This window comes from Oncorhynchus tshawytscha, linkage group LG13 (genome assembly GCF_018296145.1).
Source record: "Oncorhynchus tshawytscha isolate Ot180627B linkage group LG13, Otsh_v2.0, whole genome shotgun sequence".
NCBI classification, from domain to species: Eukaryota; Metazoa; Chordata; class Actinopteri; order Salmoniformes; family Salmonidae; genus Oncorhynchus; species Oncorhynchus tshawytscha.
In genome coordinates, this window is record NC_056441.1 from 17749615 (window position 1) to 17893793 (window position 144179).

General features: G+C 43.6%; 2 protein-coding genes and 1 long non-coding RNA gene across 3 annotated transcripts; 2 read left to right on the forward strand and 1 right to left on the reverse strand.

Moving 5' to 3' along the window:
• The first annotated feature begins 27792 nt into the window (after positions 1-27792).
• On the forward strand, positions 27793-59913 carry LOC112264408 (juxtaposed with another zinc finger protein 1). Its single transcript, XM_024440998.2, has 5 exons — positions 27793-28274; positions 50386-50458; positions 54512-54708; positions 55891-56060; positions 56442-59913. The coding sequence occupies exons 1-5, from the start codon at positions 28160-28162 to the stop codon at positions 56616-56618; spliced, it is 732 nt and encodes a 243-aa protein (XP_024296766.1). The 5' UTR covers positions 27793-28159; the 3' UTR covers positions 56619-59913.
• A 57-nt stretch (positions 59914-59970) lies between these two features.
• On the reverse strand, positions 59971-115955 carry LOC112264409 (tax1-binding protein 1 homolog A). Its single transcript, XM_042295279.1, has 17 exons — positions 115794-115955; positions 114847-115066; positions 107652-107754; positions 105832-106022; positions 105606-105728; positions 99674-99777; positions 98191-98281; positions 96282-96467; positions 73198-73449; positions 72858-73034; positions 72336-72408; positions 71794-72251; positions 70447-70533; positions 65254-65440; positions 64736-64929; positions 62072-62157; positions 59971-61354 (listed from the first exon to the last, which is right to left on the reverse strand). The coding sequence occupies exons 2-17, from the start codon at positions 115036-115038 to the stop codon at positions 61144-61146; spliced, it is 2715 nt and encodes a 904-aa protein (XP_042151213.1). The 5' UTR covers positions 115039-115066; positions 115794-115955; the 3' UTR covers positions 59971-61143.
• Positions 115956-125924: 9969 nt separating this feature from the next.
• Positions 125925-134010, forward strand: LOC112265865. The gene is made up of 5 exons (XR_006078519.1): positions 125925-126524; positions 129705-129836; positions 130718-130836; positions 130930-131061; positions 133951-134010. It is a non-coding gene; the product is annotated as an uncharacterized LOC112265865 (long non-coding RNA).
• Positions 134011-144179: the final 10169 nt, after the last annotated feature.

Here is a 144179-nt window from a genome sequence, read left to right on the forward strand (position 1 = left end):
AAATAAAATAATTTCAAATTCCTTATATTAAGCAAACCAGATGGCACGATTTTCTTGTTTTTTAAATTTACAGATAGCCAGGGGCACACTCCAAAACTCCGGCATAATTTACAAACTAAGCATTTGTGTTTAGTGAGTCCGCCAGATCAGAGGTAGTTGGGATGACCAGGGATGTTCTCTTGTTAAGTGATTGAATGGGATTATTGTCTTGTCCTGTTAAGCATTCAAAATGTAACAAGTACAGTACTTTTGGGTGCCAGGGAAAATGTATGTAGTAAAAAGTACATTATTTTCTTTAGGAATGTAGTGGAGTAAAAGTGAAAGTAGTCGAACATGTAAATAGTAAAGTAAAGTACAAATACCCCCAGAAAACGACTTAAGTAGTACTTTAAAGTATTTTTTACTTAAGTACTTTACACCACTGGAAATTAGCAGTTTATTTATTTTTGTTGAACCTTAACTTTGAATTGGATTAATTTGCCATATTTGGTCAGGCTTCCTGCATGTCCTGCAGCGGCTGTAGAGACAGAGAGTGACTTGGGCATGTATTCATAATGTGTCTCATATGAGTGCTGATCTAGGATCAATTCACTCCAGTCCATGCAATATTATTCACTGTGTTTGAAAAGGCATAACCTATCCCAGAACAGCACTCATACTCTAGGAGGCTTTATTACTATGGGCCCATGTTGTGTTGTTGATGTGGCTGAAGTGTGACACCAAACTAAACCCTCTGACTCTGTGACTCACCTCAAAGCAAAAATCGAATATGCTAATAGTTCTAGTGGTGACTGTGGCAACCATGAAAACAGGAAGTAGTGATGACGACACAGGGCTGCATACTGGAGCTGCTATTCCTCATATGGAACTTTGTGGGCCGGTCAAGAAGACACTCTGTGTGTGTTTGTGTGTGTGTGTGTGTGTGTGTGTGTGCGTGTGTGTGTGTGTGGGGAGGGGGAGGGGGATGACTCAGAGTGATATAGACCAAGACAAAGAATGAGAGCTGGAGAGAGAAAGAAAGGGAAAGACAGAAACAGAGTCGAGACACCAAGAGGAAATAAAAAGTTATCTTGCTGTAATAACTGTATTCAGGCAGACAGTGAGACTCCTGCGGATCAGACAATGGTTACATCACAAATGACACCCTATTCCCTTTACAGTGCACTACTTTTGACCGGGGTCCATATGGCTCTGGTCAAAAGTAGTGCAATGTATTGTGAAAAGGGTTCCATTTGGGACACTGCCACTTCCATTAGAACCACTGCTATAACTCAGACATTACTATCAGCCGTTACTGTCTGCCATCTTCAGCCAGCCTGGGCTTTTAACAGACACAAGGGCGTCTTTTTATTGCCCCTAGACGCCTGCTGTGGGTCCTGCATCACACTGCCTGTAGATGTGTGAGAGAGACGGGACAAACAGAGACAGGTCACTAAACCCAGTTCACCTGGGTCAGAGCTCAGGCCTCACGTACAGAACAGATGAACTGAGTGTGTGTCTTAGTATTTGTGTCTTCCCACACGAAAAAATACTATAGTATACCATGATATAAATAAAGCATTTACATTAGTGTTTTTGCGGACTATATACTGTAGTATTTATTTAACCTTTATTTAACTTGGCAAGTCAGTTAAGAACAAATTCTTATTTACAATGATGTCCTACCAAAAGGCAAATGGCCTCCTGTGGGGATGGGGGCCTGGGATTTAAAATAAAAAATAAATACAATATAAAAATAGGACAAAACACACATCACAACAAGAGAGAGAACATAGAGAGACCTTAGACAACAACATGGCAAGGCAGCAACGCATGACAGCACAACATGGTAGCAACACAACATAACAACATGGTAGCAACACAAGATGGTAGCAGCACAAAACATGGTACAAACATTATTGGGCAGAGACAACAGCACAAAGGGCAAGAAGGTAGAGACAACAATCACACAAAGCAGCCACAACTGTCAGTAAGAGTGTCCATGATTGAGTCTTTGAATGAAGAGATTGAGATAAAACTGTCCAGTTTGAGTGTTTGAGGCAGCTCGTCCAGTCTCTAGCTGCAGCGAACTGAGAAGAGGAGTGACCCAGGGATGTGTGTGCTTTGGGGACCTTTAACAGAACGTGACTGGCAGAATGGGTGTTGTATGTGGAGGATGAGGGCTGCAGTAGATATCTCAGATAGGGGGGAGTGAGGCATAAGAGGGTTTTATAAATAAGCATCAACCAGTGGGTCTTCTGACGGGTATACAGAGATGACCAGTTTACAGAGGAGTATAGAGTGCAGTGATGAGTCCAAATCTGATGACCGAATGGTAAAGAACATCTAGCTGCTCGAGAGCACCCTTACCTGCCTATCTATAAATGATGTCTCCGTAATCTAGCATGGGTAGGATGGTCATCTGAATCAGGGTTAGTTTGGCAGCTGGGGTGAAAGAGGAACAATTACAATAGAGGAAACCAAGTCTAGATTTAGCTTTAGCCTGCAGCTTTTATATGTGCTGAGAAAAGGACAGTGCACCATCTAGCCATACTCCCAAGTACAGTGGGGCAAAAAAGTACTTAGTCAGCCACCAATTGTGCAAGTTCTCCCACTTAAAAAGATGAGAGAGGCCTGTAATTTTCATCAAAGGTACACTTCAACTATGACAGACAAAATGAGAAAAAGAAATCCAGAAAATCATATAGTAGGATTTTTAATGAATTTATTTGCAAATTATGGTGGAAAATAAGTATTTGGTCAATAATAAAAGTTTATCTCAATACTTTGTTATATACCCTTTGTTGGCAATGACAGATGTCAAACGTTTTCTGTAAGTCTTCACAAGGTTTTCACACACTGTTGCTGGTATTTTGGCCCATTCCTCCATGCAGATATCCTCTAGAGCAGTGATGTTTTGGGGATGTTGCTGGGCAACACGGACTTTCAACTCCCTCCAAAGATTTTCTATGGGGTTGAGATCTGGAGACTGGCTAGGCCACTCCAGGAACTTGAAATGCTTACGAAGCCACTCCTTCGTTGCCCGGGCGGTGTGTTTGGGATCATTGTCATGCTGAAAGACCCAGCCACGTTTCATCTTCAATGCCCTTGCTGATGGAAGGAGGTTTTCACTCAAAATCTCACAATACATGGCCCCATTCATTCTTTCCTTTACACGGATCAGTCGTCCTGGTCCCTTTGCAGAAAAACAGCCCCAAAGCATGATGTTTCCACCCCCATGCTTCACAGTAGGTATGGGGTTCTTTGGATGCAACTCAGCATTCTTTGTCCTCCAAACACAACGAGTTGAGTTTTTACCAAAAAGTTATATTTTGGTTTCATCTGACCGTATGACATTCTCCCGATCTTCTTCTGGATCATCCAAATCCTCTCTAGCAAACTTCAGACGGGCCTGGACATGTACTGGCTTAAGCAGGGGGACATGTCTGGCACTGCAGGATTTGAATCCCTGGCGGCGTAGTGTGTTACTGATGGTAGGCTTTGTTACTTTGGTCCCAGCTCTCTGCAGGTCATTCACTAGGTCCCCCCGTGTGGTTCTGGGATTTTTGCTCACCGTTCCTGTGATCATTTTGACCCCACGGGGTGAGATCTTGCGTGGGGCCCCAGATCGAGGGAGATTATCAGTGGTCTTGTATGTCTTCCATTTCGTAATAATTGCTCCCACAGTTGATTTCTTCAAACCACGCTGCTTACCTATTGCAGATTCAGTCTTCCCAGCCTGGTACAGGTCTACAATTTTGTTTCTGGTGTCCTTTGACAGCTCTTTGGTCTTGGCCAAGGTGGAGTTTGGAGTGTGACTGTTTGAGGTTGTGGACAGGTGTCCACAATACTGATAACAAGTTCAAACAGGTGCCATTAATGCAGGTAACAAGTGGAGGACAGAGGAGCCCCTTAAAGAAGAAGTTACACGTCTGTGAGAGCCAGAAATCTTTCTTGTTTTTTAGGTGACCAAATACTTATTTTCCACCATAATTTTCAAATAAATTCATAAAAAATCCTACAATGTGATTTTCTGGATGTTTTTTTCTCATTTTGTCTGTCATAGTTGAAGTGTACCTATGATGAAAATTACAGGCCTCTCTCATCTTTTTAAGTGGGAGAACTTGCACAATTGGTGGCTGACTAAATACTTTTTTGCCCCACTGTACTTGTATGAGATGACTACCTCAAGCTATAAACCATCCGAGGTAGTAATAACACCTGTGGGAAGAGGGGCATTCTTTTTACCAAACCACATGACCTTTGTTAGGGAGGTTTTCAGAACAAGGTTAAGGGTAGAGAAAGCTTGTTGGACACTAAGCTTTGTTGTAGAGCATTTAACACAAAATCCGGGGAGGGGCCAGCTGAGTATAAGACTATCATCTGCATATAAATGGATGAGAAAGCTTCCTTCTGTCTGAGCTATGTTGTTGATGTAAATTGAGAAGTGTGTGGGGCCTAGGATTGAGCCTTGGGGTACTCCCTTGGTGATAGGCTGTGGCTGAGACAGCAGATTTTCTGACTTTATACAATGCACTCTTTGAGAGAGGTAGTTAGCAAACCAGGCCAAAGACCCCTCAGAGACACCAATACTCCTTAGCCGGCCCACAAGAATGGAATGGTCTACCATATCAAAAGCTTTGGCCAAGTCAATGAAAATAGCAGCACAAGATTGCTTAGAATCAAGGGCAATGGTGAAATCCTTGAGGACCTTTAAGGTTGCAGTGACACATCCATAACCTGAGCGGAAACCAAGTTGCATACACGGGAGAATGCTATAGACGGGAGAATGCTATAGATCAAGAAAGCTAGTCAGTTGATTATTGATACGTTTTTCCAACACTTTTGATAAACAGGGCAAAATAGAAATAGGCCTATAACAGTTAGGATCAGATTGATCTCCCTCTTTAAATGAAGGACGAACTGTGGCTGCCTTCCAATCAATGGGAACCTCCCCAAAAAGGAGAGACAGGCTTGGCGATGATAGGGGCAGCAACCTTAAAGAAGAAAGGGTCTGAACCATCTGACCCAGATGTTTTTTTGGGGTCAAGTTTAAGGAGCTCCTTTAACACCTCGGACTCAGTGACTGCCTGCACTGAGAAAATTTGTTGCGGGGCAGGAGAAAAAGAGGGAGAAGCATCGGGGATAGTCACATTAGAAGGGGTGGGAGATGAGGAAATGTTGGACGGGCAAGGAGGCATGGCTGAGTGAAATAGGAATCCTGACTTAATGAAGTGGTGATTAAAGAGCTCAGCTATGTGTTTCTTGTCATTAACAATCACATCATCAACTTTAAGGGACATGAGGAGGGTTTATTCTCCAGGTCTTTAACCGTTTCCAGAACTTCTTGGGGTTAGACCGACAGAGAGAGAACTGCTCCTTAAAGTAACTAACTTTGGCCTTCCACATAGCCTGAGTGCACTTATTTCTCATTTGCCTGAACGAGAGCTAGTCAGCCTGAGTACGTGTGTGCTGAGCCTTTCGCCAAATGCAATTCTTGAGGTGGAGTAACTCTACAAGATCACGGTTGAACCAGGGGCTGAACCTGTTTAATTCTAATTTTCTTTATGGGGGCATGTTTGTTTTGTAACAGTATTTTTATTGGAATTTCACAATTTTCACCCATATTAAGAGATACAACAGAGACAAAGCACACAGAACAAAAACAAGAAAAACAGCACCCACTTACACATATCTACGTGCATATATATACACATACCTACACACACATACATATACCCATGCATATACACACACATACGCATACATACACGCACGCACACACACACACATATACACACCTATACATACGTACACCATTTTCCTCTTCCCGCTCTGTGCTTCTCTCACCCCATCACCATCATTGCGTCTCTCAATACATACATTTTAAACAAACTTACAAACAGAAATTAAACAAAAAAGCTCAGTTTAAACCAAGAGGTTAGGTTCCACACATGGAACGTACAGTGTAGTTCTGAAATACATAGATCCCCGCCATTCTAAGAGAATCCTTGCAGCATAATAGCTGATACCTCAGGTTCTAGGTAATTTAGATAAGGTTCCCATACTTTGTAGAACTGGTCTGTTTTAGAATGCAATGTACATGTCAGATATTCCAGAGGCACCCATTCAAATAGTATTTTATGCCAATCTTTAATAGAAGGAACCTTATCACTAATCCACTGTAAAAGGATGTTTTTCCTCGCTGCGAAGGTAAGGATGTTGTAAAGCCTCCTTTTACCGACAGAAGTAACATGCCTACTAGGGAGACCTAACAGTAAAGAAACTGGGTCCAATTCTAGATCAACCCCTAGGATCTTTTCAATTTCTTGCAGAACACCAGACCAGTATCTTTGTATTTTGGTACATGACCATAAACAATGTGTTAGGGTGCCTGTATCAGTTTTGCATTTAAGACACTGAGGGGAAGAGGAAGTGGGGCTAAAAGCATGTCTGCGATTTGGGGATATATGCAATCTGTGTATTATTCTTAATTGGATTGCTCTAGTACTTTTACATATAGATATTGTTTTTGCATATCTCCAAATGTCCTCCCACATCTCTTCGTCAATAGTAACAGACAATTCTTTCTCCCACACTTGTTTCACCCTCCGTGTGTTGACAGCAGAAAAGGACCTTAAAGTATCATAAAACAGACTTACAGACATTTTCATTTGTGGGAAAAAAAGCATTCTTTCAATGACAGACACATCAGGGTTACCAATTAAGGTGGTGCTCTTCAGAATATAATGTCTTACTTGTAGGAAGCGGAAAAAGTCCTGCTTTGGGAGTCGATATTTCTCAACCATCTGCTCAAATGACAACAAAATCTTATCAGCAAATAAGTCATTTAGCCTGCGTATGCCCTTATTAAGCCATAAGTTAAAGCCAGCATCCAGCAATCCTGGACTGAAATCTGGGTTGTTAAGAATTGGGGTAAGAGCAGAGGTTAGTTTGGACCTTCCCAGGAAGCGTTGAACTGACCTCCATACTTTGAGTGTGTTAAGTGTAACGGGATTATTGCAGTGGTCTTCTACAGACTTGAAACTTCTGAAAAATAAAAGATCCTGTAAGGGGTATTTTGAAAGAGAAGTCTCAATGTCTAACCAAATAGAGGAGTCATCATTTGTGATCCAGTCAGAAATATAACAAAGGTGGGCACACCATTGATAGAACCTGATATTGGGCAGGTCCAAGCCGCCCATGGAACTTGGCAGCTGCAATATTGCCATCTTAAGTCTTGGTTTGCGTTTACTCCATATAAAGGAACTTAGCCATCCATTTACATCCTTTATTACCTTATTGGAGAGTAATACTGGGATCATTTGGATTGGGTAAAGTAGTCTAGGTAAAATGTTCATTTTCAAGAGGGATATTCTACCCAACCAAGAAATCGGGAGAGAGTTCCAGCGATCCAGATCCTGTCTTATTGTATCAAACAAGGGAACAAAATTGGCTTTGTACATTAGCTGGAATTTAGGAGTTACAAATATACCCAGATACATGAAACCTGAGGGAGACCATTTAAAAGGGAAGGGGGGAGAAGTATTAGGTACAGAGTGTAGGCTACCAAGTGGCATAGCCTCTGACTTAGTAAGGTTAATCTTGTAGCCTGAGAATTCGCTGAATAATTCAATAATATTAATAAGAGATGTAATTGAAGTCTCGGGACTAGAGATGAATATCAGGACATCATCAGCATACAAGCTTATTTTATTGTGAACATCACCAATGAGCAGCCCCTGTATAGCAGGCGTTACCCTGATGGCCTCGGCTAGTGGTTCCATAACGAGTGCAAAGAGGAGGGGGGATAAAGGACAGCCCTGTCTGGTACCTCTGTGTATAGAGAAGCTATTTGACCGTAGCCCATTAGTAAGGACAACAGCCTGAGGATCATCATATAAAACTTTCACCCATTTTATAAAGTCGTCCCCCAGACCAAATTTATTTAGAGCAAATAATAGGTAAGACCACTCCACACGATCAAATGCTTTCTCAGCATCTAGGGAGAGCACAAGACCATCCACAGCACTTTGTTGGTAGGCTTGAATTACATTAAGAAGCCGCCTGACGTTGTTGCATGACTTACGGCCCCTAATGAAGCCAGTTTGGTCTCTCCTTTAATCTTGTGGCTAGAATTTTAGAAAGCAATTTTCTATCCACATTCAGAAGGGAAATTGGTCTGTATGAGGAACAAGACTCTGGACATTTTCCCTTTTTGAGAATAAGTGAAATGTTGGCTTCTCTCAGCGTTTGAGGGAGTTGGTCATTTGAAAATGAGTGGTTAAACATATCACGCAATGGCTCAAGGATCAGGCCATGGAACTCTTTATAGAACTCACTACAAAAGCCGTCTGGTCCTGGGGCCTTACCATTTTGCAGATTCTTAATTGCGAACATTATCTCTTCCTTGGTAATAGGGGCATTAAGGAGGGACCTCTGCTCTTCGGAGATAGTAGGGAGCTCAATCTTACAAAAGAAGTTCTCCATTAATTTGGGTGCATCCTTTGGCAGTTCTGAGGCATAAAGGTTTGTATAAAATTTCTTAAATGAGTCACTTATCAATTTATTTTCATATAAATGATTACCATCAGAATCAGTAATAGTAGCAATTGACTGAGAGTCAGCCCTCTTTTTAGATAGGTATGCCAAGTACTTTCCTGGCTTATCGCCATGTTCATATAGCTTTTGCCTGACAAATCTCATTTTCTTTTCAGCGTCCTGTGTTAGGAGAGAGTCTAACGTTGATCTAATGACTGATATTTCCTTTAATAAGGCAGGAGTGGGCGTTTTAATGTAGTCCTTCTCTTTAGTTCCTAATTCACCCTCTAACATTTTTTGCTTTTCCCGCTTTTTCCGTCTCTTAGTAGCTGTGTATGACATAATCAGACCCCTGGCATACGCTTTACAGGTCTCCCAAAGGAGCGAGGGGTTATCTGTCGATTGAGAGTTAATAGAGAAAAATGCTTTAAACTCTGTTATAAAATATGATGTGAATGTATGGTCTTTAAGAATGGTTGTGTTCAACCTCCAATGTCTTGACCGATTGAATGCCCGTTGAGTTTTATGTCCAGGATCACCTCAGCATGATCAGATATGACTATGCTTCCTATCCTAGCGGATAAAATAGACTGCAAAGACATCTTGGGCATAAAAATAATCTATTCTAGTCTGACATCCATGAGGTGCAGAGAAAAAGTGAACTCTCTGTTGGAGGGATGGAAAGCTCTCCAGACATCCGCATACCCCAGATCATCACAAATAACTTTAAGTGACTTAGCTTGAGGAGAGAGTGAAGCTATACCACTGGGAAACCTATCAATAAGGGGGTTCAACAAGCAGTTAAAATCTCCTCCAACCACTGCAGTGTCTGAGTTTAATTCTGAAAAGTCTAGAAATGCCTTAGTGAGGAAATCAGGGGGGTGAGCAGGGGGGAAGTAAATATTCATTATGGAAATGTTCTGCCCTTGTAAAGTACCATTAATTATAACAAAGCGACCAAATTTATCTTTCACACAATTCAAGACCTTAAGTGGTAAGTTCTTTTTCACCAGAATTGCTACACCTCTACTTCTGGATGTAAATGATGAGAAAAACACTTGACCAAACCCTCCTTGTTGTAATTTCAGGTGCTCCTTATCATCCAAATGAGTTTCTTGCAACAGGGCAATATCAATATTTTCTTTTTTCAAAAAAGACAGTACTTTCTTCCTTTTAATGGGGTTATGGCTCCCTCTAATGTTCCACGTACATACACGCAGTCTGTTATCTGCCATTGTATCTTGACCATTCAATATCCAGAATGGATCCTACTGTAAAAGTGGGGTGGTACCTTTTTCCATGTGTTGAACTCTCCTCTATCTCACTGAGCATAAACAAAAAATATGAACCCTGAACTCGAACTATACTAAACCCAAAAATTAAACATGTAAAAATCCAAAAGGGGGTTTTCCCACTAGCTAACATGCAGGGGATTTCAACTCTCCAATGTAGACTCTTAAGTCCGCATTGCCGCTCAATAGCCTCATCCTTTATATATATGGAAAAGAAAATCAATAGAAGAAGATTGAGGCTCTTCCACCTAAAACCAAGCCTGGGCACCAATATGGATTCACACATATCTCAGCCTGAGCTATAGCGGCTATTACTTTAGCAAGAAAAATAATAAAGATACGAATATTACTGAGCCGGAGTACGTGAGGACTCACACCACTGTTTCATGATCAGATTCAACCAAAAATAAACAAAGTTATTCAATGCTGTTGAGGTGCAGCTTAATAAAGTTATTTACCCGAGAGAGTCAATAAACGCAGCAGCCTCTTCAGGTGTGTAGAGCTTTTTAGGTGATCCGTTGACCATAATCTTCAATGTGGCCGGGTACAACAGTGCGTAGTCCAGCTTCATTCTCCTGAGTCGAGTCTTCGCCTCATCAAACGCTTTGCGTCTTCATACAACCGCTGTGGAATAATCATTGAAGAATGAGACCTTTGGACCTTTATGTTGACTACCATCAGAGCCGATGTTTCTAGCCGCATCCATGACGCGCTGCTTGTCGGTGAAGTTGTGGAACTTTATAACCACCGGCCGTGGGCGCTGATTGGGACCGGGTATCGGTGCTTGAGAGCGATGGGCTCTGTCCAGCTTCACACGACCAGCCTTAGTGTCCATTTGTAGGTAGCCAGGGATCCATTCCTCAAAGAATTTTACTGAACGTGTCCCTTCAGAATTTTCCGGGAGTCCCACAACACGAATATTGCATCTGCGTCCTCGATTATCCAAGTCGTCAATGTGCTCCGCCATTTCGCGCACCTGTTTCTCAAGTGCTTTTATCTTAGCGTCCATAGATGTGGTTGAAGTTTCCACTGCAGCAATTCTCCCTTCCGCCTCAACAACACGTTTCACAACGCTCTGTATTTCAGCTGAATGGCCTGCTATTGCTTCCAAGACCGTTCTTATCTTAGCATCGATCACTTTAGTAATGTTATCAGTCATCTTTTGAATCATCAGGTCCATTGTGCCTGGATCCGCAATGGTGTTAGCTTCGCTAACGTTAGCTAGCTCCTCATGCACATCCACAGGGGTGGTGGTTTTGGTCGACTTCTTAGTAGTTCTATTGGGCATGTTGTCGGAGATTTTTGCGAAATAGTCGTCAAGACTCATTATATGGTAACTTATTTAGCCAATTCTACCACTTTTTCAAGCTGGGAGATTAATGTAAGAATATAAATTTACGAATGCCACGAGAGCTCGCTGAAACACCGTGTTCTCTCTACGGCGCCATTTTGTCCCCGGGGGGCATGTTTGTTAACAATACCACTGAATATATCAAAAAAGAAGGTCCAAGCGTCTACGACAGAGGGGATCAAGCTGATTTTATCCCATTTTACAGAGGCCCGTTCACGAAGGAAGGCATGCTCATTAAAGTTTTTTTGCGAGCATCTATGACAAATCAGAACAAGTCGTTCACTGTGCAGCCATTACGAACACAGGCTGTAAAACAGTGATCACTAAGGTCATTACAGAAAACACCAGACTGATACCTATCAGGATTATTTGTGAGGATAACATTGAGAAGAGTAGCCTTTTCTGGGTGTTTGGAGTCATACCTTGTGGGATTGGTAATAATCTGAGAAATATTTAGGGAGTCCCATTGCTTTAGGACTTGGTCAGGTGGTTTAAGCATGTCTCAGTTTAGGTCACCTAGCAGGACAAATTCTAACTTAGTTTAAGGGGCCAGGAGAGAGCTTAGGGCAGGTAGGGTGCAGGCCGGTGCTGATGGAGGATGATAGCACCCAGCAAGAGTCAACAAAGAGCTATTTGAAAGTTTAATGCTTAAAAGCATCAAATCAAATTGTTTGGGGACAGACTTGGTGGAGACAACCGAGCACTGATGGTGATCCTTGGTAAAGATTGCCACTCCCCCACCTTTGCAAGATCTGTCTTGCCGAAAATGGTTATAACCAGAAAGGTAAACATCAGTATTCAAAATACTCTTCCTTAACCATGTCTCAGTAATGACCAACACATCTGGATTGGAGCTGTTAACCCACACCTTCAATTGATACTTTTTAGGTAATAAGCTTCTAGTGTTAACATGCAAAAAACCCAGGCTTTTATGAGAGCAGAAATCAGTGAAGCGGATATCAGAGCTGAAGTCAGAAATGGGGCTAGCAATTGTAGATGATGGGCCATGGTGTACATGCACATTTCCAGATATCATCAACAGTAATACAATCAAGGCACGGCAGAGGACAGGGAGAGCTCTGCTGTGCTGATTTATGATATCTGAATGTGCATCAGATAGCAACAAGATCATATTGTACAGCAATTTCGTCAGGTAACATGAATACAAGCAGGCGAGAGGTGGTTAGAACAGGATGTGGGCCTTCTTACGGCGGCGGCTCGGGTGCGGGACGTTGACCCCGCTCCACCTCAATCTTGGCCCACTTAGGTGGCGCCTCTGGAGCGGGGACATTCGCAGCGGGCCCCGGACTGAAGACACTCATAGAGGGCGCCACTGGACTGAGGGACGCCTCTGGACTGAGGGGAGCCTCTGGACTGAGGGGCGCCTCTGGACTGAGGGGCGCCTCTGGAGTGAGGGGCTGCGGCTCTGGCAGCTCCGGACAGGAGGGCGGCTCTGGCAGCTCCGGACAGGCGGGTGGCTCTGGCAGCTCCGGACAGGCAGGAGGCTCTGGCAGCTCCGGACAGGCGGGAGACTCTGGCAGATCTGGACAGGCGGGAGACTCTGGCAGCTCCGGACAGGCGGGAGACTCTGGCAGCTGCGGACAGGCGGGAGCACCTGGAGGGAGGAGATGGAGAGACAGCCTGGTGCGTGGGGCTGCCACCGGAGGCCTGGTGCATAGTGGAGGTACTGGATACACAGGGCCGTGGAGGCGCACTGGTGGTCTCGAGCGCAGAGCTGGCCCCACCCGTTCTGGCTGGATGCCAGCTTCCCCCCGGCAAATGCGGGACGCTGGCCCCGACCATACCGGCCTGTGAATACTCTGCCTCGGTATCGTGCGCATCACCCCATAGCACGGGGCCTGACCAGTCCCATGCTCGCCACGGTAAGCATGGGGAGTTGGCTCAGGTCTGCTTCCTGACTCTGCCACACTCCCCGTGTGCCCCCTCAAAAACATTTTTGGGGGCTGCCTCTCGGGCTTCCTTGCCAGCCGTGTTCCCACATACCGCTGGTTCCTCTCTCTGACTGCCTCTGCTCTCCTAGCTGCCTCCACCTGTTCCCATGGAAGGCGATCCCTTCCCGCCAGGATCTCCTCCCATGTGTAGACTCCCTTGCCGTCCAGAACGTCCTCCCATGTCCAGGAGTCCACCTTACCATGCTGCTTGGTCCGTTGGTGGTGGGAAGTTCTGTCACGGCTGGCTGAAGGACTGGATCAATGTGCAGCATGGTAAGCGTACATTTTTGCTTTATTTAAAAATTACGCCGACAAAACGAAGAACAAAAAAACAACTTTGAACAATACAAAGTTAACTTCCCACAAAACAGGTGGGGGAAAAGGGTACCTAAGTATGGTTCTCAATCAGAGACAATGATAGACAGCTGTCCCTGATTGAGAACCATACCAGGCCAAGACATAGAAATACAAAACATAGAAAGAAGGACATAGAATGCCCACCCTAGTCCCATCCTGGCCTAACCAAAATAGAGAATAAAAAGCCTCTCTAAGGCCAGGGCGTGACAAGGAGGCTTCAGAGGACGCTTAAAAGACTCCTGCCACTTGTTGGGCCCAAAGGCCTTGACACCTTTTACTTCACACCTTAGTGCTAATTAAAGTTGTATCTGGTCTGTCCTAGCAAGCCTGGCAGACTTAACTCAGCATTCAGTCTAAAGTAAAATATAGAATTGTAATGTACTTCATTTATTTCTTTTCTTTTCTTGTCTTTCAAAATAGCATCAGACAAAACACTAGTCACTCAGTTCCAGGTTGGATGGTGTCCTCAGGTCTCTGCTGCCTGTTTGCTACAGCACTCTACGTAAAGCTTAGAAAAAAGAAACCTTGGAAGCAGTAATCTCTCCGGTAAATCTTGGTTCAAAATTAGGTTTTAAGTTTGGAGTTTTGATCTGGAGCGAAGACATTGCTGTGGAAGGTAGCATCCCGCATATGTACCTGCCGAAAAATCCAAGTTTATCTGACTCCAAATCTATCCTTTTGTAAAAAACTTGTTGAAAAATTTGAGAGCTCACATGCAGCTGTGTCTCTCTCTCTCTGAGGAGGGCGTGATCTATTTACTGTAGTGTTGCGGACATGACTGTAGTATACTGTAGTATTTACAGTTTACTATGGTATAAATCAGTGTAGGCCGCTATGGGGAGGACAGCTCATAATAATGTCTGGAATGGCATCAAACACATGGAAACCATATGTTTGATGTTGTTGATACCTTTCCACTTAATCCGCTTCAGCCATTACCACGAGTCCATCCTCCCCAATTAAGGTGCCACCAACCTCCTGTGGTATAAATACTGTATTCAAAAAATGAGTATATACTATAGTAATTACCATAGTGTTTTTGCAGACTGTAGTGTTTTTGCGGACAATACTGTAGAATTTTCTGAAGTATACTGCACAATTCTATAGTAAGTATTATACATTATCGAGGGATACTATAGTGTGTAGTCTACACTGAGTTTACAAAATATTAGGAACTAATATTGAGTTTCACACCCCCTTTGCCCTCAGAACAGCCTCAATTCATCGGGACATGGACAAGGTGTCGAAAGCGTTCCACATGGATGCTGACCCATGTTGACTCCAATTCTCAGTTGACAGACTCATTTATCTGTTTCTATAGTAGGCCTAATGTTAGTCTACTTGCATTTATTCTACATTGATTGAAGTGTAATTAACAAGTGACATCATTAAGGGATCACAGCTTTCACCTGGATTCACCTGGTCAGTCTGTCATGGTGTTCCTAATGTTTTGTAAACTCAGTGCAGTATTCTACAGTGTACTACAGAATTGTCTAGTGAGTACTGTAGTATTCTATATTAAACTGTAGTATATTATCATATGGGTTTGCTCCTCTCATGCCTTATCTGACTCCCTCTGTCTGGTCTTTGGCCTCATTAAACAGGCCTTGAAATCTATCTGAGATAATCCAGTTAATCCAATCTACCCGGTAATAATCTATCTAACTGTACCATAATCTGGGCCACTAGCCTAGTAGCTCAGACACTCTGCTGATGTCATCGGCCATAAACTGAAACTGCCGTGTCTCGCTCTCTCTTTCCCTCTCTCTCTCACTGAGTTGTTCTCTCTCTCTTTGTATCTCGTTTCTCTCTTTCTTGGTCTTTTGCGCTCTCTCTCTCTTCTGTTCTCTTTCTCCCTCTCTCTCTCTTGGTCTCTCTCACTCGGTCCCTTTCTCTCTCTTTGTGTCTCTCCCTCTTTCTCTCTATCTTCCAGAGCAACAAATGCTAGCATTTCACTTTTACGCAACAGTGTTAAGGTTGGTGAGTCACTGACACAACTCTGATGTGTGCCATGTGTTGACTGTGTGTAATGTATCTGTGTCTGTGTCCCCCGGAGCCTACAGGGAGGAGGTGGGGTCCCTGGCGGACGTGCCAGGAATATAACCTCTCCCTCAACATAAAAAAAACAAAGGAGCTGATCGTGAACTTCAGGAGATAGCAGAGGGAGCCCTCCCCTATCCACATCAATGGGACTGCAGTGGGAAAGGTGAAAAGCTTCAAGTTCCTCGGCGTACACATCACTGACAATTTGAAATGGTCCACACAGACAGTATAGTGAAGAAGGCGCAACAGCGCCTCTTCAACCTCAGGAGGCTGAAGAAATTTGGCTTGGCCTGAGACCCTCACAAACTTTTACAGATGCACCACTGAGAGCATTCTGTTGGGCTGTATCACCGCCTGGTATGGCAACTGCACTGTCCGTAACCGCAGGGTTATCCAGAGGATGGTGCAGACGCATCACCAGGGGCACACTGCGTACCCTCCAGGACATCTACAGCACCAGGTGTCACAGGAAGGACAAGAAGACGACCTCAGCCACCCGAGCCGCAGCCTGTTCACCCCGCTATCATCCGGAAGGCAAGGTCAGTACAGGTGCATCAAAGCTGGGACCGAGAGACTGAAAAACAGCATCTATCTAAGAGCATCAGACATTTAAATAGCCATCGCTAGCCGGCCTCCACCCAGTACCCTGCCCTGAATTTAGTTACTCTCACTAGCCGGCTACAACCCGGATACTAAACCCTGTACCTTAGAGGCTGTTGCCCTATGTACATAGACATGGAACACTGGTCACTTCAATAATGTTTACATACTGTTTTACCCATTTCATATGCATGTACTGTATTCTAGTCGAGTCCATCCTATTCAACTATTGCTGTACATATACTGTTCTATCCATGTATTATTCAGCTATGCTATATATTCTGTCCACATACTGTCCATAATATATATAGATATACAGTATATACAGTTGAAGTCATAAGTTTACATACACTTTAGACAAATACATTTAAACTCAGTTTTTCACAATTCCTGACATTTAATCCTCGAAAAAATTCCCTGTTTTAGGTCAGTTAGGATCACCACTTTATTTTAAGAATGTGAAATGTTTCTTTCAGATTGTATTTCTTTCATCACATTCCCAGTGGGTAAGACGTTTACATACACTCAATTAGTATTTGGTAGCATTGCCATTAAATTGTTTAACTTGGGTCAAACGTTTCGGGTATCCTTCCACAAGCTTCCCACAATAAGTTGGATGAATTTTGGCCCCTTCCTCCTGACAGAGCTGATGTAACTGAGTCAAGTTTGTAGGCCTCCTTTCTCGCACACACTTTTTCAGTTCTGCCCACAAATTTTCTATAGGATTGAGGTCCGGGCTTTGTGATGGCCACTTCAATACCTTGACTTTGTTGTCCTTCAGCCATTTTGCCACAACTTTGGAAGTATGCTTGGGGTCATTGTCCATTTGGAAGACCCATTTGCGACCAAGTTTTCACTTCCTGACTGATGTCTTGAGATTTTGCTTCAATATATCCACATAATGTTCCTGCCTCATGATGACATCTATTTTGTGAAGTTCACTAGTCCCTCCTGCAGCAAAGCACCCCCACCACATGATGCTGAAACCCCCGTGCTTCACGGTTGGGATGGTGTTCTTCGGCTTGCAAGCCTCACCCTTTTCCTCCAAACATAACAATGGTCATGATGGCCAAACAGTTAAATATTTGTTTCATCAGATCAGAGGACATTTCTCCAAAAAGTTTGATCTTTGTCCCCATGTGCAGTTGCAAACCGTAGTCTGGCTTTTTTATGGTGGTTTTGGAACAGTGGCTTCTTCCTTGCTGAGCGGCCTTTCAGGTTATGTTGATTTCGGACTCGTTTTACTGTGGATATAGACACGTTTGTACCTGTTTCCTCCAGCATCTTCACAAGGTCCTTTGCTGCTGTTCTGGGATTGATTTGCACTTTTCGCACCAAAGTACGTTCATCTCTAGGAACCAGAACGCGTCTCCTTCCTGAGCGGTATGACGGCTGCGTGGTCCCATGGTGTTTATACGTACGTACTATTGCTTGTACAGATGAACGTGGTACCTTCAGGCATTTGGAAATTGCTCCCAAGGATGAACTAGACTTGTGGAGGTCTATATTTTTTTCTCATGTCTTGGCTGATTTATTTGGATTTTCCCATGATGTCAAGCAAAGAGGCACTGAGTTTGAAGGTAGGCCTTGCAATACATCCACAGGTACACCTCCAATTGACTCAAATGATGTCAATTAGCCTATCAGAAGCTTCTAAAGCCATGACATCATTTTCTGGAATTTCCTGACCCACTGAAATTGTGATACAGTGAATTATAAATGAAATAATCTGTCTGTAAACAATTGTTGGAAAAATTACCTGTGTCATGCACAAAGTAACCGACTTGCCATAACTAACAAAAATAAATTTGTGGAGTGGTTGAAAAACGAGTTTCAATGATTCCAACCTAAGTGTATGTAAACTTCCGACTTCAACTGTATATATACAGTGGGGCAAAAAGTATTTAGTCAGCCACCAATTGTGCAAGTTCTCCCCCTTAAAAAGATGAGAGAGGCCTGTAATTTTCATCATAGATACACTTAAACTATGACAGACTAAATGAGAAAAAAACATCCAGAAAATCACATTGTAGGATTTTTTATGAATTTATTTGCAAATTATGGTGGAAAATAAGTATTTGGTCGCCTACAAACAAGAAAGATTTCTGGCCTTCACAGACGTGTAACTTCTTCTTTAAGAGGCTCCTCTGTCCTCCACTCATTACCTGTATTAATGGCACCTGTTTGAACTTGTTATCAGTATTGTGGACACCTGTCCACAACCTCAAACAGTCACACTCCAAACTCCACTATGGCCAAGACCAAAGAGCTGTCAAAGGACACCAGAAACAAAATTGTAGACCTGCACCAGTCTGGGAAGACTGCATCTGCAATAGGTAAGCAGCTTGGTTTGAGGAAATCAACTGTGGGAACAATTATTAGGAAATGGAAGACATACAAGACCACTGATAATCTCCCTCGATCTGGGGCTCCACGCAAGATCTCACGACGTTGGGTCAAAATTATCACAAGAACGGTGAGCACTCGGGGGGACCTAGTGAATGACCTGCAGAGAGGTGGGACCAAAGTAAGAAAGCCTACAATCAGTAACACACTACACCACCAGGGACTCAAATCCTGCAGTGCCAGATGTGTCCCCCTGCTTAAGCCAGTACATGTCCAGGACCGTCTGAGGTTTGCTAGAGAGCATTTGGATGATCCAGAAGAAGATTGGGAGAATGTCATATGGTCAGATGAAACCAAAATATAACTTTTTGGTAAAAACTCAACTCGTTGTGTTTGGAGGACAAAGAATGCTGAGTTTCATCCAAAGAACACCATACCTACTGTGAAGCATGGGAGTGGAAACATCATGCTTTGGGACTGTTTTTCTGCAAAGGGACCAGGACGACTGATCCGTGTAAAGGAAAGAATGAATGGGGCCATGTATCGTGAGATTTTGAGTGAAAACCTCCTTCCATCAGCAAGGGCATTGAAGATGAAACGTGGCTGGGTCTTTCAGCATGACAATGATCCCAAACACACCGCCCGGGCAACGAAGGAGTGGCTTCGTAAGAAGCATTTCAAGGTCCTGGAGTGGCCTAGCCAGTCTCCAGATCTCAACCCCATAGAAAATCTTTGGGGGGAGTTGAAAGTCCATGTTGCCCAGCAACATCCCCAAAACATCACTGCTCTAGAGGATTACAGGCCTCTCTCATCTTTTTAAGTGGGAGAACTAGCACAATTGGCGGCTGACTAAATACTTTTTTGCCCCACTGTATATATATATATATATATATATATACACACACACACACACACACACACACACACACACACACACACACACACACACACACACACACACACACACAGTACCAGTCAAATGTTTGGACACACCTACCTACTCATTCCAGGGTTTTTCTTTATTTTAACTTTTTGAAATTAAATAACACATATGGACTCATGCAGTAACCAAAAAAGTGTTAAAAAAATCCAAATATATTTTAGATTTGAGATTATTCAAAGTAGCCACCCTTTGCCTTGATGACAGCTTTGCACACTCTTGGCATTCTCTCCACTAGTTTCCCCTGGAATGTTTTTCCAACAGTCTTGAAGGAGTTCCCACATATGCTGAGGTTGGCTGCTTTTCCTTCACTCTGCGGTCCAACTCATCCCAAACCATCTCATTTGGGTTGAGGTCGGGTGATTGTGGAGGCCAGGTCAACTGATGCAGCACTCCATCATTCTCCTTCTTGGTCAAATAGCACTTACACATCCTGGAGGTGTGCTGGGTCAATGTCTGGTTGAAAAACAAATGATAGTCCCACTAAGCGCAAACTTGATGGAATTGCATATCGCTGCAGAATGCTGTTGTAGCCATGCTGGTTAAGTGTGCCTGGAATTCTAAATAGATCACAGACAGTGACACCAGCAAAACACCCCCACACCATCACATCCCCTCCTCCATGCTTCATGGTGGGAACCACACATGCGGAGATAATCCGTTCGCTTACTCTGTGTCTCACAAAGACACGGCAGTTGGAACCAAAAGTCTCACATTCGGACTCATCAGAACAAAGGACAGATTTCCACCGGTCTAATGTCCATTGCTCATGTTTCTTGGCCCAGTCAAGTCTCTTCTTATTATTGGTGTCCTTTAGTAATGGTTTCTGTGCAGCAATTCGACCATGAAGGCCTGATTCACACAGTCTCCTTTATAATTTACAATCTGTAGACATTATGAGAATAGAAAGATTCAGAGCTTTTGTGAAGCATCACAGCACAGTTGAAAAATATATGGCAAATAGAAATCCAATATGGATGGTGTTAAGCGATAGATGGGAGGGGTTGAATGGAGCTGAAGGGTGGGACTAATAACAACAAGATAACTAATGTAAAACATACTGTGTCTGTAAAATGTCTATTGGTTCAGAAATGTTGTGAAAGAAATAGAGGGTAGAGGTTGAGGTTAGAGGAAGGACAGGAGTAAAGACAAACAAAATATAACTATTGTAAATTAGACTGGGCCTGTAAAATGTATATAGTATGTATAAGCTGGAAGTAGAAGCCTAAGTGTTGTTGTTCACTAGTTTACTCCAATTAGGGGAGGGGTGATAGGGTTAGAAAGTAATAAAGAAACATTTATTTTACAAAGATATGTAAATGTATGTATGTATATGTATGTATGTATGTATGTATGTATGTATGTATGTATGTATGTATGTATGTATGTATGTATGTATGTATGTATGTATGTATGTATGTATGTATGTATGTATGTATGTATGTATGTATGTATGTATGTATGTATGTATGTATGTATGTATGTATGTATGTATGTATGTATGTATGTATGTATGTATGTATGTATGTATGTATGTATGTATGTATGTGTATATGTATGTGTATGTGTGCGTATATATATATATATATATATATATATATATATATATATATATATATATATATATATACATATATATATATATATATATATATATATATATATATATATATATATATTATTTGCAAAAATGTATTTATATATTTATACTTCAGACCATAATTCTTAATTCCATTCTTTTACTTTTAGATTTGTATGTATTTGTCACACCAGCCTTTGCTTTGGCTCCCCCTCCTGTCCAGCTCAGGCGTTCGGTGTCCCTGGCCTTCTAGCTGGTGCCGAACCTGCTGCCCTTCACTCATTAACCCCGGACGTCATCATTACACACACCTGGAACCAATCCCCAATCTATCACTGTATATATACTCCCTCTGTCATGTGTCTTTGTCGGCCATTAAACATGTTGTTTGTTTTCCTGAGAGGAATCTCTCCTACTATTTCCTGAGAACTTTATTATTTCGCACTTTGGGTTTCGTCCCGCTTTTATATATGGTGCTTGAATAAATACAGTAGTTCTAAACCTGTGACTGCCTCCTACGCCCCACACTTGTGACAGTATTGTTAGATATTACTGCACTGTGTTTGTGCGTGTTTGTGTTCTTGTGTGTTCAACTGGGTCATCAGGTGGGATTAGCCAATCTTGATGCAGAAAATTAACTACTTCAAAATGGAGATAGCCTCAATGGCGCTTCCCATGCTGTCACAGATGCCATAATGGTACGAATACAGTGATGAGACCTCTGTCAATCTCTATGGCGCCATGAGAAAGAGAAGAATTCAGGAGCCAATTGAAAGAGGAGGCAGATTTTGGGCCAGGTTTTCTCTGGGCGGTTCTTGCCTGGTCAGGTAAGAATCGCCCAGGACGCAGGTCGTAGTCAGACCATATTGCAATGGAGAGTGCCATCCTATGGCCAAGGGGACTATATCTTTATTTCTATAGCCCTGGGCCTGGGTCTGGGTCAATGGTATTGCCCGTGTTTTGCAGAGTACTTTTACAGTGTCTTCGTTAAGTATTCAGACCCCTTGACTCTTTCCACATTTTGTTACGTTACAGCCTTATTCTAAAATGTATTCAATTGTTTTTTCCCCTCGTCAATCTACAATGGCAAGAAAAAGTATGTGAACCCTTTGGAACGACCTGGACTTCTACATAAATTGGTCATCAAATTTGATCTGATCTTCGTTTAAGTCACAACAATAGACAAACATAGTGTGCTTAAACTAATAACACACAAATTATTGTATTTTTCTTGTCTATATTGAATATATAATTTAAACATTCACTGTGTAGGTTGGGAAAAGTATGTGAACCCCTAGGTTAATGACTTCTCCAAAAGCTAATTGGAGTCAGGAGTCATCTAATCTGGAGTCCAATTAATGACACGAGATTGGAGATGTTGGTTAGAGCTGCCTTGCCCTATAAAAAACACTCACAAAATGTGAGTTTGCTATTCACAAGAAGCATTGCCTGATGTGAACCATGCCTCGAACAAAAGAGATCTCAGAAGACAATAATAGTTGACTTGCATAAAGCTGGAAAGGGTAACAAAAGTATCTCTAAAAGCCTTGATGCTCATCAGTCAACGATAAGACAAATTGTCTATAAATGGAGAAAGTTCAGCACTTAATCTCTCTAGGAATAGCCGTCCTGCAAGGATGACTGCAAGAGCACATCACAGAATGCTCAATGAGGTTAAGAAGATTCCTAGAGTGTCAGCTAAAGACTTCACTGGAACATGCTAACATCTCTGTTGACAAGTCTACGATACGTAAAACACTAAACGAGAATGGTGTTCATGCGAGGACACCACGGAAGAAGCCACTGCTCTCCAAAACACATTGCTGCACGTCTAAAGTTTGCAAAAGTGCACCTAGATGTTCCACAGCGCTACTGGCAAAATATTCTGTGGATAGATTAAACTTAAGTTGAGTCGTTTGGAAGGAACACACAACACTATGTGTGGAGAAAAAAATACCACAGAAAAATGAATTCCCAAGTTTACCAAGACATTTTGCAGGAGAAGCCAATTGAAGCCAATTGACGCTCAACAGAAGTTGGGTGATGCAACAGGACAACGACCCAAAACACAGAAGTAAATCAACAACAGAATGGCTTCAACAGAGGAAAATATACCTTCTGGAGTGACCTCAACTGGATTTGAGATGTTGTGGCATGATCTCAAGAGAGCAGTTCACACCAGACATCCCAAGAATATTGCTGAACTGAAACAGTTTTGTAAAGAGGATTGGTCCAAAAATCCTCCTGACCATTGTGCAGGTCTGATCCGCAACTACAGAAAACGTTTGGTTGGGGTTATTGCTGCCAAAGGAGGGTCAACCAGTTATTAAATCCAAGGGTTCACATACTTTTTCCACCCTCCACTGTGAATGTTTACACGGTGTGTTCAATAAAGACATGAAAACGTATAGATGTTTGTGTGTTATTAGTTGAAGCAGACTGTGTTTGTCTATTGTTGTGACCTAGATGAAGTTCAGATTTATGCAGGAATCCAGGTATTTCCAAAGGGTTCACATATGTTTTCTTGCCACTGTACATACCCCATAATGACAAAGCAAAAACATGTTTACATTTTTTTGCTAACTTATAAAAAAGAACACATTTACATAAGTATTCCGACCCTTTACTCAGTATTTGTTGAAGCACCTTTGGCAGCAATTACAGGATCGAGTCTTCTTGGGTATGACGCTACAAGCTAGGCACACCTGTATTTGGGGAGTTTCTCCCATTCTTCTCTGCAGATCCTCTCAAGTTCTATCAGGTTGGATTGGCAGTGTTGCTGCACAGATATTTTTAGGTCTCTCCAGAGATGTTCGATCGGGTTCAAGTCTGGGCTCTAGCTGGGCCACTCAAGGACATTCAGAGACTTGTCCTGAAGCAACTCCTGCGTTGTCTTGGTTGTGTGCTTAGGGTCGTTGTCCTGTTGGAAGGTGAACCTTCGCCCCAGTCTGAGGTCCTGAGCACTCCAGAGCAAGTTTTCATCAAGGATATCTCTGTACTTTGCTCTGTTCATCTTTTCCTCGATCCTGGCTAGTCTCCCACTTCCTGCCGCTGAAAAACATCCCCACAGCATGAAACTGCCACCACCCTGCTTCACCGTAGGGATGGTGCCAGGTCTCCTCCAGACTTGAAGCTTGGCATTCAAGCCAAAGAGTTCAATCTTGGTTTCATCAGTCCAGAGAATCTTGTTCTCATGGTCTGAGAGTCTTTCGGTGCCTTTTGTCAAACTCCAAGCGGGCTGTCATGTGCCTTTTGCTGAGCAGTGGCTTCCGTCTGGCCACACTACCATAAATGCCTGATTGGTGGAGTGCTGCAGAAATGGTTGTCTTTCTGGAAGGTTCTCCCATCTCCCCAGGGGAGCTCTGCAGCTCTGTCAGAGTGACCATCAGGTTCTTGGTCACTTCCCTGACTAAGGCCCTTCTCCCCCGATTGTTCAGTTTGGCCGGGCGTCCAGCTCTAGGAAGAGTCTTAGGGGTTCCAAACTTCCATTTAAGAGTGATGGAAGCCACTGTGTTCTTGGGAACCTTAACGCTGCAGGAATGTTTTGGTACCCTTCCCCAGATCTGTGCCTCGACAAAGTCCTGTCTTTGTTTTGTTTTTAGTTTTTGCTCTGGGCCTTATAGAGTACAGGTGTGTGCCTTCCCAAATCATGTCCAATCAATTGAATTTACCACAGGTGGACTCCAATCAAGCTGTATAAAAATGTCAAGGATGATCAATGGAAATAGGATGCACCTGAGCTCAATTTCGGGTCTCATAACAAAGGGTCTGAATACTTACAGTTGATACAGTCCCAAAATGTTTTGCATTTCAGCAGTCAAGTTTTCAAGATATTGCGGCCTGCATTTTGCATCATCATGAAGATGTGGCTAGTGTTGCTTTGCTTCTTGAAAGTCCAATATCTTGACAGCTGACATGCAACACATTTTGTGACTTTATCAACATTAGAAAAAAATACACAAATATTTTTATTTTTTGGTGGATTTTCCCTTTAATATCTTATAGGCCTATGTGTGTGTCATTACAGTTATACATTTATGAATCAAGTAGGCCTAGTCTAGCCTGGCTGACGGGATCATAGAGATTCCGAATTCTATGGACAGGACTTTGAGTTAGGTGTCTGGCGGACTAGTCTCCTAGGCCTACAACATATTAATAACTTTCATTGTAGCCTAATAAGCCTGGATCCAACAACTAGGCTATGCATTCCTACCATGCATTGTTGCATGACATTGACCAGGGATCATCAACTGGATTCAGCCACGGGCCGATTATTTCTTGAGCGGATGGTTTGGGGACTGGAACATAATCACAGATAATTAGTAGACTGCAAATTGAAGCCCAAACATATATAATATTTGACTAAAACATAATAATTTCAAACCTTTCTTACATTTGTATATGATCACGTCTCTCTATCATGCTTGGAAATATTTGGGAACAGATTTCCCAAGTTAAAATCAATTGGATGTCATCCCCTGACCTTAGTATTCTTTGTTTTCTTTATTGTTTTGGTTAGGTCAGGGTGTGACATGGGCGATGTATGTGTTTTTGTACTGTCTAGGGGTTTTGTAGGTTTATGGGGTTGTTTACCATCTAGGTGTTTATGTATGTCTATGTCTAGTTGCCTGTGTCTGCACATTTGTAGTATAGCTTCACCTTCGTTTTGTTGTTTTTGTAGTTTGTTTAGTGTCCGTCTTCATTAAATATATAACATGTATTCAAATCACGCTGCGCCTTGGTCTCCTCCATTCAACGAACGTGACTGGAGCTGATTTCCTGGTGTTTTTACAGTTTTTTTATGGCCAACAATGAAAATTCCCCCAAAAAGTTTAATTTAAAAAAATAAAAAATAAAAATATATATATATATATATATATATATATATATATATATATATATATATATATATATATATATATATTTTGCTCAGAAAACGTATATAACTACTGGCAGTTGGGGAACCCTGACATCGGCTACTGCACGTAATTTGTTAGTGGGTCAGCTCAACCTTGTAAATGCATTTTTAGTGAGAAATGCAAACGTCTAGCCTGGGGGCATATACATTCAAACAAGCAACAGGTAAATGTGATATTAGGCTGTCATCCCCTCCCTCTTCTACCCCTATCTACACAGTTCCACATGCTCCCCCAGCTGAGGTTGTCACTAGTTACCACAGGCCAAAGTCAAAAAAGGCTATGAAAACAAAAATGAGCTTTTTTGGTTGTAATTTAAGGTTATGTTTAGGCATAAGGTTAGCATTGTGCTTAAGGTTAGGTTTCATATTGAACCCATCTTGTCTCAGCTGGGGGAGGGGATTATATTAAGCTATATGGAACTGTTTTAAGAAGTTCATACCAAGGATCATTTAGCTATTTGATTTTTTTAAATGTAAAACCCGTTGAAGTTTTAAAAAATGAAAAATTATTTTTGCCCATACAAGCGCATTGAATAAAATATTCACGACATGGAACAACAGATAGTTCCCCCAAAATATCAAAAGGAAGTTTGTTCTGAAGTGTCTCCCCTATATCTGAGAGATATAAGAAAGATCAGAAAGTATTCTTTTTTAAATATTTTTTTTTACATGTATTTAACCCCATATGGTTGGCATTGAACAGTACCCACATATATTTCCATTCATTTTTTCAACTGGTACTGGGTCCCTTCAGATGAGTCTTGTGAGGCCTGTGGGCTGTCCTAGGGCAAAACAACTGACATGTACATGTTCGTGAGAGTCTCACCTTTGTACAGAGGGATGTAGCCCAAACAGTTTGGATGCTACAGACAGACATTGGGAGATCGGCTGTACTGACTTCTCCTGACACTTGTGGAAGTAGAACACCATCGTGTGTGAGTCTCATTTTTCCATTAAGGGGTCATAATAGTTTGTAGGCCAAACTGTTTAGATGCTACAGATGATTTTGTGAGAAGACAGCTTTTCGGGATATCTCATGGTCTGACAAACACCGCTCTGGCTCTGTTACGACATAGGAGGATGCGGTGGATTGAGATGCATCCAATGCAAAAAATAAGATATTTCTAGCTTATATGTACATATTTTTTTATAAAAAAAAAATGTTTACCTCTTTTTCTCCCCAATTGGTAGTTACAGTCTTGTCCCATCGCTGCAACTCCTCCCCTACGTATATGGGAGAGACAAAGGTTGAGAGCCAGCAGCATGTCACCCTGCAACCAACTGCTGGTTTGCTTCTGAAGCTAAGCAGGGTTGGTCCTGGTCAGTTTCTGGATGGGAGACCAGATTCTGCTGGAAGTGTTTTTGGAGGGCCAGTAGGAGGCACCCTTTCCTCTGGTCTAAAGAAATACATAAAAAATGTCCTGTGTAGGGTGCTGTCTTTCAGATGGGATGTTAAACATGTGTCGTGACTCTCTGTGGTCACTAAAATATCCAATGGCACTTATTGTAGGGGTGTTAAGCATGGTGTCCTGCAGAATTCCCAATCTGGCTCTCATACCAGCATGGTCACCTATTCATCCCCAGTTTACAATTGGCTCGTTCATCCCTTGACCCTGTGACTATTCCCCAGGTTGTTGCTGTAAATGCGAATATGTTCTCAGGCATCTTACCTGGTAAAATAAGGGTTCAATAAAAATGTGTCCTCCGAAACATGACCCTGCCAAGCTGCACTGCTCACTTAACCTAGAAGCTAGCTGCACCCATGTGTCAGGGGAAACACAGTCCAGCTGGTGACTAAAGTCAGCTTGCAGGTGCCTAGCTTGCCACAGAGGGTTGCTAGAGTGCAATGGGACAAGGAAATCCCTGGCAGCCAAACTCTCCCCTAACCTGGATGATGCTAGTCCAATTGTGTCCTGGGTCACGGCTGGCTATGACAGCCTGGGTCTGTAGTGATGCAGTGCCTTAGATTGCTGCACCACTCTAGAGGCCCTAAATTGACAGTTTTTTTATGGGGATTTTTGATCATGCTAAATAGATTTCCGCGCGGGCGCGGACATCGACCTTTTGAAGAAAACACATTGTAAGCGGGGTTTATGACTTTGTGGCTGTGGTAACTACTGACAACCTCCAGCTGCGTTTGCCGCTGCTGTGACTGTCCTGCCTGGCCGCCCGGTGTCTGATACGCTGCTCCCCTGCTCCTTCCCTGGATCCAAAGCCCGCCTCGGCTACCGAACTCCCAGTGAATGCACTAGTCAGCAACCATGACAGGCATCGCCGCCGCGTCTTTCTTCTCCAACTCCTGCAGGTTCGGGGGTTGTGGGCTCCAGTTCGAGTCTCTGGCCGAGCTCATCGTCCATATCGAGGACAATCACATCGGTGAGTTGGGGAGGGAGAGAGGTAGCATAGTTAGCTAGCTAGCCCAATGCTAGGCTAGAAGAACACGGTTCCATTGCATTCCGCTATGCCTGCCTGCTTGCTACCCTTTCGCTGCAAATGCAGAATAAAAAATGAGAAAACAAACTTCCCCTCGGATTTAGTGGTTGGATTTATTTTTGCATTATTATTATGCAGCAAGGGCGTAAGTTTAGCTTTAAAAAAATACATAAACTACTAACGTTGTCATAGGTGGCTAGGCTAGTGTAGTCTAGCCAGGCAGAGGTTTTGCATTGGTCGCTGTGTTTACGTTTAGGCCCGTGTTACAATGCAGCGGAGCACCTTTCTCTGATTGAGATTTATCTCTCGCCATTGTCATCACAAGTACTCAGCTGTTCTCACCCTGAACATGCGTGAAGATAATACTTCATTGTAAATGATAATTGATTTGACTCGACTCAGTTACAACTAGAATAATAAATGCCGCTAGTTTAGTAGTAGACTTGTACCTATCAGGTAGCCTATGTTTTGTTTGTTAGTCTGAGTTTATCATATTATTTGGTTGTTGTCAGCTGAAATGTTTTGAATTTTGTGCCAGCAAAGTTGTTTCCCCTTTTTCTAGATAGATTGTTTCCAGTCTGCAGTCTCTCAGGTGCTTGATTTGCAATGTAACGATATAATGTTTCAACTTGTTGCAGATTACCACCAAATAGGCGCTCATATCATTTGCTTGGCTTTAGGCAATATGCTACAGTTCAAATTTGCAGCAATCATCAATCATTTAGACTGCACTCATTTTATATAAAAGGTTATTAAACATATGCCTATGTATCAGTGTCGTACAACGCAATATTTTCACCATAAACTATTGCGCATAGTTATTATAACTACGAGGCCTTAGAGGTTTAATATGCTACAATTTTTTTTGTATAAGTCACTCATCACAAAACAGCTGCGGCAATGAGCCAAATATTAGGTTATCTCGTAAGAATAGGCCTAATCGGATGATCAATGCTATCTATGCATGAAAGATCGGGATTTGCCCAGCCAGGTCAGACAATAACATGGCAATTTATTCCAAAACACCACAGGGTTCTCAGAAGAGGAAGTCCACAAATGTGTCCTTTGGTCTGGTTGTCACAGGAGCACGGAGGCCCCTAAATCAGACATCTTATCTAATCTTGCCCATTAGATGTAAAAAATGAGTCATTTTATCATGTGAGGTAATAACATTTAGGGCTATGTATTTTGCAACATTAATACCAATGGTATGCCCAATGCTTTTTTCCATGTGTTTCATACCAGCATGGACACATGGAGGGGGCGGGGCGGGCAAGGGATGCTCCACTGAGCTGGTCTCCATGGAGACAGGCTGTCACAGAGGGGGATGGGAGCATGCTATTGGCCCGAGGGGCAGCACACCTGCTGCCTCTCATACAAAGAAGGCTCCGCCCCAGCCAGCTGTGACCGTGATGTTGTTTAATTACAGGACAGGGGTGCAGTGGGGGTTTTGGTGGAGGTGTGGCAGAAGACCTATCATCACCATACATCATATACCCACTCACATCAGCTGATGAGAGAAAGGGTCAGCTATCTATCTCAGAGAGTAGGTTAGCTCAGAGCTTAACAATATTATTATTTCTGGTAGGCTTAGAGCAGTGAGCACGCATCCACATACTGTATACAGACACACACACACATGCTTGACTATTATTGTGGGGACCTAATCTAAAATAGATTTCCATGCAAAATCCTATATTCACTAACCCTTAACTGAACCTCAAACTCCTAACCCCTAAACCTAATTCTAAACCTTATTGTAACCCTAAACCTAACCCCTAAGTCTTTAGGCTTGTTTTACTATCCTTGTGGGGACATTTGGGGACTTCCAGTACCCACGAGGATACTAAATCAAAACACACACGTTTGGTATTACTATACGTGTGGGAACCTAAAATGTATTTCTATTAAAAATCTAATTTTACCTAAACCTAACCCTAATTCTAACCTTAAATCTAACTCCTGAGCCTAAAATAGCATTTGTCCTTGTGGGGACCTGGGAAATGTCCCCACAAGGGAGAATTTTCCTTGTTTTACTCTCCTTATGGGGATTCCTAGCACCCACAAGGATAGAAATATAACCCCCTCCCCACACACACTCACCATCTGGCTCCTGAGGCAGCTGAGCAGAACAGGGGTCACCAGTCTGATCAGTGGGGTCAATGAATCAACCCTACAGCTGCATCGCTACAATGACTGACACCATTAATAACACATAATCATATCAATACTCTCATTAGATCTGTCCACTCAGCAAGGAGTGTGTTTGTGTTTTCTTGTTTGTCTTTGGTTCTTCTTGTGCTCAACCAGTGCAGTATATTCACCATTCAATTGTTACCAAATCAATAATTACAATACAGAAGATGAGTATTCTCTGTGCAGGTGAACAGGCTCATTTCATTACTGATATGCTGGGTTGTCCACCAGGACTCAGACATGTTCAGCTGCAGAAAGTCTGAAGTCCATGTTTAGAGATACAGCGCTGCCCTCTAGTGTCAGAGAATCTAATAGTATGCTGTTCATCATCTGCTGGAACTCCAGTACCATTGATAGGGTTTATTCGGTGGCATCATGCTAGGTTTTGTTGCCGAATTTTGAAAGGGAACTCTGTCATCAATATTAACGGGACCTCCTCTAAAGTAGCCTTGATATCAAAGAGCCTTCCCACAGACAAGAAATATACTTAACAAAAATATAAATGCAGCATGCAACGATTTTACGGAGTTACAGTTTATATAAGGAAATTAGTCTATTTAAATGAATTAATTAGGCCAAAATCTATGGATTTTACATGACTGGGCACCGCGCGCAGCCATAGGCCCACCCACTGGGGAGCCAGTTCCAGCCAACCAGAATGAGTTTTCCCCTGCAAAAGGGCTTTTTATTACAGACAGAAATACTCTTCAGTTTCATCAGCTGTCCAGGTGGCTGGTCTCAGACGATCCTGCAGGTGAAGAAGCCGGATGTGGAGGTCCTGGGGTGGCGTGGTTACACGTGGTCTGTGGTTGTGAGGCCAGTAGGGCGTACTGCCAAATTCTCTAAAACGACATTGGTAGAGAATTGTTTTATTTATTTGACCTTTATTTTACTGGGCAAGTCAGTTAAGAACAAATTCTTATTTTCAATGACGGCCTAGGAACAGTGGGTTAACTGCCTGTTCAGGGGCAGAACGACAGATTTGTACCTTGTCAGCTCGGGGATTCGAACTTGCAACCTTTCGGTAGCATGTCAGCATGCCAATTGCACACTCCCTCCAAACTTGAGATACAGTGGGGCAAAAAAGTATTTAGTCAGCCACCAATTGTGCAAGTTCTCCCACTTAAAAAGATGAGAGAGGCCTGTAATTCTCATCATAGGTACACTTCAACTATGACAGACAAAATGAGGAAAAAAATCCAGAAAATCACATTGTAGGATTTTTAATGAATTTATTTGCAAATTATGGTGGAAAATAAGTATTTGGTCAATAACAAAAGTTTCTCAATACTTACAAAAACGATACAATGAGATTTTCTGGATTTTTTTTCTCATTTTGTCTGTCATCGTTGAAGTGTACCTATGATGAAGATTACAGGCCTCTCTCATCTTTTTAAGTGGGAGAACTTGCACAATTGGTGGTTGACTAAATACTTTTTTGCCCCACTGTATCTGTGGTATTGTGTTGTGTGTCGAAACTGCACATTTTAGAGTGGCCTTTTATTGCCCCCAGCACAAGGTGCACCTGTGTAATGATCATGCTGTTTAATCATCTTCTTGATATGCCACATCTGTCAGGTGGATGGATTATCTTGGCAAAGGAGAAATGCTGACTAACAGCGATGTAAACAAATGTGTGTAAAAACATAGAGAGAAATCAGCTTTTTGTGCATATAGAACATTTCTGGGATCTTTTATTTTGGCTCATGAAACATGGGACCAACACTTTACATGTTGCGTTTTATATCAGTGTCTATATAGGACAAATTATCATCTACAGACATTCAGTGGCCCTTCAGGACTGTGCACGTTTGTGTTTCTGAGGTACATGGTTGTCCTGTATGTAGGTTACATGTATGATCATGTCTTTAAGTTAGATGTGTGTGTGTGGGGTCAGAGAAGAGCAATATAGTGATGTCAGCCTTGGCTAGCTGTGTGCCAGACTGCCAGTGTTCTGTTGTCATTACCTGAACAAGTACATACCTGCCTCTCGCCTGAAACCACCCCTTCCCCTGTCCTACCTAGAGATAGAGAGAGGGGAGGAAAGAGGAGTGGAAGAGCGTGAAGAAGAGGGAAACAGAGAGCGAGAGAGGCAGAGATGCCACACACAGTGCTTCCTAAATTGGTAAATGTTGCTAGTACAACTTGTCTCTGTTACTCATGTATCCTGTTAGCTGTCAAATGTAACCTAGATCTAAGGTCGTTGTGTATGTGAGTCTGCTAATATAATGTAATGATAGTACAGGCACTGTATATCCGTCTGTGACCAGAAGGGGCCAGTGTAGCACTGTTTCTTTTCACTGTTCTGTTAAACGCTTGCTATTGCTTCCTGACTACTGTACTGTTGCATTTCCAACTTTGGAGTGTGTCTCTATAGTTGAAATAGGCATCCTTTCCTGTGTTATTAGTTTGTCTTAACTCCATTTTTGGAGTAGGCATATGTGTTTTTTTCTTGTGTGATTACGTTATGTGTGTAGGATGTGAAAGCAATGATTCCACTACAACATATCTTACTAACCCAGTCATGTCAACCCAGTCATGTCAAATCAGTGATTTAATCCAGGACCTGAAGGGAGGGAGGTGGGAAGGAAGGGTGGAAGGTAGGGTACACTGTATAAGTATTTGAACAGTGTCCATGTTTGTTGTTGATGCCTGGTGTGTTGGTGGCTATTTCCTCTCTCCCCCTCTGAACTCAATGCTGAGGTGTGACATGGAAGGTGTGTGTGTGTGCTCCAAATGATCTGTCTGGGCGTAACGAGGCAATTAGTGTGTCCCAGAATGGAAAATACACCACCGCAACACACGCACACCCTCAGAAGTCGCAGGGTCTGAAAGCCCCAACATGCACTGGGAAGTCTAATTACAGAGGGGTGTACCCTCCCTCTCTTTCCCCACTCTCCTCCTTTTTCTCTCTTCCCTCTCTCCATCCGGTGCCTGCTGCTTCAGAAACACATTAAAACACACTCTGGCTTAATTAGCAGTCTGGAAAACAAGACCTGCATTCTTGGCCTGCTGTGACACACACACACACACACACACACACACACACACAGTTTTGTATTGCTATCCTTGTGGGGACCAAATAATTGATTCCCATACAAAATACTATTTTCCCTAAATTTAACCTTAACCCTTAACCTAAGCCTAACCTTAACCCCAAACTCCTAACCCTAAAACTTTACCTAAACCTAACCTTAACTCCTAACCTTAATTCTAACCCGAAGCCTAAACCTAAGCCTAAAATAGCATTTTTCCTCATGGGGACCAGCAAAATGTCCCCACTTGCCCGCCCAAATTTTCCTTTTTTTACTATCCTTGTGAAGACTTCTGGTACCCACAAGTATAGTTAAACAAAAAAATGCACACACAGGTAGGGCCTTATCTTTGACCGGTAGGAGGCAGTAGTAGACTGTTAGTCAGAAAAGCGATGTTGTGTTGAAGTCCGTAGAGTGCTGTTTGATGGGTAGCTGATTTAATGACAGGAACACTAATTTGGACTATATTTATGACTCTCTTATGCCCCCAATTTACACTCTTATACACAGGTACACACCCATGCCACACACTGTCTTTTGGAGAGCACTGGACCAGTGTGACAGCTGTGACACAAGCTCCGTTTGATTTTTTTTTTTTGTCATTTAGCATACACTCTTATCCAGAGCAACTTACAGTAGTGAGTGCATACATTTTTCATACTTGTCCCCCTTGGGAATCAAACCCACAACCTTGGTGACGCAAGCACCATCCTCTACCAACTGAGCCACACGGGACCACTTCTCCATTATGGGGTTGTGTGTGTGTGTGTGTGTGTGTGTGTGTGCATGTGCGCGCCTGCCTTCTTGTTACAGTGGCGGTATCAGGAGTATACTTGCTTCCTGTCCTGCTAGGTGAACGGAAGCCATAAAGTTGGGGAACATTTATTGCTCTCCCCCTCTGCACCTGGTTTACTTAATTCCCCCCTCCCCCATCCCCAACATTCTAGAGTATGTGGTTAGCTTTGCGGAGCTTGACATTAGGGCTGGGCGATATGGCCTAAAAATCATGTCTCAATTAATTTTTTTCTTTAAAAAAAACAACAACTTATGGGCGATTTACTATATATATCTTAATGTTTTCTCTAAGTGTTGTTGTACAATTTAAAGGTCAAATACACTGCATTTCAAACAGGTAGCAATGATCTAACAAATTCAGGGCTTGTGACGTTATACCTAGGCTAAATACAAGCCTTCCACAACCATAAGACCCACTAATATGATTTTATCAAAATAGGTTAACCTGTTTTTGCTGTTGCAATATTCACTGATCTGGCTTTCAAGTCTGTCTATAAAGCAGTAGTGGTTCGTGGGTAAAATCACTGAGGAAGACGAGACACTAAAAAAGCCATATTACAACCTATGTTGTGATAATTATGTTTGCTCTATAATCCGTTAGTTCATACGTGACCACGATATACAATAAGGTGGTGACAACAAAAAGACAAGTCACACAGCGGCGGAATAAATTCAACTACACATATATTTGTTTAATCACAAAACCCACAAAGCAAATATGGCATACAAACAGTTATCACCTGCAGCATGGTCAAGCAAGTTAATGTTTTCGACAGTTTACTAAACTACTGATTTTAGAACCACGGCGTTACCGGAAGTCCGCACAAAGACAACAGACACATTGCCTCTGCTATTCCAGCACCATTTAAACATCATCAAATCAACAAGGCTATGGTTAGTTTAATACACTGAAAACAAACGTACAGATACCAAAAACTATTTAGTCCAATCAATGTTGCTAAATGGACGACGCAGGAGAAGATGGCTGACGTTTTACGTGTTCCTAACCGATTGTGTTTTTATGTTAGTTTTTTTGCGTTTTAACTTATTTTCTACATATTATGCCGCTAACGTCTCTCATGACCGAAAATAACTTCTGGACATCAGAACAGAGTTTACTCACCACGAACTGGCAGAAGATTTTTTTTCCTTTAACGAGTCTGATGAGCCCGACGTGAAGGACCTACTGCTTTCCCGGGAACAGGCCCAAATCCCCGTCATTGGCGTGAAGAAACGACGGAGAAGAAGAAACGACGGAGTCTTGAGGTTTTGATTGCCTGAGGCATAGTATCTCATGATAAGCTGTAGACCACACTATCTATCTAGTTTTCATCTATATTTTTCATAGCTGTCTACATACCACCACAGTCCGATGCTGGCATTAAGACTGCACTCAATGAGCTGTATTCCGTCATAAGCAAACAGGAAAACGCTCATCCAGAGGCGGCGCTCCTAGTGGCCGGGGACTTTAATGCAGGGAAACTTAAATCTGTTTTACCAAATTTCTATCAGCATGTTAAATGTGCAACCAGAGGGGGGGGGAACTCAAAACCACCTTTACTCCACACACAAAGATGCATACAAAGCTCTCCCTTGCCCTCCATTTGGAAAATCTGACCTTAAAATTCTATCCTCATGATTCCTGCTTACAAGCAAAGATTTATGCAGGAAGCACCAGTGACTCAGTCAATAAAAAAGTGGTCAGATGAAGCAGATGCTAAGCTACAGGACTGTTTTACTAGCACAGACTGAAATATGTTCCGGGAGTCTTCCAATGGTATTGAGGAGTACAATCAAATCATTGGCTTCATCGATGACGTCATCCCCACAATGACCGTACCTACATACCCCAACCAGAAACCATGGATTACAGGCAACATCCTCACTGAGCTAAAGGCTAGAGCTGCCGCTTTCAAGGAGCGGGACACTAACCCGGAAGCTTATAAGAAATCCCGCTATGCCTTCCGATGAACCATCTAACAGGCAATGTGTCAGTACAGGACTATGATCGAATCGTACTACACCGGCTCCAATGCTTGTCGGATATGGCAAGGCTTGCAAACCATTACAGACTACAAAGGGAAGCACAGCCGAGTGCTGCCCAGTGACACAAGCCTACCAGACAAGCTAAACTACTTCTATGCTCGCTTCGAGGCAAATAACACTGAAACATGCATGAGAGCACCAGCTGTTCCGGACAACTGTGTGATCATTCTCTCTGCAGATGATGTGAGTAAGACCTTTAAACATGTCAACAGTCACAAGGCTGCAGGGCCAGCTGGATTACCAGGACGTGTACTGCGAGCATGTGCTGACCAACCGGCAAGTGTGTTCACTGACATTTTCAACCTCTCCCTGTCCGAGTCTGTAATAACAACATGTTTTAAGCAGACCACCATAGTCCCTGTTCCGAAGAACACTAAGGTAACCTTTCTAAATGACTATCGACCTGTAGCACTCACGTCTGTAGCCATGAATTGCTTTGAAAGGCTGGTCATGGCGCACATCAACACCATTATCCCAAAAACCCTAGACCCACTCCAATTTGCAGTGTTCAACACCATAGTGCCCTTAAAGCTCATCACTAAGCTAAGGACCCTGGGACTAAACACCTCCCTCTGCAACTGAATCCTGGACTTCCTGACGGGCCGCCCCCAGGTGGTAATGGTAGGTAACAACACATCCGCTACGCTGATCCTCAACACCGGGGTCCCTCAGGGGTGCGTGATCAGTCCCCTCCTGTACACCCTGTTCATGCATGACTGCACGGCCAGGCATGACTCCAACAACATCATTAAGTTTGCCGATGACACAACAGTGGTAGGCCTGATTACCGACAATGACGAGACAGCCTATAGGGAGGAGGTCGGGGGGGAGAGGTAGAGAGAGCGAGAGAGAAAGCTTAAATTCACACAGGACACTGGATAAGACAGGAGAAATACTCCAGATATAACAGACTGACCCTAGCCCCATGACACAAACTATTGCAGCATAAATACTGGAGGCTGAGACAGGAGGGGTCGGGAGACACTGTGGCCCCGTCCGACGATACCCCTGGACAGGGCCAAACAGGCAGGATATAACCCCACCCACTTTGCCAGAGCACAGCCCCCACACCACTAGAGGGATATCTTCAACCACCAACTTACTATCCTGAGACAAGGCCGAGTATAGCCCACGAAGATCTCTCCCACTGCGCGAACCCGAGGTGGGGCACGCCAATCCGGATATGGAAGACCACGTCAGTGACTCAACCCACTCAAGTGACGCACCCCTCCTAGGGACAGCATGGAAGAGCACCAGTAAGCCAGTGACTCAGCCCCTGTAGTAGGGTTAGAGACGGAGCATCCCAGTGGAGAGAGGGAAACCGGCCAGGCAGAGACAGCAAGTAAGGTTCGTTGCTCCAGTGCCTTTCCATTCACCTTCACACTCCTGGGCCAGACTACACTGAATCGTAGGACCTACTGAAGAGATGAGTCTTCGATAAAGACTTAAAAGTAGAGACACATGGATAGGCAGACCATTCCATAAAAATGGAGCTCTATAGGAGAAAGCCCTGCCTCCAGCTGTTTGCTTAGAAATTCTAAAGACAATAAGGAGGCCTGCGTCTTGTGAATGTAGAGTTAAAACAAATATATATATATTTCACCTTTATTTAACCAGGTAGGCTAGTTGAGAACATGTTCTCATTTGCAACTGCGACCTGGCCAGGATAAAGCATAGCAGTGTGAACAGACAATACAGAGTTACACATGGAGTAAACAATTAACAAGTCAATAACACAGTAGAAAAAAAAATGTGTGCAAAAGGCATGAGGAGGTAGGCGAATAATTACAATTTTGCAGATTAACACTGGAGTGATAAATGATAAGATGGTCATGTACAGGTAGAGATATTGGTGTGCAAAAGAGCAGAAAAGTAAATAAATATAAACAGTATGGGGATGAGGTAGGTAAAATTGGGTGGGCTATTTACCGATAGACTATGTACAGCTGCAGCGATCGGTTAGCTGCTCAGATAGCAGATATTTGAAGTTGGTGAGGGAGATAAAAGTCTCCAACTTCAGCGATTTTTGCAATTCGTTCCAGTCACAGGCAGCAGAGAACTGGAATGAAAGGCAGCCAAATGAGGTGTTGGCTTTAGGGGTGATCAGTGAGATACACCTGCTGGAGCGCGTGCTACGGGTGGGTGTGGCCATCGTGACCAGTGAACTGAGATAAGGTGGAGCTTTACCTAGCATGGACTTGTAGATGACCTGGAGCCAGTGGGTCTGGCGACGAATATGTAGCGAGGGCCAGCCGACTAGAGGATACAGGTCGCAGTGGTGGGTGGTATAAGGTGCTCTAGTAACAAAACGGATGGCACTGTGATAAACTGCATCCAGTTTGCTGAGTAGAGTATTGGAAGCTATTTTGTAGATGACATCGCCGAAGTTGAGGATCGGTAGGATAGTCAGTTTTACTAGGGTAAGTTTGGCAGCGTGAGTGAAGATTTGATTTTAGATTGGAGATGTTTGATATGAGTCTGGTGGGAGACTTTACAGTCTAGCCAGACACCTAGGTACTTATAGATGTCCACATATTCTAGGTCGGAACCATCCAGGGTGGTGATGCTAGTCGGGCTTGCGGGTGCAGGCAGCGAATAGTTGAAAAGCATGCATTTGGTTTTACTAGCGTTTAAGAGCAGTTGGAGGCCACGGAAGGAGTGTTGTATGGCATTGAAGCTTGTTTGGAGGTTAGATAGCACAGTGTCCAAGGACGGGCCGGAAGTATACAGAATGGTGTCGTCTGCGTAGAGGTGGATCAGGGAATCGCCCGCAGCAAGAGCAACATCATTGATATATACAGAGAAAAGAGTCGGCCCGAGAATTGAACCCTGTGGCACCCCCATAGAGACTGCCAGAGGACCGGACAGCATGCCCTCCGATTTGACACACTGAACTCTGTCTGCAAAGTAGTTGGTGAACCAGGCAAGGCAGTCATCAGAAAAACCGAGGCTACTGAGTCTGCCGATAAGAATATGGTGATGGACAGAGTCGAAAGCCTTGGCAAGGTCGATGAAGACTGCTGCACAGTACTGTCTTTTATCGATGGCGGTTATGATATTGTTTAGTACCTTGAGCGTGGCTGAGGTGCACCCGTGCCCGGCTCGGAAACCAGAGATTGCACAGCGGAGAAGGTACGGTGGGATTCGAGATGGTCAGTGACCTGTACGTATAGGTACGTGTAGGTATGTACGGCAGGACCAAATCAGAAAGATAGGTAAGAGAAAGCCCATGTAATGCTTTGTAGTTTAGCAGTACAACCTTGAAATCAGCCCTAGCCTTAACAGGAAGCCAGTGTAGAGGGGCTTGCACTGGAGTAATATGATCACATTTTTTGGTTCTAGTCAAGATTCTAGCAGCCTTCTAGCAGCCTAATCCGGGTCGATGGACAGAAAGTTTCTGATTTTTGCAATGTTAAGTAGATGGAAAAAAGCTGCCCTTGAAACAGTTGATATGTTCGTCAAAAGAGCGATCATGGTCCAGAGTAACGCCAAGGTCCTTCACAGCTTTATTTGAGACGACTGTACAAACATCAAGATGAATTGTCAGATTCAACAGCAGATTTCTTTGTTTCTTGTGACTTAGAACTAGCATCTCTGTTTTGTCCGAGTTTAAAAGTAGAACATTTGCCGCCATCCACTTCCTTATGTCTGAAACACAGGCTTCCAGGGAGGGCAATTTTGGGGCTTCACCATGTTTCATCGAAATGTACAGCTGTGTGTCGTCCGCACAGCAGTGAAAGTTAACATTATATTTCCGAATGACATCACCAAGAGGTAAAAAATATAGTGAAAACAATAGTCGTCCTAAAATGGAGCCTTGAGGAACACCGAAATTTACAGTTGATTTGTCAGAGGACAAACCATCTACAGAGACAAACTAATATCTTCGACAGATAAGATCTAAACCAGGCCAGAACTTGACCGTGTAGTCCAATTTGGGCTGCCAATCTCTCCAAAAGAATCTGGTGATCGATGGTATCAAAAGCAGCACTAAGGAGAGTAAAGGTGCTTGCCGGGGGGAGGGGTCAGTTGGATACTGCTTGGGTGTAGGTGCTACATATGCTGATCTTGATGGTTTGGTGCGCTTTTTTACCTTTTTATTTTTTAAACATTTTAACGCACTCTCAATTTCAACATTTTAATCTACCTTTGTGCAGCATGTGCTGGCCCCGCAACTTGAGTGATTCTTATCTTAACATAAAAGAGCAGACAGAAACAACAAGACCCAGAGTTCTAGGTACAAAGTAAATATTACAAAACAAGACATACAGAACAAGGACAGGTAGAAAGAAAGAGGGTAGATGTGACTGGGGGTGAATAGGGGGGAATAAGGGGAGGGGGGGGGTGACATCTACCCTCTTTCTTTCTACCTGTCATTGTCCATATTTTTAGGGGGATTGTTCTGTAGCCAAATCCAAATTGGCTGCCATATGGCAGCCCACAGTTTGCTAATGATTTTATCGGTTTTTGTATCAAAGGAGGCCAAATGCTTTCTGGCATCAATCTACCAAATGCCACAGCAGCAACATGGCATACTCTTTTGTTCCAGACAGCATCCTATACATGAGCTACATACTGAGACAGGGGGCGCTGTTTCCCCCACTCTGATTTCTCTGGTGAGATTCAGCTAGTTGCGAATTGATGGGAAATTATGAAAACACAGAGAGAGAGAAATATTGTATAATTTTTTATTGGTCAAATATTTGGAGAAGCCTGGCATCCATAAATACATGCCACTTGGAAAATTCCCTTTTTAGTTACAAATTTAACTAGAACCATGCATAATACACATTCGCTAATAATGACCAACTTCTTGTAGCAAGCACATGTCTTATCAACAATCTCTCAAGCCCACGTGCTAGTAATTAGCCAGCTAATCTTTATATTTCAGTTTAGCCAACAATCTATTTACTAGCTAACAAGGTTGACCAATTGAATTGTTATGAACACACCCTTCTGTCTGTTTCCAACTGTTTGAAAAGCATGTCCACTTTGTTCAGATGTTGAAATCAAGTGGCCTACCTTATTTCTCAGAATGAGAAATAGAACGAATTGCCAATTCCGTATATAATTCTGTTTTATGCTTATTGCACATTTTTAAAATGGTCTTTGGCTATAATGCTTCTACCGGTACTTGGTACCCCAATACCACGACAAACTGAGCATTCATTTTACAGAATCAATATTCTGTGATACTCTCATTTTAGTAGTGTCTGCTCTGCGTGCAATGTGAGTAATTGAGACATAAAAAGGGTATTGTTAGAAAAGTTATCTTCTCTATTACAGTAAAATAATGTTTTGGTGTCCATATGACCGATTCTGTTGGACCAAACCTCAAATGCAAATAGTGAGTTTAAACCACTTGTCAGAGAGGAAGATGTGATCTCTCAATTTTGTTGGCAGGGGGAGAGGCTTGGTGTATGTGTAAACCATAGCGGAAGAGGCGAAGCAACCTCTTTCTAAAATATATTTTGGACCTAATCTTGTTGCCTGCCTTCCCACCTTTCGGAGAACAACTCCCATTGTTAGGGCGGAGGCGTGCATCTCATCATTATATACAGATCTCTGGTGTAAATGGGAATGTGCACAGAGGAGCAAAGAAGATGAGACCAAAAATACACCATGAGAAAAAGCAGACATAAAACTCATAAAAGCTGAAAAACAACTAAACCTTGATTCTGGCGACAAAGGCATTTGGAAAATCATGCAAAAACATAGATCTAATTCATTTGATTAATTCAAATGTATCGCCCAGCCCTACTTGACATTCTGTTGTATGCTAGCTAGGTCGAAACACTTAATTCTGTTAATTAATAAAGCCCTTTAAAACTCATGCATTACCTAACATTGTTGTTACTAACATTTAGAAGTACGAGATACCAAACCCGGTCACAAGGATGGCTCTTTGAAATTCCGTCTGCCACTAAAAGATTTAGGAAAAAACTGCTTTTGTTCCATAAGTGAGGTACAAAGAACTAATCTTTAGAATACCTTAAAGGCAATTCAGAATGTAGATTGAGGACCTCTACTGAGGAATGTGGTTGTTTTGCATGATTGTGTTGCGTAGGGTTAACACAGTATTTGTATTTTATTGGTGTATTTCCTATGCTCCTACACTGCCGTGATTGTGTAATTGTGAAATCCAGGGCACCCTTGTAAAAGAGACCTTGGTATCAATTAGGGATGCACGATACATCGGCGAACATATTGGAATCAGCTGATGTTAGCTAAAAATACCAACATCGGTATCGACCCGATGTCTACTTCTTACGGCTGAAATCCCGTTAACGGGATCATTTTGACAACAGCCAGTGAAAGTGCAGGGCGCCATATTCAAACAACAGAAATCTCATAATTAAAATTCCTCAAGCATACAAGTATTATACATCATTTTAAAGATAAACTTGTTGTTAATTTCACCATAGTGTCCGATTTCAAAAAGGCTTTACAGCAAAAGCACACCATATGATTATGTTAAGTCAGCATCTAGTCACATCCTAAACATCCAGTGATTTTGCAGAGAGCCACATCAATTTACAGAAATACTCATCATAAATGTTGATGAAAATACAAGTGTTATACATGGAATTAAAGATATACTTCTCCTTAATGCAACCGCTGTGTCAGATTTCAAAAAAGCTTTACGGAAAAAGCACACCATGCAATAATCTGAGTACAGTGCTCAGAGACAAAAACAAGCCATATAGATTCCCGCCATGTTGTGGAGTCAACAGAAGTCAGAAATAGCATTATAAATATTCACTTACCTTTGATAATCTTCATCAGAATGCACTCCCAGGAATCCCAGTTCCACAATAAATGTTTGTTTTGTTCGATAAAGTCCATCATTTATGTCCAAATACCTCCTTTTTGTTTGTGCGTTTAGTTCACAAATCCAAATTCACAAGGGGCAGGCACTTAGTTCAGACGACAGTTCCATTACAGTTCGTAGAAATATGTCAAACGATGTATAGAATCAATCTTTAGGATGTTTTTATCATAAATCTTCAATAATATTCCAACTGGACAATTCCTTTGTCTTTAGAAAGGAAAAGGAACGCAGCTAACTCACGGGCGCGCGCGAGACTGAGCTCATGGCATTCTGCTAGACACCTGACTCAAACAGCTCTTATTCTCCCCCCCTTCACAGTAGAAGCCTGAAACAAGGTTCTAAAGACTGTTGACATCTAGTGGAAGCCTTAGGAAGTGCAATCAAACCAAATTTTACACTGTATATTGGATAGGCCAAGACTTGAAAACCTACAAACCTCAGATTTCCCACTTCCTGATTGGATTTCTTCTCAGGTTTTTGCTTGCCATATGAGTTATGTTATACTCACAGACATCATTCAAACAGTTGTAGAAACTTCAGAGTGTTTTCTTTCTATCCAAATCTACTAATTATATGCATATCTTAACTTCTGGGCCTGAGTAGCAGGCAGTTTACTCTGGGCACCTTATTTATCCAAGCTACTCAATACTGCCCCCCAGCCATAATAAGTTAACGCCGATGTTAAAAACCGATGTCAAAGCTGCCATGCATACCTATATAACATAGGTACATGATGCAATGACTCCACATAAAATGTTGCGGTTCACTTGCAACACAGCATTCCTAATCTAGCCCACAATATCTGCTGTGTGGATCGAACAGTCATTTGAAAGAGTAAGAAAATTGCAACGAGACAACTCAATAGCGAAATCCATTAAAGCCAAGACAATGGAATTCATTGCCCTTGACAATCAACCGTTCTCAGTCGTGGGTGATGTTCGCACTGGTACGCACTACCAAGTACGCTATTTTTCAGATGTTACCCTACTGGAGTTACACAGTAATAGTGTCACTGCTATTAGCTTCACAACATACATACTATGGAACGCCGTTTGGGTCTTTGACAGTGCTACTGTATCCTTTTTGACATGCAAAGCTGTACAAAAACGTCTGCAAACGCGCCCATGAACGATGTGTTTACAATACCGCGTTGGTAATAAAGCATAATTTGTTAGACCACAACTTCTGGGGTAGCTAGCTTTAGCTTGGTACCTAGCTAGCACCAATACAACCAGCCTGAAAACAATGACCAGTAGAAACTGCAGTGACTTTCATAATTCTTAGCAATGATTTAGGAATCTTTGTGACTAAGTATTAGCTAGGTTGTCACTTGTTCGCCTATTGAAATTGAACTTTAGTTCTTGAAAATAAATAGCTAGCCAGTTACTTAACCCTGTTGCCCAAAGCTAACGTTATAAGCAGCCATCTGGCTAGTGAGGCTCGACCGGACCGGGTTATGTGTTGTGAAGCTAGCCACAATAATGATTAGGCACAATAGTGGAATTTGCAGGTTACCTTCAAAATAAAAGTTTGTAATTGACAGTGATGCAAATTAATACAAATAGTAGAATTATGCCATACCTTTATTTTGAAGGCTAACCGCAAATTCCACTATTGTGTCTAATCCTTATTGTGGCTAGCTTCACATAGATGGGTCCGACCACCATTAATCAAATAAGAACTATCTTATAAATTAGGGTTATTTTAGATGATGACACCTAGCTATATAGTTAGCTAGCTATAGCTACTGAAACACATTTGTCGTTTTGCTGTGTTTTTGGGGAAGAACATTGTTTGCATCCATGAGATAGCTCGCTTTTTTTAATGACCAGTGCTGTAGGTGCGTGAGACAAATTTACCAGCATCATAGCATATGTATCGATGAATCGTTGTGACATATGAAATACGATTGATAGTGTAATCAATGTGTAATAACTACGTACATTTTTTAAAATAAATGCGTTAAATTATTATGTGATGTGCAGTCATATTCAGACCCTGATTGGTCAACAAGCTTATTTGACACATCAAATAGTGTTATTTGATGTGTATCTTTTTTGATATGCAAAGACCCAAACGACGTTCCATAGAAATCCTGGTTGACAATGAAACGACTGAAGAAATGAACAACGAAACAGCACAGCAAGTACGTGAAAGAAAAAAGTTTTTATTAAGTTTTTACTAGTAACGGGGACAAACTAATAATATTTTATTGGCATTTACGTGTGTGTGTCTCCCTTTATTTAACTAGGCAAGTCAGTTTGCCTAGTTAAATAACATCGTGCTGATACCGATGTTGGCATTTTTAGCTAATATCAGCCTATTCCGATATGTTCACCATATATCGTGCATCCTTAGAGGCTGCTTTGACGAATCTCAATATATTTTGATTTGTTTATTTTAATTTGTTAAACATTTTCTTGCTTACTACATGATTCCATATGTGTTATTTCATGGTTTTGATGTATTCACTATTATGTAGAAAAACTCTGGAATGAATATATATCCCTGTATGTGTCAACTTCTGACTGGTACTGTACATCTTTTGTTCTAGCAATACAATGAATGGCCTCCTACTGTGACAAGTACATATCTTCAGTCTCGGTGTGTCTCTCTCTTTCTCTTTCTTTCTCTCTTTCTCTTTCTCTTTTTCTCTCTCTCTTTCTTTCTCTCTCTTTCTGTCCTTCTTTCTCTCTCTCTCTCCTCTTTCTCTCTCTTTCTCTCTCTCTCTCTTTCTCTTCCTCCCCCCCTCCACATAGAGTGTATGTAGGTTAAGTGTTCTGGATCTCAGCAGCAGGTAGAATGATTAAAGCACAGCAGTAAAAACCTGCTTAAGACCACCTCAGTGGACCACCTCAGACGTGTGTGTGAGAGATTCAGAAAGAGAGAGGGAGCGAGAGAGACTGCTTTTTGTGTGTGTTTGTTTGTCAGGTTGTATGGGTGTTTGCCGGTCTCCTTGGTGTGCTCCTGCACTGTGGGAAGTCTTCATTCTTTCTTAATTATGAGGTGTGAATGTCTGAAGCCAAAGTACTTCCAAGACCAAACACACACACACACAGATAGAGAGAGAGGGAGACTGTTAAAAATGGCACTGAGATAATCTAGCTCTGGTCATCTGTGAACCATTATACACACAACCATAATTACATACATACACACACATTGTCTCCTCTCACACATGTATTGAGGCTCACACCAAGGCTGAACTGATACTCAGAAACACAATATATTCTAAACTTTAAACATATTTAATAGTATGTACACTTAAGCACAGTGTGGTTGACTCATGATAAGTGCACATCAGATTAAATACGTGTAAACTCTGTCAAGTGCACTGCACTGCATAGTTGTGGAGCAAAAATATCAATTATAAATTTGACGCAAGTATGCAGGAAAACCATTTTGCTCAGCTAATTGTGTTCTTATGTTGCGTAGGTACGTAAGGTAGGCTTTATGAATTAAGCTGTACACATTCACAACAATCCATTGCATTGCATATGTATTCAGCTATTGACTGTATTTACACTCAGTGTAGTGGGCTTTCACCCTGTTGACCACATGGTGGTAGTGTGGACTTGTGGCTTAGCACACATTCATCTCATTGTACACTCTCTCTCTCACACACATGCACACATGCGCACAGCACACTCTTATGCTCACACGCTCCGTTTTTGAAGTTTGGGCTGGTGGCCCGAGGCAGTGGAAGCTCCCTGCTGCAGTGTTACTGAGGTGTGTGTGTTACTGTGAAATTTCTAGTATATCCATCATAACCTCCAACTCCTTCCATCCCCTGTACATAACCCTCTCTGTACCATGGTGCTATGTACAGTGTTCTTGGTTACATAACCCTCACGGTACCATGGTGCTATGTACAGTGTTCTTGGTTACATAACCCCCTCTGTACCATGGTGCTATGTACAGTGTTCTTGGTTATATACAGTGCCTTGCGAAAGTATTCGGCCCCCTTGAACTTTGCGACCTTTTGCCACATTTCAGGCTTCAAACATAAAGATATAAAACTGTATTTTTTTGTGAAGAATCAACAACAAGTGGGACACAATCATGAAGTGGAATGACATTTATTGGATATTTCAAACTTTTTTAACAAATCAAAAACTGAAAAATTGGGCGTGCAAAATTATTCAGCCCCTTTACTTTCAGTGCAGCAAACTCTCTCCAGAAGTTCAGTGAGGATCTCTGAATGATCCAATGTTGACCTAAATGACTAATGATGATAAATACAATCCACCTGTGTGTAATCAAGTCTCCGTATAAATGCACCTGCACTGTGATAGTCTCAGAGGTCCGTTAAAAGCGCAGAGAGCATCATGAAGAACAAGGAACACACCAGGCAGGTCCGAGATACTGTTGTGAAGAAGTTTAAAGCCGGATTTGGATACAAAATATTTCCCAAGCTTTAAACATCCCAAGGAGCACTGTGCAAGCGATAATATTGAAATGGAAGGAGTATCAGACCACTGCAAATCTACCAAGACCTGGCCGTCCCTCTAAACTTTCAGCTCATACAAGGAGAAGACTGATCAGAGATGCAGCCAAGAGGCCCATGATCACTCTGGATGAACTGCAGAGATCTACAGCTGAGGTGGGAGACTCTGTCCATAGGACAACAATCAGTTGTATATTGCACAAATCTGGCCTTTATGGAAGAGTGGCAAGAAGAAAGCCATTTCTTAAAGATATCCATAAAAAGTGTTGTTTAAAGTTTGCCACAAGCCACCTGGGAGACACACCAAACATGTGGAAGAAGGTGCTCTGGTCAGATGAAACCAAAATTGAACTTTTTGGCAACAATGCAAAACGTTATGTTTGGCGTAAAAGCAACACAGCTCATCACCCTTAACACACCATCCCCACTGTCAAACATGGTGGTGGCAGCATCATGGTTTGGGCCTGCTTTTCTTCAGCAGGGACAGGGAAGATGGTTAAAATTGATGGGAAGATGGATGGAGCCAAATACAGGACCATTCTGGAAGAAAACCTGATGGAGTCTGCAAAAGACCTGAGACTGGGACGGAGATTTGTCTTCCAACAAGACAATGATCCAAAACATAAAGCAAAATCTACAATGGAATGGTTCAAAAATAAACATATCCAGGTGTTAGAATGGCCAAGTCAAAGTCCAGACCTGAATCCCATCGAGAATCTGTGGAAAGAACTGAAAACTGCTGTTCACAAATGTTCTCCATCCAACCTCACTGAGCTCGAGCTGTTTTGCAAGGAGGAATGGGAAAAAATTTCAGTCTCTCGATGTGCAAAACTGATAGAGACATACACCAAGTGACTTACAGCTGTAATCACAGCAAAAGGTGGCGCTACAAAGTATTAACTTAAGGGGGCTGAATAATTTTGCACGCCCAATTTTTCAGTTTTTGATTTGTTAAAAAAGTTTTAAATATCCAATAAATGTCGTCCCACTTCATGACTGTGTCCCACTTGTTGTTGATTCTTCACAAAAAATACAGTTTTATATCTTTATGTTTGAAGCCTGAAATGTGGCAAAAGGTCGCAAAGTTCAAGGGGGCCGAATACTTTCGCAAGGCACTGTATGTACAGTGTTCTTGGTTACATAACCCTCTCTGTAAAATGGTGCTATGTACAGTGTTCTTGGTTACATAACCCTCTCTGTACCATTGTGCTATGTACAGTGTTCTTGGTTACATAACCCCCTCTGTACCATGGTGATATGTACAGTGTTCTTGGTTACATAACCCCCTCTGTACCATGGTGCTATGTACAGTGTTCTTGGTTACATAACCCTCTCTGTAAAATGGTGCTATGTACAGTGTTCTTGGTTACATAACCCTCTCTGTAAAATGGTGATATGTACAGTGTTCTTGGTTACATAACCCTCTCTGTAAAATGGTGATATGTACAGTGTTCTTGGTTACATAACCCTCTCTGTACCATGGTGCTATGTACAGTGTTCTTGGTTACATAACCCCCTCTGTACCATGGTGCTATGTACAGTGTTCTTGGTTACATAACCCTCTCTGTAAAATGGTGCTATGTACAGTGTTCTTGGTTACATAACCCTCTCTGTACCATTGTGCTATGTACAGTGTTCTTGGTTACATAACCCCCTCTGTACCATGGTGATATGTACAGTGTTCTTGGTTACATAACCCCCTCTGTACCATGGTGCTATGTAACCAAGAACACTGTACCTAGCACCATGGTACAGAGAGGGTTGTGTAACCAAGAACACTGTACATATCACCATGGTACAGAGAGGGTTATGTAACCAAGAACACTGTACATAGCACAATGGTACAGAGAGGGTTATGTAACCAAGAACACTGTACATAACCCCCTCTGTACCATGGTGCTATGTACAGTGTTCTTGGTTACATAACCCTCTCTGTACCATGGTGCTATGTACAGTGTTCTTGGTTACATAACCCTCTCTGTACCATGGTGCTATGTACAGTGTTCTTGGTTACATAACCCCCTCTGTACCATGGTGATATGTACAGTGTTCTTGGTTACATAACCCCCTCTGTACCATGGTGATATGTACAGTGTTCTTGGTTACATAACCCTCTCTGTACCATGGTGCTAGGTACAGTGTTCTTGGTTACATAACCCTCTCTGTACCATGGTGATATGTACAGTGTTCTTGGTTACATAACCCTCTCTGTACCATGGTGCTATGTAGTCAACCCCCTGCTACAATTGACAGGACAGGGAATGTCTTTACTAATGCTGCCTATTTATTATCCGTATATATCCAACCGCCCTCCACACACACAAACACACACAGAGAGAGGGAGACAGACATACACCCAATTCACCGTACTGCATACTGATTTCCTCCATAAATCATACTTACCCCGAACCCTTCATATACAAGCACTTTCAGTAAAGCTGGTGTACTGGACTGGATGTATGCTACCAGGTTGTCTCCCCTTGTGCTTCTCATGTACCATGCTGATACATACTGAAAGATTTCAAGACTCAGAATGTATGTCCTCATTTTAAGTTGAATGAATCTATTTTACACTAACTACCCCTTTCTATCTCTCGGCCCTCTCTCTCTCTCTGCCTCTCTCTCTCTCTGCCCCTCTCTCTCTGCCCCTCTCTCTCTCGCACCTCTCTCTCTCTCTCTCGCACCTCTTTCTCTCTCTCTCAGACACAGATCCTCGTGTTCTGGAGAAACAGGAGCAACAACAGCCCACTTACCTGGCCCTGAGCTACATCAACAGGTAACATACATACCACAGGAGGTTGGTGGCACCTTATTGGGGAGGACAGGCTCGTGGTAATGGCTGGAGCTGAATTAGTGGAACGGTACCAAACACATAGTTTCCATGTGTTTGATGCCATTACATTCGCACCATTCCAGCCATTTATTATGAGCCGCCCTCCCCTCAGCAGCCTCCACTGATACACAAGTAAATGCCACGCACACACATTCACTCTATAGAGGGCAGCTCTACTGATGGAGCATTGACACAAAGATTAGCATACAGGACAGTTCCTACCTTCATTTTTACCACATCCTTCAGGCTTTTAAACACCAATATGGTTTGGAGAAACATGCTTCTGTCAAGCAGAACATACAACTTCTTCTGCCAAGGCAGCAACTACTTTTCATGGGATCCAGCCACATTAAGACAGTTATATCCAATTTCAAATATTACAGTTGACATCTGAAGTTTACATACACCTTAAACTCAGTTTTTAACAATTCCTGACATTTAATCCTAGTAAAAATTCCCTGTCTTAGGTCACTTAAAATAAAGTGGTGATACTAAGAATGTGAAATGTCAGAATAATAGTAGAGAGAATGATTTATTTCAGCTTTTATTTCTTTCATCACATTCCCAGTGGGTCAGAAGTTTACATACACTCAATTAGTATTTGGTAGCGTTTCCTTAAATTGTTCAACTTGGGTCAAACGTTTCAGGTAGCCCTCCACAAGCTTCCCACAATAAGTTGGGGGAATTTTGGCCCATTCCTCCTGACAGAGCTGATGTAACTGAGTCAGGTTTGTAGGCCTCCTTGCTCGCACACACTTTTTCAGTTCTGCCCACAAATTGTCTATAGGTTTGAGGTCAGGGCTTTGTGATGGCCACTCCAATACCTTGACTTTGTTGTCCTTAAGCCATTTTGCCACAACTTTGGAAGTATGCTTGGGGTCATTGTCCATTTGGAAGACCCATTTGAGACCAAGATTTAACTTCCTGACTGATGCCTTGAGATGTTGCTTCAATATATCCACATACGTCTCCTTCCTCATAATGCCATCTATTTTGTGAAGTGCACCAGTCCCTCCGGCAGCAAAGCACCCCCACAACATGATGCTGCCACCCCCGTGCTTCACGGTTGGGATGGTGGTCTTTGGCTTGCGAGCATCCCCATTTTTCCTCCAAACATAACATTGGTCCTTATGGCCAAACAGTTCTATTTTTGTTTCATCAGACCAGAGGACATTTCTCCAAAAAGTACGATCTTTGTCCCCATGTGCAGTTGCAAACCGTAGTCTGGCTTTTTTATGGTGGTTTTGGAGCAGTGGCTTCTTCGCCTTCCAGGTTATGTCGATATAGGACTTGTTTTACTGTGGATATAGATACTTTTGTACTCGTTTCCTCCAGCATCTTCACAAGGTCCTTTGCTGCTGTTCAGGGATTGATTTGCACTTTTCGCACCAAAGTACATTCATCTCTAGGAGACAGAATGCGTCTCCTTCCTGAGTGGTATGACGGGTGTGTGGTCCCATGGTGTTTATACTTGCATACTATTGTTTGTACAGATGAACGTGGTACCTTCAGGCGTTTGGAAGTTGCTCCCAAGGATGAACCAGACTTGTGGAGGTCTACAATTTTTTTCTGTGGTCTTGGCTGATTTCTTTTGATTTTCCCATGATGTCAAGCAAAGAGGCACTGAGTTTGAAGGTAGGCCTTGAAATACATCCACAGGTACACCTCCAATTGACTCAAATGATGTCAATTAGCCTATCAGAAGCTTCTAAAGCCATAACATAATTTTCTGGAATTTTCCAAGCTGTTTAAAGAGTCAACTTCGTGTATGTAAACTTCTGACCCACTGGAATTGTGATACAGTGAATTATACGTGAAATAATCTGTCTGTAAACAATTGTTGGAAAAATGACTTGTCATGCAGATGTCCTAACTGACTTGCCAAAACTATAGTTTGTGGACTGGTTGAAAAACGAGTTTTAATGACTTCAACGTAAGTGTATGTAAACTTCCGACTAGTGAAGACCAAAATAGTGAAGACATCACAACTATGAAATAACACATGTGGAATCAGTTAAGAACAAATTCTTAATTGAACTGCAATATGGAAGACTATCAAATGCTTCTCAAATATGCCCTCTGGTGGTCAAACTAGCAATAACTTGCATTAACAGGAAAAAATGGCTGACGAATAGATAACGTGCCACAGAATGCTGCAGCAGCCCGCAATGGATGCCGCACTATGACGCAACTTTTAAAGGAGGAATAACTGTACATATGTTAACTTGGGCAATTTTTAGCACTTTTCTGGGGTGCTTGATTGCTTTAATTGCTTTACTGGGAAGCTTAGCAGAAGTAGACATGCTCATGTTATTTATGTTCGTGCAGGGAGAGCTGCACATACAGTGAGGGGGGAAAAGTATTTGATCCCCTGCGGATTTGGTACGTTTGCCCACTGACAAAGAAATTATCAGTCTATAATTTTAATGGTAGGTTTATTTGAACAGTGAGAGACAGAATAACAACAAAAAAATCCAGAAAAACACATGCCAAAAATGTTATAAATTGATTTGCATTTTAATGAGGGAAATAAGTATTTGACTTTTATACAGGTAACGAGCTGAGATTAGGAGCACACTCTTAAAGGTAGTGCTCCTAATCACAGTTTGTTACCTGTATAAAAGACACCTTTCTTTTAAGCAATCAATCAGATTCCAAACTCTCCACCATGGCCAAAACCAAAGAGCTCTCCAAGGATGTCAGGGACAAGATTGTAGACCTACACAAGGCTGGAATGGGCTACAAGACCATCACCAAGCAGCTTGGTGAGAAGGTGACAACAGTTGGTGCAATTATTCGCAAACGGAAGAAACGCAAAAGAACTGTCAATCTCCCTCGGCCTGTGGCTCCATGCATGATCTCACCTCGTGGAGTTGCAATGATCATGAGAACGGTGAGGAATCAGCCCATAACTACACGGGAGGATCTTGTCAATGATCTCAAGGCAGCTGGGACCATAGTCACCAAGAAAACAATTGGTAACACACTACGCCGTGAAGGACTGAAATCCTGCAGCGCCCGCAGTCCCCCTTCTCAAGAAAGCACATATACATGCCCGTCTGAAGTTTGCCAATAAACATCTGAATGATTCAGAGGACAACTGGGTGAAAGTGTTGTGGTCAGATGAGACCAAAATGGAGCTCTTTGGCATCAACTCAACTCGCCGTGATTGGAGGAGGAGGAATGCTGCCTATGACCCCAAGAACACCATCCCCACCGTCAAACATGGAGGTGGAAACATTATGCTTTGGTGGTGTTTTTCTGCTAAGGGGACAGGACAACTTCACCGCATCAAAGGGACAATGGACAGGGCCATGTACCGTCAAATCTTGGGTGAGAATCACCTTCCCTCAGCCAGGGCATTGAAAATGGGTCGTGGATGGGTATTCCAGCATGACAATGACCCAAAACACACGGCCAAGGCAACAAAGGAGTGGCTCAAGGAGAAGCACATTAAGGTCCTGGAGTGGCCTAGCCAGTCTCCAGACCTTAATCCCATTGAAAATCTGTGGAGGGAGCTGAAGGCTCGAGTTGCCATACGTCAGCCTCGAAACCTTAATGACTTGGAGAAGATCTGCAAAGAGGAGTGGGACAAAATCCCTCCTGAGATGTGTGCAAACCTGGTGGCCAACTACAAGAAATGTCTGACTTCTGTGATTGCTAACAAGGGTTTTGCCACCAAGTACTAAGTCATGTTTTGCAGAGGGGTCAAATACTTATTTCCCTCATTAAAATGCAAATCAATTTATAGCATTTTTCTGGATTTTTTGTTGTTGCTATTATGTCTATCACTGTTCAAATAAATCTACCATTAAAATTATAGACGGATCATTTCTTTGTCAGTTGGCAAATGTACAAAATCAGCAGGGGATCAAATACTTTTTTCCCTCACTGTAGTAGACTTCCTACTAGAGAGAGGGAGAAACTACTTTATTATCATTAAGTCATCTTTATTTGTAGGTGTGTGTGTGTGTGTAACATGTAATGTGTGTCCAGGTTCATGACGGATGCGGCGCGTCGGGAGCAGGAGACCTTGAAGAAGCGGGCCACGCCCAAACTTTCCCTGTCAATCACAGGGGGTGTGTCTCGAAACAGCGTGGCCACGCCTCCACGCCACAGCAACGGCAACCTGACTCCTCCTGTGACTCCACCCATCACACCCTCCTCCTCCTTCCGTAGCAGCACACCCACAGGTAAGAGAAAGTGGACACTTATGATTAGCGCCTGGACGTTACCAGTATTGTGATAATTGGATGTAACCTCAGCTCCAAATAATAATTTTTTAACCGCACTAATGTTGGAAACAAACATCATTTTGTTTTCATTCGGAGTCACATGTATTTATTTTCCAAGTAATGGCACACAATATTTTACATACAGACAGTTTTTAAAAGACCAAAGAATTGGGTCTGCATCGGGTTTTCATTTTTGCCATGGAAAAAAATATTGTAACACTGGTATCGTCTCGGCCCTACTGAAGATGTATGGCCCCTTGTGGTCCTGTGTGACGCACTGGGTAAAACATGGTGATCGCAACTCCAGGATTGTGAGTTTGTTTATCGCTGCGTTCACCCATCAGGAAATGTATGCACCCACTACTGTAAGTCTCTTTGGATAAAAGTGTCTTCTAAATGGCTTTGCCTCTAGTGTTCTAGACTGAGGCTCAATGGAACATTCCTATTAGGAGTGTTCTAGACTGAGGCTCAATGGAACATTCCTATTAGGAGTGTCCTAGACTGAGGCTCAATGGAACATTCCTATTAGGAGTGTTCTAGACTGAGGGTCATTGGAAAATTCCTATTAGGAGTGTCCTAGACTGTGGGTCAATGGAACATCCCTATTGGGAGTTGCACTTCCTATTGGGAATCGCACTGTGTTTGCGTGTGTGTGTGTGTGTGTCAGAGCCCAAAAGCAGATGTGCAATTCCTGCCCAAATGTTTCCAATCGCAGCATTAGGTCTGCGCTTACACAACCACGCACCCACACACACCCTTGTTGAAATCCTTTTAACATGTGCCAGGGTGCCATCCACTTCCTCCTGCTGAGGTGAAGTGTTTCCTGTGTAATGGTGGGGGTAGTGTGGGATGGGGTTGTAATAGTCAATGTGAGAGTGGAAAAAGTTGTGCACTTTTTCCAGGCAAAGCAACGAGGATACCTCCCACTTAATGATCTCTTTCAGGGAGCCAACCCCCTCCCCCTGGGTTCCCCTGACTCACACACACATACACCAAACCCTCCCCTGTGCTAGTTCCATAAAATTCCCCTCTCCCTCTCTGCCCCTCTCCTTGAGACGATAGACAGATGTAACGGTCTGTGTTTCCCCTATAGTTATGTTCTCTCTGTCTCCTTACTCTCTGTGTGTGTTCCCCCTCCAGGCAGTGAGTATGATGATGAGGAGGTGGACTATGAGGAGTCAGACAGTGATGAGTCCTGGACCACGGAGAGTGCCATCAGCTCGGAGTCTATCCTCAGCTCCATGTGTATGAATGGAGGGGAGGAGAAACCCTTCGCCTGCCCTGTGCCTGGCTGCAAGAAGAGATACAAGGTGCAGTACACACTCAGCCCCAGCTCACTTCACTGTATATGGTACCTAGCTCTATTCTTCTGCTATACTCTAGTCATCTATATATCAGTTCAGTATAGCCTATGATCTGAGTACTGGAGGTTTTCACTTCAATACAGGATCTTCCTCTAGCAATGTCATTCCTGGATGTTGCTTTTCGGGATCCTCACTGAGAAAATGTAAAGGGAAATTATTATTTTTATTCCTTTTTTAATTAATTAGATGGGATAGTAAGGATGGGAGGAGGGGGTGTTAGAACAGCAGTCATTTGAATTTAAACCCACACTTGCACAGGTATTCTGGAGTCTTAAACCGCTAGCCCAGCCCAGGGTCCTCCTGATAATGTGTCTCCCCGTCACTCAGAATGTGAACGGTATTAAATACCACGCCAAGAACGGCCACCGGACACAGATCCGTGTGCGGAAGCCCTTCAAGTGCCGCTGTGGGAAGAGCTACAAGACGTCCCAGGGCCTGAGACACCACACCATCAACTTCCACCCGCCCGTCTCCGCCGACATCATCCGCAAGATGCAGGGCTAGAGACGATCGTCGTGACAACCCCTGGTCACACCCCACCATTTATACCCCCCCAAACCCTATTCCTCACCAGCACTACCCACCCAACCACCCCAAACCTTTTCAATTGTCAATATCCACCTCACCTCTTCCAACCACCCAAAACATATCCCTATCCCTTCTGGCCCAACATAGGGGTGACAACCCAAACCCCTATCCCTTTTGGCCCAACATAGCGGTGACAACCCAAACCCCTATCCCTTCTGGCCCAACATAGGGGTGACAACCCACACCCCTATCCCTTCTGGCCTAATCTTAGGGGTGACAACCCAAACCCCTATCCCTTCTGGACCAGTCTTAGGGGTGACAACGCAAACCCCTATCCCCTCTGGCCTAATCTTAGGGGTGACAACCCAAACCCCTATCCCTTCTGGCCCAACATAGGGTTGACAACCCAAACCCCTATCCCTTCTGGCCCAATCTTAGGGGTGACAACCCAAACCCCTATCCCTTCTGGCCCAATCTTAGGGGTGACAACCCAAACCCCTATCCCTTCTGGCCCAATCTTAGGGGTGACAACCCAAACCCCTATCCCTTCTGGCCCAATCTTAGGGGTGACAACCCTTATCCCCTCTGGCCTAATCTTAGGGATGACAACCCCTATCCCGTCTGGCCCAATCTTAGGGGTGACAACCCAAACCCCTATCCCTTCCTGCCACACACTAAAGGATCTAGTGCATGCTTTAAGTTGTTTAGACTTTGTCTTGTATTATGTTGTATGGTTTTGACATGCTATCTCTATAGGCTTAGTTTTGTTGTTGTACATTTGCACATTCTCATGCTATCACAACAATTGTCCTTACTTTTTGTATTGACATACGGTGCTAACTGTAAAAAAAATATATATATTAAAAAAAGGGGAGTAATGTGAGAGAAGGATGAGGGCAAGAGGAGGAAGGAGTGGATGGATGGAGTTGTGTTTAACAGTCTATATATAGATATATAAACAATAGATGTGTGTGTATATACAAATATATAAGTATTCATAACCATATACAAAATAGTTGCTTTATTTTATACTTTATTTTTCAATATATTTTCCAGATATTTTATCGATAAGTGTGTTTCATTCCTCAACCCCCTGAGACAATCTGTTCTGTGGTGTCATAGTTCAAAGTTGAAACAGCTAGGTGACCTCAGGTCTAGATATTCCCAGCAGCAAAAAACAAACTGACTAGAGCTTGAATTCTAACTTCAGATCTGTGTACAAAAAAAAAAAAGGTTTCTCCTATTGCTATTTAATGCACGATTTGTGCTGAAGTTACATGCAGATTTCATGTTATCATTTGGCCCATACAGAGAAAGTATTGAATCGCTTCATTCCCACTGTTATAGGACTGATCCCCAATGATTCCGGAATGTATTGTCCATCCTGTATTCTAGAAGGTTATTCCAGACTAGTGTGAGCAGACCAGTTGAGGCATCATACTGTATTCTAGAAGGTTATTCCAGACTAGTGTGAGCAGACCAGTTGAGGCATCATACTGTATTCTAGGAGGTTATTCCAGACTAGTGTGAGCAGACCAGTTGAGGCATCATACTGTATTCTAGGAGGTTATTCCAGACTAGTGTGAGCAGACCAGTTGAGGCATCATACTGTATTCTAGGAGGTTATTCCAGACTAGTGTGAGCAGACCAGTTGAGGCATCATACTGTATTCTAGGAGGTTATTCCAGACTAGTGTGAGCAGACCAGTTGAGGCATCATACTGTATTCTAGGAGGTTATTCCAGACTAGTGTGAGCAGACCAGTTGAGGCATCATACTGTATTCTAGGAGGTTATTCCAGACTAGTGTGAGCAGACCAGTTGAGGCATCATACTGTATTCTAGGAGGTTATTCCAGACTAGTGTGAGCAGACCAGTTGAGGCATCATACTGTATTCTAGGAGGTTATTCCAGACTAGTGTGAGCAGACCAGTTGAGGCATCATACTGTATTCTAGGAGGTTATTCCAGACTAGTGTGAGCAGACCAGTTGAGGCATCATACTGTATTCTAGGAAGTTATTCCAGACTAGTGTGAGCAGACCAGTTGAGGCATCATGCTCTATTCCATTTGCCAAGTATTGTTTCTGGTTTCTTTTCCATGATCATTGCCAACAGCTCTCTACTGCCAAACATTGACATTACCATGTGCCTGAGGGGGGAGAGAGACTGTCATAAGGTTTCATCTTAGAGACTCACAAAAGTGTCAAGGAAATACTGTCTCATTGCGCCTCAAGTGTGACTGTGTGTGCATGCTTTTGTCTTAAAGTATGTGTGTGTGTCGAGAGATTACACCTACAACCTTTGATTGCCTTGCGTTGTAGACCACAGCATTCCAGTAGTCAGTGTGAGTTGCTTCTTAGGAGAGTCTTTCTGCAGTATCTGAGCTTCTAGTGTTATTCTTCTTTCTCTGTTAGTCTTCTATAGTGTTACAATTTATGTCTGAGGCTCAAATGTCAGTGCCAGGTCACTGGGCGAGTCCCAAATTGCACCCTATTCCTATGGGCCCTGGTCAAAAGTAGTGTGCAATAGAGTGCCATACCAAGGCTATTGCTCCTGTAGAGCAGGAGAGTGGTGGACATGTGATCCAGTTGGGATATCATGCTTTCAGAGTACAGTGGAGTGGTGGAATGTCAGTGGTGCCATTTTGTCAAAACATTTCTAACCTGTGATGATCCCCCACCACACACGGGTGTGGCAAAGTGCCGTTAAGGTCAGGGCCCGTATTCACAAAGCATTTCAGAGTAGGAATGCTGATCAGATTTTCCTTTTAAAATCGTAGGAGGGGGGACCTGATCCTAGAACAGTACTCCTACTCTGAGATGCGTTGAACACAGGCCCAGGAAACAAGACAGAAAGAAAATGGCAGTGAAAGAGGAAGGTAGCATCGTTGGGGTAGTGTTTTTGTGTGGCGTTCCGGACTCTGTGCCGGGTTTTCCGTACTTGGAAGCCTTGGCTCCGTAGCAGCTTTCTGGCAAGGGATCGGAGATGCAGGTCGCCATGGTTACACTTTAACAGGGCGACTAACAGTATTAGTGGGGATGGGAGGATTACATTAGCCGTGTGTGTATGAGGGGGACTATTTCGATATACTGTGTACAGTGAATGTATTGTAATGTGTGTCTTAAGTGCTTTTAAATTATATTTTCATATGTTTCCTATTTGTGCAGAGGTTATGAGTAGGGAGACCTGTGTACTATGTCAAACTGTCTTTATATACAAGAAGCTGCTTCATAAATGTAAAACGCCATTACATAAAACAACTCTGGAGCCCAGAACTGTCTGTGGTTGATTGGTGTGTTGTGACCCCCAAAGACAAAATGACAATTGTATCCATTTGACAGGTGTACTTTATTCATAAAGATATTTTTAATGCACACATACAAACCTACACTCACTCTCAAAGCTGCAACTTTGAAGCCAAAAGTACAGCACTGTGGTCACGTGGAAAGAACAGTCAAATCTCAGACAGACAGATGTCAAGAACTAAAGGAGACTCAATGTGGAGATGCACGCACAGCCAACAGAAACTGACCCCGACAAAGGAGGAAAAGATGAGTCTCAGGTCATAGACTTAACACACTGAAAGAAACCATAGCCAGGTGTACAGTAGTTTTTCTATAGCAGTCATATTTCCAGTTACCATCCCTCCTACTGAAGGAGAATGTTAGCCTATCCAGAGACCAGGAAGTAAAACAATTGGTCCATCATTCTGTCACTACTAAAACATTGAGGTAACGAGCAATTCAGCCACATTTCTCCATAATAATCCTACTTCTCATATATATACATACATTCAGAATAATGAAGCCTTTTTAGTGCAGTCAAATTTAAACAGTAGTGCTATTTCCTGTTTTTTATTTTTTTAAATGTCTGTCTTTTGCTGACAAGAGTCTGTCATGCTGTACATTAGTTTCCCCTAACCACATATCTAGGATCAGATTACCCAACCTTAACCATTAGGTAAAACCCAAAACTGACCTTAGATCAATGTAGAGGCAACGTCAACCTACTCCCCATCCCTGGATGTCACCTGTTTCTAGGTGTGGCTACGGAGTGATGAATCCTACGGATACTAAACACATGCAGTGATGACACTACAACCCCGAAGCAGAAAAATGACATCAACATGGGACAAAACCAAAGTGATCCGAACTTCTCACGCAAAGTATTTTTTTAAAATTATTTCCTTAAACCGGAACTGACAAACTCCCCCTTACACACTCCTTGATGTTTTTGAAAGGTAGCATTTATTTATTTAACCTTTACTTAACTGAAAGGTAGCATGTGAGGCCAGGATTGAAGTTAATTCCATTTAAATTCAGAACATTTAATTAGAGTAATTTCCCCCAGATTATTTTTCAATTGTTGATGTGATGATTTGTAATCTCCCCTCCTAGTCAGAGTTGAAATGAAATCATCCCAAACCCCAATTTGAGCACATGTTCCTAGAATTATTCTAATTGAATCCAACCTTCCCTTTTACACACACCCCAACCTCCCCGCTACTCCATATTGTCGAAGTTTAGCACATGGCCATCAAAGTGTGTGAGCACGTGCTTCTGGAAGAGCTGCTGATGGCAGTCGAGGGGGAACTGCTCAGAGCACACGGGACACACCTTCCAGTGGCTCTCCACGTGCTGCTCAAAGCTACGCTGCTCAAAGTGGGGCGGGAAGATCACCTCGCACAACGGACAGCGCTTGTGGACTTCATTACTGAGTGGAGGGGGGGCATAGAAAATAATAGAAAAGGATCAGAAGAGAGGGAGCAGAGGGGGAGCAGAGAGAGGGAGAAGAGGTGGAGCAGAGAGAGGGAGGAGGTGGAGCAGAGAGAGGGAGCAGAGAGGGAGAAGAGGTGGAGCAGAGAGAGGGAGCAGAGAGGGAGAAGAGGTGGAGCAGAGAGAGGGAGAAGAGGTGGAGCAGAGAGGGAGAAGAGGTGGAGCAGAGAGAGGGAGAAGAGGTGGAGCAGAAGGGGAGCAGAGAGAGGGAGAAGAGGTGGAGCAGAGAGAGGGAGAAGAGGTGGAGCAGAGAGGGAGAAGAGGTGGAGCAGAAGGGGAGAAGAGGTGGAGCAGAGAGAGGGAGAAGAGGTGGAGCAGAGAGGGAGAAGAGGTGGAGCAGAGAGAGGGAGAAGAGGTGGAGCAGAGAGAGGGAGAAGAGGTGGAGCAGAGAGAGGGAGAAGAGGTGGAGCAGAGAGAGGGAGAAGAGGTGGAGCAGAAGGGGAGAAGAGGTGGAGCAGAGAGGGAGAAGAGGTGGAGCAGAGAGGGAGAAGAGGTGGAGCAGAGAGAGGGAGAAGAGGTGGAGCAGAGGGGGAGAGAGAGGGAGAAGAGGTGGAGCAGAGAGAGGGAGCAGAGAGTGTAGGGTTAGGTTTTGTATGTGTTGGTAAAGCTGGGATAGCATTTTGTGTATTGTCTCAGTGTGGAGTGTGTGTGTTACCTGGGGTCAAAACAGAAGCTGCTCCTGTTGTCGTTGCGTCTGCTGCTGGACTGATGATTGCAGGCAGGCTGCTCCCCATCACCGACCTATAATATATACACACACACCATTACTGCATGCAACACACACTCTCTCTCTCTCAAACCATGGCTGTCTGAACACTGATGACTCTCTTCAAAGGTTAATAGAGCGTTAATAGAGCTAGAGGGGAGAGGGTCATGATACCAGTGTATCAGTGAAGAGCAGTGTGTGTGTCTGCGATGCCCTCCTAATACACCATTGGGAAGTAAGTAAGAAGTAAGATGAAGTTGCCCGTAGTAACTGATCTAAGGTCAATTTAGCATTTCCCTCCCTAATGCTTGAGGACAAGATTTGGGGAGGAGAAACTGATCCTAAATCTGCGCCCAAGGGCAACTTCTACCAATTAGCCTCATCCAGCCCCCGCGGACGTCAATCTAACACTAACGAGCTCAGAGTGGGAGACGTTAATTAGACTTTTATTTAAAAGAACTCTCCTCCATCTCTGGCCACCCTGGGGTCCTTCTGTTTTATACCCTTTACAGACAGACTGTACGGAATGTTGCCACTAAAATAAAGATCTGCCCATTTTTTGGATCCCAATTCATCTAGTCCCCATTTATAGCACATTCCTGCCGGGACAGACCTTTTATATCTCCTGTACACATGCCAGCAAGTTTAGGAGTAGACGTGGGCCAATGTCACTTTCATAAACCCATTGAATAGACACCATCACAAAGAATGCTTGAGATGTTTCTCCAACTTGGAGTCCACCTGTGGTAAATTCAATTGATTGGTCATGATTTGGAAAGGCACACACCTGTCTATATAAGGTCCCACAGTGCACGTTAGAGCAAAAACCAAGCCATGAGGTTGAAGGAATCGTCCGTAGAGCTCAGAGACAGGATTGTGTGGAGACAGATCTGGGGAAGGATACCAAAACATGTCTGCAGAATTGAAGGTCCCTAAGAACACTGTGGCCTCCATCATTCTTAAATGGAAGAAGTTTAGACCCACCAAGACTCTTGCTAGAGCTGACTGCCCGGTGAAATTGAGCAATTGGGGGAGAAGGGCCATGGTCAGGGAGCTAACCAAAAACCTGATGGTCATGCTGACAGAAATCCAGGGTTCCTCTGTGGAGATGGGAGAACCTTCCAGAAGGACAAGCATCTCTGCAGCACTCCACTAATCAGGCCTTTATGGTAGAGTGGCCAGACAGAAGCCACTCCTCAGTAAAAGGAACATGACAGCCCGCTCGGAGTTTGCCAAAAGGCACCTAAAGGACTCTCAGACCATGAGAACAACATTCTCTGGTCTGATGAAACCAAGATTGAACTCTTTGGCCTGAATGCCAAGCGTCACATCTGGAAGAAACCTGGCACCATCCCTACGGTGAAGCACGGTGGTGGCAGCATCATCATGTTTTTCTCTCTCAGGGACTGGGAGACGAGACAGAATCGAGGTAAAGATGAAAGGAGCAAAGTACAGAGACATCCTCGATGAAAACCTGCTCCAGAGCGCTCAGGACCTCAGACTGGAGTGAAGGTTCACCTTCCAACATGACCATGACCCTAAGTACACTGCCAAGACAACATAGGTGTGGCTTTGGGACAAGTCTCTGAATGTCCTTGAGTGGCCCAGCCGGAGCCCGGACTTGTACCCGATCAAATATCTCTGGAGAGACCTGAAAATAGCTGTGCAGCGACGCTCCCCATCCAACCTGACAGAGCTTGAGAGTTTCTACAGAAAAGAATGGGAGAAACTCCCCAAATACAGGTGTGCCAAGCTTGTAGTGTCATACCCAAGAAGACTCGAGGCTGTAATCGTTGTCAAAGGTGCTTAAAGGCCAAAGTACTGATTAAAGGGTCTGAATACTTATGTAAACGTGATATTTCATTGTAGTTGCTTGTAGTTGATCACCCAAACCGTTTTGTTAAATATTTTGTTTTGTTTTTTGTGTAGAGACATTATCCAGAATGAGATTGTGATGTTATATGATGTGATGTTTGTTGGGAGTGTTTTGGAGCATTTCATAAGAGGCAGAAATAGAATGTGGGATACAAGAGAACAAGCTAAAGTAAATGCACTGACTTTACAAAACATTAAGAACACCTGTTCTTTCCATGACAGACTGACCAGGTGTATCCAGGTGAAAGCTATGAACTCGGCTGTTAAATTCACTTCAAATCAGTGTAGATAAAGGGGAGGAGACAGGTTAAAGCAGGATTGTTAAGGATTGTGTGCCATTCAAAAATGTAAGTGCCTTTGAACGAGGTATGGTAGTAGGTGCCAGGCACACCGTTCGTGTGTCAAGAACGGAAACGCTGCTGGGTTTTTCACGCTCAACAGTTTCCCACGTGTATTAAGAATGATCCACCACCAAAAAGACATCCAGCCAACTGTGGGAAGCATTGGAGTCAACAGGGCATGGGCTTTCGACAGAGTCCATGCCCTGATGAATTGAGGCTGTTCTGAGGGCAAAAGGGGGGGGTGCAATTGAATATTAGGAAGGTGTTCCTAATGTTTGGTTTACTCAGTGTACGTGGAAAAAGTATTGGCCGTAGAGGACAGAAACGGACATACAAAAACAGCAATAAAAGAGGACTAGGTTACAGAACTTAGCAGAGTGTGTGTGTATGAACTCACGTTGCGTGGCTCCTCGGGGGGGTGCTCCAGTCCGTCGGGGGGGCTCATGCTTCGCGAAGAGGGCTGGATGCAGACCACCTCTCTCTCCCAGCCTGGACCAGGGGTCGGGGGGGTGGCCGGAGGGGCGCATGCACCAGGGGCCTCGGGAGGGGGGCGGGGCATCTGCTCAGGGGACAGGGCACCGTCTGCCCCGTCTGGAGAAAACACAACAGCCACACAGAAAACAGGAGGTGTCACCACTGAAAACAAGCAGGATCGATGTCTCTTTAGCTGGGAGAGAGGGAGATGTGGCTGCGGTTCAACAGACCTATGGGAGGAGGAGAATGTAACAGGTTGACAGTGAGAGAAGATACAGCGAGAAGAGAAGGGGAGATCGAGAGAGACAGTAAGATTTAAAAAATGTAGAAACCCTTAGACAAACACAGATATTGTAGATTATAGATAGCTAGAGTGATGTAGAGATGCCTGTTGAGATGACAGCCAGAGACAGACAGATAGATGGGGGCAGAGGGTTTCACCTCGAGTGTTGTCGGTGGAGTAGGGGTTCCCGTACTGCAATTCTGCAGGTCTCTGGGGTACCAGGGGGGGTGGGGAGGGGTCCTGGGGGTAGGGCAGGGGGTAGCGTAGCAACACAGGCTGTTTGACCTCTGACCCCTGACCCTCGGCCTCCTGCTCCCTCTGTCGGTCCTGACACTGATGCAGCTCCTGGCACGGGGACAAGGAGACGGCCACTGAGAACAACTTCAATCATTTGAAACAAATATCAGCACCGAATAAAACCAGGAAATCCTTTTCATTCATACAGCTGAATAAACAAAACCAATGCAATGGGGCGTGGTTTCAGCTTGACATTACTCTACTTTTAAAGTCTGAAAATATTTGACAAACTTACATTTATGCGTGAAATGTCCCTTTAGGCTGGGCCACAATCTTAGATATACAGAAAATGCATGTCTGTATGTATAACTGTAGCTATGTATTTAAGTGATAACAGAAGCCGTGGTTTGGAGGATATATTGTCATGGGTGTTGTCTTGGGCCAGCAAACTGTGCCAATAGTTTGAGCTCCATTTTTATGGAATGCTCTGCCTACCCATGTGAGAGACGCAAACTCGGTCTCAACCTTTAAGTCTTTACTGAAGACTCAACTCTTCAGTGGGTCATATGATTGAGTGTAGTCTGGCCCAGGAGTGTGAAGGTGAACTGAAAGGCTCTGGAGCAACGAACCGCCCTTGCTGTCTCTGCCTGGCCGGTTCCCCTCTTTCCACTGGGATTCTCTGCCTCTAACCCTATTACAGGGGCTGAGTCACTGGCTTACTGGTGCTCTTTCATGCTATCCCTAGGAGGGGTGCGTCACTTGAGTGGGTTGAGTCACTGATGTGATCTTCCTGTCTGGGTTGGCGCCCCTCCTTGGGTTGTGCCGTAGCGGAGATCTTTGTGGGCTATACTCGGCCTTGTCTCAGGATGGTAAGTTGGTGGTTGAAGACATCCCCCAAAGTGGGTGGGGTTATGTCCTTCCTGTTTGGCCCTGTCCGGGGTTATCATCGGATGGGGCCACAGTGTCTCCTGACCCCTCCTGTCTCAGCCTCCAGTATTTATGCTGCAGTAGTTTGTGTCGGGGGCTAGGGTCAGTTAGTTATATCTGGAGTACTTCTCCTGTCTTATCCGGTGTCCTGTGTGAATTTAAGTATGCTCTCTCTAATTCTCTCTTTCTTTCTCTCTCTCGGAGGACCTGAGCCCTAGGACCATGCCTCAGGACTACCTGACATGATGACTCCTTGCTGTCCCCAGTCCACCTGGCTGTGCTGCTGCTCCAGTTTCAACTGTTCTGCCTTATTATTATTTGACCATACTGGTCATTTATGAACATTTGAACATCTTGGCCATGTTCTGTTATAATCTCCACCCGGCACAGCCAGAAGAGGACTGGCCACCCCACATAGCCTGGTTCCTCTCTAGGTTTCTTCCTAGGTTTTGGCCTTTCTAGGGAGTTTTTCCTAGCCACCGTGCTTCTACACCTGCATTGCTTGCTGTTTGGGGTTTTAGGCTGGGTTTCTGTACAGCACTTTGAGATATCAGCTGATGTACGAAGGACTATATAAATACATTTGATTTGATTTGAATATATCCTCCAAACCAAGGCTAGGAAGGCATTATCACTTTTCTACAATGGTTACCATCATATTAAAATAATGATTGACATATTTTCATTAAAAACTATTTTGATTCATTTACTCATCCTTCCACGAGGATATAGCCCTGAGGTTGCTACCCAAGCCATCTGGTAGTTGGTTCGATTGGCATCGTTGTCATTCCAAACAAGAAATGGTTGCTATGCAGACGACTACACAGCTCACACAATCACTTCAAACTGAAGCTGGAAAGACAGCAAACCAGCTGCATTTGTTTTACCAGTTTGCCTATTGACATTTCTTTGCATATATCCATACAAATGTTGCGAATTCATGATTTCCACTGGCAGAGGAAAGCCGTCTGTCTTGTCCCGACACGTTCATTCTCGATGGGACAGTGGATATCACATTTCAATATTGTAATAATGTTGCAAATGTCGGTGAGACAGACAGCAAGGTTCCTACAAATCTCAGCTGCTGTAAACCAAGTGCTAGCCAAAAGCAACGGGAGATCATGTCTAGCTGCTTTTTACAGTGGAGATCAGGTTGATGCCTGGCCGGGACGTGCAGTGACTTTCCAGATGGAACAGTCACCAGGCATTTCGCCATCATTGCCAGTGGTAGTCTGAAATGCACAATGGCTGGAATGTGCTTTTAACCAATCAGCATCCAGGATTAGACCCACCCATTGTATAAATATCCATGGCCCTGGACTAAGTACCACAGGACATCACATCTATGCCCCGTCTGAAATACCCTTTCCTATACCTAGACACCTCTCCAAGATCTGAAATACCCTTTCCTATACCTAGACACCTCTCCTAGATCTGAAATACCCTTTCCTATACCTAGACACCTCTCCTAGATCTGAAATACCCTTTCCTATACCTAGACACCTCTCCAAGATCTGAAATACCCTTTCCTATACCTAGACACCTCTCCTAGATCTGAAATACCCTTTCCGATACCTAGACACCTCTCCTAGATCTGAAATACCCTTTCCTATACCTAGACACCTCTCCAAGATCTGAAATACCCTTTCCTATACCTAGACACCTCTCCTAGATCTGAAATAGCCTTTCCTATACCTAGACACCTCTCCTAGATCTGAAATACCCTTTCCGATACCTAGACACCTCTCCTAGATCTGAAATACCCTTTCCTATACCTAGACACCTCTCCAAGATCTGAAATACCCTTTCCTATACCTAGACACCTCTCCAAGATCTGAAATACCCTTTCCTATACCTAGACACCTCTCCTAGATCTGAAATACCCTTTCCTATACCTAGACACCTCTCCAAGATCTGAAATACCCTTTCCTATACCTAGACACCTCTCCAAGATCTGAAATACCCTTTCCTATACCTAGACACCTCTCCAAGATCTGAAATACCCTTTCCGATACCTAGACACCTCCCAAGATCTGAAATACCCTTTCCTATACCTAGACACCTCTCCTAGATCTGAAATACCCTTTCCTATACCTAGACACCTCTCCTAGATCTGAAATACCCTTTCCTATACCTAGACACCTCTCCTAGATCTGAAATACCCTTTCCTATACCTAGACACCTCTCTAGATCTGAAATACCCTTTCCTATACCTAGACACCTCTCCTAGATCTGAAATACCCTTTCCTATACCTAGACACCTCTCCAAGATCTGAAATACCCTTTCCTATACCTAGACACCTCTCCAAGATCTGAAATACCCTTTCCTATACCTAGACACCTCTCCAAGATCTGAAATACCCTTTCCTATACCTAGACACCTCTCCTAGATCTGAAATACCCTTTCCTATACCTAGACACCTCTCCTAGATCTGAAATACCCTTTCCGATACCTAGACACCTCTCATAGATCTGAAATACCCTTTCCTATACCTAGACACCTCTCCTAGATCTGAAATACCCTTTCCTATACCTAGACACCTCTCCAAGATCTGAAATACCCTTTCCTATACCTAGACACCTCTCCTAGATCTGAAATACCCTTTCCTATACCTAGACAACTCTCCTAGATCTGAAATACCCTTTCCTATACCTAGACACCTCTCCTAGATCTGAAATACCATTTCCGATACCTAGACACCTCTCATAGATCTGAAATACCCTTTCCTATACCTAGACACCTCTCCTAGATCTGAAATACCCTTTCCTATACCTAGACACCTCTCCTAGATCTGAAATACCCTTTCCTATACCTAGACACCTCTCCAAGATCTGAAATACCCTTTCCTATACCTAGACACCTCTCCTAGATCTGAAATAGCCTTTCCTATACCTAGACACCTCTCCAAGATCTGAAATAGACTTTCCTATACCTAGACACCTCTCCTAGATCTGAAATACCCTTTCCTATACGTAGACACCTCTCCAAGATCTGAAATACCCTTTCCTATACCTAGACACCTCTCCTAGATCTGAAATACACTTTCCTATACCTAGACACCTCTCCTAGATCTGAAATAGCCTTTCCTATACCTAGACACCTCTCCAAGATCTGAAATACCATTTCCTATACCTAGACACCTCTCCTAGATCTGAAATACACTTTCCTATACCTAGACATCTCTCCAAGATCTGAAATACCCTTTCCTATACCTAGACACCTCTCCTAGATCTGAAATACACTTTCCTATACCTAGACACCTCTCCTAGATCTGAAATACACTTTCCTATACCTAGACACCTCTCCAAGATCTGAAATACACTTTCCTATACCTAGACACCTCTCCTAGATCTGAAATACACTTTCCTATACCTAGACACCTCTCCTAGATCTGAAATACCCTTTCCTATACCTAGACACCTCTCCAAGATCTGAAATACCCTTTCCTATACCTAGACACCTCTCCAAGATCTGAAATACCCTTTCCTATACCTAGACACCTCTCCTAGATCTGAAATACCCTTTCCTATACCTAGACACCTCTCCTAGATCTGAAATACACTTTCCTAGATCTGAAATGATCAATTGGAACTTATGTACGATTAGGAGCAACTTCAGGGTTTTCTATCATAGAACACCAAACAGTTCTACCTGCAGTTCTATCTGAAGTCAACTGCTAGAATTATCTAGTCTTACTGTGAGAGGTGTCAAACACCAGCCCACATAGCTCTCGCATGCTTGCTGAAGGTGCTCGCCCCCCCCCCTTCCCTTTCTTTCTCCTTCCCACCTTTTTCTTCCTCCCTCTCTTGATGACTTCATTAGTGCAGGGCTATCCGGTCTAACATTTAAACGAGGGTGACCGCGGGGTGAAACAGACACGAAGGCTGGCATTTCCACCATTTAATGGTTAGTGTACTACGACAGTACCGTGCAGGGATGGGTGTATCATTAGTTGAATCTAGAAATTGGGGCAGAGGGAGGAAGCTATGTTGGGGTACCCAGTGCTTTGGTAGGCTTATAACAGCTAAACACTTGCAGGCTTCAGCAGTAGCTCTATGAAAGCATTTCATACCATCTCAAACATATGACAGCTCATAGGTCCAGTGTCCTGATGTTTTAACAGCTGTGTAAACTGTGTATTTCCTGCGGTCTTATGCTATGACAACTGTATGAATGTTCATAGTACCTCCTTGAGTTGGTCCTTCTCTCTGAGGGCCTGAGCCAGACTCTCCTTCAGCTCTGTCACCTCTATGGCCCTCTCTGCCATCTGGATCTACACAGAGGAAACAGACCATCAGACAAACATCAGACAAACACTGTACCCATTGGCCACAAGGAACAGAGAACTTACAGATTTATTCTTTAAGAACCCATTGTAAGTCATCATGTATATACCATCCCAGACATAACCTAGTCTAGTGCACTGGGGTAAATATAAATCAAACAAAGTTTACATGGCTGTGTGTCTGGGCTCTTCTCAAACAACTACAAAGGCAGCTACTCTGCCTGACTCTCTCCGACTCCCCCTCTTCCCAACTCTCCCCCTCCCTCCCCCCTCTTCAGCTCCTCCCGACTCTCCCTCCCCCAACTCTCCTTCCCTCCCTCTCTCCTTCCCGCCTCTCTCCAACTCTCCTTCACTCCCTCCCTCTCCCGCCGACTCCCTCCGACTCCCTCTCCCTCCCTCCGACTCTTCCTCCCTCCCTCCGACTCCCTCTCCCTCCCTCCGACTCTTCCTCCCTCCCTCCGACTCTCCCTCCAACCCTCCCTCGTCTGTCTTTTCCCCATTATCTCTTTCTACAGTATCTATCCCTTTCCCTCCTCCTCCATTTCTCTTTCTCTCCCTTGTTCTTGGTGAAGGGGGCTGCAATAGTGCAATTCTCTCCATTCCTCTCCTCCTCTTTTCTGTCATCTCCTCTTAACTCCTCGTATATCCTCCCCTCTTCCCTTCCCCCTCCTCCTCTCCTCCCCAGTGTGTGTGTGATGTAAACAGCTATAAAGCATGTTTATCTGTGTGTCTGGGGCTTGGGGTTATAACTGTGTGTATTTATCTCTATCTGGAGACATTATCGAGAGAGAGACTACTATTTACTGCACAGATAAACACACTCACTCCCAGAGATCAAGCACACACTCACTCCCAGAGATCAAGCACACACTCACTCCCAGAGATCAAGCACACACTCACTCCCAGAGATCAAGCACACACTCCCTGCCAGAGATCAAGCACACACACAGAGCCAGAAAGGAAGGCATTTCACTGTACTTGTGCATTGAAACTGAAACACACACACCCTCACTGAGCGAGAAGTACACACACATTCAGTGTAGAGGACCATGGTGATGAACGGTTAAAGAGTAACAGCCAAGCTAACCTCACAGGGCTGACCTAGACACAACCTTATCAACCTGGCAAAGAGACTGGGTGTGTTTGTGTGCCAGAATGTGTGCGTCCATGTGTGTGTGTACAAATGTGGTTAAATGTGAGCATGATCGTGTGTGTGTGTGTATGTGTGTGTGTGTGTGGATGACTCACCCTGAATCGCTCCTCCTCATTGGCCAGTCTCTGTTTGAGCGTTTCGTTGATAGCACACTGCTCCGCCCACTTCTCCTCCATGCTCGCCAGCTCCTCCTCCACCGAACGAGTCTGCTCTTTCTCTACCTCCTCCACACTCCTCCTCTCATCCACCTCTTCAGCACTCCTCCTCTCATTCTCCACCTCCACCCAACTCTCCATCTTCATGCTCATGAACTCACCTCCTACACTCCTGTCCTTCTTCCTCTCCACTTCCACACTCCCCTCTTCTTTCCCTTCCTCTCCTCCACTCACTTCCCTCTCGTCCCCATTTCTCCCCTTCCACTCCTTCTCCCCTACTCTCATGGTTTCCATGCCTGAGAATGTATTGGTGTATGTGTGTTCCCTGTCTTTGTAACTGCGGTTAGGGACAGCAGGCCTCTCAGTGTCTCCTCTCAGCACAGCTGCAGCCAGATTGCCTGCAAACACACAGAAGTTAGAGGACTTAGTGTATTAAAGAGAAAAGTGTGTGTGTGTGTGTGTGTGTGTGTGTGTGACAGTACCTGCTGTAGGTGACTCTGGACTGGGTGTCAGTGGCTCCTGTGTCGTCTCAGTAGCAGCGTTTCTCTTTGACTCCTACAGACATAAAGGGGAAATAAGTAGAGGAAGCCATTTCAGACCATTGAGATGTACCCCAATGATAAACTCCCAGTCATTAGATATAATGTTTCTGTTGCTGAATCAGGCTGGGGACATAGGAGACCGCTTTGCTGCTTATGAAATGGCACCCTATTCACTAACATTCACTACTTTTGACCAGAGCCCTAAGGGCCCTTATGAAATGTAGTGCACTATATAGGGAAGAGAGCCGTATGGGCCCTGGTCAAAAGTAGTGCACTATATAGGAAAGAGAGCCGAATGGGCCCTGGTCAAAAGTAGTGCAATATATAGGGAACATATATGTATGGGCACTGGTCAAAAGTAGTGGACTATATAAGGAAGCAACCTGTCAGTGGCCTTGGGTGTGTGCCACTAGATGGCGCTACAGTGTGGTGTATTACAGTACTGCAGACAGACAGACTCACCCCCTGGGCCTCGCTGAGCTTGGCCACCTGCCTGCGGAGTCGCTGACACTCCCTGTACTTCTCCTTGTAGTGCTCAGCGGCCATGTGGAGACGCAGCTTCAGCTCCTCCACTTCTCTCTGTAGCTCAGCCTCCGCCTCAGACACCACACACCCCCCCTCACTGGAGGTCCCCACACCCTGAGAAAGAGGGAGGGGGAGTAGTTCAGCACAAATAAATCATTCAATACTGGAATTCTGTTACTAAATTTGTCTACAGCACACAGCAGTTGTACATTCCTCTTACATTTCTATTCTTAAAAACTAAGAAAGATCCATCTGTGGATATCTATGGTCTCCTTACCACTTCCTGTTGGGAGGTGGTCCTCATGCGGTCCAGCTGCGTCTCCATTCGCCGGCACTCGGCCTGGGCATCGGCCAAGCTGGCGCGGAGGGCGTCGACCTCCAGGCGGGCGCGGTACAGCTCGGTCATGGTGCGGTCGCGGGCACTCGCTGAGTCGCGGAGCTCTGACACCAACATGGCGGCCTGCTGGCGAGACGCCTGGAGCTGCTCCTCGGCCTGGCGAAGCTTCTCCCTCAGACGACCCATCTCAGCCTGGAGAGAGGGAGGGGCAGACAGGTTAATACACACATTTACACACAGGTGCTGCGAGGCCTGACACACAGTAACTGCTACCTCAGAAGGGCTATCTTAGCTTACATGTGTGTCTTTCTTTTCTATGTGACATCAGGGTCAACATTTCTACATGGTTTGATATACATTTAAACATGATTTTCTTGCAGCTTCATGTGTAGTTACAGGAATAAGAGTCTAGGTAGGCACAATGAGACCTTAACTCGAGCAACAACAAAACATCTACATGTCATTAAAAAATGTCACATGAAACATGGACACTGCATGTCTGTTAGTGCTTTAGTCAACTTCTCTATCATTTATACCTATGCTAAACAGCAAAAGATAAACAGCATTTCTATATTTTGTAATAGTTTATATGATCATTTAATACAATAATATAACACAATGGGTTCTGTCAACAAAATCATTGACAATAATAATAATAAAAATAATAACCAATAATGAAATTATTATAATCTGTAAAGTTTTAATGGTGTGTGTGTGAAAACTAGACATCACATTCTTGCTTCCTATGTCCTTGTTTCCTCCACTCCTTGAAAGTGCATTGGAGCCCGAGGGAAGGAACCTTCCCTCCTCTCCCCCAATGTGCTTTGAGAGGGAGGTGAGGAATGGAGGAAAAAAGGGGAATCTAAATTGCATTTCCTAAATTCCTGACACCCTTCTCAAAAACCCATTGATAAGAAGGTGAGATGGGAAACACAATCTAGTAAATGAATGGGTTAAGAATATAGAAATATAAAAATATATGAATGAGCAGTGACAGAGCAGTTAAGATGCAATTTTTATTTTATCTTTATTTAACTAGGCAAGTCAGTTAAGAACAAATTCTTATTTACAATGACAGCCTAGGAACAGTGGGTTAACTGCCTTGTTCAGAGGCAGAATGACAGATTTTTACAGTGTCAGCTCGGGTATTCGATCTAGTAACCTTTCGGTTACTGGCCCAACGCTCTAACTACTAGGCTACCTGCCGCCCCAATAGATAGTGTAGGATACAGTATATACATATGAGATGAGTAATACGAGATATGTAAACATTCTTAAAGTGGCATTATTAAAGTGACTAGTGTTCTGTTTATTAAAGTGGCCAATGATATCAAGTCTGTAGGTAGGCAGCTGCCTCCCTGTTCTAGTGATGGCTGTTTAACAATCTGATGGCCTTGAGATAAAAGCTGTTTATCGATCTCTCTGTCCCAGCTTTGATGCATCTGTACTGACCTCCCCTTCTGGATGATAGTGGGGTGAACAGGTAGTGGCTCGGGTGGTTATTGTCCTTGATGATCTTTTTTGCCTTCCTGTGACATCGGGTGTTGTAGGTGTCCTGGAGGGCAGGTAGTTTGCCCCCGGTGATGCTTTGTGCCGACTGCACCACCCTCTGGAAAGCCCTTCGGTTGGAGGCGGTGCAGTTGCCCTACCAGGCGGTGATGCAGCCCGACAGGATGCTCTCAATTGTGCACCAGTAAAAGTTAGTGAGGCTTTTCGGTGACAAGCCACATTTTTAGGCTGGACCATTTCAGTTTGTCGGTGATATGTACACAGAGGAACTTAAAACTTTCCAGCTTCTCCACTGATGTCCCGTTGATGTGGACAGGGAGGTGCTCCCTTTACCGTTTCCTGAAGTCCATGATCATCTCTTTTGTTTTGCTGACATTGAGTGTCCAATTCTGTCCAATTCTCTCAGATCTCCACAAGTGTCTTGGGGTAGTAGTGGTTTCTGGACCCCAGAACCCGTCTGGTGTGGGGTGGACCTACAGCACAACACTTGAGGCATTGGTTGGATGTTTCATTCCATTGCTATACACACAGACATGTGTAAGCTGGACACACCCACAGCACCCTATCAGGCTGATCAGGCAGGCCTTGGTAGCTGGAGAGCTGCTGGAAACACTGAAATTATATATTTACACGTGTGCTTCATTCCAGCTAGTTAGATGTGCAACCACTGACTAACTATAGTTAGGGCATATCTCTAGTCTAGCAATAGATACTGTTGTTTAGGCTGGATATCACCATTTAATAAGACTACCAATGATTAGCTAGGACATATCAGTCAGCTAACCATTTACAGTAACAGCAGTTCATTAATAAGTAAATACACACTAATTATTATGCAGAAATTGAGATATGTTACCTTATCTTGGCACTGTGGCCCGGTATGGGCAGCTAATAATTCATGGAAGTGTGACCTCCTACTTTGAAAGGACAGGAAGTGTTGGCTGAGCACTTGACCAGTCACTGTAAAGTCCATGGAGATCAAGAGCACCTCCTCCCAGCTGCCCACTGCACTGAGGCTAGGTAACACGGTCACCACTGATAAATCCATAATTATCGAAAACTTCAACAAGCATTTCGCAACGGCTGGCCATGCCTTCCTCCTGGCTACTCCAACCTCGGCTAACAGCTCCGCCCCCCCCCCGCAACTACTCGCCCAAGCCTCTCCAGGTTCTCCTTTACCCAAATCCAGATAGCAGATGTTCTGAAAGAGCTGCAAAACCTGGACCTGTACAAATCAGCTGGGCTTGACAATCTGGACCCTCTATTTCTGAAACTATCCGCCGCCATTTTCGCAACCCCTTTTACCAGCCTGTTCAACCTCTCTTTCATAAGGTCTGAGATCCCCAAGGATTGGAAAGCTGCCGCAGTCATCCCCCTCTTCAAAGGGGGAGACACCCGGGACCCAAACTGTTACAGACCTATATCCATCCTGCCCTACCTATCTAAGGTCTTCGAAAGCCAAGTCAACAAACAGGTCACTGACCATCTCGAATCCCACCGTAACTTCTCCGCTGTGCAATCTGGTTTCTGAGCCGGTCACGGGTGCACCTCAGCCACGCTCAAGGTACTAAACGATATCATAACCGCCATCGATAAAAGACAGTACTGTGCAGCCGTCTTCATCGACCTGGCCAAGGCTTTCGACTCTGTCAATCACCATATTCTTATCGGCAGACTCAGTAGCCTCGGTTTTTCTAATGACTGTCTTGCCTGGTTCACCAACTACTTTGCAGACAGAGTTCAGTGTGTCAAATCGGAGGGCATGCTGTCCGGTCCTCTGGCAGTCTCTATGGGGGTGCCACAGGGTTAAATTCTTGGGCCGACTCTTTTCTCTGTATATATCAATGATGTTGCTCTTGCTGCGGGCGATTCCCTGATCCACCTCTACGCAGACGACACCATTCTGTATACTTCCGGCCCGTCCTTGGACACTGTGTTATCTAACCTCCAAACGAGCTTCAATACCATACAACACTCCTTCCGTGGCCTCCAACTGCTCTTAAACGCTAGTAAAACCAAATGCATGCTTTTCAACCGTTCGCTGCCTGCACCCGCACGCCCGACTAGCATCACCACCCTGGATGGTTCCGACCTTGAATATGTGGACATCTATAAGTACCTAGGTGTCTGGCTAGACTGTAAACTCTCCTTCCAGACTCATATCAAACATCTCCAATCTAGAGTCGGCTTTCTATTCCGCAACAAAGCCTCCTTCACTCTCGCCGCCAAACTTACCCTAGTAAAACTGACTATCCTACCGATCCTCGACTTCGGCGATGTCATTTACAAAATAGCTTCCAATACTCCACTCAGCAAACTGGATGCAGTTTTTCACAGTGCCATCCGTTTTGTTACTAAAGCACCTTATACCACCCACCACTGCGACCTGTATGCTCTAGTCGGCTGGCCCTCGCTACATATTCGTCGACAGACCCACTGGCTCTAGGTCATCTACAAGTCCAAGCTAGGTAAAGCTCCACCTTATCTCAGTTCACTAGTCACGATGGCAACACCCACCCGTAGCATGCGCTCCAGCAGGTGTATCTCACTGATCATCCCTAAAGCCAACACCTCATTTGGTCGCCTTTCATTCCAGTTCTCTGCTGCCTGTGACTGGAACGAATTGCAAAAATGTCTGAAGTTGGAGACTTTTATCTCCTTCACCAACTTCAAACATCTGCTATCTGAGCAGCTAACCGATCGCTGCAGCTGTACATAGTCTATCGGTAAATACCCGCCCAATTTTACCTACCTCATCCCCATACTGTTTATATTTATTTACTTTTCTGCTCTTTTGCACACCAATATCTCTACCTGTACATGACCATCTGATCATTTATCACTCCAGTGTTAATCTGCAAAATTGTAATTATTCACCTACCTCCTTATGCCTTTTGCACACAATGTATATAGACTCTTTTTCCCCCCTTTTTTTTCCTACTGTGTTATTGACTATTTAATTGTTTACTCCATGTGTAACTCTGTGTTGTCTGTTCACACTGCTATGCTTTATCTTGGCCAGGTCGCAGTTGCAAATGAGAACTTGTTCTCAACTAACCTACGTGGTTAAAAAAAGGTGAATAAATAAAATAAAAAATTCCACATTTAACCCCACCCACATTTGAACTTCGCAATATCAAGTCATTTTTTAAATTTCTATTCAAAAACGAATATACAGGCCGTTTTCACATTACCGATTGTTGTTTTCCCCCCCCGAGTTAAAAGGGAGCAATCAAAACGTACACGGGCCGTAATCTTACCTCAGGAATCTTGATTTAATGTTGTCCACGAAGTAGGCTAATTATCTTGACTGCCGTAAGAGAAAATCTCTATCACTTGACTGTCATTCAGAAAGTCCTTTCCTCAATCAGCTGTTGCTTTGCAATAATTTCCCCACGTAACTAAACAGCTAGACATCAAGCGTGTATCAAACTACTAAGCATAATTACTGAAGAACCCTGTTAATGACTGTATCGATTTTGTTTTATTAATCATATGAAATTTTACTCTTTCTGTTTGAAGCATTGGATTTTGGAATCACATACATTATTTTGGATATGTGTGTAGATACAGTGGGGCAAAAAAGTATTTAGTCAGCCACCAATTGTGCAAGTTCTCCCACTTAAAAAGATGAGAGAGGCCTGTAATTTTCATCATAGGTACACTTCAATTATGACAGACAAAATGAGAAGAAAAAAATCCAGGATTTTTAATGAATTTATTTGCTAATTATGGTGGAAAATAAGTATTTGGTCACCTACAAACAAGCAAAATGTCTGGCTCTCACAGACCTGTAACTTCTTCTTAAAGAGGCTCCTCTGTCCTCCACTCGTTACCTGTATTAATGGCACCTGTTTGAACTTGTTATCAGTATAAAAAACACCTGTCCACAACCTCAAACAGTCACACTCCAAACTCCACTATGGCCAAGACCAAAGAGCTGTCAAAGGACACCAGAAACAAAATTGTAGACCTGCACCAGGCTGGGAAGACTGAATCTGCAATAGGTAAGCAGCTTGGTTTGAAGAAATCAACTGTGGGAGCAATTAGGAAATGGAAGACAAACAAGACCACTGATAATCTCCCTCGATCTGGGGCTCCACGCAAGATCTCACCCCAAAATGATCACAAGAACGGTGAGCAAAAATCCCAGAACCACACGGGGGGACCTAGTGAATGACCTGCAGAGAGCTGGGACCAAAGTAACAAAGCCTACCATCAGTAACACACTACGCCGCCAGGGACTCAAATCCTGCAGTGCCAGGCGTGACCCCCTGCTTAAGCCAGTACATGTCCAGGTCCTTCTGAAGTTTGCAGAAGAAGATTGGGAGAATGTCATATGGTCAGATGAAACCAAAATAGAATCGTGAGATTTTGAGTGAAAACCTCCTTCCATCAGCAAGGGCATTGAAGATGAAACGTGGCTGGCTCTTTCAGCATGACAATGATCCCAAACACACCGCCCGGGCAAGGAAGGAGTGGCTTCGTAAGAAGCATTTCAAGGTCCTGGTGTGGCCTAGCCAGTCTCCAGATCTCAACCCCATAGAAAATCTTTCGAGGGAGTTGAAAGTCCGTGTTGCCCAGCAACAGCCCCAAAACATCACTGCTCTAGAGGAGATCTGCATGGAGGAATGGGCCAAAATACCAGAAACGGTGTGTGAAAACCTTGTGAAGACTTACAGAAAACATTTGCCCTCGGTTATATACCCTTTGTTGGCAATGACAAAGTATTGAGAAACTTTTGTTATTGACCAAATACTTATTTTCCACCATAATTTGCAAATAAATTCATTAAAAATCCTACAATGTGATTTTCTGGATTTTTTTTCTCATTTTGTCTTTCATAGTTGAAGTGTACCTATGATAGAAATTACAGGCCTCTCTCATCTTTTTAAGTGGGAGAACTTGCATGATTGGTGGCTGACTAAATACTTTTTTGCCCCACTGTACACTGTGTACTGGGGTATCTGGAAACAGCCACAGGATGCTTTTTCAAACTGTTGAAGCTATTTCTTCAAAGTTTTCAGCTACTTTAAGTGAATACCTGCAGTCAACTTGATAAAGCAGATCGCGTTCTTCATTTCACCTGTCACATTATTTTACATTATGAAGCTCACCATAATTGCCCAGAACAGTTGAGTCAGACATGTGTTTGTTAGTAAATAGCACAACGAGAGAAAGCGGGAGCAGGTGAGTCCAGCTGTGTGTTGACAGGGCTCACACTTCACATTGAAAAGGCAACAGTGTATTTTTGCTTCAATAGATTGATCAGGGACGCGCAACTATAGTTAACCTTCACAGAAAATACTTCAGTACAACACATTCAGCAGAAAATAGATTCATTTTCATCAGATGCAACGCTATTTGGCTGGCAGCCACACAAGTAAATTGTTTTGCAAAAATTATGAATGGCCATCATATTTCTAATGTTTATTATAGAAAGAATGTATCCATCTACATTTCCAAATGTTTATCTTAAAGTTAATCTAGCATTTTACCAGAGAAAAGTATGCTGGCTACACAAAGTTAATCTAGCAAAGTACTGGAGAAAAGTAGCTACACATAGAAAAGCACTGGAGAAAAGTAGCTACACAGAAAAGCACTGGAGAAAAGTAGCTACACAGAAAAGTAATGGGGAAAAGTAGCTAAACAGAAAAGTAATGGGGAAAAGTAGCCACACATAGAAAAGTACTGGGGAAAAGTAGCTACACATAGAAAAGTACTGGGGAAAAGTAGCTACACATAGAAAAGTAATGGGGAAAAGTAGCTAAACAGAAAAGTAATGGGGAAAAGTAGCTAAACAGAAAAGTAATGGAGAAAAGTAGCTAAACAGAAAAGTACTGGGGAAAAGTAGCTACACATAGAAAAGTACTGGGGAAAAGTAGCTACACAGAGAAGTACTGGAGAAAAGTAGCTACACGTAGAAAAGCACTGGGGAAAAGTAGCTACACAGAAAGGTACTGGAGAAAAGTAGCTACGCATAGAAAAGCACTGGAGAAAAGTAGCTACACGTAGAAAAGCACTGGGGAAAAGTAGCTACACGTAGAAAAGTACTGGGGAAAAGTAGCTACACACAGAAAAGCACTGGAGAAAAGTAGCTACACATAGAAAGGTACTGGAGAAAAGTAGCTACACATAGAAAAGCACTGGGGAAAAGTAGCTACACATAGAAAAGTACTGGAGAAAAGTAGCTACACAGAAAAGCACTGGAGAAAAGTAGCTACACAGAAAAGCACTGGAGAAAAGTAGCTACACATAGAAAAGTAATGGGGAAAAGTAGCTAAACAGAAAAGTAATGGGGAAAAGTAGCTAAACAGAAAAGTAATGGAGAAAAGTAGCTAAACAGAAAAGTACTGGGGAAAAGTAGCCACACATAGAAAAGTACTGGGGAAAAGTAGCTACACATAGAGAAGTACTGGGGAAAAGTAGCTACACGTAGAAAAGCACTAGGGAAAAGTAGCTACACGTAGAAAAGTACTGGGGAAAAGTAGCTACACGTAGAAAAGTACTGGGGAAAAGTAGCTACACACAGAAAAGCACTAGGGAAAAGTAGCTACACATAGAAAAGTACTGGGGAAAAGTAGCTACACGTAGAAAAGTACTGGGGAAAAGTAGCTACACAGAGAAGTACTGGGGAAAAGTAGCTACACATAGAGAAGTACTGGGGAAAAGTAGCTACACGTAGAAAAGCACTAGGGAAAAGTAGCTACACGTAGAAAAGCACTAGGGAAAAGTAGCTACACGTAGAAAAGTACTGGGGAAAAGTAGCTACACGTAGAAAAGTACTGGGGAAAAGTAGCTACACACAGAAAAGCACTGGAGAAAAGTAGCTACACATAGAAAGGTACTGGAGAAAAGTAGCTACACAGAAAAGCACTGGAGAAAAGTAGCTACACATAGAAAAGTACTGGAGAAAAGTAGTTACACATAGAAAAGCACTGGGGAAAAGTAGCTACACAGAAAAGCACTGGAGAAAAGTAGCTACACAGAAAAGTAATGGGGAAAAGTAGCTAAACAGAAAAGTAATGGGGAAAAGTAGCTAAACAGAAAAGTAATGGGGAAAAGTAGCTAAACAGAAAAGTAATGGGGAAAAGTAGCTACACATAGAAAAATACTGGGGAAAAGTAGCTACACATAGAGAAGTACTGGGGAAAAGTAGCTACACGTAGAAAAGCACTAGGGAAAAGTAGCTACACATAGAAAAGCACTGGGGAAAAGTAGCTACACGTAGTAAAGTACTGGGGAAAAGTAGCTACACGTAGAAAAGTACTGGGGAAAAGTAGCTACACATAGAAAAGCACTGGGGAAAAGTAGCTACACATAGAAAAGTACTGGAGAAAAGTAGCTACACAGAAAAGCACTGGAGAAAAGTAGCTACACATAGAAAAGTACTGGAGAAAAGTAGCTACACATAGAAAAGCACTGGGGAAAAGTAGCTACACATAGAAAAGTACTGGGGAAAAGTAGCTACACAGAAAAGTACTGGGGAAAAGTAGCTACACATAGAAAAGTACTGGGGAAAAGTAGCTACACATAGAAAAGCACTGGGGAAAAGTAGCTACACAGAAAAGCACTGGGGAAAAGTAGCTACACAGAAAAGCACTGGGGAAAAGTAGCTACACAGAAAAGCACTGGGGAAAAGTAGCTACACATAGAAAAGTACTGGAGAAAAGTAGCTACACATAGAAAAGTACTGGAGAAAAGTAGCTACACATAGAAAAGCACTGGAGAAAAGTAGCTACACATAGAAAAGCACTGGGGAAAAGTAGCTACACGTAGAAAAGTACTGGGGAAAAGTAGCTACACGGAGAAAAGTACTGGGGAAAAGTAGCTACACAGAAAAGCACTGGGGAAAAGTAGCTACACAGAAAAGCACTGGGGAAAAGTAGCTACACATAGAAAAGCACTGGAGAAAAGTAGCTACACGTAGAAAAGCACTGGGGAAAAGTAGCTAGACAGAAAAGCACTGGGGAAAAGTAGCTACACATAGAAAAGTACTGGGGAAAAGTAGCTACACATAGAAAAGCACTGGAGAAAAGTAGCTACACGTAGAAAAGCACTGGGGAAAAGTAGCTACACAGAAAGGTACTGGAGAAAAGTAGCTACGCATAGAAAAGCACTGGGGAAAAGTAGCTACACGTAGAAAAGTACTGGGGAAAAGTAGCTACACACAGAAAAGCACTGGAGAAAAGTAGCTACACATAGAAAGGTACTGGAGAAAAGTAGCTACACATAGAAAAGCACTGGGGGAAAGTAGCTACACATAGAAAAGTACTGGAGAAAAGTACTGGAGAAAAGTAGCTACACAGAAAAGCACTGGAGAAAAGTAGCTACACACAGAAAAGCACTGGAGAAAAGTAGCTACACATAGAAAAGTAGCTACACATAGAAAAGTACTGGAGAAAAGTAGCTACACATAGAAAGGTACTGGAGAAAAGTAGCTACACATAGAAAAGTAGCTACACATAGAAAGGTACTGGAGAAAAGTAGCTACACATAGAAAGGTACTGGAGAAAAGTAGCTACATAGAAAAGCACTGGGTAAAAGTAGCTACACGTAGAAAAGTACTGGAGAAAAGTAGCTACACATAGAAAAGTACTGGGGAAAAGTAGCTACACACAGAAAAGCACTGGAGAAAAGTAGCTACACAGAAAAGCACTGGAGAAAAGTAGCTAAACAGAAAAGTAATGGGGAAAAGTAGCTACACATAGAAAGGTACTGGAGAAAAGTAGTTACATATAGAAAGGTACTGGAGAAAAGTAGCTACACATAGAAAAGCACTGGAGAAAAGTAGCTACACATAGAAAAGCACTGGAGAAAAGTAGCTACACATAGAAAAGCACTGGGGAAAAGTAGCTACACGCAGAAAAGCACTGGAGAAAAGTAGCTACACAGAAAAGTAATGGGGAAAAGTAGCTAAACAGAAAAGTAATGGGGAAAGTAGCTACACATAGAAAGGTACTGGAGAAAAGTAGCTACACGTAGAAAAGTACTGGGGAAAAGTAGCTACACGTAGAAAAGTACTGGGGAAAAGTAGCTACACGTAGAAAAGTACTGGGGAAAAGTAGCTACACAGAAAAGTAATGGGGAAAAGTAGCTAAACAGAAAAGTAATGGGGAAAGTAGCTACACATAGAAAGGTACTGGAGAAAAGTAGTTACATATAGAAAAGTACTGGGGAAAAGTAGCTACACGTAGAAAAGTACTGGGGAAAAGTAGCTACACAGAAAAGTACTGGGGAAAAGTAGCTACACAGAAAAGCACTGGGGAAAAGTAGCTACACAGAAAAGCACTGGGGAAAAGTAGCTACACAGAAAAGCACTGGGGAAAATTAGCTACACAGAAAGTACTGGGGAAAAGTAGCTACACACAGAAAAGCACTGGAGAAAAGTAGCTACACATAGAAAAGTAGCTACACATAGAAAAGTACTGGAGAAAAGTAGCTACACATAGAAAGGTACTGGAGAAAAGTAGCTACACATAGAAAGGTACTGGAGAAAAGTAGCTACACATAGAAAAGTACTGGAGAAAAGTAGCTACACATAGAAAGGTACTGGAGAAAAGTAGCTACACAGAAAAGTAATGGGGAAAAGTAGCTAAACAGAAAAGTAATGGGGAAAAGTAGCTAAACAGAAAAGTAATGGGGAAAAGTAGCTAAACAGAAAAGTACTGGGGAAAAGTAGCTACACACAGAAAAGCACTGGAGATAAGTAGCTACACATAGAAAAGTACTGGAGAAAAGTAGCTACACATAGAAAGGCACTGGAGAAAAGTAGCTACACGTAGAAAAGCACTGGGGAAAAGTAGCTACACGTAGAAAAGCACTGGGGAAATGTAGCTACACGTAGAAAAGTACTGGGGAAAAGTAGCTACACAGAAAAGCACTGGGGAAAAGTAGCTACACAGAAAAGCACTGGGGAAAAGTAGCTACACAGAAAGTACTGGGGAAAAGTAGCTACACAGAAAAGTACTGGGGAAAAGTAGCTACACAGAAAAGTACTGGGGAAAAGTAGCTACACAGAAAGTACTGGGGAAAAGTAGCTATACAGAAAAGTACTGGGGAAAAGTAGCTACACAGAAAAGTAGCTACATATAGAAAACTCCTGGGGAAAAGTAGCTACACATAGAAAACTCCTGGGGAAAAGTAGCTACACATAGAAAAGTACTGGGGAAAAGTAGCTACACACAGAAAAGCACTGGAGAAAAGTAGCTACACTTAGAAAGGTACTGGAGAAAAGTAGCTACACAGAAAAGTAATGGGGAAAAGTAGCTAAACAGAAAAGTAATGGGGAAAAGTAGCTTCAAATAGAAAAGTACTGGAGAAAAGTAGCTACACATAGAAAAGTGCTGGGGAAAAGTAGGTACACAGAAAAGTACTGGGGAAAGTAGCTACACGTAGAAAAGTACTGGGGAAAAGTAGCCACACAGAAAAGCACTGGGGAAAAGTAGCTACACATAGAAAAGTGCTGGGGAAAAGTAGGTACACAGAAAAGTACTGGGGAAAGTAGCTACACAGAAAAGTACTGGGGAAAAGTAGCTACACAGAAAAGCACTGGGGAAAAGTAGCTACACAGAAAAGCACTGGGGAAAAGTAGCTACACATAGAAAAGCACTGGGGAAAAGTAGCCACACATAGAAAAGCACTGGGGAAAAGTAGGTACACAGAAAAGTACTGGGGACAGAAGCTACACACAAAAAAGCACTGGAGAAAAGTAGCTACACACAGAAAAGCACTGGAGAAAAGTAGCTACACATAGAAAAGTACTGGAGAAAAGTAGCTACACATAGAAAAGTACTGGGGAAAAGTAGCTACACAGAAAAGCACTGGGGAAAAGTAGCTACACAGAAAAGCACTGGGGAAAAGTAGCTACACATAGAAAAGCACTGGGGAAAAGTAGCTACACATAGAAAAGCACTGGGGAAAAGTAGCTACAAATAGAAAAGTACTGGAGAAAAGTAGCTACACATAGAAAAGTACTGGAGAAAAGTAGCTACACACAGAAAAGCACTGGAGAAAAGTAGCTACACATAGAAAAGTACTGGAGAAAAGTAGTTACACATAGAAAAGTACTGGAGAAAAGTAGCTACACATAGAAAAGTACTGGAGAAAAGTAGCTAAACAGAAAAGTAATGGGGAAAAGTAGCTACACATAGAAAGGTACTGGAGAAAAGTAGTTACATATAGAAAGGTACTGGAGAAAAGTAGCTACACAGAAAAGCACTGGGGAAAAGTAGCTACACAGAAAAGCACTGGGGAAAAGTAGCTACACAGAAAAGCACTGGGGAAAAGTAGCTACACAGAAAAGCACTGGGGAAAAGTAGCTACAAATAGAAAAGTACTGGAGAAAAGTAGCGACACATAGAAAAGTACTGGAGAAAAGTAGCTACACATAGAAAGGTACTGGAGAAAAGTAGCTACACATAGAAATGTACTGGAGAAAAGTAGCTACACAGAAAAGCACTGGGGAAAAGTAGCTACAAGTAGAAAAGTACTGGAGAAAAGTAGCTACACAGAAAAGTGTTGGGGAAAAGTAGGTACACAGAAAAGTACTGGGGAAAGTAGCTACACACAGAAAGGCACTGGAGAAAAGTAGCTACACACAGAAAAGCACTGGAGAAAAGTAGCTACACATAGAAAAGTACTGGAGAAAAGTAGCTACACATAGAAAAGCACTGGAGAAAAGTAGCTACACATAGAAAAGCACTGGGGAAAAGTAGCTACACATAGAAAAGTACTGGAGAAAAGTAGCTACACTTAGAAAAGTACTGGAGAAAAGTAGCTACACATAGAAAAGTACTGGAGAAAAGTAGCTACACATAGAAAGGTACTGGAGAAAAGTAGCTACACAGAAAAGAAATGGGGAAAAGTAGCTACACGTAGAAAAGTACTGGAGAAAAGTAGCTACACAGAAAAGCACTGGAGAAAAGTAGCTACACATAGAAAGGTACTGGAGAAAAGTAGCTACACATAGAAAAGTACTGGAGAAAAGTAGCTACACATAGAAAAGTGCTGGGGAAAAGTAGGTACACAGAAAAGTACTGGGGAAAGTAGCTACACACAGAAAAGCACTGGAGAAAAGTAGCTACACACAGAAAAGCACTGGAGAAAAGTAGCTACACATAGAAAAGTACTGGAGAAAAGTAGCTACACATAGAAAGGTACTGGAGAAAAGTAGCTACACAGAAAAGTAATGGGGAAAAGTAGCTAAACAGAAAAGTAATGGGGAAAAGTAGCTAAACAGAAAAGTAATGGGGAAAAGTAGCTACAAATAGAAAAGTACTGGAGAAAAGTAGCTACACATAGAAAAGTACTGGAGAAAAGTAGCTACACATAGAAAAGTGATGGGGAAAAGTAGGTACACAGAAAAGTACTGGGGAAAGTAGCTATACACAGAAAAGCACTGGAGAAAAGTAGCTACACATAGAAAAGCACTGGAGAAAAGTAGCTACACACAGAAAAGCACTGGAGAAAAGTAGCTACACGTAGAAAAGCACTGGAGAAAAGTAGCTACACATAGAAAAGCACTGGGGAAAAGTAGCTACACGTAGAAAAGTACTGGAGAAAAGTAGCTACACATAGAAAAGCACTGGGGAAAAGTAGCTACACGTAGAAAAGTACTGGGGAAAAGTAGCTACACATAGAAAGGTACTGGAGAAAAGTAGCTACACAGAAAAGAAATGGGGAAAAGTAGCTAAACAGAAAAGTAATGGGGAAAAGTAGCTAAACAGAAAAGTACTGGGGAAAAGTAGCTACAAATAGAAAAGTACTGGAGAAAAGTAGCTACACATAGAAAAGTACTGGAGAAAAGTAGCTACACATAGAAAAGTGATGGGGAAAAGTAGGTACACAGAAAAGTACTGGGGAAAGTAGCTACACACAGAAAAGCACTGGAGAAAAGTAGCTACACACAGAAAAGCACTGGAGAAAAGTAGCTACACATAGAAAAGTACTGGAGAAAAGTAGCTACACATAGAAAGGTACTGGAGAAAAGTAGCTACACAGAAAAGTAATGGGGAAAAGTAGCTAAACAGAAAAGTAATGGGGAAAAGTAGCTAAACAGAAAAGTAATGGGGAAAAGTAGCTACAAATAGAAAAGTACTGGAGAAAAGTAGCTACACATAGAAAAGTACTGGAGAAAAGTAGCTACACATAGAAAAGTGCTGGGGAAAAGTAGGTACACAGAAAAGTACTGGGGAAAGTAGCTACACACAGAAAAGCACTGGAGAAAAGTAGCTACACACAGAAAAGCACTGGAGAAAAGTAGCTACACGTAGAAAAGTACTGGAGAAAAGTAGCTACACATAGAAAAGCACTGGGGAAAAGTAGCTACACATAGAAAAGCACTGGGGAAAAGTAGCTACACATAGAAAAGTACTGGAGAAAAGTAGCTACACACAGAAAAGCACTGGAGAAAAGTAGCTACACATAGAAAAGTAGCTACACATAGAAAAGTACTGGAGAAAAGTAGCTACACATAGAAAGGTACTGGAGAAAAGTAGCTACACATAGAAAGGTACTGGAGAAAAGTAGCTACACATAGAAAGGTACTGGAGAAAAGTAGCTACACATAGAAAAGCACTGGGGAAAAGTAGCTACACATAGAAAAGAACTGGAGAAAAGTAGCTACACATAGAAAAGTACTGGAGAAAAGTAGCTACACAGAAAAGTAATGGGGAAAAGTAGCTAAACAGAAAAGTAATGGGGAAAAGTAGCTAAACAGAAAAGTAATGGGGAAAAGTAGCTACAAATAGAAAAGTACTGGAGAAAAGTAGCTACACATTGAAAAGTGCTGGGGAAAAGTAGGTACACAGAAAAGTACTGGGGAAAGTAGCTACACACAGAAAAGCACTGGAGAAAAGTAGCTACACATAGAAAAGCACTGGGGAAAAGTAGCTACACGTAGAAAAGTACTGGAGAAAAGTAGCTACACATAGAAAAGTGATGGGGAAAAGTAGGTACACAGAAAAGTACTGGGGAAAGTAGCTATACACAGAAAAGCACTGGAGAAAAGTAGCTACACATAGAAAGGTACTGGAGAAAAGTAGCTACACGTAGAAAAGTACTGGGGAAAAGTAGCTACACATAGAAAAGAACTGGAGAAAAGTAGCTACACATAGAAAAGCACTGGGTAAAAGTAGCTACACGTAGAAAAGTACTGGAGAAAAGTAGCTACACATAGAAAAGTACTGGGGAAAAGTAGCTACACACAGAAAAGCACTGGAGAAAAGTAGCTACACATAGAAAAGTACTGGAGAAAAGTAGCTACACAGAAAAGTAATGGGGAAAAGTAGCTAAACAGAAAAGTAATGGGGAAAAGTAGCTACACATAGAAAAGTACTGGAGAAAAGTAGCTACACATAGAAAAGTGCTGGGGAAAAGTAGCTACACAGAAAAGTACTGGAGAAAAGTAGCTACACAGAAAAGTGCTGGGGAAAAGTAGGTACACAGAAAAGTACTGGGGAAAGTAGCTACACACAGAAAGGCACTGGAGAAAAGTAGCTACACATAGAAAAGCACTGGGGAAAAGTAGCTACACATAGAAAAGAACTGGAGAAAAGTAGCTACACATAGAAAGGTACTGGAGAAAAGTAGCTACACAGAAAAGTAATGGGGAAAAGTAGCTAAACAGAAAAGTAATGGGGAAAAGTAGCTAAACAGAAAAGTAATGGGGAAAAGTAGCTACAAATAGAAAAGTACTGGAGAAAAGTAGCTACACATAGAAAAGTACTGGAGAAAAGTAGCTACACATAGAAAAGTGCTGGGGAAAAGTAGGTACACAGAAAAGTACTGGGGAAAGTAGCTACACACAGAAAAGCACTGGAGAAAAGTAGCTACACACAGAAAAGCACTGGAGAAAAGTAGCTACACATAGAAAAGCACTGGAGAAAAGTAGCTACACATAGAAAAGCACTGGAGAAAAGTAGCTACACATAGAAAAGCACTGGGGAAAAGTAGCTACACGTAGAAAAGTACTGGGGAAAAGTAGCTACACACAGAAAAGCACTGGAGAAAAGTAGCTACACATAGAAAAGTAGCTACACATAGAAAAGTACTGGAGAAAAGTAGCTACACATAGAAAGGTACTGGAGAAAAGTAGCTACACATAGAAAGGTACTGGAGAAAAGTAGCTACACATAGAAAAGCACTGGGGAAAAGTAGCTACACATAGAAAAGTACTGGGGAAAAGTAGCTACACACAGAAAAGCACTGGAGAAAAGTAGCTACACACAGAAAAGCACTGGAGAAAAGTAGCTAAACAGAAAAGTAATGGGGAAAAGTAGCTAAACAGAAAAGTAATGGGGAAAAGTAGCTAAACAGAAAAGTAATGGGGAAAAGTAGCTACAAATAGAAAAGTACTGGAGAAAAGTAGCTACACATTGAAAAGTGCTGGGGAAAAGTAGGTACACAGAAAAGTACTGGGGAAAGTAGCTACACATAGAAAAGCACTGGAGAAAAGTAGCTACACATAGAAAAGCACTGGGGAAAAGTAGCTACACATAGAAAAGCACTGGGGAAAAGTAGCTACACGTAGAAAAGTACTGGGGAAAAGTAGCTACACAGAAAAGTACTGGGGAAAAGTAGCTACACAGAAAAGTACTGGGGAAAAGTAGCTACACAGAAAAGTACTGGGGAAAAGTAGCTACATATAGAAAACTCCTGGGGAAAAGTAGCTACACATAGAAAACTCCTGGGGAAAAGTAGCTACACGTAGAAAACTCCTGGGGAAAAGTAGCTACAAGTAGAAAAGCACTGGAGAAAAGTAGCTACACATAGAAAAGCAGTGTGGAAAAGTAGCTACACGTAGAAAAGTACTGGGGAAAAGTAGCTACACGTAGAAAAGTACTGGGGAAAAGTAGGTACACAGAAAAGTACTGGGGAAAGTAGCTACACACAGAAAGGCACTGGAGAAAAGTAGCTACACATAGAAAAGCACTGGGGAAAAGTAGCTACACATAGAAAAGAACTGGAGAAAAGTAGCTACACATAGAAAGGTACTGGAGAAAAGTAGCTACACGTAGAAAAGTACTGGGGAAAAGTAGCTACACATAGAAAAGAACTGGAGAAAAGTAGCTACACATAGAAAAGCACTGGGTAAAAGTAGCTACACGTAGAAAAGTACTGGAGAAAAGTAGCTACACAGAAAAGTAATGGGGAAAAGTAGCTAAACAGAAAAGTAATGGGGAAAGTAGCTACACATAGAAAGGTACTGGAGAAAAGTAGCTACACGTAGAAAAGTACTGGGGAAAAGTAGCTACACGTAGAAAAGTACTGGGGAAAAGTAGCTACACGGAGAAAAGTACTGGGGAAAAGTAGCTACACAGAAAAGCACTGGGGAAAAGTAGCTACACAGAAAAGCACTGGGGAAAAGTAGCTACACATAGAAAAGCACTGGGGAAAAGTAGCTACACGTAGAAAAGTACTGGGGAAAAGTAGCTACACGTAGAAAAGCACTGGGGAAAAGTAGCTACACAGAAAAGCACTGGGGAAAAGTAGCTACACAGAAAAGCACTGGGGAAAAGTAGCTACACAGAAAAGCACTGGGGAAAAGTAGCTACACAGAAAAGCACTGGGGAAAATTAGCTACACAGAAAGTACTGGGGAAAAGTAGCTACACACAGAAAAGCACTGGAGAAAAGTAGCTACACATAGAAAAGTAGCTACACATAGAAAAGTACTGGAGAAAAGTAGCTACACATAGAAAGGTACTGGGGAAAAGTAGCTACACATAGAAAAGTACTGGAGAAAAGTAGCTACACATAGAAAAGTACTGGAGAAAAGTAGCTACACATAGAAAGGTACTGGAGAAAAGTAGCTACACAGAAAAGTAATGGGGAAAAGTAGCTAAACAGAAAAGTAATGGGGAAAAGTAGCTAAACAGAAAAGTAATGGGGAAAAGTAGCTAAACAGAAAAGTAATGGGGAAAAGTAGCTAAACAGAAAAGTAATGGGGAAAAGTAGCTAAACAGAAAAGTAATGGGGAAAAGTAGCTACACACAGAAAAGCACTGGAGAAAAGTAGCTACACGTAGAAAAGCACTGGAGAAAAGTAGCTACACGTAGAAAAGCACTGGAGAAAAGTAGCTACACGTAGAAAAGCACTGGGGAAAAGTAGCTACACGTAGAAAAGCACTGGGGAAAAGTAGCTACACGTAGAAAAGTACTGGAGAAAAGTAGCTACACGTAGAAAAGTACTGGGGAAAAGTAGCTACACAGAAAAGCACTGGGGAAAAGTAGCTACACAGAAAAGCACTGGGGAAAAGTAGCTACACAGAAAAGCACTGGGGAAAAGTAGCTACACAGAAAAGCACTGGGGAAAAGTAGCTACACAGAAAAGTACTGGGGAAAAGTAGCTACACAGAAAAGTACTGGGGAAAAGTAGCTACACAGAAAGTACTGGGGAAAAGTAGCTACACAGAAAAGTACTGGGGAAAAGTAGCTACACAGAAAAGTACTGGGGAAAAGTAGCTACATATAGAAAACTCCTGGGGAAAAGTAGCTACACATAGAAAACTCCTGGGGAAAAGTAGCTACACGTAGAAAACTCCTGGGGAAAAGTAGCTACACGTAGAAAAGCACTGGAGAAAAGTAGCTACACATAGAAAAGCACTGGGGAAAAGTAGCTACACATAGAAAAGTACTGGGGAAAAGTAGCTACACACAGAAAAGCACTGGAGAAAAGTAGCTACACTTAGAAAGGTACTGGAGAAAAGTAGCTACACAGAAAAGTAATGGGGAAAAGTAGCTAAACAGAAAAGTAATGGGGAAAAGTAGCTACAAATAGAAAAGTACTGGAGAAAAGTAGCTACACATAGAAAAGTGCTGGGGAAAAGTAGGTACACAGAAAAGTACTGGGGAAAGTAGCTACACGTAGAAAAGTACTGGGGAAAAGTAGCTACACAGAAAAGCACTGGGGAAAAGTAGCTACACAGAAAAGCACTGGGGAAAAGTAGCTAAACAGAAAAGCACAGAGGAAAAGTAGCTACACAGAAAAGCACTGGGGAAAAGTAGCTACACATAGAAAAGCACTGGAGAAAAGTAGCTACACATAGAAAAGTACTGGGGAAAAGTAGCTACACATAGAAAAGTGCTGGGGAAAAGTAGGTACACAGAAAAGTACTGGGGACAGAAGCTACACACAAAAAAGCACTGGAGAAAAGTAGCTACACACAGAAAAGCACTGGAGAAAAGTAGCTACACATAGAAAAGTACTGGAGAAAAGTAGCTACACATAGAAAGGTACTGGAGAAAAGTAGCTACACATAGAAAAGCACTGGGGAAAAGTAGCTACACGTAGAAAAGTACTGGGGAAAAGTAGCTACACGTAGAAAAGCACTGGGGAAAAGTAGCTACACGTAGAAAAGCACTGGGGAAAAGTAGCTACACATAGAAAAGTACTGGAGAAAAGTAGCTACACGTAGAAAAGTACTGGAGAAAAGTAGCTACACATAGAAAAGCACTGGAGAAAAGTAGCTACACATAGAAAAGCACTGGGGAAAAGTAGCTACACGTAGAAAAGTACTGGGGAAAAGTAGCTACAAATAGAAAAGTACTGGAGAAAAGTAGCTACACATAGAAAAGTACTGGGGAAAAGTAGCTACACATAGAAAAGTACTGGGGAAAAGTAGTTACAAATAGAAAAGTACTGGAGAAAAGTAGCTACACATAGAAAAGTACTGGGGAAAAGTAGCTACACATAGAAAAGTACTGGGGAAAAGTAGCTACACGGAAAAGCACTGGGGAAAAGTAGCTACATAGAAAAGCACTGGGGAAAAGTAGCTACAAGTAGAAAAGTACTGGAGAAAAGTAGCTACACGTAGAAAAGTACTGGAGAAAAGTAGCTACACGTAGAAAAGTACTGGAGAAAAGTAGCTACACAGAAAAGTAATGGGGAAAAGTAGCTAAACAGAAAAGTAATGGGGAAAAGTAGCTACAAATAGAAAAGTACTGGAGAAAAGTAGCTACACATAGAAAAGCACTGGGGAAAAGTAGCTACACAGAAAAGTACTGGAGAAAAGTAGCTACACATAGAAAAGTACTGGGGAAAAGTAGCTACACACAGAAAAGCACTGGAGAAAAGTAGCTACACATAGAAAAGTACTGGAGAAAAGTAGCTACACATAGAAAGGTACTGGAGAAAAGTAGCTACACAGAAAAGTAATGGGGAAAAGTAGCTAAACAGAAAAGTAATGGGGAAAAGTAGCTAAACAGAAAAGTAATGGGGAAAAGTAGCTAAACAGAAAAGTAATGGGGAAAAGTAGCTACAAATAGAAAAGTACTGGAGAAAAGTAGCTACACATAGAAAAGTACTGGAGAAAAGTAGCTACACATTGAAAAGTGCTGGGGAAAAGTAGGTACACAGAAAAGTACTGGGAAAAGTAGCTACACACAGAAAAGCACTGGAGAAAAGTAGCTACACACAGAAAAGCACTGGAGAAAAGTAGCTACACGTAGAAAAGTACTGGAGAAAAGTAGTTACACTTAGAAAGGTACTGGAGAAAAGTAGCTACACAGAAAAGTAATGGGGAAAAGTAGCTAAACAGAAAAGTAATGGGGAAAAGTAGCTACACATAGAAAGGTACTGGAGAAAAGTAGCTACACATAGAAAGGTACTGGAGAAAAGTAGCTACACATAGAAAAGCACTGGGGAAAAGTAGCTACACATAGAAAAGAACTGGAGAAAAGTAGCTACACACAGAAAAGCACTGGAGAAAAGTAGCTACACACAGAAAAGCACTGGAGAAAAGTAGCTAAACAGAAAAGTAATGGGGAAAAGTAGCTACACATAGAAAGGTACTGGAGAAAAGTAGTTACATATAGAAAGGTACTGGAGAAAAGTAGCTACACATAGAAAAGCACTGGAGAAAAGTAGCTACACATAGAAAAGCACTGGGGAAAAGTAGCTACACAGAAAAGTACTGGGGAAAAGTAGCTACACATAGAAAAGTACTGGAGAAAAGTAGCTACACATAGAAAAGTACTGGAGAAAAGTAGCTACACATAGAAAGGTACTGGAGAAAAGTAGCTACACATAGAAATGTACTGGAGAAAAGTAGCTACACAGAAAAGCACTGGGGAAAAGTAGCTACAAGTAGAAAAGTACTGGAGAAAAGTAGCTACACAGAAAAGTAATGGGGAAAAGTAGCTAAACAGAAAAGTAATGGGGAAAAGTAGCTAAACAGAAAAGTAATGGGGAAAAGTAGCTAAACAGAAAAGTAATGGGGAAAAGTAGCTAAACAGAAAAGTAATGGGGAAAAGTAGCTACGAATAGAAAAGTACTGGGGAAAAGTAGGTACACAGAAAAGTACTGGGGAAAGTAGCTACACACAGAAAAGCACTGGAGAAAAGTAGCTACACACAGAAAAGCACTGGAGAAAAGTAGCTACACGTAGAAAAGCACTGGAGAAAAGTAGCTACACATAGAAAAGCACTGGAGAAAAGTAGCTACACAGAAAAGCACTGGGGAAAAGTAGCTACACAGAAAAGCACTGGGGAAAAGTAGCTACACAGAAAAGTACTGGGGAAAAGTAGCTACACATAGAAAACTCCTGGGGAAAAGTAGCTACACAGAAAAGTACTGGGGAAAAGTAGCTACACAGAAAAGTACTGGGGAAAAGTAGCTACACAGAAAAGTACTGGGGAAAAGTAGCTACATATAGAAAACTCCTGGGGAAAAGTAGCTACACAGAAAACTCCTGGGGAAAAGTAGCTACACGTAGAAAACTCCTGGGGAAAAGTAGCTATACATTGGTCATGAAGCTCTAACTGACAGAATGCCCGTTGGTGAATTCTCATCCGAGTGAAGTGCAACTGAAGCACAAAATGACTGATGCCGGCAGAAATTACAATAAGAAGCATTTTACATCTGCATTTACAAAACGCAGCAAGATATTTGTTATACATTGGTTTTTTTATCCTGTGAGAAAAATGCAGAATTCTGCATTAACGCAACCCTTAAGTTTGATTTGCTAGTGGCTGAATTAATAAGGTGACAGGGCATCATATTGAGAAGTCAAAGCCATTTGTACAGCTGCCACGGCAGGTCCGTTGCCTTAGCAACTCCACTCCACTCAAGACACAGTGTGCAGCCTACACATGCTGCTCCAGAGCAAGTACTGTTCTTCCTTCAGACAAGCATTCTGGTAATAAACGCCCAATGGGCACCCTCTTGTGTAATACTGTGTATATCCTGGTATGAGAGAATAACTGCAAGACAATATGAACACCTGGATACTGCCAGACCCTAATGTGCCCATGAAAACTGTTTTCACACCATAACATAGGAAGATAGAAAATGTTACGAGGTTACAGTACACTTCCGAGATCTCCTCCAACCCCCCCTAAAAAGGTTTTGATACTACTCATGAATTATATTGAATGTATCTATGTTCCCCCTTTATATCTAAATGTATTAATGACTTTGTAACAGCTCCAAACAGATGTCCATTACAACAAATGCTCACTGCTACCCTAATTTATAGAAAGACCCATATGAACACACACACCCCTCCCTCCTCACCTTGTCGACAGCGTGTGTGTGCAGCTCTTTCTCCAGGCGATCTTTCTGAGTGACGCAGGCTCGGAGCCTGTCCAGTTCTTCCTGGAACTGAGCGATGGTCACTTCTCTGTTGAGCTCCACAGCCTTCAGCATCTGCAGCTCTGCACTCAGCTTAGTGTTCTCTAGCTCCGTGCTACGCAGGTGGACCTACACACACACACACACACAGAGACCATTATAGACACACAGACAAAGAAAGACGATTATGAACACACACACATACAGTTTAAGTCGGAAGTTTACATACACTTAGGTTGGAGTCATTAAAACTCGTTTTTCAACAACTCCACAAATTTCTTGTTAACAAACTATAGTTTTGGCAAGTCGGTAAGGACATCTACTTTGTGCATGACAAGTAATTTTTCCAACAATTGTTTACAGACAGATTATTTCACTTATAATTCACTGTTCCAGTGTGTCAGAAGTTTACATACACTAAGTTGACTGTGCCTTTAAACAGCTTGGAGAATGCCTGAAAATTATGTAATTGCTTTAGAAGCTTCTGATAGGCTAAATAACATAATTTGAGTCAATTGGGGGTGTACCTGTGGATGTATTTCAAGGCCTACCTTCAAACTCAGTGCCTCTTTGCTTGACATCATGGGAAAATCAAAAGGAATCAGCCAAGACCTCAGAAAAAATTTGTAGACCTCCAGAAGTCTGGTTCATCCTTGGAAGCAATTTCCAAACACCTGAAGGTACCACGTTCATCTGTACAAACAATAGTACGCAAGTATAAACACCATGGGACCACACACCCGTCATACCGCTCAGGAAGGAGACGCATTCTGTCTCTAGAGATTAACGTACTTTGGTGCGAAAAGTGCAAATCAATCCTAGAACAGCAGCAAAAGACCTTGTGAAGATGCTGGAGGAAACCGGTACAAAAGTATCTAAATCCACATTAAAACGAGTCCTAAATCGACATAACCTGGAAGGCCGCTCAGCAAGGAAGAAGCTACTGCTCCAAAACCACCATAAAAAAGCCAGACTACGGTTTGCAACTGCACATGGGGACAAAGATCGTATTTTTTGGAGAAATGTCCTCTGGTCTGATGAAGCAAAAATATAACTGTTTGGCCATAATGACCATCGTTAAGTTTGGAGGAAAAAGGAGGAGGCTTGCAAGCCAAAGAACACCATCTCAACCATGGCAGTATCATGTTGTGGGGATGCTTTGCTGCAGGAGAGACTGGTGCACTTCACAAAATAGATGGCATCATGAGGGAGGAAAATTATGTGGATATATTGAAGCAACATCTCAAGGCATCAGTCAGGAAGTCAAAGCTTGGTCGCAAATGGGTCTTCCAAATGGACAATGACCCCATGCATACTTCCAAAGTTGTGGCAAAATGGCTTAAGGACAACAAAGTCAAGGTATTGGAGTGGCCATCAAAAAGCCCAGACCTCAAACCCAGAGAAAATGTGTGGGCAGAACTGAAAAAGTGTGTGCAAGCAAGGAGGCCTACAAACCTGACTCAGTTACACCAGCTCTGTCAGGACAAATGGGCCAAAATTCACCCAACTTATTGTGGGAAGCGTGTGGAAGGCGACCCAAAACGTTGGACCCAAGTAAAACAATTTAAAGGCAATGCTACCAAATACTAATTGAGTGTATGTAAACTTATGACCCACTGTGAATGTGATGAAAGAAATAAAAGCTGAAATATATAATTCTCTCAACTATTATTCTGACATTTTCCATTCTTATAATAAGGTGGTGATCCTAACTGACCTAAGACAGGGAATTGTTACTAGGATTAAATGTCAGGAATTGTGAAAAACTGAGTTTAAATGTATTTGGCTAAGGTGTATGTAAACTTCCGACTTCAACTGTAGATACATGTGCATACACAGTGTATCATTTCACCTTGTAAAGGTCCCTCTCGTCCTTCTCATTCTTCAGTTGGGTCTCCAGAGTGTCTCTATCTGCTGTCAGCTTCTTTAACCTGTCTCTCAGACTGGACAACAACAACTGCATTAATACCAATAATGTTCTCTCTAGTTTTCTGTACTGTATGTCATTTGAGTATAGTACTGTATCTATGGTGTTTCTCATCAACAGTCCAGTTAGTTTCCTTATAGTCCTTTTGTGTGTGTGTGTGTGTGTGTGTGTGTGTGTGTGTGTGTGTGTGTGCGCGTGCGTGCGTGCGGCAGGTTTTCCACTAGGCGTTAATAGCCGGCTCTTGGCCTATAAAAAATGAAAAAAGCTGATAATTAAAATTGGTGCCAGGCCGGGAGAAGAAAAAAATAGATTGCGAAATAATGTTTTTTAGCCTATTTAAAATGGTGGAAATACTAGTCGATGGAAATACATTTGACTGGCCATGCTTATCGGTCTATAGGGTAATTTGCATAATTGTGTGTAATTAAATTGCAGCGTGCATAGGCTACTGTATATTCCTTGTGAATCTTATTTATCACACCCCTACAGCACACAGATACAGAGCCTTGGAGCTGAACAATCTGCAGCAGCAGCATCTCAAACTGCAACAGATGGCAGGCCTCATCAGTGCGTCACACACCACTTTGCAATGAGCTGGAGGCAGTACGCGTTTTGAAAACACATAGTTAATTGTTTGAAAGCTGAACGTTTTAACATGTATTATGAGGCATGTCTTACCTTGCTTCAAAGCAGCCTATTAGATCTACACCACTCCCATGTGCGCTGCCCTTTTGACAATGGCGTTTTCTGCTAATTGCATTATGGAAAGAACATTTGCGTGTAGCCTACTGCCTTGTGCGCATCGCTGAGCTTTATAATGTGAAGAAATAATAGTTCATCAACATTTGAAGATAAACGCTCTGTTCTGTTGCCCTCATTGCTTTTTAAGTATTTAAAAATACATTTTTATGTATGAATTTGGGCTCTATCTTCCCACAGCTGTCCCAGTCGGTTTGGAATAGGCTATTCCTCGACAAGCTGACCAATAGAATAGGTCAACTTTTCTACTATGGGGGATAGTAGATTGGCGTAGGCTGTTTGGCTGTTTGTTACTCCTCTTGTTGGCTGAGGAAAAGTAAATGTGGACAGTTATTTGAGCATCTTCAAAATGCGCATCAGAATTCAGTATGGACTACACATTGTTGCATGCTCAACATGTTCTGTTAATATGAATTACCATAATCCAAATGTGATTTCTGTCATTCTGAGCAGTGTGGGTGGACGCCCTAATCAGGTTACACACCCAATGGATATGGGTCCGGCAGATTTATCAAATGTCCGGTAAATTAAAATGTTGCCGCCCAAATGTCCTGTCCACATTTTCCTAATGGAAACCCTGATGTGTGGCATGTGTGTTCCTCCTCACCAGTCCAGTTCCTATCCTTCCAGTGTGTGTGTTCCTCCTCACCAGTCCAGTTCGGTCTCTTTCTGCAGTCCTCTCTGTGTGACTCCCAGTAGGTCCTCCTCCAGCTGTCTGACCCGGTCTGTGGCCTCCTGCAGTCTCCTCCTCACCTCCTCCCTCTCCTCTGACAGGCCCTGAGAGGAGCGTAGCAGCTCCTGCAACCACACCACAGGCAACCTCAGCTGTCAATCACACTGTTAACCAATCACAGGCCCTGTCGGTCAGTCCGATTAGACCAGAGGTGTCAAACTCAATTCCTGGAAGGCTGAGTGTTTTCTGTTTTTTGTCTTTTCCTTTCAATTTGTGTTCAACTAAGACCCAGACAATGAGATGAGGGGAATTTCTACCTAATCAATGACCTTTACTGATCAATCAGGTAAAATGGAGGGAAATTCTGCAAATGCTTGGCTTTGTATTGAGTTTGACCCTCTCAATCAAAATGCTGTGTGATAACGAATGATGATTGGCAATGTTCTGAAACAAGAGACAACCATGAGAACCATTTGGAGTCTATCTATCCAGTATCTTGTACCTGGTCCTGCCAGTGATCTCCCCTGTTGGAACATGTTGAGAAGTAGAGGACATTAAATCACCTACAACACACTGCACCTGACAGACCAGAACGCCTACATAAACACCCCTCCATCACTCAACACGCACACACACGCACTTGTGCATCAGACAGACAGGCACATCACATCCATCAAACATACAGGTGCAGTATATACATTTGTATTTGTTTTGGGAAACACATGCACAGTGTCACACCCAGATGTCATGTGTAGTTCAGGTACAGCCCGCTGGCACCCTGGAGGACTGTATGATTTCAACTGCAGCCATTTGGGAAACACTTTAGCAGCGCAAAATACCTTATAAAACATGTTGTCGTAAAATTAGCAGCTGCAAAATATGTACTTACGTTTTCATGGTCCAGCTAAAGGACATTTTCATCAGTGCTGCACTAAAGGGCCATGGTGAATATACTGAAATGTTCTTGTGTACTGCACAAATGAACACGAGTACACACACACACACACACACACACACACCACTTATTTCATAAGAGAAACCCTTGTTGAATGAAGAATCTGACATTAATAAACTATGTACATTTTATTTACATCGATTTAGTACTTCATAAAATGACCAAGTAAGAAATCTCTCAAAGCTGTCTACCACACACACATTCCTTTTACTATACTTGTGGGGACCAAACAATTGATACCCATTCAAAATCCTATTTTCCCTAATCCTAATTCAAACCCTACACCTAACCCTAATTCAAACCCTATACCTAACACCTAACTCTAATTCAAACCCTATACCTAATCCCTAAGCCAAACCCTATACCTAACCCAAACCCTATAACTAACCCCTAAACCAAACCCTATACCTAACCCTAATTCAAACCCTATACCTAACCCCTAACCCTAATTCAAACCCTATACCTAACCCTAATTTAAACCCTATACCTAACCCCTAACCCTAATTTAAACCCTATACCTAACCCCTGAGCCTAATTCAAACCCTATACCTAACCCCTAGCCCTAATTCAAACCCTATACCTAACCCCTAACCCAAACCCTTAACCCTAATTCAAACCCTATACCTAACCCTAAATCAAACCCTATACCTAACCCCTAAACCTAATTCAAACCCTATACCTAACCCCTAAACCTAAGCCAAACCCTATATCTAACCCCTAACCCTAATTCAAACCCATACCTAACCCCTAACCCTAATTCAAACCCTATACCTAACCCCTAACCCTAATTCACACCCTATACCTAACCCCTGAGCCTAATTCAAACCCTATACCTAACCCCTAACCCTAATTCAAACCCTATACCTAACCCCTAACCCAAACCCTTAACCCTAATTCAAACCCTATACCTAACCCTAATTCAAACCCTATACCTAACCCCTAAACCTAATTCAAACCCTATACCTAACCCCTAAACCAAACCCTATACCTAACCCCTAACCCTAATTCACACCCTATACCTAACCCCTAAACCTAAACCCTATACCCTAACCTAACCCTAATTCACACCCTATACCTAACCCCTAAGCCTAATTTACACCCTATACCTAACCACTAAGCCAAACCCTATACCTAACCCCTAACCCTAATTCAAACCCATACCTAACCCCTAACCCTAATTCAAACCCTATACCTAACCCCTAACCCTAATTCACACCCTATACCTAACCCTAATTCACACCCTATACCTAACCCCTAACCCAAACCCAATACCTAACCCCTAACCCTAATTCACACCCTATACCTAACCCCTAACCCTATACCTAACCCCTAACCCTAATTCAAACCCATACCTAACCCCAAACCCTATACCTAACCCTACTTCACACCCTATACCTAACCCCTAACCCTAATTCAAACCCTATACCTAACTAACCCATGAGCCTAAAATATACTTTTTCCTTGTGAGGGATCAACAAAATGCCCCCACCTGTCCAAATGTTCATTTTTTTTAACCTCTGGTCCCCATACGGATACTAAAACACACACACACACACACACACACACTAGGAAAAAGCACCAGGGGGCAGTAAGAGACTGGTTCCATATCATCAACGTTCTCCCCTAAGTTTCCTCCACTCTCCTTCCCTCCTCTCATCCTCCCTCATCCCTCCTTTCCCTTCCCTCCCTCCCTCCTCTCCTCCCTTCCCTCCTCTCTCCACTCTCCTTCCCTCCTCTCATCCTCCCTCCACTCTCCTTCCCTCCTTTCCTCCGTCCGTCCCTCCTTTCTCCACTCTCCGTCCCTCCTCCTTTCCTCCCTCTCCTCCCTCCTTTCCTCCCTCCTTTCCTCCACTCTCCTTCCCTCCTTTCCTCCACTCTCCGTCCCTCCTTTCCTCCACTCTCCGTCCCTCCTTTCCTTCCTCCACTCTCCTTCCCTCCTTTCCTCCACTCTCCGTCCCTCCTTTCCTCCACTCTCCTTCCCTCCTTTCCTCCACTCTCCTTCCCTCCTTTCCTCCACTCTCCTTCCCTCCTTTCCTCCACTCTCCCTCCTTTCCTCCACTCTCCTTCCCTCCTTTCCTCTCTTCCCTCCTTTCCTCCACTCTCCTTCCCTCCTTTCCTCCACTCTCCGTCCCTCCTTTCCTCCCTCTCCTTCCCTCCTCCACTCTCCGTCCCTCCTTTCCTCCACTCTCCTTCCCTCCTTTCCTCCACTCCTTCCCTCCTTTCCTCCTTTCCCTCCTTTCCTCCACTCCTTCCCTCCTTTCCTCCACTCTCCTTCCCTCCTTTCCTCCACTCTCCTTCCCTCCTTTCCTCCACTCTCCTTCCCTCCTTTCCTCCACTCTCCTTCCCTCCTTTCCTCCACTCTCCTTCCCTCCTTTCCTCCACTCTCCTTCCCTCCTTTCCTCCACTCTCCTTCCCCTTTCCTCCACTCTCCTTCCCTCCTTTCCTCCACTCTCCTTCCCTCCTTTCCTCCACTCTCCTTCCCTCCTTTCCTCCTCTCCTTCCCTCCTTTCCTCCACTCTCCTTCCCTCCTTTCCTCCACTCTCCTTCCCTCCTTTCCTCCACTCTCCTTCCCTCCTTTCCTCCACTCTCCTTCCCTCCTTTCCTCCACTCTCCGTCCCTCCTTTCACTCTCCTTCCCCCTCCTTCCCTCCTTTCCTCCACTCTCCTTCCCTCCTTTCCTCCCCTCCGTCCCTCCTTTCCTCCACTCTCCTTCCCTCCTCTCATCCTCCCTGCGTCCCTCCTCTCATCCTCCCTCCATCCCTCCTTTCCTCCTTTCCTCCACCCTCCTTCCCTCCTCTCATCCTCCCTCCTTCCCTCCTCCTTCCCTTCCTTTCCTCCACTCTCCTTCCCTCCTCTCATCCTCCCTGCGTCCCTCCTTTCCTCCACTCTCCTTCCCTCCTTTCCTCCACTCTCCTTCCCTCCTTTCCTCCACTCTCCTTCCCTCCTTTCCTCCACTCTCCTTCCCTCCTTTCCTCCACTCTCCGTCCCTCCTTTCATCCTCCCTGCGTCCCTCCTTTCCTCCACTCTCCTTCCCTCCTCTCATCCTCCCTGCGTCCCTCCTCTCATCCTCCCTGCGTCCCTCCTTTCCTCCACTCTCCTTCCCTCCTTTCCTCCACTCTCCGTCCCTCCTCTCATCCTCCCTGCGTCCCTCCTTTCCTCCACTCTCCTTCCCTCCTTTCCTCCACTCTCCGTCCCTCCTTTCATCCTCCCCCTATTTCCTCTAGTTTCAGTGGGTTAAATCTTACTCTGCAGGTTAAGTCACATGGAAATGTTTATTCACTGAACAACACCAAATGGTACTTCAAATAAATTACAAAATTGAAGTCACTCTCAGCAGTTGTAGTAAGATGAGAGTGAGAAAGAGAGAAAAACAGAGAGAAAAAGAGAGACGGCGAGAGAGAGAGCAGTGCCCCTAGTACATTGGCGTGACTGAGTCATGTTACTCCCTAAACTGGGCAGGGCCTTCCTTCACCCAGGCGGGTTTGCAGACAACCGTCTCTCATTCCACACGCATTTTAAAACAAGTTACAAGTGGGTGGCATTGTGAGTGTGTGTGTCAGTGGGATTGAGTGTGTGTCTGTATGGGTGAATTAGAATGTGTGTGTGGGGGAGGAGGAGTGGTCTGTGTGTATGTGTGTGGCCTTGACGTCATATTTGTTCACTCTGTGGTTGAGATGGCATTGCCCTGATGCCAGATGCCTGGGAGACCGTGTCCAGTTAGCGTCCTGGACCAGTGAGTCAGCTCGTTAAAAAGGGACAGAGAGACAGGCACACACACACACGAAACAAACAAAAAAAATATGACACACTGTGCAAACACAGTGCAAACAAACACAGATCAAAAAATATGTTTTGAACTGTGATCACTGAATAGGAACTGGCACAGTGCTCACAGTCTCCTGTGCACATTTCTCTCTCCCCTCCCTCACCTGGTTTGTGTGTTCAACCATGGACACAGATCATTCATAAACTTCATTAACGTTGATGTTTTGAACCTGTGATCACTGAATAGGAACTGGCACTCAGGTCTCTCTTCTGCTCCCTCGCTCTGTACAGTCTCCTGTGCTACGTATTTCTCTCTCCCCTCCCTCACCTGGTTGTGTGTGCGTAGCAGGCTGCAGGTCTCTCTCCCTCCCTCATCTGGTTGTGTGTGTATAGCAGGCTGCAGGTCTCTCTCCCCTCCCTCACCTGGTTGTGTGTACGTAGCAGGCTGCAGGTCTCTCTCCCCTCCCTCACCTGGTTGTGTGTCCGTAGCAGGCTGCAGGTCTCTCTCCCCTCCCTCACCTGGTTGTGTGTGCGTAGCAGGCTGCAGGTCTCTCTCCCTCCCTCACCCGTAGCAGGCTCCCTCCCTCACCTGGTTGTGTGTGCGTAGCAGGCTGCAGGCTCAGGTCTCTCCCTCCCTCCCTCCCTCCCTCACCTGGTTGTGTGTGCGTAGCAGGCTGCAGGTCTCTCTCCCTCTCTCACCTGGTTGTGTGCGTAGCAGGCTGTCTCTCTCCCTCCTCACCTGGTGCGTAGCAGGCTGCAGGTCTCTCCCTCCCTCACCTGGTTGTGTGTGCAGGCTGCAGGTCTCTCTCCCTCTCTCACCTGGCTGCGTAGCAGGCTCAGGTCTCTCTCCCTCCCTCACCTGGTGCGTAGCAGGCTGCAGGTCTCTCTCCCTCCCTCCCTCCCTCACCTGGTTGTGTGTACGTAGCAGGCTGCAGGTCTCTCTCCTCCCTCCCTCCCTCACCTGGTTGTGTGTGCGTAGCAGGCTGCAGGTCTCTCCCTCCCTCCCTCCCTCACCTGGTTGTGTGTCGTCAGGCTGCAGTCTCCCTCCCTCCCTCCCTCACCTCCTGCAGGCTGCAGGTCTCTCTCCCTCTTCACCCTCTCTCTCTCCCTCAGGTGGTAGCAGGCTGCAAGTCTCTCTCCCTCCCTCAACAGGCTGCAGGTCTCTCTCCTCTCCCTCACCCTAGCAGGCTGAGCCTCCTCTCTCTCTGTGCAGTCTCCTGTGCTCCTCCTGCAGCTGCTGCTTCTCCTCTTGCAGGTGGTGCATGGTCTTCAACAGCTCCCTGCGCTCCTGCTGAGCCTCCTCTACACGCTGCTTCTCACCAGAGGATAGAAGAGGAGACTGTGTACCAGTAACATTTAGACGGCTATACTGTATCTGTTTGTGTGTGTGTGTGTGTGTGTGTGTGTGTGTGTACCTCCAGCACACTGCTCTTGGTGGTCACTACCAGAATGTCTGAGTTGCTGTCATCCTCGGTAACGGTAAGACAGTCCTCGGTGGGCGTGGCCGGGCGGAACAGGAAAGGTGTGCTGGCGCCTCTGATGTCACCCGTGTGTGTGACGTAACAGAACTGATAAAACTCCCCGTCACTCTTGGGAACATAGTACCCTGCAAAGGGGGAGACCAAGTTGGAAAAAGTTAGGAAGGGCCTGGCATTTTGAGACCGTATCGTCAGGTGAATTGGTTGCGTTTATTTTGTCTAGAGTATTCATAAAGAGTATCAGAGTAGGACAGGGATGGGCATTTGGAATGATTTAACTATTAGAATAATATCATGACTTTTCCCTGGATATCCAGATAGTCAAAATACATGTTTCAAAGATTATTATTTAAAAAAATTATACTTCAATGGAGACTTGCTCACTGGACTCTGGAGGAAGCTGGTGAACTACACTCTACTTGCTTCAGCAGAAGGTGGTGGAGGGGCGGGAAAGGAGGAGCAGGGGCCGGTGTGTGTGACCAGGTGCCCAACTTTGGTTTTAGAAGTGGGTGGGACATAATTATATCTATTTTTTTGACCAGTCGGATAAACACTCCAAAGCCTATCCGACTGCTCGGAGGCATCCTCATGGTCCTAAAGCACACTGTTGCCTCATTTTGTATCACATTCTCAATAATAAAACTGAGGTGGGGGGCAAAATGTTGACTACATACATCAAATTGTTGTAAAGTAGCTAGCTTGCTACAGTAGACAGTTAAGTTAGCCAGCTAGCGAGCTAAAGTAGCAATGCTAACTGAGTCTTTTTTGCTGCGCTCCTCATCCTTGTCTACAACAACAGCCTACCTGTTGGTTGATCATTGTATCCTGCTTCTTCTCATTTAGCCAACCTGAATTCTGTCATTTTAATTCCATTTTGCATTGACTAAAATCTTTATCTTCCCATGAAGCCTCTGACTGTAACGCCTTGACCGACAACAGCGACAAGCTACAGGTGTGAAACGGGTGTGTAGGGTAATGGTGCATCCTTTGTTAAATGGGGCACCCTCGTAAAAACTGTCATTAAACTGTTGTTTTATTAAACTGTTAAATCTAATTGTCTATCCTTATAGGCTATTTAGCAACGTCACGTACCATTTTATTTCATTTCAGACAAAGCCTTTTCATTGTTAAAATAGGCTACTCTCTCAAGTAACCGAATAACCACGTCCGTTCAGATATTCGAATAACCGTGCCCATCCCTTAGAAGAAGTGCTGATCTAGGATCTGGTCCCCACATGCCCATATCATCATATGCATTATGATCTAAAAACGCAAAAATTAACCATAGATCAGCACTCCCGAGGCACTGTGAATCCTGACTGTCTAAATCTAATGTATATAAAATCACTCATCTTCTACTCATAGTAAACACATCATTCAATAAGAGTAAAAGTCCAGTACTTCAACTGCACTGTATGCGGTAAAGATCACTGTCAGTGATATAAACATATGCAGAAGTCACAGACTTCCACTGGCACCACAGAGACCATGTCAGCCCCTGTAAAAACCAGATCTCCAGCCCTCCATGTAGTGTGTGTGTAATATCCCTACACACACAGAGAGACAGAGACAGAGAGACAGAGAGAGAGAGAGAGAGGTGTTCAAGTCTCTGACCACGGTTGCGGTTGTATTCCATCAATAAAATAAGGTAGCTGGTTTAATATAGGGACTGTTAAATCATGAGGTTACCTTTGTATACCACAGTGCTTCCCATGGTGTGTGTGTGTGTACGTTCCTAAGTAAGTGTGTGTGTGTACCTTGGAACACCACAGCCCTGTGTACGGTGCTTCCAGGTTGGTAGTCTTGCGGCATGGGAGACCACAGGAAAGTGTAGTAATCCCTCGCTGTGTTCCAACCCACCTACAGACCCAACGCAGGAGGACAAGCTACAGCTAAAACATACACACTGGCATATTGTTCTCACACCAACACAGGACACACAGCAAGACTAGGATCTCACAAATACCTGTTACGTACCTTGTTAATCATAATACAAAAGAGTGGTATTGCCCAAAGCAAGATCAACAAGTTGAACAGCCCAGCAGCCGAAAAGTGAAACGTACACTACCGGTCAAAAGTTTTTGAACACCTACTCATACAGAGGTTTTTCTTTATTTTGACTATCTTCTACATTGTAGAATAATAGTGAAAGACATCAAAACTATGAAATAACACATATGGAATCATGTAGTAACCAAAAAAGTGTTAAACAAATCAAAATATATATTTTATATTTGAGTCTTCAAATTGCCACCCTTTGCCTTCATGAATGCACATTCTTGGCATTCCTTCAACCAGCTTCACCTGGAATGCTTTTCCAACAGTCTTGAAGGAGTTCCCACATATGCTGAGCACTTGTTGGCTGCTTTTCCTTCACTCTGCGGTCCGACTCATCCCAAACCATATCAATTTGGTTGAGGTCGGAGAATTGTGGAGGCCAGGTCATCTGATGCAGCACTCCATCACTCTCCTTCTTGGTAAAATAGCCCTTACACAGCCTGGAGGTGTGCTGGGTCATTGTCCTGTTGAAAAACAAATGATAGTCCCACTAAGTGCAAACCAGATGGGATGGCATATCGCTGCAGAATTCTGTGGTAGCCATGCTGGTTAAATGTGCCTTAAATAAATCACAGACAGTGTGACCAGCAAAGCACCCCCCACACCATAACACCTCCTCCTTCATGCTTCAAGGTGGGAACCACACAAATCAAATCAAATCAAATCAAATTTTATTTGTCACATACATGTATCTACATACACATGTAGAGATCATCCGCTCATCCGAGATCATCCGCTCACCTACTCTGCGTCTCACAAAGACACAGCGGTTGGAACAAAAAAAAATCTCAAATTTTGACTCAAGCCCTAAGGACAAATTTCCACCAGTCTAATGTCCATTGCTCGTGTTTCTTGGCCCAAGCAAGTCTCTTCTTATTATTGGTGTCCTTTAGTAGTGGTTTCTTTGCAGTAATTTGACCGTGAAGGCCTGATTCACAGACTCCTCTGAACAGTTGATGTTGAGATGTGTCTGTTACTTGAACACTATGAAGCATTTGTTTGGGCTGCCATTTCTGAGGTTGGTAACTAATGAAGTTATCCTCTGCAGCAGAGGTAATTCTGGGTCTTCCATTCCTGTGGCGGTCCTCATGAGAGCCAGTTTCATCATAGCGCTTGATGATTTTTGCGACTGCACTTGAAGAAACTTTAAAAGTTCTTGAAATGTTCCGGATTGACTGACCTTCATGTCTTAAAGTAATGATGGACTGTCGTTTTTCATTACTTATTTTAGCTGTTCTTGCCATAATATGGACTTGGTATTTTACCAAATAGGGCATTCTTCTGTACACCCATACCTTGTCACAACTCAACTGATTGGCTCAAACGCATTAAGAAGGAAAGAAATTCCACAAATGAACTTTTAAGGCATACCTGTTAATTGAAATGCATTCCAGGTGACTTCCTCATGAAGCTGGTTGAGAAAATGCCAAGCATGTGCAAAGCTGTCATCAAGGCAAAGGGTGTCTATTTGTTTCACCCTTTTTGGTTACTACATTATTCCATGTGTGTTATTTCATAGTGTTGATGTCTTCACTATTATTCTAATACGTAGACAATAGACAAAATATAGAAAAACCCTTGAATGAATAGGTGTTCTAAAACTTTTCACCAGTATTGTATTTCACAGCCGAATTGTGATTGGCTTTCTAAGTTGAAGATGGGTTTGTTTCACATCATGCACACCAGTCCTGTTCTCATTCTCATGTAACAGTAGGCTAAACAAAAATAATGTACCACAAACAATTACAGGGATGGAAACATGTATTTGAAACCACAAACCCTCCCTCACTCCTTGCCAGTTCTCCCCTCTCTCCTTGGAGAGGCTGGGGGGAGGTGTGTGTGTGTGTAAGTGCTGACAGAGGGGAGCAGCAGAGCCTAGTTTAAACGGAAGAAGACACAGAAGAGAAAGAGGTTCTAATTTTACACATACTTCTAAATGGTGGGAGAGAGATGTAATCATATCAATGTCGCCCCCTGTCACTTGAGGAGCGCATTTTCACATTCCTCGACAATGAGACACTTGCGTTCAGTCTGCATTGTCAATGCAGCACATGCAACAATGTTGATGACAACGATGCTGTTTTCACTTTTCTTTTTAATATAAATCCACTAGTGTTCTATAAATTACACTATAATTTTGTGTTTCTTACATCAGCAAACAGCAATTTGATTTTTCTTAGCAAATTGGGCCTAAATCTAAGGCTAATTTCTAGTGAGCTAATAAATGAACTGGGTCAGAGCAAACATAACAAGCTATACAGCCTGATAATACCAGTGATGGTGTAGACCTACAGCTGAATGTTTTTTGTGCAACAGTATCTTCTAAATCAAAGAGGAATACACAAAGCAAGAATGTTAGCTATAAAGTTGCTAAGAGAAAACATTAAATGTAGCCAAAGATTATAGGGTCCCCTAGGAAACACTTGTCAACACTTTGGTTCCTACCCTGTCACAATAACTCCTCCCTGGCATTTTAATTTGTTGTCATGTCAAACACCGTATTCAAAAGTGCCCACTATTATATTCTAACTATAGAATTAGAATAATAGTTATATTTCCATGATTCCAACAGTTCACCCAAGTGTTTTGCTCTAAACCAAGTCAAACTGCAACATTTGGTAAAAAAATAAGGCCTATATTGTTTGCCCATATCGTGGACCCTACATGGCAGTGTGGAAATTCTCTCAAATGAGTACAGGAAGTGCACAAATGTATGAAAATGCTGAATTTTTGTGGGGATGAATTGAACAGTATAAAACATTCAGAATTGAGAAAGACCAATTGAAATACATTAGAATGTATGTGTTGCTACCCTATGATCACACTACTCATAAAGCACATTTAGAACTTATATTATTCAAAAACAAAAAGCACCGACAAATACAGTCAACAAGAAATTAAATACTGTGATATGATATTTTGGCCATAGTCGCCCAGCCCTACCTTGATGACAACATCCACTATTAATGAAATAACAATGTTCGGTGTGATGATGATTGTTAGTTTGATGACAATGTTCTGTGCGAGGGTGATCGTGTTTTTAGTATGTTGACAGTAATTGGTGTGATATTATAAAGTAGAGTAATGCATGTAGGGCCTACTCAGAATGCAGGTGAAATTCCATGTGATAATAATAAATCTAACTCTATTCAGGTGAGAACATTATTTATACCCAAGTGTGTGTGTGTGTGTGTGTGTCTGTCTGTCTGTCAGTCTGTCAGTCAGTCTTTCTGTCTCTGTGTCTGTCTGTCTGTGTTAGTCTAAGTCTGAGTTTCCCAAACTCGGTCCTCGGGACCAGAAAATATCCCCCAGCAACACCTATCTGTTCTCCCTGCCTCCTCCCACCTCCCTCTGCACATTGAATAACCACACCACAGCTACTGGAAACATCTCTGTAGAAGGAAATAGGCCAGGATTTCCCAAACTCGGAACTCGCGACCCCAAGGGGTGCACGTTTTGGTTTTTACCCTAGCACTACACAGCTGATTCAAATAATCAACTAAACATCAAGCTTTGGTGTTAGGGAAAAAACAAAACGTGAACCCTTTGGGGTCCAGAGGATCGCGTTTGCGAAACGCTGGTCTACGGGGAGGTTTAAACACATAAATGATTTGCTAATTGTATAGTGGAGGGTTGCAGGTGACTGGAGTTTGGTTTGGAGTGTTCAGACTCAGGAGTGATGTTATAAAATAACCACAGATGAAGCTGCCATCCATCACGAATTAGAGGGGTATGCACATGGTCCGATGACACGTTAATTACACTCTTACTGCACGGGTTTCTCCCAGCTACATGCCACAACTCCACTACCTCCTGAATCAGGGGCTTTTCCAGAGGTGTGTGTTTTAAATCTTAAGAGTTGATACAAGTCCATTTAAGCTTCTAATTGCATTAGAAGAAAATAGGTCTTAAAACTTCAATCTCATTCCAATCTTACTTTGTTTGATATATGGATAAGTGTGATAAGTGTAGGAATATTATCATGGTATCATCAAGGCCTTGTGATGCCAATCCCAGGTTTTAGAAGACAGTATTAATGACCGTATACAGCCAGTAGGGGGAGCCTGTACCTAACCTACATATTTTGTGTCAGAGAGCCTCAGGGTGTCTGTGTGTGTGTCAAGGGTAATGTGAGTAAGTGCCCAAGCAGCTGTGCTAGATGTATGTGTCTGGAGCTCTCTCAGTAGTGCAATCACACACACACACAGCGAGAGCCGGGGAGGATGGGGGGAGGGGTAGTGTCATGGCACAAGAGAAAAGCATTAGAAGATAAAAGTGTGAGAAGGGTGAAAAGTGAGGGAGGAGTGTTGGGTTGAAAAACTGACATTTTTTAAATAATTCCTCCTGTGGCTGAGTTTCACGCTTTTCATGGGAAAAGCCTACCACCTCTAGCTGCGGAAATACACAGCTCTTTATCACACTCCCAACGCTTCACCATGAAACAGTTTTCATTAGTGCAGACTAACCAGCTACATTTTCCAATCTACATTTTCCAAATAAACCCACCATCTTTATTCCTTTTTAATTGAGCTGGGTGGATTTGAAGTAACTTCTTAAAAGATGATAAATGTTTGCTTTTTGTCTTTACGAGACATTAAGCTTCCTCCTTCACATTTCCTGTTAATTCAGTGTGAAATTTGATGGCCCTGATGAAAGAGGAGATATATAGAGAGAGGGGGAGGGAGGGGGAAACAAGAGAAGGAGAGGTGGAAGAGAGAAAGTGAGAGATGGAAGAGAGAGAAAGAAATAAGGATGTGTGTGTGTGGGGGGTTGCAATGAAAAATAAAGATCTGGTTAGACCAGAGAGACCAACCAGAAAATACTCCCCAGCAACACCTATCTGTTCTCCCTTCCTCCTCCCACCTCCCTCTGCACATTGAATAACCACACCACAGCTACTGGAAACATCTCTGTAGAAGGAAATAGGCCAGGATTTCTCAAACTCGGAACTCGCGACCCCAAGGGGTGCACGTTTTGGTTTTTGCCCTAGCACTACACAGCTGATTAAAATAACCATCTAAATCATCAAGCTTTGATAATTTGAATCAGCTGTGTAGTGTAAGGGCAAAAACCAAAACACTGAAATAGAGAAGAGAATCAGGTTGATGAGAATCAGGCCAATCTTCTAGTTGGAGACACGACGAGGCCTATCGGCCAATCTTCTCGTTGGAGACACGACGAGGCCTACCGGCCAATCTTCTAGTTGGAGGCACGACGAGGCCTGACGGCCAATCTTCTAGTTGGAGGCACGACGAGGCCTGACGGCCAATCTTCTAGTTGGAGACACGACGAGGCCTGACGGCCAATCTTATAGTTGGAGACACGACGAGGCCTAACGGCCAATCTTCTAGTTGGAGGCACGACGAGGCCTGACGGCCAATCTTCTAGTTGGAGACACATGACGAGGCCTAACGGCCAATCTTCTAGTTGGAGACACATGACGAGGCCTGACGGCCAATCTTCTAGTTGGAGACACATGACGAGGCCTGACGGCCAATCTTCTAGTTGGAGACACGACGAGGCCTAGCGGACAATCTTCTAGTTGGAGACACGACCAGGCCTAACGGCCAATCTTCTAGTTGGAGACACGAGGCCTGGCGGCCAATCTTCTAGTTGGAGACACGACGAGGCCTAACGGCCAATCTTCTAGTTGGAGACACATGACGAGGCCTACCGGCCAATCTTCTAGTTGGAGACACGACGAGGCCTGACGGCCAATCTTCTAGTTGGAGACACATGACGAGGCCTGACGGCCAATCTTCTGGTTGGAGACACATGACGAGGCCTAGCGGCCAATCTTCTAGTTGGAGACACGACCAGGCCTGACGGCCAATCTTCTAGTTGGAGACACGACGAGGCCTAACAGCCAATCTTCTAGTTGGAGACACATGACGAGGCCTAGCGGCCAATCTTCTAGTTGGAGACACATGACGAGGCCTAGCGGCCAATCTTCTAGTTGGAGACACGACCAGGCCTAACGGCCAATCTTCTAGTTGGAGACACAACCAGGCCTAACGGCCAATCTTCTAGTTGGAGACACGACGAGGCCTGACGGCCAATCTTCTAGTTGGAGACACATGACGAGGCCTAACGGCCAATCTTCTAGTTGGAGAGGCCTAACGGCCAATCTTCTAGTTGGAGACACGACGAGGCCTGACGGCCAATCTTCTAGTTGGAGACACATGACGAGGCCTAGCGGCCAATCTTCTAGTTGGAGACACGACCAGGCCTAACGGCCAATCTTCTAGTTGGAGACACGACCAGGCCTAACGGCCAATCTTCTAGTTGGAGACACGACCAGGCCTAACGGCCAATCTTCTAGTTGGAGACACGACCAGGCCTAACGGCCAATCTTCTAGTTGGAGACACGACCAGGCCTAACGGCCAATCTTCTAGTTGGAGACACGACCAGGCCTAACGGCCAATCTTCTAGTTGGAGACACATGACGAGGCCTAACGGCCAATCTTCTAGTTGGAGACACATGACGAGGCCTAGCGGCCAATCTTCTAGTTGGAGGCACGATGAGGCCTGACAGCCAATCTTCTAGTTGGAGGCACGACGAGGCCTAACGGCCAATCTTCTAGTTGGAGACACGACGAGGCCTGACGGCCAATCTTCTAGTTGGAGGGTCATGAGGCTACATTTAGGCCCAGTGACGACTGCATAGGATGACTGCATAGCGTCTGATGAATCAATGCTCTATACAGTGTGAGAAGTACTGATGCAGAGCTAAGGGAGATCTAGTGTCGCTCACCCAGTCTTTGGGTGGGGTGTAGCTTAAAGATGCCCACCGGTCGTTGGGGGGTGGGTTGTAAATAGGGTAGGGTGTACCTTAAAGATGCCCACCAGTCTTTGGAGTGGGGAGTGATGTAGGATGTGTGTGTTTGTGTTACCTTAAATATTCCCACCCAGTCTTTGGGGTTGGGGGTGATGTACGAGGTGAGGGTGTAGCAACACTCCAGTGCCTCCTGGGGCAGGAAGCTCTTCCCAACGTTTTGGAAGATGACATGGGCAAAGTTTGATGTTTCCATGACGCCGATGACACTGCTGGGCAAAGAGCCCACCACCTGGAACGATGACATCATATCCTGTTTGTCACTTCATTTGTCCGAACTGCAGGGAAAATTAGTAATAGAGAGAATTTGGGAAAGAATATAGGGAAGGGATATGAAAACATTTCTGGTTGGGCATGCATATCCCCCCCCCCTCTCACACACACACATCATATTGACATTTTACCCATTTACAATCAAATGTAAATAAATGCTAGTGAACTGAGATGCAACATGGAAGAATTCCAAGCCTGCCTAAACATGTTAAAATAACGACATGATCGCAAACAGACTGCATGAGATCATGTCAAATAAAAACTACAATATAGGCTTCCAAAAGCTGAAGCGAGTGATCGCCCAAACAAGGACGGCCAAATGTAACACAGCCAGCACAGGTCTCATTTACCACAGGCGAACGGGGAGTTGCTAACTATAGCTAGGTAGCGAGCTAATATTCCCTTGGCATTTTCCAAGAGCCTGTATCTGACACAAACACGCTTAAGTTGATTAGCTAGATAGCTATAATGTTCGCATATATAACGTTGCCCTAACGTAACTATCATGTTCATTGACAAGTGGATCGATTAAGATCTCCGCATTAACCTTCAAGGGCCTTGTAGCTAACTAACGTCACGTTGGCTAACGGATCTGACAACAAACTAGCTTATATTGTTAGCTAGCTAGCAATAATCTCAGTGTTAGCTATAGCTATACGTCTTGCTAGTAGGCCAAATCCCCTAGCAATATGACAATCACAGATATTTCTTCCGCTTGAATCGATTCATTACCTGTCTTACGAATCCAAACTGTGACAAATTGTGTTTTGAAAGCCAAATGTGTCAGTCCAAACGCGGTTGTGGAAATATCTTCAACCCCCGTTGTCAAAGCATTGAAGATGCTGATGCTTTTCCTGAAATGTGAAAACTGATGGTGTCACTTCCGGGATGGGTTGGTGGCGGTGCTGAGGAGAGAGATTCCATTTCCACCACGCGCAAATTCCAATGAGGTGATGCCGCAAAACAATCTATTTGCAAGTATAAACCAATAAAGCAATTAATGAATATACAGTAGCTATCTCTGGCAAATGTGAGGTTATTTGCCCAGTTGCTGCATCTTGCACTGGGAATAGAGCGAAAGGTATACAACACAGAGTGATGATGGAGTGAGTCGCTGGGGGTTCTAGGGGGCGGCGGGTAGCCTAGTGGTTAGCGCGAATCCCTGAGTTGACAAATCTGTCGTTCTGCCTCTGAACAAGGCAGTTAACCCACTACCTAGGCCGTCATTGTAAATAAGAATTAGGGTCCATCAGGCTTAGCTAAAATGCAAAAAAAATGTGAAGTCAATTTGATAAAGCTGTAATCTTAATAGACGTGACCCTGTAAACGCCCAGGTCAAGGAGAAATAAGCATGGCTGCCTTGTTCAGAGAGTGTCGGAATCTATTGCAAAGGTGCAATACTCTTGTCGACCTGGATCTCGGTAACGTGTTTACATGTTTTTCTATTTTCCACCATCTTTTTCCCGGTGTGCATGTACATAATAGATCAAAATGGCTGTTTTTCTGCAAATCTTCTGAACAGTTGGTTACCCACTGTGTTTTTTGTTTTATCTTTATTTAACTAGGCAAGTCAGTTAAGAACAAATTCTTGTTTACAATGACGGCCTACCCAGCCAAACCCTGCCCTAACCCGGACGACCCCAGACGACCCCAGACGAAGCTGGGCCAATTGTGCACCGCCCTGGGTTTGAACCAGGGTGTCTGTAGTGATGCCTCTAGCACTGAGATGCAGTGCCTTAGACCGCTGCGCAACTCTAGAGCCCATACAATTTCCTCCCAAGTTGTTGTTAACGAAATATGAACATTTTAACTATGAACTGATTGCTTGTAACAATGGACATGGCTATACGCTCATCTCTCACATCCCTATCAGTCAATTCTTTAAAATCATGTTTCCTTCACTCTTCATGTGACCAACTGGATGGAAGACAACGTTATTCGTGGCTGGAGTAACTACCAGCATGCCTGCACAAGCCTGATAATTTTAATTAATGACAAGGCTCCCCTAGGACGGTGAACTCAGTCAGCATCTCAATTTACTGTTGACAGTTATAATAGTAGACTACACAAGGTGCAATTTCGAAATTTGGTTGGTCACATGGTTGGTTGAAATTTTATTGGTCACATGCATGTGATTAGCAGATGTTATTGCGGGTGTAGCGAAATGCTTGTGCTTCTAGCTCCGAAAGTGCAGTAATATCTAACAAGTAATGTCTAACAGACGACACAAGATATACCCAATACACACAAATCTAAGTAGGAATGCATTTAGACTATATACATATGGACGAGTGACTTCAGAGCGGAACGGCTAAGATATAGTATAGAAAACAGTATATACATATGAGATGAGTAATGCCAGATATGTAAACATTAAGTGACTAGTGTTCCATTTCTTAAAGTGGCCAGTGATTTCTAGACTATGCCTAAAGGCAGCAGCCTCTAATGTGCTAGTTGATGGCTGTTTAACAGTCTGATGGCCTTGAGATATAAGCTGTTTTTCACTCTCTTGATCCCAGTTTTGATGCACAGTTGGTGTTATGTCATAGCCCAAGAATGTACTTTAATTAAGGAGTGTCCTATCGTTACTCTTTAAGGTCCAAGAACCTTATGTTGTTTTCAGAGGTAGGCTGGCATCTAAACGTGAATTGATTCTCAATTGTAAAACTGTTCTAGAAACATAAACCCTTTTACTTTCATAGCACATCAAAATATTTTAACTAATGCAAAATCTACTGACTGTACACTTTTAACCGGCTTCATCACAGTTGCAGCCGACAGTATTTTTCAGCTACAACATGTTTCTGGTGGCCTTTTTCCTTTACACACAGGTGTTCGGAGCATGCTAGATAGCTAATTAGCACAGGTGGTCGCCTGTCTTCCATAAACACACTGTAATATGGACATATAACCATGTGGGAACACTAACCCTAACCCATTTAGTGTCTATGAATGGGGTAGTTATGTCAATCACTGATAGTCACTCAATTAGCCCATGTCAGCTTTTTAGATTGGTAAATTAATCGAGCCAGCTATAAACTTGTAGTAATCATTGTTGAATTACCGACCAGAGGGCCCCCATTGATTTTGTAAGTCAGGGCAAAATTTAGCTTAGGGCCCCCAAAAGGCTAGGGCCGGCTGTGGATGTGGGTATGCAGACCTGTGAGTCATTGCGGCCCCTCATGTTGAGTTCAGATTTGTTTTGGCTCCCATCCCAATCCCTGTAATAGGGGATTCTTCATGTTCTGAATTGTTCAGTGGGGTCTTTCTCTAACATACACTATTTTTACAAAAGTATGTGGACACCCCTTCAAATTACTGGATTCAGCTATTTCAGCCACACCCATTGCTGACCGGTGTATAAAATCGAGCACACAGCCATGCAATCGCCATAGACAAACATTGGCAGTAGAATGGCCGTACTGAAGAGCTCAGTGACTTTCAACGTGGCACTGTCATAGGATGCCACCTTTCCAACAAGTGAGTTTGTCAAATGTCTGCCCTGCTAGAGCTGCCCTGGTCAACTGTAACTGCTATTTTCGTGAAGTGGAAACGTCTAGGAGCAACAACTGTTCAGCCGCAAAGTGGTAGGCCACACAAGCTCACAGATTGGGACCGCCGAGTACTGAAGCACGTAGTGCGTAGAAATAGTCTGTCCTCGGTTGCAACCCTCACAACTGAGTTCCAAACTGCCTCTGGAAGCAACGTCAGCACAATCATTTCATTGAGTGTTTCATAAAATGGGTTTCTATGGCCGAGCAGCCGCACACCAGCCTAAGATCACCATGTACAATGCCAAACGTCGGCTGGAGTGGTGTAAAGCTCGCCGCCATTGGACTACGAAGCAGTGGAAACACGTTATCTGGAGTTATGAATCACTCTTCACCATCTGTCAGTCCGACGGACGAGTCTGGGTTTGGCAGATGCCAGGAGGACGCTACCTGCCCCAATGCATAGTGCCAACTGTAAAGTTTGGTGGAGGAGGAATAATGGTCTGGGGCTGTTTTTCATGGTTAGGGCTAGGCCCCTTAGTTCCAGTGAAGGGAAATCTTAACGCTACAGCATACAATGACAGCATACAACTTTGTGGCAACAGTTAGAGGGAAGACCCTTTCCTGTGTGACTTCCGGCGCCGACAGAGATGGCCGCCTCGCTTCGCGTTCCTAGGAAACTATGCAGTAGTTTTTTTTGTTTTTTTTATGTGTTATTTATTACATTGGTACCCCAGGTAATCTTAGGTTTTATTACGTACAGTCGGGAGGAACTACTGGATATAAGAGCAACGTCAACTCACCATCATTACGACCAGGAATACGACTTTCCCAAAGCGGATCCTGTGTTTTTCCCACCACCCTGGACAATTGATCGGATCCCAGCCGGCGAACCAATACAACGACGCCGTAAAAGGGGCAGACGAAGCGGTCTTCTGGTCAGGCTCCGGAGACGGGCACATCACGCACCACTCCCTAGCATACCACTCGCCAATGTCCAGTCTCTTGACAACAAGGTTGATGAAATCCGAGCAAGGATAGCATTCAAGAGAGACATAAGAGACTGTAACGTTCTTTGCTTCATGGAAACATGGCTCACTCAAGACATGCTATCGGAGTCGGTACAGCCAGCTGGTTTCTTCACGCATCGCGCTGACAGAAGCAAGCATCTTTCTGGTAAGAAGAGGGGTGGGGGGTAAACTTATGATTAACGAGACGTGGTGTGATCATAACAGCACACAGGAACTCAAGTCCTTCTGTTCACCTGACTTAGAATTCCTCACAATCAAATGTCGACCGCATTATCTACCAAGAGAATTCTCTTAGATTATAATCACAGCCGCATATATTCCTCCCCCCAAGCAGACACATCGATGGCCCTGAACAAACTTTATTTATCTATGTAAACTGGAAACCACATATCCTGAGGCTGCATTCATTGTAGCTGGGGATTTTAACAAGGCTAATCTGAAAACAAGACTCCCTAAATTCTATCAGCATATCGATTGTGCTACCAGGGCTGGTAAAACCCTGGATCATTGTTATTCTAACTTCCGCGATGCATAGGCCCTCCCCCGCCTTCCTTTCAGAAAAGCTGACCACGACTTAATTTAGTTGCTTCCAGTGTATAGACAGAAACTAAAACAGGAAGCTCCCGCTCTCAGGTCTGTTCAACGCTGGTCCGACCAATCTGATTCCACGCTTCAAGATTGCTTCGATCACGTGGATTGGGATATGTTCCGCATTGCGTCAAACAACAACATTGACAAATACGCTGATTTGGTGAGCGAGTTCATTGGCGATGTCGTACCCACATCAACTATTAAAACATTCCCCAACCAGAAACCGTGGATTGATGGCAGCATTCGCGCGAAACTGAAAGCGCAAACCACTGCTTTGAACCTGGGAAAGGTGACCGGAAACATGACAGAATACAAACAGTGTAGCTATTCCCTCTGCAAGGCAAACAAACAAGCTAAGCGTCAGTATAGAAACAAAGTAGAGTCGCAATTCAACGGCTCAGACACAAAAGATATGTGGCCGGGTCTACAGTCAATCATGGATTACAAAAAGAAAACCAGCCCCGTCGCGGACCAGGATGTCTTGCTCCCGGACAGACTAAACAACTTCTTTGCTCGCTTTGAGGACAATACAGTGCCACTGGCACAGCCCGCTACCAAAACCTGCGGACTCTCCTTCACTGCAGCCAACGTGAGTAAAACATTTAAACATGTTAACCCTCGCAAGGCTGCAGGCCTAGACGGCATCCCCAGCCGCGTCCTCAGAGCATGCACAGACCAGCTGGCTGGTGTGTTTACGGACATATTCAATCAATGCTTATCCCAGTCTGCTGTTCCCACATGCTTCAAGAGGGCCACCATTGTTCCTGTTCCCAAGAAAGCTAAGGTAACTGAGCTAAACGACTACTGCCCCGTAGCACTCACTTCCGTCATCATGAAGTGCTTTGAGAGACTAGTCAAGGACCATATCACCTCCACCCTACCTGACACCCTAGACCCACTCCAATTTGCTTACCAACCCAATAGGTCCACAGATGACGCAATCGCAACCACACTGCACACTGCCCTAACCCATCTAGACAAGAGGAATACCTATGTGAGAATGCTGTTCATCGACTACAGCTCAGCATTATCACCATAGTACCCTCCAAACTCGTCATCAAGCTCAAGACCCTGGATCTCGACCCTGCCCTGTGCAACTGGGTACTGGACTTCCTGACGGGCCACCCCCAGGTGGTGGGAGTAGGTAACAACATCTCCACCCCGCTGATCCTCAACACTGGGGCCCCACAAGGGTGCGTTCTGAGCCCTCTCCTGTACTCCCTGTTCACCCACGACTGCGTGGCCATGCACGCCTCCAACTCAATCATCAAGTTCGCAGACGACACTACAGTGGTAGGCTTGATTACCAACAACGTTGAGACGGCCTACAGGGAGGAGGTGAGAGCCCTCGGAGTGTGGTGTCAGGAAAATAACCTGATACTCAACGTCAACAAAACAAAGGAGATGACAGTGCACTTCAGGAAACAGCAGAGGGAGCACCCCCCTATCCACATCGACGGGACAGTAGTGGAGAGGGTGGAAAGTTTTAAGTTCCTCGGCGTACACATCACGGACAAACTGTATTGGTCCACCCACACAGACAGCGTGGTGAAGAAGGCGCAGCTGCGCCTCTTCAACTTCAGGAGGCTGAAGAAATTTGGCTTGTCACCAAAAGCTCTCACAAACTTTTACAGATGCACAATCGAGAGCATCCTGTCTGGCTGTATCAACGCCTGGTACGACAACTGCTCCGCCCACAACCGTAAGGCTCTCCAGAGGGTAGTGAGGTCTGCACAACGCATCACTGGGGGCAAACTACCAGCCCTCCAGGACACCTACACCACCCGATGTCACAGGAAGGCCATAAAGATCATCAAGGACAACAACCACCCGAGCCACTGCCTGTTCACCCCGCTATCATCTAGAAGGCGAGGTCAGTACAGGTGCATCAAAGCAGGGACCGAGAGCCTGAAAAACAGCTTCTATCTCAAGGCCATCAGACTGTTAAACAGCCACCACTAACATTGAGTGGCTGCTGCCATACATGTAAAAAATGTATCACTAGCCACTTTAAACAATGCCACTTAATATAATGTTTACATACCCTACACTACTCATCTCTTATGAATATACTGTACTCGATACCATCTACTGCATCTTGCCTATGCCGTTCTGTACCATCACTCATTCATATCTTTATGTACATATTCTTCATCCCTTTACACGTGTGTGCATAAGGTAGCTGTTGAGAAATTGTTAGGTTAGATTACTCGTTGGTTATTACTGCATTGCTGGAACTAGAAGCACAAGCATTTTGCTACACTCGCATTAACATCTGCTAACCATATGTATGTGACAAATACAATTTTATTTGTTTCAGCATGATAATGCCCCAGTGCACAAAGCGATGCAGAAATGGTTTGTCAAGATCGGTGTGGAAGAACTTGACTGGCCTGCACAGAGCCCTGACCTCAACCCCATCGAACGCCTTTGGGATGAACTGGAATTCCAAATGCGCGCCAGGCGTAATCGCCCAACATCAGTGCCTGACCTCACTAATGCTCTTGTGGCTGAATGGAAGCAAGTCCCTGCAGCAATGTTCCAACATCTGGTGGAAAGTCTTCCCAGAAGAGTGGAGGCTGTTATAGCAGCAAAGGTGGGACCAACTCCATATTAATGGACATGCTTTTGGAATGAGAAGTTCCAATGATCAGGTGTCCACATACTTTTGATTGTGTTGTGTATCATTAACATAACCAAAAAGTAGAATTTCTTCAACTAATAACCTACTACCTCATAAACACCAAGCTTTGTTGACAGAGCTGTGATGCTTTCTCACAGCAACTTATGAGGCTTTGACATGTTGTGGCGTGTCTGCAAAGTTGTTTCTGCGGGGCACAAAAAACAAAATGAGCAGGACACGAGTTGAATTAAATGTAAAATACTTTAAAAATAAAAAGCTTGTGGTATGCTGGTGCTCTGTTGACATTTCACAGAGATACACTTGTTATTGTGAGAAATCTTTGAATAATAGGAATTTGCATTAATATGAAAGCGTATAATATGAAAATACTAGCCTACATGCCATTTCTCAAAATCAATATCTATCTTACCTCTGTTGTTTTATGTCCTCTGGATTGGAGAAGAGAGATGAATAGGTCAAGGGTGAGTGTGCCAGTTAGCCTTAATTTTCTCACAGCATCAGTCTAGCTGACGCAATGCTATTTTCCTGATATTTTACCACTTTTTTTTTCTCTCTGGCATACATTGATTTAACCGTCCTAATCTTTGCCATCCTACAAGGGTAAGAACTCCATAAGTTTTGATCTAATTATGATAGACATGTTTTCTTAGAGGAGTATCTACGCAATTACCATATTATTTTACCCATTGGATAAAATATGCATTTTTGATTGGACACCCTAATCCCCCTCTTCCTACACTATCATACCTGTGTCAATTAATTTGACATAACTATCTGCATCACTTCACATTTGTCACTTTACACTAATTATGCTGAACTCCAAATGCCCCTCCATCTTAGACAGAGGCCTTTCTTCCTTAGCTACTCAGTTTTTGAAGAAATCTAATGTCTATCAACATTAGGCCTGAAAATCCAGTAGGCCTACCCCACTGTCACTAGTTTTGTCTACTTCTCTTAATCATCAGATATTGCGACACAATTGCTAAGCTCTGAATGTGACATTTCTTCACCCTATGAAGAAAGCAGCATGTCAGGAAAAAAATGCATAGAAACATCATCTAATGTGTAAACACAGCCTGTTATTCTCCAAACCGGGTGAACATATCTAGCCTTGTCCATGCATTGGGTGTGTCCACTAAGGGAGTGTGGGTGCGCTAATATAGCTTCCTGTTAGTCAGCAAGCTGTGTTACCATGTAGGCTAACTCTGAGGGAAGCTCTGTGTGGTTTTACATAATAGCTGCATGTCCAACGACTTGTTCAACTACACATCTTTGTCTATTTATTGAGGGTACCAGACAACCCTTTTCATTATTTTGTCTACAACACATTTGGATTAGTGTGTCGTTTATAAATGGAGACATGTAGCAATCGTAAGGGCATGACATCAGCAGAAGGCAAGGCGGGTTGATGTGCTCTGAGTAGATGTATCTACAGGTCTTGGTGATCCAATAGTGAAAGACCCATATCATAGAAAATATACAAGTACACAGCAAATTGGCCAGTGATAATACGTGTTCATTTTCTTGGTGTTACATTTGTGTTAAGAGGTGTTGACTTATGAGTTGTTTTTACATCCTCTGTGCTAATATAACACCCAGGTGAGTTATTTTTTCCCAACAATAATAACAATATTACACATCAATACAGGGACATTCCTGTGAATACAATGAAAACAAATTAAATAGAACACCAGGCAATCACTTGCACTAATGTTTCCAACTGATTTAAGTTTCACAAGTTTGAGTGATTTATACAATTGTAACAATTACATTTAAAAAACTACAAAATAAGGAATTTTTCCACCCCAATTACATTTGTGAATATAATATTTGGCCAAGCGAATAATAATGTCAATAAAATAGTTATGATCAGAATTATAAGGACGAGCATAATGCCTCCCAGATGAGACTGTAATGCCTCCCAGTGTTGATTTAGCGTCCGGTTTTCACTTGAAACTTCATTTTCATCTAATTGCCAACGTTGCAAGGCAACTGGAATTGCGCAGCATTGAAAGGTAAATAATATGTAAAAAATGCAATAAGTTAGCTGGTGGCCAACTTGTTATATCGGCTAAGTGAATGGTCGAGGTCTTTGTAGCTAACGTTACATCTGCGAAGTTTAGATTTAGAAAGTTGCTAGCTAGCTAACGTGGTCAGTTAGCGCTAGATTAAAATTAGCAAACTATTCGATTTGAGAAAATTAATCCAAATCCAGAAGGATCAGAGTTGGGCTGTACCGTTAGTTGATTTCAATCGTGTGCGTGTTGAGTTCACGAGGCCGACTAACTTTAACATTAGTGGTGCAGCAGGTGCATGGTGTTAATTGGGGTGTGACCAATTTGAGCCTTATTTGGTGCAGCATGTAACTTGTCAGGAAGTGAAGGTAACAACATGCCTAATATCTACTAATTTGTTATTCGAAACGCATATAACTAAGAATGTTTGTCTGGACAAATATTGTTAGCCATATAGCTAGCTAGTTAGTTATCTAACTACAACACCGATCTCAGCATATTAATAATTTAGCGCAAACGTTAGCGAGCTAGTGTACGTGGCCAGACGTGATAGGGTTGTCCTCTTGACATTTTATATTAACATGTCTATGGTGTGTGCTTGTTGTTAATCACAGATTAGACATTGTGTTCAAGCCAATGTAGCCGGTGTGAAATGGCTAGCTAGTTAGGGGTGGTGCGCGCTAGTGGCGTTTCATCAGTGACGTCACTTGCTCTGAGACCTTGAAGTAGTGATTCCCCTTTCTCTGCAAGGGCCGCAGCTTTTGTGGAGCGATGGTAAACAGTTATATTTTTGTTTCATCAGACCAGAGGACATTTCTCCAAAAAGTATGATCTTTGTCCCCATGTGCAGTTGCAAACCGTAGTCTGACTTTTTTATGGGGGTTTTGGAGCAGTGGCTTCTTCCTTGCTGAGCGGCCTTTCAGGTTATGTTGATATAGGACTCGTTTTACTGTGGATATAGATACTTTTGTACCTGTTTCCTCCAGCATTTTCAGAAGGTCCTTTGCTGTTATTCTGTGATTGATTTTCACATTTTGCACCAAAGTACGTTCATCTCTAGGAGACAGAATGCATCTCCTTCCTGAGCGGTATGACGGCTGCGTTGTCCCATGGTGTTTATACTTGCGTTCTATTGTTTGTACAGATGAATGTGCCAGGTTTCTCTTATGGAGATTTTATCAATCAATGTGAATATATGAACTGTCTGATGTATATTCTTAATTGAATCCTTGGGCTTGATTTGGGTCAGACCCATTCTGTTGCCCCCTGGGTGACTTCTCAATGTATTCTGATTTGGTCTATCTTTTTTTATAGTACAAAATAGGTTTGGACTGCCCTCTGCAGCACAAATAAAATTTTAAAAAATTCCTGAACTGATGTGGAGGGGGATGTCCTGCTGGACCTGATTGAGGCCAGTCCAGACCTGTGCCTCACAATCAAAGATTTTTTAAAAGATCTTTATCTTTCTACAGTCTCATAATGATATGAAATAACATGAATGATAGATTAGTTGCTTTGATCCATTTTTTTGTGCTCAGACTTTTCTCCTGCAGGCTGTTCAACACCTAGTTCCTCCACAGACACATTATCCTTCTAACGTTATTTAGACCTGATATCTCCAGAAAGGCTGTCTAAAAAAAGCCAGGACAACCTTAGGAGATGAGGCCATCGACTCCACAGCAGCAAAAGAGGTATAATGACAACTGATATTGCATGTTGATAATCCCATTTCTGTGTTTGCTTTTCATGGACATTCTGACAGCATAAACCAACCCAAAATTGTTGAACTTTGTCTTTTTTTTTTACAGTCAGAGACTGTAACGTTCTCTGCTTCACGGAAACATGGCTCACTGGAGAGACGCAATCCGAAGCGGTGCAGCCAGCGGGTTTCTCCACGCATCGCGCCGACAGAAACAAACATCTCTCTGGTAAGAAGACGGGCGGGGGCGTATGCCTTATGGCCAACGTGACATGGTGTGATGAAGGAAACATACAGGAACTCAAATCCTTCTGTTCACCTGATTTAGAATTCCTCACAATCAAATGTAGACCGCATTATCTACCAAGAGAATTCTCTTCGATTATAATCACAGCCGTATATATCCCCCAAGCAGACACATCGATGGCTCTGAACGAACTTTATTTAACTCTCTGCAAACTGGAAACGATTTATCCGGAGGCTGCATTCATTGTAGCTGGGGATTTTAACAAGGCTAATCTGAAAACAAGACTCCCTAAATTTTATCAGCATATTGATTGCGCAACCAGGGGTGGAAAGACCCTGGATCATTGTTACTCTAACTTCCGCGACGCATATAAGGCCCTGCCCCGCCCCCCTTTCGGAAAAGCTGACCACGACTCCATTTTGTTGATCCCTGCCTACAGACAGAAACTAAAACAAGAAGCTCCCACGCTGAGGTCTGTCCAACGCTGGCCCGACCAAGCTGACTCCACACTCCAAGACTGCTTCCATCACGTGGACTGGGAGATGTTTCGTATTGCGTCAGACAACAACATTGACGAATACGCTGATACGGTGTGCGAGTTCATTAGAACGTGCGTTGAAGATGTCGTTCCCATAGCAACGATTAAAACATTCCCTAACCAGAAACCGTGGATTGATGGCAGCATTCGTGTGAAACTGAAGGCACGAACCACTGCTTTTAATCAGGGCAAGGTGTCTGGTAACATGACTGAATACAAACAGTGCAGCTATTCCCTCCGCAAGGCTATCAAACAAGCTAAGCGCCAGTACAGAGACAAAGTAGAATCTCAATTCAACGGCTCAGACACAAGAGGTATGTGGCAGGGTCTACAATCAATCACGGACTACAGGAAGAAACCCAGCCCAGTCACGGACCAGGATGTCTTGCTCCCAGGCAGACTAAATAACTTTTTGCCCGCTTTGAGGACAATACAGTGCCACTGACACGGCCTGCAACGGAATCATGCGGTCTCTCCTTCACTGCAGCCGAAGTGAGTAAGACATTTAAACGTGTTAACCCTCGCAAGGCTGCAGGCCCAGACGGCATCCCCAGCCGCGCCCTCAGAGCATGCGCAGACCAGCTGGCCGGTGTGTTTACGGACATATTCAACCAATCCCTATACCAGTCTGCTGTTCCCACATGCTTCAAGAGGGCCACCATTGTTCCTGTTCCCAAGAAAGCTAAGGTAACTGAGCTAAACGACTACCGCCCGTAGCACTCACATCCGTCATCATGAAGTGCTTTGAGAGACTAGTCAAGGACCATATCACCTCCACCCTACCTGACACCCTTGACCCACTCCAATTTGCTTACCGCCCAAATAGGTCCACAGACGATGCAATCTCAACCACACTGCACACTGCCCTAACCCATCTGGACAAGAGGAATACCTATGTGAGAATGCTGTTCATCGACTACAGCTCGGCATTCAACACCATAGTACCCTCCAAGCTCGTCATCAAGCTCGAGACCCTGGGTCTCGACCCCGCCCTGTGCAACTGGGTACTGGACTTCCTGACGGGCCGCCCCCAGGTGGTGAGGGTAGGCAACAACATCTCCTCCCCGCTGATCCTCAACACTGGGGCCCCACAAGGGTGCGTTCTGAGCCCCCTCCTGTACTCCCTGTTCACCCACGACTGCGTGGCCATGCACGCCTCCAACTCAATCATCAAGTTTGCGGACGACACAACAGTGGTAGGCTTGATTACCAACAACGACGAGACGGCCTACAGGGAGGAGGTGAGGGCCCTCGGAGTGTGGTGTCAGGAAAATAACCTCACACTCAACGTCAACAAAACTAAGGAGATGATTGTGGACTTCAGGAAACAGCAGAGGAACACCCCCATCCACATCGATGGAACAGTAGTGGAGAGGGTAGCAAGTTTTAAGTTCCTCGGCATACACATCACAGACAAACTGAATTGGTCCACTCACACAGACAGCATCGTGAGGAAGGCGCAGCAGCGCCTCTTCAACCTCAGGAGGCTGAAGAAATTCGGCTTGTCACCAAAAGCACTCACAAACTTCTACAGATGCACAATCGAGAGCATCCTGGCGGGCTGTATCACCGCCTGGTATGGCAACTGCACCGCCCTCAACCGTAAGGCTCTCCAGAGGGTAGTGAGGTCTGCACAACGCATCACCGGGGGCAAACTACCTGCCCTCCAGGACACCTACACCACCCGATGCTACAGGAAGGCCATAAAGATCATCAAGGACATCAACCACCCGAGCCACTGCCTGTTCACCCCGCTGTCATCCAGAAGGCGAGGTCAGTACAGGTGCATCAAAGCTGGGACCGAGAGACTGAAAAACAGCTTCTATCTCAAGGCCATCAGACTGTTAAACAGCCACCACTAACATTGAGTGGCTACTGCCAACACACTGTCAATGACACTGACTCTACTCCAGCCACTTTAATCATGGGAATTGATGGGAAATTATGTAAATATATCACTAGCCACTTTAAACAATGCTACCTTATATAATGTTACTTACCCTACATTGTTCATCTCATATGCATACGTTGATACTGTACTCTATATCATCGACTGCATCCTTATGTAATACATGTATCACTAGCCACTTTAACTATGCCACTTGGTTTACATACTTATCTCATATGTATATACTGTACTCGATATCATCTACTGTATCTTGCCTATGCTGCTCTGTACCATCACTCATTCATATATCCTTATGTACATATTCTTTATCCCCTTACACTGTGTATAAGACAGTAGTTTTTTTTTTGGAATTGTTAGTTAGATTACTTGCTCGTTATTACTGCATTGTCGGAACTAGAAGCACAAGCATTTCGCTACACTCGCATTAACATCTGCTAACCATGTGTATGTGACAAATAAAATTTGATTTGATTTATAGATGGTCCGAGATGCCCTGACTTGTAGACCTGGTGGGCAAGATGTATTAGAAGAGGACCAGACAACCAAAACATTGGACCAGAGAACCAGGAGAGAGATGATTGCCATCTTAGTCAGCCACAATCCTGCAATGGTAAGCTTCTCCTTAGCCAATCAGGCCACACACAGTGGATCAAAACAATCAAACTATACATGAATGTTATTTGGCATCATTATGAGACTCTAGAAAAATACAGTACAACTTTGGGTTAACATATTTGGCGCGTGTATGCTTTACTGTTTTTGAGCAGGAGACTTCCCACTCGCCAACCGAGAGAATGTTATGCTCTTGGAATTGTGACCCTCTTTCCTTCATATTGCTTTAATATTTTGACACTTGACCTTGCGTCGAACCATCAAGAAGAGATTTCACCCCAGTCGGGAGGCCCAACCCATAAGAGGAAGACCTGGCCCACCAGCTTGTTGGTGATGCTTGCAAGGAGGCCATATCGTTCCCTGTCCACTCGGCTGATGAAGAACAAGTCTATCAGAAGATGGAGGTGTCCCAGTATCGCCAGGGGCTAGTTTATAGTACAGACAGAAGCACAGATGTCCTCAGTCTTTTCCAGGTTTCTGGACATCAAAGGATTGTGATGTAGTATGTGCTGGAATCAGAAGTACAGGCTAGTTATCTGATTGAGAACATGAGTTGTCTCATTGAGAACATGATTTTGTGTTGGTCATGAAGTTGAATTGCTCCACTTTGTTTTGGGTGAATCAGGACTTTTTGCTGATGTTCAATGATGAAACATCCTCTAAACTCCTTGAAAAGTGGGACACTGTATTGAAGCCTTAAAGTCATCAAACTGGTAAAATCCCTGACTACGACCATGATATGCGTTGCCTCTTGAAGTCTGCAGAAAACTGCCAGAGAATGACAGTGAAACCACTAAGTGGATTCTCTCATGGTAAATGTTTCGTACTCAGCGATGTTGTTTTATGTGATTTGGGGTGTTTGCCTTTTCTTTCCCTCAGATTTGGACAATGATATGTCCTCCCTGCTGCTGCTGCTTCATCTCCCACCAGCAGCAGGAGGGAAGAGGACCAAGATCAGTGCCAGTGATGCTGTGGGCAGACTAGTGCACTTTCATAAGGTAAGATGATACAGTACTTGTTGTGTAATACTTTTTGGGTTGTCTTTGTCTTAACATGTGGAGATGGACTTAAAAAGACCCTTTGTGTTTCAGTCATGCTGCAGCATTGTAGACCATCTGGATGGGAGCCATGGTCGACGGACATACCTCCTTGCCATCGGAAGAAGACGTAGTAGTTGTCAATCTTGCTCTAACGTGGTGGACAAGAGGCTTGTTCCCTGCCAGGTAACTAGTGGTCTGTGTGCGTTTGATGTACTGTTCAAAGCCCACTTTGTCTTTAACCTGACGTATGATGATGCTCTTGTGAACTTCTACACATTAGTGCAGACAACCATCTACAACATAGATGTAGGCAAAACAAGAGAGGCCCCTAGTGTGATAGAGTTGAGGACAAAACTTCTTAACTAGATAAATGTATGTTACGGGGCTTTTGTTATCAAGCGTTGCACAGAAACCGCCAGTCATTGATATCTCATTTGAGAATTAAGCACAGTTTCTATCCCTCCACTAAGTTTAGATTGGTCTGTGCTCAAGATAATTGTAGATGGCAGTTTTCAACATACTCAGGTTTCAGAAGACATTTGAATAGTATTCACAAGGGTATTGATCAAGTAGTTGATGCATTAAGCATAGAAGGTCCCTCTCGAGTTGCTGATTCTCCAGTCCAGTCAGAAGCTCCACAAATGGTTGGTGACATTGGTGTCCCACATGATAACACTCAAAATGATCGTTTTGAGAAGAATGGACAGTCTTGCTCAAGATATGTGTGCATCCATCATTGCCATGTTGCAAATAGTGTTGTCAACAGTAGTGTGATTCAGAAGAGCTTACTACTGGGCTGCACTCCCAAATGAACAAGATGTCCTGTCAGTTATGCCTATGGATAATCATTCTACATCTACTGTAAAGGATAGGTTTGAGAATTTTTAAAACCTATTTGCCAGTTTTAATACAGAAACCAGGAGAACAAAGTACTTCAACAAAAAATGGGTGTTTTGTGGAGCCAGTAGAAGTAGTGTTTGGAGTGAGATATGATAGCAGGGTAAATAAACAAACAGGCATGTTTGCTCAAGTCCCAGCGAAAGATACTTTTGTATATATTCCTATACTGGAAACATTGACGTTCATGTGTCGCAATTCTAAAATCTGTAAGTTATTGGAAAATGCACCTAGGGATAAATCTGTAGAAGTCACGTATGAAGACCTTTGTGATGGAAGTTACTTTAAGACTCATCCCTTGTTCTCAAAACATCGTACAATTGGATCTGTAAAGTATTTCTATGGTGACTTAAACTGCCAGCCCGCTTGGATCCAAGCGTGGTGTTCACAAGATAGGCACCATTTATTTTGTACTCAGGAATCTGCCGCCCAAGTTTAACTGCTGTGATGAATATTAATTTAGTGTCATTATTTCATTATCAAGATCTAAAGAAATATGGCTATGATGCCATTTTAGAGCCCTTGGTTAATGATGTTAAAATGGAGAGTGATGGTGTAAATTTGTCTTTTTCCAACTGGCAGTGCCTTTTTATCAACTGGCAGTGCCTTTTTATCAACTGGCAGTGCCTTAAACTGTCTGCCAAATAACTGGAGACAATTTGGGGATGCATGCAGTCCTTGGTTTCACAGTCCTTCAGTGGTCATTACTTTTACCGGTTCTGTTTGATAGAAAAGTCTAATGCGCAGACGGTTTACAGAGAGGATGACCCTAAGAATGTCTTGGTGGTAATGCATTTGAATCCGTTGCATTGACCTGCATTTGAATCCGTTGTATTCAGAACCACAGACCCACATCCTTGTTTGGTGTAAAGAGAATTTCTTAACTAAAAAGTTTGTAGCACTTCAATGTTTGTGGTGGACATAATGCATGACATTCTTAAAATTGTTTTGAATAGGTCTCTGAAACATGCACTTCTAGAATCTACCCGTTTGACTTTGGGTACTTGGAGTGCAAAAACTGTCCAACTAAAGTTTCATGGACAGACTGTCTCAAGGACAGCTTTTTTCCATCTACGTAACATTGCAAAAATCAGAAACTTTCTGTCCAAAAATGATGCAGAAAAATTAATACATGCTTTTGTCACTTCTAGGTTAGACTACTGCAATGCTCTACTTTCCGGCTACCTGGATAAAGCACTAAATAAACTTCAGTTAGTGCTAAATACGGCTGCTAGAATCCTGACTAGAACCAAAAAATGTGATCATATTACTCCAGTGCTAGCCTCCCTACACTGGCTTCCTGTCAAGGCAAGGGCTGATTTCAAGGTTTTACTGCTAACCTACAAAGCATTACATGGGCTTGCTCCTACCTATCTCTCTGATTTGGTCCTGCCTTACATACCTACACGTACGCTACGGTCACAAGATGCAGGCCTCGTAATTGTCCCTAGAATTTCTAAGCAAACAGCTGGAGGCAGGGCTTTCTCCTATAGAGCTCCATTTTTATGGAATGTTCTGCCTACCCATGTGAGAGACGCAAACTCGGTCTCAACCTTTAAGTCTTTAGGTCCTATGATTGAGTGTAGTCTGGCCCAGGAGTGTGAAGGTGAACGGAAAGGCTCTGGCACAACGAACCGCCCTTGCTGTCTCTGCCTGGCCGGTTCCCCTCTTTCCACTGGGATTCTCTGCCTCTAACCCTATTACAGGGGCTGAGTCACTGGCTTACTAGGGCTCTTTCATACCGTCCCTAGGAGGGGTGCGTCACTTGAGTGGGTTGAGTCAGTCACTGATGTGATCTTCCTGTCTGGGTTGGCGCCCCCCCCCTTGGGTTGTGCCGTGGCGGAGATCTTTGTGGGCTATACTCGGCCTTGTCTCAGGATGGTAAGTTGGTGGTTGAAGATATCCCTCTAGTGGTGTGGGGGCTGTGCTTTGGCAAAGTGGGTGGGGTTATATCCTTCCTGTTTGGCCCTGTCCGGGGGTGTCATCGGATGGGGCCACAGTGTCTCCTGATCCCTCCTGTCTCAGCCTCCAGTATTTATGCTGCAGTAGTTTATGTGTCGGGGGGCTAGGGTCAGTTTGTTATATCTGGAGTACCTCTCCTGTCCTATCCGGTGTCCTGTGTGAATTTTATGTATGCTCTCACTAATTCTCTATTTCTCTTTCTCTCTCTCGGAGGACCTGAGCCCTAGGACCATGCCTCAGGACTACCTGACATGATGACTCCTTGCTGTCCCCAGTCCACCTGGCCGTGCTGCTGCTCCAGTTTCAACTGTTCTGCCTGTGATTATTATTATTTGACCATGCTGGTCATTTATGAACATTTGAACATCTTGGCCATGTTCTGTTATAATCTCTACCCGGCACAGCCAGAAGAGGACTGGCCACCCCACATAGCCTGGTTCCTCTCTAGGTTTCTTCCTAGGTTTCAGCCTTTCTAGGGAGTTTTTTTCCTAGCCACCGTGCTTCTACACCTGCATTGCTTGCTGTTTGGGGTTTTAGGCTGGGTTTCTGTACAGCACTTTGAGATATCAGCTGATATACGAAGGGCTATATAAATACATTTGATTTGATTAAAGTCAACCTAGAGAACAGTGGAAACAGAATAGCACTTAATTATATTCAAACACCCTCTTGTGAGAAACGTTCCACCAGTAAATGAGAACTGGAATTTTCCACTCATCTTACTGCAAGTAACCAACGCCCCCCTCCACTTTCTTAGCCAGGGCATGACTGTATATCTGAAGCACTTTTCAAACCGTTGTACCGACGACTTGATACCCGAACATCACTTTGATACATTATTCAGCATGCATAAGACAAGTCGGTCCTTTATTACAAATGTGGCGCAGGAGGAACACCTTCAAGAACATTACTAAGTCCCTTGCCAAAAAACATCAATTTGCTATAGGCCATCACTGGGAGACCTCATGATTGCACCGACAAAAGCATTTTCCCTGAGTGATTTTACTGGTCAGTGCAGAAAGCCATTTCCTCTACCAGCTGGGTTAAGATGGATGGCACATAGTGCAGAGGGGGACTGTTAGTTTGCAGTAAGATGGAGCATGAAATGCCAGTCTTGTAAAAATAACTAAGATCATTGTGGTTGACATCATTGTATACCTATTCCTGGACAAGTTGCATACTAATCATTTCTGTGAACATTACCATGCATTCACTGTGTTTGATGGTGTTGATGACAAAGTTTATCTGCAATGTTATAAGCCTTGTGTCTTTCAAAGTGCTTATGGTGCTGATGAGAGCCTTTGTTTGGTATGATTGAGTAATAGTCAGGTTATTTGAAACTTTGTCAAGAAAATTGCATACCTAGTCTTAGGACTTCCAGTTGTGTTTAAATAGCAACTCTACAAATACTCTTGTTCTCATATAGTACATGTTCTGATGCACTGATTTCATTTTAATGTGCCTGTGATGCACTGATTTCACATTTGTCCTAAATAAATTAAACAAAGCAGTCACACTACTCTTGTAAGGAATCATTTATTGCTTCTGTTTAAGTCATCTACAACTTGCAGGCTTGATTTATGATTGGGTGAGAACCAGACAAAAAATATATTTCCTAGTGTGAATATTTATCACTTCCTGGTGTCAATTCAGCTACAGGATGCATTCTGTATACATCTGGCCCTTCTTTGGACACTGTATTAACTAACCTCCAAACGAGCTTCAATGCCATACAACACTCCTTCCGTGGCCTCCAACTGTTCTTAAACGCTAGTAAAACCAAATGCATGCTTTTAAACCGTTTGCTCCCCGCACCCACCCGCCCGATTAGCATCACTACCCTGGATGGTTCTTCCCTAGAACATATGGACAACTACAAATACCTAGGTGTCAGGCTAGACTGTAACCTCTCCTTCCAGACTCATATTAAACATCTCCAATCCAAAATCAAATCTAGAATCGGCTTTCTATTTCGCAACAAAGCCTCCTTCACTCACGCCGCCAAACTTACCCTAGTAAAACTGACTATCCTACCGATCCTCGACATTGGTGATGTCATCTACAAAATAGCTTCCAATACTGGATGCAGTCTATCACAGTGCCATCCGTTTCGTTACCAAAGCCCCTTATACCACCCACCACTGCGACCTGTATGCTCTAGTCGGCTGGCCCTCGCTACATATTCGTTGCCAGACCTACTGTCTACAGGTAATTTAAGTCTTTGCTAGGTAAAGTGCCGCCTTATCTCAGCTCACTGGTGACGATAACAACACCCACCGTAGCACGTGCTCCATCAGGTATATCTCACTGGTCATGTCCCAAGCCAACACCACCTTTGGCTGCCTTTTCTTCCAGTTCTCAGCTGCCAGTGACTGGAACGAATTGCAAAAATTGCTGAAGTTGGAGACCTATTTCTCTTACTAACTTTAAACATCAGCTAACCGATCGCTGCAGCTATACATAGTCCACCTGTAAATAGTCCACCCAATCTACCTACCTCATCCCCATACTGTTTTTATTTACTTTTCTGCTCTTTTGTACACCAGTATCTCTACTTGTCCATCATCTGCTCATTTATCACTCCAGTGTTACTTTGCTAAATTGTAATTACTTCGCTACTATGGCCTATTTATTGCCTACCTCACGGCATTTGCATACACTGGATATAGACTTTTTTCTATTGTGTTATTAACTATACGCTTGTTTATTCCAACTCTGTAACTCTGTGTTGTTTGTGTCGCACTGCTTTGCTTTATCTTGGCCAGGTCACAGTTGTAAATGCTCTCTGCGCTTTTAACGGACCTCTGAGACTATCACAGTGCAGGTGCATTTATACGGAGACTTGATTACACACAGGTGGATTGTATTTATCATCATTAGTCATTTAGGTCAACATTGGATCATTCAGAGATCCTCACTGAACTTCTGGAGAGAGTTTGCTGCACTGAAAGTAAAGGGGCTGAATCATTTTGCACGCCCAATCTTTCAGTTTTTAATTTGTTAAAAAAGTTTGAAATATCCAATAAATGTCGTTCCACTTCATGATTGTGTCCCACTTGTTGTTGATTCTTCACAAAAAAATACAGTTTTATATCTTTATGTTTGAAGCCTGAAATGTGGCAAAAGGTCGCAAAGTTCAAGGGGGCCGAATACTTTCGCAAGGCACTGTAGCTACTGTAAGTTGGACAGTGCAGTTAGATTAACATGAATTTAGGCTTTCTGTCCGTATAAGACATGTCTATGTCCTGGGAAATGTCCTTGTTACTTACGTCATTAGTGCACGTTAGCTCAACCGTCCAGGTGCAGGGACACCGATCCCTGTCCTATCTGAACGGACACCGGTAGAGGGCAAGACTGTACAGGTTCCCCTTGAGAAACTAAATCGAATATGTCTCTAACAGCAGCTCAAACAGGTAGGCCTACGTAATGTCCACACTTGGCCCCCAGGACCATACAATTACCCAATTGGCAATTACAACCAATAAACTGGTTCTACAATGTAAAAGGCAATTTCCACATCCATTGGTACATCAGTCTTTATCAGACTTAATGATTATTAATGGTATTTCAATACCAGGCAAATCAAATCAAATCATCAAATCAAATCAAATTTTATTTGTCACATACACATGGTTAGCAGATGTTAATGCGAGTGTAGCGAAATGCTTGTGCTTCTAGTTCCGACAATGCAGTAATAACGAACAAGTAATCTAACTAACAATTCCAAAAAAACTACTGTCTTATACACAGTGTAAGGGGATAAAGAACATGTACATAAGGATATATGAATGAGTGATGGTACAGAGCAGCATAGGCAAGATACAGTAGATGATATCGAGTACAGTATATACATATGAGATGAGTATGTAAACCAAGTGGCATAGTTAAAGTGGCTAGTGATACATGTATTACATAAGGATGCAGTCGATGATATAGAGTACAGTATCTACGTATGCATATGAGATGAATAATGTAGGGTAAGTAACATTATATAAGGTAGCATTGTTTAAAGTGGCTAGTGATATATTTACATCATTTCCCATCAATTCCCATTATTAAAGTGGCTGGAGTAGAGTCAGTGTCATTGACAGTGTGTTGGCAGTAGCCACTCAATATTAGTGGTGGCTGTTTAACAGTCTGATGGCCTTGAGATAGAAGCTGTTTTTCAGTCTCTCGGTCCCAGCTTTGATGCACCTGTACTGACCTCGCCTTCTGGATGACAGCGGGGTGAACAGGCAGTGGCTCGGGTGGTTGATGTCCTTGATGATCTTTATGGCCTTCCTGTAGCATCGGGTGGTGTAGGTGTCCTGGAGGGCAGGTAGTTTGCCCCCGGTGATGCGTTGTGCAGACCTCACTACCCTCTGGAGAGCCTTACGGTTGAGGGCGGTGCAGTTGCCATACCAGGCGGTGATACAGCCCGCCAGGATGCTCTCGATTGTGCATCTGTAGAAGTTTGTGAGTGCTTTTGGTGACAAGCCGAATTTCTTCAGCCTCCTGAGGTTGAAGAGGCGCTGCTGCGCCTTCCTCACGATGCTGTCTGTGTGAGTGGACCAATTCAGTTTGTCTGTGATGTGTATGCCGAGGAACTTAAAACTTGCTACCCTCTCCACTACTGTTCCATCGATGTGGATGGGGGGGTGTTCCCTCTGCTGTTTCCTGAAGTCCACAATCATCTCCTTAGTTTTGTTGACGTTGAGTGTGAGGTTATTTTCCTGACACCACACTCCGAGGGCCCTCACCTCCTCCCTGTAGGCCGTCTCGTCGTTGTTGGTAATCAAGCCTACCACTGTTGTGTCGTCCGCAAACTTGATGATTGAGTTGGAGGCGTGCATGGCCACGCAGTCGTGGGTGAACAGGGAGAGGGCTCAGAACGCACCCTTGTGGGGCCCCAGTGTTGAGGATCAGCGGGGAGGAGATGTTGTTGCTTACCCTCACCACCTGGGGGCGGCCCGTCAGGAAGTCCAGAACCCAGTTGCACAGGGCGGGGTCGAGACCCAGGGTCTCGAGCTTGATGACGAGCTTGGAGGGTACTATGGTGTTGAATGCCGAGCTGTAGTCGATGAACAGCATTCTCACATAGGTATTCCTCTTGTCCAGATGGGTTAGGGCAGTGTGCAGTGTGGTTGAGATTGCATCGTCTGTGGACCTATTTGGGCGGTAAGCAAATTGGAGTGGGTCTAGGGTGTCAGGTAGGGTGGAGGTGATATGGTCCTTGACTAGTCTCTCAAAGCACTTCATGATGACGGATGTGAGTGCTACGGGGCGGTAGTCGTTTAGCTCAGTTACCTTAGCTTTCTTGGGAACAGGAACAATGGTGGCCCTCTTGAAGCATGTGGGAACAGCAGACTGGTATAGGGATTGATTGAATATGTCCGTAAACACACCGGCCAGCTGGTCTGCGCATGCTCTGAGGGCGCGGCTGGGGATGCCGTCTGGGCCTGCAGCCTTGCGAGGGTTAACACGTTTAAATGTCTTACTCACTTCGGCTGCAGTGAAGGAGAGACCGCATGTTTTCGTTGCAGGCCGTGTCAGTGGCACTGTATTGTCCTCAAAGCGGGCAAAAAGTTATTTAGTCTGCCTGGGAGCAAGACATCCTGGTCCGTGACTGGGCTGGGTTTCTTCCTGTAGTCCGTGATTGACTGTAGACCCTGCCACATGCCTCTTGTGTCTGAGCCGTTGAATTGAGATTCTACTTTGTCTCTGTACTGGCGCTTAGCTTGTTTGATAGCCTTGCGGAGGGAATAGCTGCACTGTTTGTAGTCAGTCATGTTACCAGACACCTTGCCCTGATTAAAAGCAGTGGTTCGCGCTTTCAGTTTCACACGAATGCTGCCATCAATCCAAGGTTTCTGGTTAGGGAATGTTTTAATCATTGCTATGGGAACGACATCTTCAACGCACGTTCTAATGAACTCGCACACCGAATCAGCGTATTCGTCAATGTTGTTGTCTGACGCAATACGAAACATCTCCCAGTCCACGTGATGGAAGCAGTCTTGGAGTGTGGAGTCAGCTTGGTCGGACCAGCGTTGGACAGACCTCAGCGTGGGAGCCTCTTGTTTTAGTTTCTGTCTGTAGGCAGGGATCAACAAAATGGAGTCGTGGTCAGCTTTTCCGAAAGGGGGGCAGGGCAGGGCCTTATATGCGTCGCGGAAGTTAGAGTAACAATGATCCAGGCATAGATGGAACAATCGTTTCCTCTGATTCAACGTTATGACTCCAAAGTGTGAAGTGCAGGCCACACAGAATATTTCTATGCGCACTCTACCCTATTAAGCACAACCAGAATGACAGACATAGGACACAGACGCATGGAACTCCGACATAACCCAGAAAATGTGAACAAAGGAAACCATACATTTAATTAAATTAACAGAACTTCTACCGCATGAGTCTTGTGAACGTTCATGTGTGCAATAAACATCGCGCCCACTCAGCATGTGAGAAATGGTTGGCTAAATGAAACTGTATCGTAGGCCTATGAAGCAGAAATGTCTGCACTTGCACACTTCCCATCATGGATTTACAAATGGTGAAAACAATGCTTACACCAATCCAGGGCTTTTAAATCCATGATGGGATTGTGCAAGTGCAGACGTCAGGAAAATGGAGAATAGGGATGTAACCTATAGTATCGCTGTCCGTGTCTCTTTGTATTTCTCACCCCTTCTTTCACTTGATAACTCCCTGTCCAGATCCTGGACTCCCTAGTGGAAGTTGCAGATAAAGCAGTCAGAATCATCACCATGCTTCCCTCCAGTCCCAACGTCAGAGAGGTCTATACTGGACCCAACTGCATCCTCAAGTAAGCAGCTCCCCCTCTCTGGTCCTCCTCCCCAGAACTATATATGTAAAGAAACTGGTGTAGAAACAGACCGGATCCCCTTTAACATACCTGATCCCCCTATAATAGACCTGATCCCCTATAACAGACCTGATCCCCTATAACAGACCTGATCCCCTATAATAGACCTGATCCCCTATAATAGACCTGATCCCCTATAATAGACCTGATCCCCTATAACAGACCTGATCCACTATAACTGGCCTATCCCTTATAACTGTCCTATCAACTATAACTGGCCTATCCCCTATAACTGTCCTATCCACTATAACTGGCCTATCCACTATAACTGGCTTATTCACTATAACTGGCCTATCCACTATAACTGGCCTATCCATTATAACTGGCCTATCCACTATAACTGGCCTATCCACTATAACTGGCCTATTCACTATAACTGGCCTGTCCACTATAACTGGCCTATCCACTATAACTGGCCTGTCCACTATAACTGGCCTATCCACTATAACTGGCCTATCCATTATAACTGGCCTGTCCACTATAACTGGCCTATCCATTATAACTGGCCTATCCACTATAACTGGCCTATCCACTATAACTGGCCTATCCATTATAACTGGCCTATCCATTATAACTGGCCTGTCCACTATAACTGGCCTATCCATTATAACTGGCCTATCCACTATAACTGGCCTATCCACTATTAATGGCCTGTCCACTATAACTGGCCTATCCACTATGACTGGCCTGTCCACTATAACTGGGCCTATCCACTATAACTGGCCTATCCACTATAACTGGCCTATCCACTATAACTGGCCTGTCCACTATAACTGGCCTATCCACTATAACTGGCCTATCCACTATAACTGGCCTGTCCACTAAAGTGGCCTGTCCACTATAACTGGCCTGTCCACTATAACTGGCCTATCCATTATAACTGGCCTGTCCACTATAACTGGGCCTATCCACTATAACTGGCCGATCCATTATAACTGGCCTGTCCACTATAACTGGCCTATCCACTATAACTGGCCTGTCCACTATAACTGGCCTATCCATTATAACTGGCCTGTCCACTATAACTGGCCGATCCACTATAACTGGCCTATCCATTATAACTGGCCTATCCATTTTAACTGGCCTATCCACTATAACTGGCCTATCCATTATAACTGGCCTGTCCACTATAACTGGCCTATCCATTATAACTGGCCTATCCATTATAACTGGCCTATCCATTTTAACTGGCCTATCCACTATAACTGGCCTATCCATTATAACTGGCCTGTCCACGATTACTGGCCTGTCCACTATAACTGGCCTATCCATTATAACTGGCCTGTCCACTATTACTGGCCTGTCCACTATAACTGGCCTATCCATTATAACTGGCCTATCCACTATAACTGGCCTATCCACTATAAATGGCCTGTCCACTATAACTGGCTTGTCCACTATAACTGGCCTATCCATTATAACTGGCCTGTCCAATATAACTGGCCTGTCCACTATAACTGGCCTGGCCACTATAACTGGCCTATCCACTATAACTGGCCTATCCATTATAACTGGCCTATCCATTATAACTGGCCTATCCACTATAACTGGCCGATCCACTATAACTGGCCTATCCACTATAACTGGCCTGTCCACTATAACTGGCCTATCCACTATAACTGGCCTGTCCACTATAACTGGCTTGTCCACTATAACTGGCCTATCCATTATAACTGGCCTGTCCAATATAACTGTCCTATCCATTATAATTGGCCTGTCCACTATAACTGGCCTATCCACTATAAATGGCCTATCCACTATAACTGGCCGATCCACTATAACTGGCCTATCCACTATAACTGGCCTATCCACTATAACTGGCCTATCCACTATAACTGGCCTGTCCACTATAACTGGCCTATCCACTATAACTGGCCTATCCATTATAACTGGCCTGTCTACTATAACTGGCCTATCCACTATAACTGGCCTATCCACTATAACTGGCCTGTCCACTATAACTGGCCTATCCACTATAACTGGCCTATCCACTATAACTGGCCTGTCTACTATAACTGGCCTATCCACTATAACTGGCCTATCCGCTATAACTGGCCTGTCCACTATAACTGGCCTGTCCACTATAACTGGCCTATCCATTATAACTGGCCTGTCCACTATAACTGGCCTGTCCACTATAACTGGCCTATCCACTATAACTGGCCTACCCACTAAAACTGGCCTATCCACTATAACTGGCCTATCCACTATAACTGGCCTATCCATTATAACTGGCCTATCCACTATAACTGGCCTGTCCATTATAACTGGCCTGTCCCCTATAAATGGCCTGTCCCCTATAACTGGCCTATCCACTATAACTGGCCTATCCACTATAACTGGCCTATCCTTTATAAATGGCCTGTCCCCTATAAATGGCCTGTCCCCTATAACTGGCCTGTCCACTATAACTGGCCTATCCACTATAACTGGCCTATCCACTATAACTGGCCTATCCACTATAACTGGCCTATCCTTTATAAATGGCCTGTCCCCTATAACTGGCCTATCCACTATAACTGGCCTATCCATTATAACTGGCCTGTCCCCTATTACTGGCCTATCCATTATAACTGGCCTATCCTTTATAAATGGCCTGTCCCCTATTACTGGCCTATCCATTATAACTGGCCTATCCACTATAACTGGCCTATCCACTATAACTGGCCTATCCACTATAACTGGCCTGTCCCCTATAAATGGCCTGTCCCCTATAACTGGTGTTTGCAAATCTGAAGGAATCAGATTGGTGTAAGCCTCATTGGAAGGCTAGGTAGAGGTCATGGTCTCTGGACTTAGTTAACCCCCAAAAGTCAATGTCTGCGCCCCTGTTGAAATCTAATTAGCATAATAAAAAATATCCCCATTAAAAATCCATCAATTTAAATAAGAGATATCAGATTTTTGCATTGGATGCGTCTCAATCCACTGCATCCTCCTATGTCGCACTTCCTCATCTGAGGTGAAAGGTGACAGAACTAGAGCGGTGTTTGTCAGACCATGAGACATCCTGAAAATCTGTCTTTTCACAAAACCGTCTGTAGCGTCCGAACAGTTTGACGTACGAACTACTAGGTCCCCTCTATGGAAAGATGACTCTCCTGAACATGTTTTTTTTTAGGACGCCCACAGGCCTCACAAGACTTGTTTGAAGGTCCCCGGTACCGTCTGAAGGTCCCCGGTTCCAGTTGAAAATAAATGAATGGAAGTATATATGGAGACTCTTTAGTCCCAAAAAGAAGTGGTTAAATCAGGTGTGTCAGATCAGGATCCTATTCTCTTGGAAGGAAACCGAAGAAAACGAGCCAAAACTGGGGAAGAACTACATGAACTTGTCCAATAATAAGAAACGCTACGTTTTGCTACAGTTTGCCCTAATGAATATGACCCTGATCTGAAAAGGTCCAGTAAAGGTAGCTAGTTCAAGTCAGTTGTTTCTGATGCGGTAGTTCCTCCATCCATTCTAGCATGGCCAGACAATGACCACTCTTTTTATTCAGTGTAGAGCAGGATAGCCAGCCCATTAAGTCGGTTTTATTGTTGTTTTGACCAGATCTTAAAGGCAAGGCAAGGTTAA

Bases quoted from the DNA above. Each gene is read 5' to 3' on its own strand.
- LOC112264408 (XM_024440998.2), top strand. From the start codon at position 28,160: ATGACAGGCATCGCCGCCGCGTCTTTCTTCTCCAACTCCTGCAGGTTC. The intron at 28,275-50,385 runs GTGAGTTGGGGA...TCTCTCTCTCAG, and splicing joins TATCGAGGACAATCACATCG to ACACAGATCCTCGTGTTCTG. The intron at 54,709-55,890 runs GTAAGAGAAAGT...TTCCCCCTCCAG, and splicing joins CCGTAGCAGCACACCCACAG to GCAGTGAGTATGATGATGAG.
- LOC112264409 (XM_042295279.1), bottom strand. From the start codon at position 115,038: ATGATGTCATCGTTCCAGGTGGTGGGCTCTTTGCCCAGCAGTGTCATC. The intron at 98,282-99,673 runs GTGAGGAGGAAC...GTTGTTGTCCAG, and splicing joins AAAGAGACCGAACTGGACTG to TCTGAGAGACAGGTTAAAGA. The intron at 64,930-65,253 runs GTGAAACCCTCT...TGTTTTCTCCAG, and splicing joins CTCCACCGACAACACTCGAG to ACGGGGCAGACGGTGCCCTG.